The sequence below is a fragment of the Ranitomeya imitator genome, chromosome 2, assembly GCF_032444005.1.
Source record: "Ranitomeya imitator isolate aRanImi1 chromosome 2, aRanImi1.pri, whole genome shotgun sequence".
NCBI lineage: Eukaryota > Metazoa > Chordata > Amphibia > Anura > Dendrobatidae > Ranitomeya > Ranitomeya imitator.
The window spans coordinates 652376240-652500643 of record NC_091283.1 but is presented as its reverse complement, the minus strand read 5'-3'; the positions used below and the strand labels follow the sequence as shown (position 1 = coordinate 652500643).

The following is a 124404-nucleotide window of genomic DNA, read 5'->3' as shown; positions in this document are numbered from 1 at the left end:
TTCTCTTGGAGTTATACCTTCCCACTAGTGATGAGCGAGTATGCTATTTACTCGAGATTTCCGAGCATGCTCGGGTGGTCTCCGAGTATTTGTGAGTGCTCGAGATTTAGTTTGTGTCGCCGCAGCTGCATGATTTGCGGCTGCTAGACAGCCTGAACACAGGTGGGTATTACCTAACAAACAGGCAATCCCCACATGTATTCAGGCTGTCTAGCAGCTGCAAATCATGCAGCAGCGGAGACACAAACTAAATCTCCTAGCACGCCCAAAGATCACCCAAGCATGCTCGGAAATCTCGAGTAACGAGCATACTCGCTCATGACTACTTCCCACCTCTCAGTTTAACACCCAAAGTTTAAGGAAGATAAGGGAGAACAGATCCAGGGTTATCCTCAGACCTCCAGACTGGTTGAAGAGGGCATGGAACTCGTGGATTCCCCTCTTGGAGGAAACAACAGTTTGTCCTTTTCCTCAAACTCTGGACCTTTTATTTCAGGGTCCGGTTTCCATGTTCCTGAGATGTAGGAACCATTGCATTGGGGAACTCCAGGCAGTGTCCAGTTCTCCTTCCTATACTACTATTCTACATCATAATACCAGACCTGTCCTTCCTTTCAAAAGTCACTCCCAAATTCCATGGGTCTCAGGAGATAGTCACAAAAAGAGAGAAACACTATCTTAAATATAGGATATAATGAAGGATATAATGGAACTAGAGAGAGTACAAAGGAGGGCAACAAAATTAATAAAGGGGATGGGAGAACTACATTACCCAGATGGATTAGCGAAATTAGGATTATTTAGTCTAGAAAAAAGACGACTGAGGGGCGATCTAATAACCATGTATAAGTATATAAGGGGACAATACAAATATCTCGCTGAGGATGTTTATACCAAGGAAGGTGACGGGCACAAGGGGGCATTCTTTGCGTCTGGAGGAGAGAAGGTTTTTCCACCAACATAGAAGAGGATTCTTTACTGTTAGGGCAGTGAGAATCTGGAATTGCTTGCCTGAGGAGGTGGTGATGGCGAACTCAGTCGAGGGGTTCAAAAGAGGCCTGGATGTCTTCCTGGAGCAGAACAATATTGCATCATACAATTATTAGGTTCTGTAGAAGGACGTAGATCTGGGGATTTATTATGATGGAATATAGGCTGAACTGGATGGACAAATGTCTTTTTTCGGCCTTACTAACTATGTTACTATGTAAATCGGGAAAATAAAAAGTTTAACTGCTTAGATGTGAGGGAATGCGTTATTAAATATCTCAAAGTTACGTCTTTTTTTCGACTAAGTCCTTTTTTCATTCAGTGCGGGGAACCAAATAAACGGAAGGTGGCTAGCAAAAGGCCCATAGATAGATGGATTAAACAGCCAATTGCTGGGACCTACAAGTCTTCTACTCCAGTTTAGAGGGGTTTTACAGCACACTCCACTAGGGTCATATCCACTTCTTAGGCAGAGAAGTTAGAGGCTTACAGAATCTACTAGATGGTTGCCCGATTCTAACGCATCGGGTATTCTAGAATATGTATGTCCACGTAGTATATTGCCCAGTCACGTAGTATATTGCCCAGCTACGTAGTATATTGCCCAGCCCACGTAGTATATTGCCCAGCCACATAGTATATTGCCCAGCCACGTAGTATATTGCTCAGCTACGCAGTATATTGCCCAGCCACGTAGTATATTGCCCAGTCACGTAGTATGTTGCCCAGTCCACGTAGTATATTGCCCAGCCACGTAGTATATTGCCCAGCTACGTAGTATATTGCCCAGCCACGTAGTATATTGCCCAGCCACGTAGTATATTGCCCAGCCACGTAGTATATTGCCGAGCCACATAGTATATTGCCCAGTGACGTAGTATATTGCCCAGCCACATAGTAGATTGCTCAGCCACGTAGTATATTGCCCAGTTACATAGTATATTGTCCAGTGACGTAGTATATTGCCCAATCACGTAGTATATTGCCTACAGCACAGAGCCACGTAGCATATTGCACAGCCCATGTAGTAAATTGCCCAGCTATGTAGTATATTGGCCAGCTATGTAGTATATTGCCCAGCCACGTATGACACAGGTTAAGAAAATAAAAAATAAACACATACTCACCTTCCGCAGTCGCGTTGTAGCACTGTCCACGGATTATCGCTGGCGGCGGCCATCTTCCGGAGGTCGAACGAGCGCAGATGGTAGTGCTCGGCTTCCCGGGGCTTCAGGAAAATGGCCGCGGGATGCCGCGCGAGCGCAGATGGAGATCGCGGCGGCCATTTTCCTGAAGCCGAGTTCCATTGCAAGTCCCAGGTCTGGTGTGAGCAGGACCTATGATGACGTCGCGGTCACATGACGGGAGCGAAAGCTGCCGCTTGCAATGGAGCGGTCCCGGGAGCGTGGCGAGGAGCGAGAAAGGCGGCGGAGGGTGAGTATAGCAGTTTTTTTTTTTTATTTTTTTTTTTTTAACATGCTTTTTTTTTTTACTATTGATGCTGCATAGGCAGCATCAATAGTAAATAGTTGGGGACACAAAGGGTTAATAGCAGCGGTAACGGAGCGCGTTACACCGCGGGCCGTTACCGCTGCCATTAACCCTGTGTGAGCGTAGGGGATTACGAAGCGGGCGCCGGGCAGTGAGTGCAGGGGAGTAGGGGTGGGACTAATCGGACTGTGGCCGTCGCTGATTGGTCGCGGCAGCCATGAGAGGCAGCTGCCGAGACCAATCAGCGAACGAATAACCGTGACAGAAGGACAGACAGACAGACGGAAGTGACCCTTAGACAATTATGTATATAGATATGTACAGTAAAGCAGCTACTTGGTCTTCTCCATTGACTTTTTTTCAGACACTACATATTCGATCCCTTGTTTTCCTCTGATTTGTCCTTTAGACGTAAAGTTCTGCAAGCGGTTCCAAAGTAACTGACAATTCTTCTGCGATCTCTCAATGTACAGTTTTGCGCAAAGGGACAAATAATAATTACACTAACCAGTAATTTGATTATCCACAGACCATGATGGAACCAGTTCATTCCCCCACTTCTTTTCTGTCTCGACATTGGTGGGAGTCATATAACTCCTCCTTTTTGTATCCACAGGTTTCCTGTCCTAGGAGACGGACCCTCTCTCTTGGTGAAGTCACGGACACCAGAAAATCATATTATCAGCATAATTTCCATTTTACGAGTTGTACCTATAACATATCTATCAAAATGCTTGTTCCAGTTAGTTAGTAACTAGAGGATCATAACAAAAATAGAGCAAAAACAAGAGAATATATTTGTTGCAAAAAAATATATATTGAATTTATAAAAGCAACTTCACAATCAAAGTTTGCCAAAAAAATAACTGATGCAACATGGTACATATTAGGTGGCGTCACACTCAGCATAGGGAAATACGGTCCGTACATCTTCCAGATGTGCCTTTCTGGGGTGGCTGGGGGGGCAATAACCATGGTCCCTCTCCAGGCTACTAATATCTGCCCTCAGTCACTGGCTTTCCCATTCTGGCGGAGGAAATTGCGCGGGAGCCCACGCCAGTTTTTTCCATGAATTAACCAAATTTTGCATATACACTCTACTAACATTAGTAGTGAGGAATATGCAAAAAAAAAAGGGATATGAAATGGTTTAATGTATGTAAACCAAGTCTCATATCCTGTCAGGTTTGATAAGGAGATAGCAAAAGCAATTGAATTACCGGATTTTATGCTATCTAGCGCTGTATTAAATGTAAATAAATATATATATATATATATATATATATATATGTATATATATATATATATATATATATATATATATATATCCCTATACTATGTGTAGACATTTATTCTATCTGTTCTATTGTAACCTGTCAGTGTGATTTTACTGTACACCGCACTGAATTGCCGGCTTTTCTATAGAACACCGCTGCGTATTTCTCGCAAGTCACACTGTTGGTCCGTGTGTAATCCGTATTTTTCTCGCCCCCATAGACTTTCATTGGTGGATTTTTTGTGCAATATGCTGACAAACGTAGCATGCTGTGATTTTCTCAGCCCGTAAAATACAGCTGAGAAACATACGGCAGATAGGAGCTGCCCCATAGAGAATCATTGGTCCGTGTGCAATGCGTAGTTTTTGCGCCTCTCATACGTCCGTAAAACTTTCTATTGTGACGCCGACCTTAAAAGGAAATAAATGAATATTCCAGAGAATTTAATTAAAACATCTCTACATATAGTAATCAGGTGTATAGAAGTAAATTTATTAGTGTAGTGAATGGACCATTTTTCTAGAATGTTAAATATTACTTGAAGTGACATTTAAAGGGAAAATGGCAGGTCTTCTGTCTGTCCCCTGCTGCGATAATAGCACTATGAATGCATATTTCTATTTCTTCAATTTGAAGAAAATGTTTCATGTGCCTAATAACGCTGCAGTTTTTGAAGAATTAACTTTTCTTCTGCATTGTCACATATACTACTACAGCAGTACTACCCTGGCAGGGCGTCTAATTGCGTGGACTAGTTCTGCCTCAAAACCTCTAATCCCACCTGGTTTTGCGTGATTTACATCCTGAGAGATGTGACTAGAAGAGCTGATGCAAAACTTGGAAAGAGACACCTGCATCATTGTTCAAATACTGTAGCGTTATTATGCACATAAAACACCTTATCAAATTAAAGAAATCTGCACCCATAGTGCTATAACAGCAGTTGCGGACAACCACGGAATCTGACAGGTTCCCTTTAAAAGTCGTTCAACACCTGTTTACATTGTCTCTACGTTTAGAAGCATTTTACACCAATATATTCCTACTGTGGGGACAAATGTTCCTTACTTGTCCTCTTTTTTTTCCATCTCAATCCTATAATAACTCTCCTTACAGTGACTTTAAGTATGCAAAACTGTACAAAAAAGGGTATATATCCCAGATGGGAAGACACTGTACAGCTAAGGAAGAAGTAACATGGATTAGCGCCACTGACATTCCTAATAAATGATCTTTGGAGTCTGAACTCTTCCCTACTAAACCGTAACATTAATAAGCAAACCATACATCAACCAGCCTTTTTTTCTGCCAACCAAGCATGGGAATTAAAAGGCAAAGATTGCATATTTTCCATTTTGAGTTAAGAGGTGGAGTGGATTGCACTCACATCTGAATTCATTGTATAGTCTTCCAAATCAATGTAACATGAAATAAAATAATTGAGATTTTTAAAAAGAGAGAGATGTTGTAAAAAACCTTTTATATATTACAGTATAGGAACTTCATTATGACTCCCTCAATAAATTTTAAAAAACTGACCGTCACATCCAAACATAGACTAAGTGTGAACAGGTGCTGAACCGAGTCACCAACTCATATACAATCAAATAAGTAAGGCAGCACACTGCGGCGCTAAAACATGCAAACATGAAAATTGAATTGCATTACTGCACTAGAAATATGAAAAATTGAGCAAGTTTAGTGCATAAATTAGCCAATTCATGTGTACCTGGTAGCCAACGATAAGGTATTTCTTACCTGGACCTGACAATGCCTTTCCTCTCTGAAAATAAAGTTTTTTTTAATCACAGCAGGACCACTACCCCTCCACAGAGTGAGAGATTTTAGTCTAAGAGAGGACTCACATTAGGTTCCCATTCAGATGAAGACTTTATTTTCAGAGAGGAAAGGCATTGTCAGGTCCTGCTAAACGAGAAATGTCTTATCGTGGCTACCAGGTACACATGAATTGGCCAATTTATTAGCTAAACTTTCTCAATTTTTCATATTTCCAGGGCAGTAATGCAATTCAATATTCAGAATCTATGTTTGCAAGTTTTGGAGCTACAGTGTGCTGCCTACCTCAATAAATTCACAGGAATTATTTCTGTGAGTGAACTTTTCGGTGCAAAGCAAGATTTGCTCTTTGTGTAAAATGTTTACCACATTCTGCACAAGTAAATGGTGTCTCTCCGGAGTGGACTCTTCTATGTCTATTAAGATCTGACTTGTGAGTGAAGCATTTTCTGCACTCGATGCACTGATGGGGCTTCACTCCTGCATGGATTCTTTGGTGATCAACAAGATAGGATTTATAAGCAAAACATTTACCGCAATCAGAGCATGAGAATGGCTTCTCCCCTGTGTGGATTCTACGGTGATTGATGAGAATCGATTTATGCGCAAAGCACTTTCCACAGTCATAACACAGAAAAGGTCTCTCCCCCGTGTGTATTCTCTTGTGATAAACAAGAGCGGATTTCTGGGTAAAGCATTTTCCACAGTCAGTACATAAAAATGGTCTCTCGCCCGTGTGAACTCTGGAATGCCGGATGAGATCTGCATTCTGAGTGAAAGTTTTGGAACATTGTGCGCACTGGTAAGATTTACAATTTCTCCTAACTTTAGAGACTTCTGTAGTTTTTGATCGGGTTTCATAATGAATATCAGATGTTTGTTGATGGATGTGACACATAACTGGAATGACAGGGCGCTCTAGTGAATCTGGTACAATATTGCCTTCTATCTTACAGCACTGAGGTAAATCAAGACATGTGTCCCATGGATTAGTGCCGATGTATTGTCCATCCTTATTGATATAAGTAGGCGTCTCTTCCTCCTTACAAAGGTGATCATTCTTTACACATGTCTCCTCTTCTAGTTTTCTTACCTCAACTTTAATATTAATCAAATCTTCATCCTATGAGAACAAACAGTACAACATAATGATGCAATGTTTTAGGAATAAACAGTATAAGTGTATAACTACAAAAAATGTGAAGACCTCAGATTCCAGATAGTCCTGTGGGTCAGGGTGAATATCCTTTAGGCAATCTTGAGAATACAGAGGACTGAGACAACTCACTGCTGACGATTGTTCATTGGATCCATCTGAAATAAACAGTCACTGAATATATTTCTTTATGCGCTCTCAGATGATGAGTGTCTCTATGTGAACTTATAAAAACAGAATTATTTTAAAAGCACTACAACTATTGATGAGCTTATGTGCTCATTACTCGAGCTTGCCACTAGTGCTCGAGTGACATGTTCAAGTCCCCACACCCACAGGTTTTGCAGTAGATAATACAGCTACAAAACATGCGAGGACTGCCCGTGTAGGTCAGACAGCCACAAAACATGCAGGGATTTCCTAGCAGGCGCAAAACATGCGGGCGCTGGGACTCAAACATGTCACTCAAGCACCCATAATAATCGGTGCATACCCGAGCACTCGATGCAAACCCTAAAAAACACAATCTCTTTGCACTCTTACTTGGAGCTGCTACAGGAAAGAAATATATCTTGGTACCGTGTTAGCCAGTAGATAGAAAAATATTTAGAATTGAGAGTCCTCAGTGGTTGATACCTTTTAATGGCTAACTGAAAAGATGGTAACAAATTGCAAGCTTTTGAGACTACTCAGGTCTCTTCATCAGGCAAATAATATAGAAAATGTTCAGCACAGTCGAAGGGAGGAGGTGCACGGTCATAGGTTCCCAAGCCTCAATGTGTAAATAACAAGTGACTGGCACACTCCGGACGTGTTGTGATGCAAAAATGGGGGTTTATTATACATACAGTAAACACAAACGTTTCGGTCGTAACTGGACCTTCATCAGTGTGCTAGATTACTAGTATGTTGGAGGAGCCCCAAAAGTTAGAACTAAGATGCATCAGAAGAAAGCCTGAAGCTATATAGATCCCAGGTTGTAGAAGCAATCTGCAGATGCAGGGTAGTGTGTCACAGGTGACACTATCCGCCCAGTAAATATGAAGCCACGCGGTGTCACCGCTGTTAAGGGCTAAGAGGGAAGTGCACGCTATCAGCCTGATGAATGCAGGGAGCACGCTGTATCCACCGCAAGTGCAGGCGCGGTATCCACCGCGTGCTCCCTCCATTCATCAGGCTGATAGCGTGCACTTCCCTCTTAGCCCTTAACAGCGGTGACACCGCGTGGCTTCATATTTACTGGGCGGATAGTGTCACCTGTGACACACTACCCTGCATCTGCAGATTGCTTCTACAACCTGGGATCTATATAGCTTCAGGCTTTCTTCTGATGCATCTTAGTTCTAACTTTTGGGGCTCCTTCAACATACTAGTAATCTAGCACACTGATGAAGGTCCAGTTACGACCGAAACGTTTGTGTTTACTGTATGTATAATAAACCCCCATTTTTGCATCACAACACGTCCGGAGTGTGCCAGTCACTTGTTCTTCATCAGGCAAAGACTAAAAGAAATTCTGAAGAATCACATATTTATGCACAACATAGCACAGAAAAAAAAACCCCAAAAAAAAACCATGGATAAGACAGGTGACATGAAGCAGAATTACCATGAGTAATAAACAGTTATGTCCATAAATGTTGGACCAGTTCTTAGATAAGGAATGTTTTATTGTCCTCTGATTGGGGTCTGGTTCTGTTGTGATGACCCCTCATGGTCTGAGGGGCAAGTTCCTTAGTTGATGTAAAAAGACATAAATCCATGCGACACATTCAGACTATGAGAGGTCATCACAACTGAACCAGACCCCAATCAGAGGACAATAAAACAATCCTTATCTAAGAACTGGTCCAGCATTTATGGACATAACTGTTTATCACTCATGGTAATTCTGCTTCATGTCACCTGCCTGATCCATGGGTTTTTTTGTTGTTGTTTTTTTTTTCTGTGCTATGTCGTGCATAAATATGTGATTCTTCAGAATTTCTTTTAGTCTTTGCCTGATGAAGAGACCTGAGTAGTCTCGAAAGCTTGCAATTTGTTACCATCTTGTCAGTTAGCCATTAAAAGGTATCAACCACCGAGGACTCTCAATTCTAAATATTTTGGAGCTGCTAAGCACTTGATTCCCCTGTGCTGGAAACAAACAAATCCCCCACCCACTGTAAGTGGATAGAGAAAATTCACTCAAAATAATACTGACTGGAAGAACAATCCAGCTGGGAATCTCATACACACCTACAATTCCTTAACATATGGTCACCTTGGAAATATAAGCCTCCACAGCTACCAAGTCAAATTGCAAAAACCACGTTACATCTTCCCTAAATCACCCTGTCATCGAACCCCCTTTTACACCCTTCACTCTGTAATTCTCCTCTCCCACCGTATGGTTCCCATATTCTACTGTACACTGCATCCTTCTTCACAGCCCATTTTTAGATATACTGGTTCCTCTTTAAGCTTCCTTATTACCTTAGGCACTCCAGTCAATACCATATGACATTACCTAGAAATATTGAGTAGTAATTTTGTTGTTACTTATATTCTAATGACCCTGATTGTACCCTCATGATTTTTGTTTTACATAACCTGGTCATTATTAGGGTATGTTCACACGTTCCTGATTTCCATCCTTTTTTTTTCAGGACTGAAACCGCAGCTCTTGGCAGAAAACGCAGGTCCTTTTTTTGGTCCTTTTTTTGTGCTTTTTTGGTGCGTTTTTTTGATGCGTTTTTTGATCCTTTTTTTTATGCAGTTTTCTATGCAGAGTCTGTGTGTTTTCTAGGAAGTTTTTTAGGGTTAAAATGGCTGAAAATACCCTACCCCTACCCCTAACCCTACCCCTACCCCTAACCCTATTCTAACCTTAGTGGAAAAAAAAAAAATTCTTAATTTTTTTATTGTCCCTACCTATGGGGGTGACAAAGGGGGGGGGGGGGTGTCATTTACTATTTTTTTATTTTGATCACTGAGATAGGTTATATCTCAGTGATCAAAATGCACTTTGGAACGAATCTGCCGGCCGGCAGATTCGGCGGACGCACTGCGCATGCGCCCGCCATTTTGCAAGATGGCGGCGCCCAGGGAGAAGACGGCCGGACGGACACCGGGAGGCCGGGTAAGTATAAGGGGGGGAGATTAGGGCACGGGGGGGGCATCGGAGCACGGGGGGGGGGGGGGCATCGGAGCACGGGGGGGGGGGGGGCATTGGAGCATGGGGGGGTGGGATCGGGGCAGCCACACTCCGCCCACGCACTTCCGCCCGCTTCCCCGCACTTCCTGCTGCAGCGGTTCGGCACCACAAACCGCAATAAAACCCGCAGATATATTTTTGATCTGCGGGTTTTACTGCGGGTTTGACCTCACAATGGAGGTCTATGGGTGCAGAACCGCTGCGGCTCCGAAAAAAGAAGTGACATGCTCCTTCTTTTTTCCCGCAGCTATTCAGCGCGGCTTTTTTTTTTAAATTCAGGATCATGTGCACAGCGGTTCCTGTTTTCCATAGGGTACATTGTACTGTACCCTGCATGGAAAACAACTGCGGAACCGCAGCGGCAAAAACGCTGCGGTTCCGCAGTAAAAAACGCACTGTGTGAACATGGCCTTATGTTTCTTGTTTAATGTTTTAATAAATAAAGAATTATAAAACAAACAATCAAAATTATTGTTAAGCACTTCTAACCTGATGATATGAAAGGCTGAGGATTATCCATCATGACGTCCTTGTACAGATCCTTGTGACCTTCTAAATACTCCCACTCCTCCATGGAGAAATAGACCGTGACATCCTGACGCCTTACAGCAACCTGAGACAAAATGATACAGGCATCATTAGACATGTGTTTCTCAATCTTTCCAAGTCAAGTAACCCCTAATAAGAATTCTCAACCTATCCAAGGCAAGTAGCCCCTTAATAAGAATTCTCAACCTATCCAAGTCAAGTAACCCCCTAATAAGAATTCTCAACCTACCCAAGGCAAGTAACGCCCTAATAAGAATTCTCAACCTATCCAAGGCAAGTAGCCCCTTATAAGAATTCTCAACCTACTCAAGGCAAGTAGCCCCTTAATAAGAATTCTCAACCTATCCAAGGCAAGTAACCCCTGAATAAGAATTCTGGCGCAGTGGATAGCACAGCAGCCTTGCAGCGCTGGAGTCCTGGGTTCAAACCCCACCAAGGACAACATCTGCAAAGAGTTTGTATGTTCTCTCCGTGTTTGCGTGGGTTTCCTCCGGGTAGTCCGGTTTCCTCCCACACTCCAAAGACATACTGTTAGGGAATTTAGATTGTGAGCCCCAACGGGGACAGCGATGATAATGTGTGAAAAACTGTAAAGCGCTGCGTAATATGTTAGCGCTATATAAAAATAAAGATTATTATTATTATTATTATTATTCTCACCCTATCCAAGGCAAGTAACCCCTTATAAGAATTCTCAACCTACCCAAGGCAAGTAACCCCCTAATAAGAATTCTCAACCTACCCAAAGCAAGTAACGCCCTAATAAGAATTCTCAACCTATCCAAGGCAAGTAGCCCCTTATAAGAATTCTCAACCTACCCAAGGCAAGTAACCCCCTAATAAGAATTCTCAACCTATCCAAGGCAAGTAACCCCCTTATAAGAATTCTCAACCTACCAAGGCAAGTAACCCTCTAATAAGAATTCTCAACCTATCCAAGGCAAGTAACCCCCTAATAAGATTTCTCAACCTATCCAAGGCAAGTAACCCCCTAATAAGAATTCTCAACCTATCCAAGCCAAGTAACCCCCTAATAAGAATTCTCAACCTATCCAAGGCAAGTAACCCCTCTAATAAGAATTCTCAACCTATCCAAGCCAAGTAACCCCCTAATAAGAATTCTCAACCTATCCAAGGCAAGTAACCCCTCTAATAAGAATTCTCAACCTATCCAAGGCAAGTAACCCCCTAATAAGAATTCTAAACCTATCCAAGGCAAGTAACCCCTTAATAAGAATTTTCAACCTATCCAAGGCAATGAACCCCCTAATAAGAATTCTCAACCTATCCAAGGCACGTAACCCCTTAATAAGAATTCTCAACCTATCCAAGGCAATGAACCCCCTAATAAAGATTCTCAACCAATCTAAGTCAAGAAACCCCATAAAAAGAATTCTCAACCTATCTAAAGAAAGTAATCCCTGTGAGGCAGTGACCCCTGTTACAGCAAGGGGGCGCTGTAAGTGCTCTCCAGAATGTACATGGAAGCGTAGTGAGGCAATGAGGGCATACTATAGACACAGGTGTGGCTGTAATTAGAATAGTGAAGCAGTGACTGATTAAAAGCCCTGTAGTAGAGGGGGAGGTGTGTCAGTGTTGGTTTGGAAGCAGACAGAGCAGTTGTCTGCAGAGCTCTTTGTGTGTGGAGCAACACGAGGCAAAAGGAACTGACACCCTGCGCATCCCGGGCTGTCTTGTGTTGCCAGGCTGCAATCCGGAGGATAGCTTGATGTGCACGGCGTGAGTAGAGACTTGGTATGGGCGGGCGGTCGCCCCAGGGAAACTGGACAAAGGGAAGTCTGGCCTGTGTAGGGACTGCAAAGGTAAAGCCGGTTACTATGTATTTCTGATGGACTATGTGAAGAAGCTGTGTACTGTATATTTTCCTTTGGCCTGGATGAAGAAACCGTTCACTATGTATTGCTAAATGACTGTGTGAAGTAACACAATAAAGAAACGTTTTGTTGAAATTGCTTGAGTCACTGCTGTTTCACTGCGTATGGTCCTACCGCTGCATCACACCCCGTAATAAGAATTCTCAACCCATCCAAGGCAATGAACCCTGTAATAAGAATTCTCAACCTATCTAACGCAAGTAACCCTCTAATTAGAATTCTCAACCTATCCAATGCAATGAATCCCCTAATAAGAATTCTCAACCTATCTAAGTCAAGTAACCCTCTAATAAGAATTCTCACCCTATCCAATGCAATGAACCCCCTAATAAGAATTCTCACCCCATCCAAGGCAAGTAACCCCCTAATAAGAATTCTCAACTTATCTAACGCAAGTAACCCTCTAATTAGAATTCTCACCCTATCCAAGGCAATGAATCCCCTAATAAGAATTCTCAACCTATCCAAGGCAATTAACCCCCTAATAAGAATTATCAACCAATCTAAGGATAGTAACCCTCTAATAAGAATTCTCAACTAATCTAAGTCAAGAAACCATCTAATAAGAATTATTAACCTATCCAAGGCAAGCAACCCCCTAATAAGAATATCAACCTATCACTCTTCAGGAGCACACTGCTCCCCAGCAAAGCAGAAAGCTTTGAGGCAAAAGAGCAGTGTGCTTCTGAAACAACAACATAAGAAACCCCGTTTAAAATAAATAACCCAAGGTGCAGAAGAAAAGTTTCTAGAGTGCACAGCTCCCTATCAAAGCAGAAAGTTGGGAGGCAGAAGAGCAGTGCACTCATGTAGCACCAAGAGAAAACCCCTTGACAATTAATCATTATCATTGTAGAACGTTTAAAACAAAAAGACAAATTATTTAACTGCTAATGCATACTGTGACAGTCACTGCCAAGGTTCGGGAGGTGAGGTATGTTTCACTGGGGGTGTTAACTTCAATGATAGCAACATACTCCAGCACACCAAGTGCTGAAATGGGTTAATCAGCCATATTTAGTGCTAAGTTGCTTGAACAGCTGTTGAGTGGGAGGAGTCCAGAGGATAAATACCCAGACTTCTAGAGCATTCAGAAAGGGTGGGCCTGGAGTTGCAAAGCTCTGGGGCTGAGTTTTATTTTTAAGGAAAGCTGAACCTTTTGTTGTTTGCTCCTGAAGTGGGAGGATTGGGATAGCAACAAGGACTGTGCCATACCTTATGTTTTTGTTTTAAGGTTAGGCCAGGAAGGCCGGGTTTGTTTTGATAACGCTGCACTGGTTTATGCAGTACTTTTAATAAACCAGTGGAAGATTTAAAGAGTCAGTATTCCTGTGTCTGCCTCACTTGACTGCACATAAAGGTAATATACCACAATACATGAAAAGAATTGGATACCTATGGTTGCAATATTTTTTACTTAAATGCATTTACTTTTGTCTAAAAATCATTTTTGTGATAAGGTTTCATAAAAAAATGTTGGAAGATATAGCATCCACAATCTTGCATGGCAATACATAGCAAACTGCAGAATAAGATAGAGATCAAAACAGTTAATACGTTGTTTCTAACTCAACTAGGCACAGCCGTCATCTGCCTCTAAAAACTCGGGAGCCCATTGGGCATGATGTAATTAAGAAAAATACTGTATAGTTGAATAGATATTACCGTATATACTCGTGTATGAGCAATCCCGAGTATAAGCCGAGGCACAAAATTTTGCTACGAAAGACTGGGAAAACTTACTGACTTGCGTATAAGTCGGGCGTGCATTGTCCCCTCATCCCTATCCTGGTATGCATGGCTCATTACAGAATGCTGTAGATAAGCCCCTGATGGCGGTGGCCGCAGCTTATATACGAAAAAGTAGGTGACAGATTCCCTTTAAAACATTGGTTATCTGAATCTGTTCAAATTGGAAAGAGATAATAGGCCAAGTGAAAGCCATCTGGAAAGAATGGAAGCAGAACGTGATAAAGAATGATATGTAAAGTCGCTCATAATAAAATGGAAAGGCTTTTCACTCAATTATAGAAAGGAGGAACTTCATAAAATCATGAAGCCCTTTGTCCAGACCAGTTGGTATTTACTCGAAGACTTGGGTGGAATATTGGGAAAGTTAAAAATAACTGATCCAAATGTGGAGGGAAAAGGAGGGAGAGATACAGGATAACCGAACATTGTATATAGATTAAATAAGGAAGTGCAACATCCGAGGGGTTACCATGATCAAGAGAATGATAGGATACAAGTGAACACTGGAAATATAAATAGTATATCCTGCATGTCTGTGTGGAGGGAGGGTAGCTGGGGAATTGTATTTTTTTTCTTTTTAATTACTCTATCTGTGATCCTTTCATTTTAAAAATTGAAGAAAGCAAACTAAATCTTAGAGTTTGTAAGTGAAGTGTATAAAATTGTATTGTATAAATAAGTGTTAAAAATAAATAAAAAGTATAGTTAAAAAAAGTTAAAATACAAAATATTTTATGAAAAAAAAATACATAGAAATTCAAATCATCCACGTTTTTCCACTTTACAAAATAGAAATAAAAAAAAATCTGATCTAACAAATGATGAATACCATATAGTATACACCTCAAGGGAAAAAAAGAATTGAAATGCCAACATTTATGCGGGAAAAAATGCAATAGATGCAATAAAAAGTCATATGTTCCCCATAATAGCACCATTAAAAACCTCATCCCACAACGCAAAAATCAAACTCTCGTACAACATCTCATAAAATGGTAATATATCTATATACATAATTGTCTAAGGGTCACTTCCGTCTGTCTGTCTGTCCTTCTGTCACGGTTATTCATTCGCTGATTGGTCTCGGCAGCTGCCTGTCATGGCTGCCGCGACCAATCAGCGACGGGCACTGTCCGATTAGTCCCTCCCCTACTCCCCTGCACTCACTGCCCGGCGCCCGCTCCAGAATCCCCTCCACTCACCGCTCACACAGGGTTAATTGCAGCGGTAACGGCCCGCGGTGTAACGCACTCCGTCCCCAACCATTTACTATTGATGCTGCCTAGGCAGCATCAATAGTAAAAATATGTCATGTTAAAAATAATAATAATTAAAAAAAAAAAACTGCTATACTCACCCTCTGCCGCCTTTCTCGCTCCTTGGCACGCTCCCTGGATCGCTCCATTGCAAGCGGCAGCTTCCGGTCCCAGGGCTGGTGTGCGACAAGGACCTGCCGTGACATCATGGTCATGTGACCGCGACGTCATCATAGGTCCTGCTCACACCGGCCCCGGGACCGCAAGCTGCCGCTTGCAATGGAGCGGTCCCGGGAGCGTGCCGAGGAGCGAGAAAGGCGGTGGATGGTAAGTTTAGCAGGACTTCAACGGGCTATAGGTGAGTATATGTTTATTTTTTTTTCAAGTCTCTATACTACGTGGCTCTGTGCTGGGCAATATACTACGTCACTGGGCAATATACTACGTGGCTCTGCTATATACTATGTGGCTGGGCAATATACTACGTGACTGGGCAATATACTACGTGACTGGGCAATATACTACGTGGTTGGGCAATATACTCCGTCGCTGGGCAATATACTACGTGGCTGGGCAATATACTACGTGGCTGGGCAATATACTACGTGGCTGGGCAATATACTCCGTCGCTGGGCAATATACTACGTGGCTGGGCAATATACTACGTGGCTGGGCAATATACTACGTGGCTGGGCAATATACTCCGTCGCTGGGCAATATACTACGTGGCTGGGCAATATACTACGTGACTGGGCAATATACTACGTGACTGGGCAATATACTACGTGACTGGGCAATATACTACGTGCCTGGGCAATATACTACGTGGCTGGGCAATATACTACGTGGCTGGGCAATATACTATGTGGGCTGGACAATATACTACGTGACTGGGCAAAATACTACGTAGCTGGGCAATATACTACGTAGCTGGGCAATATACTACGTGGACAAAAGGCAGGGAGCCAGCACACCGAGGAAATGCAGGAAGCACGGATCTCCGTCCTGACGTGACGTGAAGAATATCCAAAAAAACCGAAAAGATGATCCAGCTTCCAGATAAAATATAAAAGTTTAATCCAACATATTAAAATGAGGAGACAACTCCTGGGACGGCATCATACACATAGTAAGGCGAGCGACGCGTTTCGACCAAGCGGTCTTTATCACAGCTGATCTGCTAAATGACATATCCGGTATATATACAATATAGCACCAATCAAATGCTAGAAAAATGTCATGTGATACATAGGTTAAAAAAAAATAAAAAAATTCACAAATGTACCCAATAAATTCAAAACAATAATGTGCAGAAGGATATATACAATAGATAATGAACAATAAACAATGCACAATGAATAAAAATAAAGACATAAAGAAAATAAAGAAATACAGAGGAAGGGACATTGCTAGTAATGGAACATTAGTTCATTTCGTTTGTTCAAACCACCTGGAAACCTTGTACCTAGATTAAAAATCCAGAACGCTTCTCTGGTAAGTAACGCTCTGTGAATATCCCCACCGCGCGGAGGTTTTTTAATTTTCTCAATACCTATTACTTTTAACCCCTTCGCGACATGCGCCGTACTAGTACTGCGCTGCCGGCACTGCATTAGTGCCAGCAGCAGTACTAGTACGGCGCACCGATCACCGCGGTCTCGCGCTGAGCGCCGCGGTGATCGGGTGCGGGTGTCAGCTGTATACGACAGCTGACACCCCGCAGCAATGCCCACGATCGGCGCTATCGCCGATCGCGGGCATTTAACCCCTCTGATGCCGCTGTCAGTAGTGACAGCGGCATAGAGGGGGATCGCGCAGGGACGGGGGCTCCCTGCGCTCTCCCACCGGAGCAACGCAATGATATCGCGTTGCTCCGGTGACCCGGAAGGAGTCCCCGGATCCAAGATGGCCGCCGGACTCCTTCCGGGTCATGAAGTGACCTGGCTAGCCGGCGCCTTCTGAGAGCAGGCGCTGGAGAGCCAGCTAAACTGCATGTCAGATCGTTGATCTGACAGTGTGCTATGCACAGTGTCAGATCAACGATCTGATCTAATACAGAGATGTCCCACCCTGGGACAATGTTAGAAAGTAAAAAAAAAAAAAAAATAGAATGTGTAAAAAAAATAAAAAAAAATCCCCAAATAAAAAAAAAAAAACATTTCCCAATAAATCCATTTATTTATGTAAAAAAAAAAAAAAACAATAAATGTACACATATTTGGTATTGCCGCGTCCGTAACGACCCGCTCTATAAAACTATTCCACTAGTTAACCCCTTCAGTGAACACCGCAAAAAAAAAAAAAAAAAAAACAAGGCAAAAAACAACGCTTTATTATCATACAGGCGAACAAAAAGTGGAATAACACGCGATCAAAACGACGGATATAAATAACCATGGTACCGCTGAAAACGTCATCTTGTCCCGCAAAAAAAAAGCCGCCATACAGCATCATCAGCAGAAAAATAAAAAAGTTATAGCTCTCAGAATAATGCGATGCAAAAACAATTATTTTTTTATATAAAATAGTTTTTATTGTGTAAAAGCGCCAAAACATAAAAAAAATTACATAAATGAGGTATCGCTGTAATCGTACTGACCCGAAGAATAAAACTGCTTTATCCATTTTACCACACGTGGAACGGTATAAACGCCCCCCCTAAAAGAAATTCAAGAATTGCTGGTTTTTGTTCATTCCGCCTCCCAAAAATCGGAATAAAAAGCGATCAAAAAATGTCATCTGCCCGAAAATGTTACCAATAAAAACGTCAACTCGTCCCGCAAAAAACAAGACCTCATATGACTCTGTGGGCCAAAATATGGATAAATTATAGCTCTCAAAATGTGGTGATGCAAAAACTATTTTTTGCAATAAAAAGCGTCTTTTAGTGTGTGACAGCTGCCAATCATAAAAATCCGCCAAAAAAACGCTATAAAAGTAAATCAAACCCCCCTTCATCACCCCCTTAGTTAGGGAAAAATAATAAAATGTAAAAAAATGTATTTATTTCCATTTTCCCATTAGTGCTAGGGTTAGGGCTAGGGTTAGGGCTAGGGTTAGGGTTGGGGTTAGGGTTTCAGTTATAATTGGGTGTTTCCACTGTTTAGGCACATCAGGGGGCGTCCGATCTCAATTCCAGCCAATTCTGCTTTGAAAAAGTAAAACAGTGCTCCTTCCCTTCCGAGTTCTCCTGTGTGCCCAAACAGTGGTTCCCCCCAACATATGGGGTATCAGCGTTCTCAGGACAAGTTGGACAACAACTTTTGGGGTCCAATTTGTCCTGTTACCCTTGGGAAAATAAAAACATAGAGGATAAAATATCATTTTCGTGGAAAAAAAAATATTTTTTATTTTCACGGCTCTGCGTTATAAACTGTAGTGAAACACTTGTTGGTTCAAAGCTCTCACAACACATCTAGATAAGTTCCTTTGGGGGTCTAGTTTCCAATATGGGGTCACTTGTGGGGGGTTTCTACTGTTTAGGTACATCAGGGGCTCTGCAAATGCAACATGACGCCTGCAGACCAATCCATCTAAGTCTGTATTTCAAATGGCGCTCCTTCCCTTCCGAGCTCTGCCGTGCACCCAAACAGTGGTTCCCCCCAACATATGGGGTATCAGCGTTCTCAGGACAAGTTGGACAACAACTTTTGGGGTCCAATTTGTCCTGTTACCCTTGGGAAAATAAAAACATAGGGGATAAAATATCATTTTCGTGGAAAAAAAAATATTTTTATTTTCACGGCTCTGCGTTATAAACTGTAGTGAAACACTTGTTGGTTCAAAGCTCTCACAACACATCTAGATAAGTTCCTTGGGTGGTCTAGTTTCCAATATGGGGTCACTTGTGGTGGGTTTCTACTGTTTAGGTACATCAGGGGCTCTGCAAATGCAACATGACACGTGCAGTCCATTCCATCTAAGTCTGCATTTCAATCGGTGCTCCTTCCCTTCCGAGCTCTGCCATGCACTCAAACGGTGGTTCCCCCCCACATGTGGGGTATCAGCGTACTCAGGACAAATTGGACAATAACATTTGTGGTCCAATTTCTCCTGTTACCCTTGGGAAAAAAAAAATTGCAGGCTAAAACATCATTTTGTGGAAAGAAAAAATGATTTTTTAATTTTCACAATGCTACATTCTAAACTTTAGTGAAACAATTGGGGGTTAAAAGTGCTCACCACACATCTAGATAAGTTCCTTAGGGGGTCTTCTTTCCAAAATGGGGTCACTTGTGGGGGGTTTCCACTGTTAAGGCACGTCAGGGGCTCTCCAAATGCGACATGGCGTCCGATCTCAATTCCAGCCAATTTTGCATTGAAAAGTCAAATGGCACTCCTTCCCTTCCGAGCTCTGCCATGCGCTCAAACAGTGGTTTATCCCCATATATGAAGTATCGACGTACTCAGGACAAATTGCACAACAACTTTTGGGGTCCAATTTATCCTTTTACCCTTGGGAAAATAAAAAATTTGGGGCAAAAAGATCATTTTTTGTGAAAATTAATAAAAAAATTTTTTTTACGGCTCTACATTATAAACTTCTGTGAAGCACTTGGAGGTTCAAAGTGCTCACCACACATCTAGATTAGTTCCTTAGGGGGTCTAGTTTCCAAAATGGTGTCACTTGTGGGGGTTTCCACTGTTTAGGCACATCAGGGGCTCTCCAATCGTGACATGGGCTCCGATCTCAATTCCAGCAAATCTTGCATTGAAAAGTCAAATGGCGCTCCTTCCCTTCCGAGCTCTGCCATGTGCCCAAACAGTGGTTTACCCCCACATATGGGGTATCGGCGTACTCAGGACAAATTGTACAACGACTTTTGTGGTCCAATTTCTCCTGTTACCCTTGGTAAAATGAAACAAATTGGACCTGAAGTAAAAATTTTGTGAAAAAAAAGTTAAATGTTCAATTTTTTTAAACATTCAAAAAATTCCTGTGAAGCACCTGAAGGGTTAATAAACTTTTTGAATGTGGTTTTGAGTACCTTGAGGGGTGCAGTTTTTAGAATGGTGTCACTTTTGGGCATTTTCTGTCATATAGACCCCTCAAAGTCACTTCAAGTGTGAGGTGGTCCGTAAAAAAATGGTTTTGCAAATTTTGTTGCAAAAATGAGAAATCGCTGGTCAACTTTTAACCCTTATAACGTCCTAACAAAAAAAAATTATGTTTCCAAAATTGTGCTGATGTAAAGCAGACATGTGGGAAATGTTGTTTATTAACTATATTATGTGATATAACTCTCTAATTTAAGGGCATAAAAACTAAGAGTTTGAAAATTGCTAAATTTTCATAATTTCCGACAAATTTTTGTTTTTTTCACAAATAAATGCAAGTCATATCGAAGAAGTTTTACCACTATCATGAAGTACAATATGTCACGAGAAAACAGTGTCAGAATCACCAGGATCCGTTGAAGCGTTTCAGAGTTATGACCTCATAAAGTGACAGTGGTCAGAATTGTAAAAATTGGCCCTGTCACTTAGGTGAAAACAGGCTCTGGGGTGAAGGGGTTAAAGAAGCTGTATTGCGGGAATGAAAATCAATAAAATGCCTCGCCACCGAGGAAATGGTGCGACTATTCTTTGTAGTGCATTTGATGTCATACAAGTGTTCCGATATATATCCTACAAAAACTCCATGGAGTACAGAGTCCAATACACTCTAATAAAAATTCAGTAATTTTATTAACCCCTTAGTGACCGAGCCAAATTTTTGAAATCTGACCAGTGTCACTTTATGTGGTAATAACTCTGCAACGCTTTAACAAATCCCAGTGATTTTGAGACTGTTTTTTCATGACACATTATACTTTATGATAATGGTAAATTTTGTTCAACATTTTTTGTGTTTATTTATAAAAAATATCAAAAATTTGAGAAAAATGTTAAAAAATTAGCAATTTTCTAAATTTGAATGATTATCCCTTTAATCCAGATAGTCATACCACAGCAAACCATTAATAAATAACATTTCCCACATGTCTGCTTTACATCAGGACCATTTGTAAAATATTATTTTATTTTGTTAGCAGTTTAGGAGGTTTAAAAATGTAGCAGCAATTTTTCATTTTTTCAAAGAAATTTACAAAATTTATTTTTTTAGGGACTTATCCATGTTTGAAGTGACTTTAGGGGTCTCATATATTTGGAAACCCACAAACGTGATACCATTTTAAAAACAGCACCCCTAAACATATTGAAAACTGCTGTCAGGTAGTTTATTAACCCTTCAGGTGCTTTACAGGAATTAATGCAAAGTGGTATGACAGAAATGAAAATGTGTATTTTTACCACCTAAATGTCTCTAACTTCTAAACAGATTACTACAGCCGTCAGACTCTAAGGCCGCTATTTGGCCATGAATTGCCATGGCAAACATCAGGACAACAAAATCATGATATGAGGGTACCAATTGGGACAAAGAAGAAGCCCCCACGCTCTGTTAACCATTTAGAATGATGTAGTCACTATTGACAGCAGCATCTAAGGGGTTAAACAGATTTAGATGGTGCAAATACTGATCGTGGCTGATGCAGCAAGTTGTCAGCTATAGTGTACAACCAACAGATGCTGGATTGTCATCTGTATGGGGAGGCTATTCTCTTATATCTCAGGTCAGTTAAAAGGCGTATTGGCGGTCATTAAGGGGTTAATAATACAAAAAATAAACAATAACAAAACATAACTACATAAAAATGACACAGACTTCAGACATGATGCTTATACAGAGAAAACAGGACAACTGTAGTAACACTCGGGGAAGATAAAGCAGATAACCCGTATAATATATGGTACAGCGTATACTGAGAAAAGTGCTTAGTGCAATCTAAAGTGCTTAACAAGTATGAAACTTACTCCCAAGCTGGGGAACATGATTCACTACACACTGTATAACCTACGGGACCAGAAGATAAATATACATGCCAAATCCGCCGCTTCTCTTACCCATGTGCCAGTGCCTGTCTCTGCAGCAGCCCCGACGCGCGTTTCGCGTTGGGCTTCCTCGGGGGGCTGTAGGGATATGTGTGTGGAGGGTCTATATAAATCACATGGGCATCTGTGCGTAATAATCAGCGCTCTAGATGGCGCATGCGCGGCGTCACACAGCCCCGTATAGGGCACAACAACCTCCGCCCCACCTGCGACGAGACGAGGGGAGGGAAATCCCTCCCGACGTCACTACCTCGTCTCGTCACATCCTGTGGGCGGAAAGCGATGCACATCGGGACCCGCCGCACCGCGCATGCGCACACGCGCCGCAATGGCCATTTTGAAAGTGGGCAAGTAAATAAAGGGACAAATAAACATATAATCAGAAGAGGGGGGAAGTCATTCCGGACATAAATATCCCATCTCATCGCATCCAGTATGCGGGGAATAGTGCATAACAAAGGCTGCCACATCGCACATGCGCGCGCGTAAATGTGGCCAATATGGAGAAGGGTAAGGACATTAGAAAAATGAATTAACACCGTGCTACGTGTAAGAGAGAACTAAATATATGATACAAATAAGTGTACATGATCACCATCACATAGCTATATAGCAACGGTGATCATATTCTAACTTAGTGTATAAGAATCTAATATGGATATCTTACTAGGCTCCTCCCACTATTATACATATCTAGAACCACCAAAAATAAGCTAGATAGGGGGAGCAAAGTGCCATTGTGCACAAAATAATACATATGTAGTGGGACAATAAGCACCAACCATAAATAACCCAAATACAGAAGAGGTGGAATAACCACTCCTATATATAGAGCATGCTAATATAACACAACACTTCGTAATTATAGAAAACAGAAAAAGACAAGAAATATCACATAATATACAAAAAAATATATATAATGAACAAAAAAGAGCCACAAGTAGCACAGAAGACTTGTCCAATTTCATTCCAGAAGCCGATCTTGAAAGATGACCATATAGTATCACGCTCACGGTGCCTCCTGGTGCCAAACCGACAAACTCTCAGAGGTAGTTTACAGACGAGAATGTAAAAGTGAAACACAAATACAGAAACTGGAAAATGAAAAACACACATAATTAAAATCCAGAACCAATTACAAAAGACCATATTCTGACCATAGTATGCTAAAGGAAAGATGAAAAGCTAAGCTGTTCATTTAGACCATGTGGGGTCATCGTTCCTAGGGTTGTTATCCAGCGGCATTCGAGTTGTGCCAGAATGCGTTTGGAATCACCCCCTCTGATCCCACATCTCACATGGTCGATGCCAAAAATCCTCAAATCCTTGGGGTTACAGTTGTGGTGCAGCCTGAAATGGCGGGGTATAGTTTTTAAGGTTGCGATGTCATCAACTCTGCCAGCCGCCATGATGTCCCTTATATGCTCTCTTGTTCTAATCCTTAGTTCACGTGAAGTGAGGCCTACATATGCCAGGTTACACGAGCATTTAGCCATATACACCACAAATGTGGTGCTACAGCTGATGTAATTAGTGATTTTAAATTCTTTCAGGCCATCGGCAGAGGTAAATGACATGGCCCGTATATGGTTCCGGCACGCCAGGCAATCACCACAAGGATAGAAGCCCCATCTTGGTTTGCCTGTTCCAAAAATGGTCGAGGTCTTAGTTGTATAATGGCTTCTGACCAACATATCTCTCAGATTCTTCCCTCTTCTAGCCGTCATCAGTGGTTGATCTGAGAGATATTTTGTGAGTGTGGGGTCAGTTTTTAATATAGACCAATGTCTACTCAAGATTTTTCTCATTAATCCCCATTGATGGTTGAATGTTGATATATAACGGACTTTACCGTCCTCCTCCTTCCTACTCTTTTGGGACTGAGACAACAGGTCACATCTCCTCTGGCTTCTGGCTCGACCCAAACCTCGTCTGATACTCCTATTACTATATCCACGTATGCGGAATCTCTCCCCAAGGTCCACAGATTGTCTGTCAAATGCCTCCTCTGTAGAGCAAATCCTCCTCATCCTTAAAAACTGGCCAATAGGTATAGCCCTGATCGTAGAATCAAGATGGGATGAGGAGGCATGGAGGAGTGCATTGACTGAGGTTTCTTTTCTAAATACATCTGTGTGTATCTCTCCATTCTCCTGAACAAGCAGCATGATATCTAAGAATGATATGTTCTTACTACTATAGTTGTAAGTGAGCCTGATATTGAGGCTGTTGCGATTCAGATCCAGCTAAATTCACCACGTTTCCTCCCTTGTCTCTCTGTCCACAAGTGGAGATTTTCACGAATCTAGTTGCCGCTGATTTGAAAACAATCAACAACAAATACAAAAAAGATAATCTCACAGGGCGTCAGAGGTTAGCCCTACGTGAGATTCAGGCACTAGAAGGTGTGGTTATAAAACCATCTGACAAGGGGGGAAACGTGGTGATTTGGCCCTCTGACAAATATGAGAGGGAGGCGTTTAAGCAATTACGAAACAAGGAAACTTACACTCTGCTTGCTGGGAACCCCCTCCCAGTTTTCATGACAGAACTGGTTGAGATACTTGAAGAAGCATTTTATGCGGGGACCATCAACAAAAAACTATTTGATGGACTGGTGGTCAAGTTTCCAGTAGTACCCACTTTTTATCTTCTCCCCAAGGTCCACAAGGACTCTGTCAATCCTCCTGGACGTCCGATTGTCTCTGGCATAGGAGGGATGTGTGATCCTATATGTAAATACATTGATCACTATTTGAGAACACAAGTTGAGACCCTACCCTCCTATGTCAGGGACACTACGGACGTCCTGAGGAGATTGGATGGCCTTACGTTGGAACCGGATATGCTCCTAGTCACGGCGGACGTAGAGACTCTCTACACTTCTATCAGCCATGACGATGGTTTGGAGGCAGCTGACTTCTTCCTCACATCGAGCAGCATTGATTATGATATTTGTGGCCTGGTATTGAGGCTTTTGCGATTCATCCTCACACATAATTTTTTTACTTTTAAGGACCGGTACTACCTCCAGAGTCATGGCACTGCCATGGGGGCGGCGTGTGCGCCCTCCTATGCTAACCTCTTCCTTGGTTACTGGGAGAGGGGCATTTTTCAGGGGGGCGCCCACGCCGCCCCACAGATTCTGGGGTGGTATCGGTATATTGATGACATTTTGTTTATTTGGCATGGTTCGGAGGAACAAATGAAATTGTTTATGCAGGATCTGAATCGCAACAGCCTCAATATCAGGCTCACTTACAACTATAGTAGTAAGAACATATCATTCTTAGATATCATGCTGCTTGTTCAGGAGAATGGAGAGATACACACAGATGTATTTAGAAAAGAAACCTCAGTCAATGCACTCCTCCATGCCTCCTCATCCCATCTTGATTCTACGATCAGGGCTATACCTATTGGCCAGTTTTTAAGGATGAGGAGGATTTGCTCTACAGAGGAGACATTTGACAGACAATCTGTGGACCTTGGGGAGAGATTCCGCATACGTGGATATAGTAATAGGAGTATCAGACGAGGTTTTGGTCGAGCCAGAAGCCGGAGGAGATGTGACCTGTTGTCTCAGTCCCAAAAGAGTAGGAAGGAGGAGGACGGTAAAGTCCGTTATATATCAACATTCAACCATCAATGGGGATTAATGAGAAAAATCTTGAGTAGACATTGGTCTATATTAAAAACTGACCCCACACTCACAAAATATCTCTCAGATCAACCACTGATGACGGCTAGAAGAGGGAAGAATCTGAGAGATATGTTGGTCAGAAGCCATTATACAACTAAGACCTCGACCATTTTTGGAACAGGCAAACCAAGATGGGGCTTCTATCCTTGTGGTGATTGCCTGGCGTGCCGGAACCATATACGGGCCATGTCATTTACCTCTGCCGATGGCCTGAAAGAATTTAAAATCACTAATTACATCAGCTGTAGCACCACATTTGTGGTGTATATGGCTAAATGCTCGTGTAACCTGGCATATGTAGGCCTCACTTCACGTGAACTAAGGATTAGAACAAGAGAGCATATAAGGGACATCATGGCGGCTGGCAGAGTTGATGACATCGCAACCTTAAAAACTATACCCCGCCATTTCAGGCTGCACCACAACTGTAACCCCAAGGATTTGAGGATTTTTGGCATCGACCATGTGAGATGTGGGATCAGAGGGGGTGATTCCAAACGCATTCTGGCACAACTCGAATGCCGCTGGATAACAACCCTAGGAACGATGACCCCACATGGTCTAAATGAACAGCTTAGCTTTTCATCTTTCCTTTAGCATACTATGGTCAGAATATGGTCTTTTGTAATTGGTTCTGGATTTTAATTATGTGTGTTTTTCATTTTCCAGTTTCTGTATTTGTGTTTCACTTTTACATTCTCGTCTGTAAACTACCTCTGAGAGTTTGTCGGTTTGGCACCAGGAGGCACCGTGAGCGTGATACTATATGGTCATCTTTCAAGATCGGCTTCTGGAATGAAATTGGACAAGTCTTCTGTGCTACTTGTGGCTCTTTTTTGTTCATTATATATATTTTTTTGTATATTATGTGATATTTCTTGTCTTTTTCTGTTTTCTATAATTACGAAGTGTTGTGTTATATTAGCATGCTCTATATATAGGAGTGGTTATTCCACCTCTTCTGTATTTGGGTTATTTATGGTTGGTGCTTATTGTCCCACTACATATGTATTATTTTGTGCACAATGGCACTTTGCTCCCCCTATCTAGCTTATTTTTGGTGGTTCTAGATATGTATAATAGTGGGAGGAGCCTAGTAAGATATCCATATTAGATTCTTATACACTAAGTTAGAATATGATCACCGTTGCTATATAGCTATGTGATGGTGATCATGTACACTTATTTGTATCATATATTTAGTTCTCTCTTACACGTAGCACGGTGTTAATTCATTTTTCTAATGTCCTTACCCTTCTCCATATTGGCCACATTTACGCGCGCGCATGTGCGATGTGGCAGCCTTTGTTATGCACTATTCCCCGCATACTGGATGCGATGAGATGGGATATTTATGTCCGGAATGACTTCCCCCCTCTTCTGATTATATGTTTATTTGTCCCTTTATTTTTGGTTCCCTGTGCGTTGCCCTAATATATGTATACAACTCCTATATGTACACGCGACGGCAATTAGATATACGTACTCTTATTATATTGTTCTTACTCTCCTATGTAGCACAGTGGCTGCCCATTCTCCAGCGTACTTGCCCACTTTCAAAATGGCCATTTCGGCGCGTGTGCGCATGCGCGGTGCGGCGGGTCCCGATGTGCATCGCTTTCCGCCCACAGGATGTGACGAGACGAGGTAGTGACGTCGGGAGGGATTTCCCTCCCCTCGTCTCGTCGCAGGTGGGGCGGAGGTTGTTGTGCCCTATATGGGGCTGTGTGACGCCGCGCATGCGCCATCTAGAGCGCTGATTATTACGCACAGGTGCCCCTGTGATTTAAATAGACCCTCCACACACATATCCCTACAGCCCCCCGAGGAAGCCCAACGCGAAACGCGCGTCGGGGCTGCTGCAGAGACAGGCACTGGCACATGGGTAAGAGAAGCGGCGGATTTGGCATGTATATTTATCTTCTGGTCCCGTAGGTTATACAGTGTGTAGTGAATCATGTTCCCCAGCTTGGGAGTAAGTTTCATACTTGTTAAGCACTTTAGATTGCACTAAGCACTTTTCTCAGTATACGCTGTACCATATATTATACGGGTTATCTGCTTTATCTTCCCCGAGTGTTACTACAGTTGTCCTGTTTTCTCTGTATAAGCATCATGTCTGAAGTCTGTGTCATTTTTATGTAGTTATGTTTTGTTATTGTTTATTTTTTGTATTATTAATAAAATTACTGAATTTTTATTAGAGTGTATTGGACTCTGTACTCCATGGAGTTTTTGTAGGATATATGCGTTTGGAGTGTCCAGGTTACTATGTCCTAATTGATATGGGATGTTTTCCCGGAGTATATCTCTAAATTATGTATCAATGGTATTTGTTCTAAGTGTTCCGATATGCGGTTTTTTAATTTCTGAGTAGTACACCCGATATATGATTTGTCACAAATCGTACAATCAATTTTGTAGACTACAAATCGTGTATTACAGTTTATAAATGTTTGAATTTTGTATTGATTTTTATTTCCTCCGGTACCAAAAAACTTGACGGTGGTAAGATGTCTGCACGTAGTGCAATTAGTTACATTACATTTATAACAACCTATACAATGCAACCAAGTATTAGTTGAATGTTCAGAAGAAAAGTGATTAGGAGATATTATGTTGCCTAAAGTAGGCGCTTTTCTGGCTACTATATTGCATCCCTCAGACAGAATCTGAGCAAGAGTGGGATCTTCAAATAAAATGGGCAAAGCTTTATTAATAATAGTTTTGATTTTATTGAACCGTGGACTAAATTGTAGACACACGTATGGTTTGTTGCCTATATTAGTTCTATTTATAATTTTCTTTTTATTATTTTTTTATATTTTATCTGGAAGCTGGATCATCTTTTCGTTTTTTTGAATATACTACGTGGCTGGGCAATATACTACGTGGCTGGACAATATACTACGTGACTGGGCAATATACTACGTGGACTGGGCAATATACTACGCGACTGGGCAATATACTACGTGGGCTGTGCAATATACTACGTCACTGGGCAATATACTACGTCGCTTGGCAATATACTATGTGTCTGGGCAATATACTACGTCACTAGGCAATATACTACTTGGCTGGGCAATATACTATGTGTCTGGGCAATATACTACGTCACTAGGCAATATACTACTTGGCTGGGCAATATACTACGTAGCTGGACAATATACTACGTGGTTGGGCAATATACTATGTGGCTGGGCAAAATACTACGTGGACATGCATATTCTAAAATACCCGATGCGTTAGAATCGGGCCACCATCTAGTAACAATATAAATGTAAAACAAAATTTATGAGTTTGGCATCACCGTAATCATACCAACAAGGTGCATCATGCTATCACATGCTATCAGGTCATTTTTATAGCAAAAGAAATTCCGTAAAACTCCTAAGTAATGATAAAAAAGGATAAAAAGCCATCATAGTGGGGCGTGGCTATGTAGCCGAAGAAGACGGAAGCATCTTAGGAGAGCTCCGTACATCCTGAGGCATATCTGCCATAAATACTGAGCGGGACCTAGCGGTACCAACCCAAACCTGAGCCCTACATACCAGAGAGTCCCCTGGATCTTCTGGGAGACCGCTGCAGAGCTCCGTGGAGTCGGGAGCCGCGGGAACCGGAGCGGGCAGGAGATCCCCGCAGGTGACGGCGGCCATTTTCTGAGCACGCGCCAGGGAGCACAGGACGCGGTGCTGCCAACTACTGGAGCTGAACCCCCCTGTTATCCCGGAGGCGGCGGCGGCTGACCGCGCTGGTGAGAGCGGCGGGACACCTACATGTGTGAGCAGGGAGGGCGCATGAATCACAGCGCTGCTCTCTGTTGGGTTCCTCTCACCTCAGAAGTAACGGCGGTGGATGGTGCTGGAGAGAGAGGCGGGAAGCTTGCAGGCAGGAGCGGTGAGGACTGATAGGTGCTGGAAAGTGCCTGGGGCAGCGGCCATTAATATAGCGCACACCCTGGCAGATAGGGAGTTGCGCTTTTAACCACATCAGCGGCGCTGGGCGGTGAATGGGCGCCTGAAGAAGTAGGGGTGGTACAGTGTGTGCCCTGAAAAAGCGGGACCTGTGCCCCCCTGTCGGGTGGACATTTTCCCTACCAGTGACATAATACTACAGGGATTAACCCCTTTTTAGCTGCTTCCCCGGGGGTAACTGTGAAATTACACGGCCTGCGTGCTACAAGTGACTTTGAGCTTCCCCATAATTGCACCTGAGGTCGCTTTGCATAATCTTCTTGTAAACACTCACCATGCAGCACCCTAGAGGAGCTGCAGCTGCTGAAAAATTAAAAAAATATGCCAAGGATGATCCCCCTGATAATGTGCGCAGTCTTAGAAATAACCCCGCACCATCTCAGCGTAAAGGTCGCCCCTCTGATGGTAATGAGGAGAGAGGAGAGGATGAACTGACTCTTAAACAGGCATCAGAGCAGTTGATGCAAGCTATATCTCTCACTAGATCATCTCTCACGGAGAAAATAGAGGATGTACATACCGAGGTGGGGCGCCTGAGACATGACATGCAGGCTATGAGAGGGCGCATCTCAGAGGTTGAAACGAGGGTGTCTCATATAGAGGACACTATCACCCCTATGGAAGCTAAACTGAATAAAGCTGCTGGATCCGTGAATGCCTGGAAGCAAAAGGCAGACGACTTAGAAAATAGACTGCGCCGCAATAATATCCGTATCATAGGTCTCCCGGAGCGGTCAGAGGGCCAACAGCCTGAGCAATTTCTGGAGGAATGGCTTAAGTCTACATTGGGAGATGGATTCTCCTCGACATTTTCGGTGGAGAGGGCCCACAGGGTCCCGACGAGACCTCTCCCTCCTGGAGCCCCTCCGCGACCCTTTCTGGCGCGTCTCCTTAATTGTAGAGACAGAGACGCCATCCTCCGCTTGGCGCGACAGAAGGGCCTCATTAAATTCGATAATGCTACCATTTCGATCTTTCCAGATTTTTCCATGGAGCTTCAAAAGCAGCGGGCACGATTTATGGATGTCAAGAAGCAACTTAGAGAGAGGAACATCGTCTACTCTATGCTTTATCCGGCCCGGCTCCGTATTGTTTATAAGGGCTCCTCCTTATTTTTCACAGACCCAGCGGAGGCGATCGAGTGGCTGCGGTCCCGTGTGGGGTCAAATGCGGAAAACTCCTAACCTGGACTCCCTGACTAATGGCAGTATAGATAGAGCTCTTTGTTTGGGTGCAGGGAATGTCAACAATACCGGACACTGAATCCAGTGAGGGTATCCCTTTTTCAATTTGACTGTGGGAGTATGGAAATATACTCCCCTATTGTTCAAGTTTTGTTCAGTTTGGTTTTATGTATTAGATTAGATTGTTTACTAGGTATGGTTGCCGCTAATGCTGACTCTTTGCTCTGTGCGATGCCGCTGAACTACACCCGAATAGTAATGATATGCATTCACTTTCCCTTTAAGAGTGAACATGGGGGCTGAAATTATATGTATGACCTGGAACATACGAGGTATAAAGACCCCACGAAAGAAAATTAAGGTATTCTCGCAGATAAAAAAATATCACCCTCATGTTGTGGCACTAATAGAGACACATTTAACAAGGGACACAGTTCGATGTATGCAGAAACCGTGGGTACAATGGTCCTTGCACACATTCCACACTAGCTACTCTAGAGGGGTTTCTCTACTGATACACAAGGAGGTCAGGTGGGAGGCCAGGGAGGCGAGACGTGATCCAGAGGGCCGCTTCGTTTTTGTGCATGCATTTATTAATTCACGAGAGTATGTGTTATTGTGCATCTATAATCCTCCTCCTGCCAATGTGTCAATCCTCCGTATGGCTCTAGGCTTTTCCTTAAAATATCCGGAAGCCAAAGTTATTTGTATGGGGGACTTTAACTTAGTTATGAATCAATCCATGGATAGATTGAGACTGGATGACGTAACATCAGGGGACGCTTTACCTCAACAACCCTCTCAATTAGCATTGTTTATGAACGGGAGCGGGTGGTTAGATTTATGGAGAATAAATCATCCGGAAGTTAGAGGGTACACCTGCCACTCGTCAACTAGACAATCTCTATCTAGAATAGACTATATATTTGGGTCGGGTGAGTTGGCATTACGGGTGGATAGCATTGAACATGGTAATCGGGGGATCTCAGACCATAGTCCAATTATTCTTAAACTTAAATATGAGAAATCCGATAATAGTGGTGGGTTCTGGAAACTGAATCCCTTCTGGTTGAAATTGATAGACTCTAGTGATAGGACGGTTGATCAGTTGAATGATTTTACTCTAACACATTCGGAACTCCAAAACTCTGGTCTATTTTGGGATACCCTGAAGGCATACCTGAGAGGGTGCTTGTCCTCAACTATTTCCTACATCAAGAGGGTAACGGCGAGGGAGGATGAGGAGATAGAGCAAAGATTAAAAGACTCAGAGGCCACTTATATAGCTAATCAGTCCAGCAGCAATAGAATTGAATGGCTTACTTCCCAGAGACTATATACCCAACATGCAGACGCTAAGTCAAAACGCAAACTATTTTTCACTCGGCAGTCCTATTTTGAGCTAGGCAATCAAGCCAGTACACTCCTGGCCTTTTTGGTGCGCCAACATAACACCTCCAACACAATATTGCAGATCCGAGCGTCTGATGGCTCGTTGGTATCCTCTACTGATAAAATACTTCAGAGCTTTTACGATTATTACATTTCATTATACAAATCTAAAAGTGGTTTTGATATTGATGAATGTTTGGATTATCTATCAGATATAACATTCCCCTTACTAAGCCCATCTCAACGAGCCCTTATGGAGGCTGAATTCACCCTGGAAGAGGTAGAACATGCAATGGCGGATATGGCTACTGGGAAGGCCCCGGGACCTGATGGGTTCCCCATTGAATTTTACAGGAAATACCGTGATAAATTGGCACCTATATTGCTAAAGGTACTTAGGGGAATATGGGAGGGTGAATCTGTACCTGAAACATTTTATGATGCTAATATTGTCGTGCTCAGGAAGGAAGGGAAGGATCCTCTAGATTGTGGATCATATAGACCAATTTCTTTGGTGAATGTTGACTATAAGATTTTTACGAAAATTCTAGCTACCAGACTGAATACGATCATATTGGATCTCATACACCCAGATCAAACTGGTTTTATGCCTGGGAAAAACACCTCTATTAATATCAGACGGGTGCAATCGGTTATTCAATATAGTACACTAGAACCAGACAATAAGTGGGCATTGGCTTCGCTGGACGCAGCCAAGGCTTTTGATTCCCTTGAGTGGTCTTTTTTAATTGCATGTCTACGGAAATATGGGTTTGGGAATAAATTTCTGAGAGGGATAGGTACACTATATGCGAAACCGGGGGCGCGAATGGTGGTAAACGGCTCTGTGTCTGCGCCATTTTCTTTGCATAGGGGAACTCGCCAGGGATGCCCTCTCTCCCCAGCCTTATTTGCCTTGGCAATAGAAGCCTTGGCAATACGGATGAGGTCTTCTGTAGATATTAAAGGGATACATATTGCTGATCGGGTGGACACTATAGGTCTATATGCTGATGATATGGTGGTGTTTATGGACCAGACGGAGGATACATTACCAAAAGTAATAACGATGATTGATAAATTTAGCAAGTTCTCTGGCCTATATATAAACTGGGATAAGTCTGCTTTGATGCCTCTCTCCCATACCCCAATGCCAAACCTTGAAACCCTCTCGCTATTGCCCATTGTCTCCAATTTTAAGTATCTCGGGATGCATATGACTCAGCGCAGTCACCTTGATCTACATCTCAATATATATCCACTAATTGACGTGGTTAAATTTAAATATGCTACCTGGGATAAGCTCCCGCTATCGGTGGCTGGTCGTATTAATCTGATCAAAATGATTTTACTCCCAAAATTGAGCTATTGTTTTCAACATAGTGCCGTTTCAATACCTAAATCTTTCTTTGCAACCCTAAACTCCCTTACTACATCCTTCATATGGGGGAAGGCTAGGCCTAAACTTAAATTATCCACCCTGCAGAGACCTAAGCGGGGGGGCGGGGCGGCTTTGCCGGACTTCTATCTGTATTACCTTGCTGGACAGGCCAAAATGATAAGTGAGTGGATGCCCGGGAGGTCTCTCCCCAACTCTGAAAGTCATATATTACATTCAGCTAAAGTTGATTGCCCGCTGGGTTTTCTAGAGATGGAGAAAATTGCTGTCCCTCGTTTGCTTCCTTTGCTTCGCCTGGCACGATCAGTATGGAGACAAATTAAAAAAGTGACACAATATGTAGATATAGCAGCCGAAATGCCGTTATGGAATAATGGTTACTTTCCGGGATTATTGGGCCACCCATCTACTGAATTTTGGATATCGTGTGGTGTCCTTACGGTGAGCGATATACATAGCCAGGGGGTTTTTGTTTCTTTTGAACAATTACAAAATACTCATAATATACCGAAGTCTCAATTTTTCCGCTACCTGCAACTAAGATCTGCCTTCCAATCACATGTACGAAATACGGGTGTGGGTCGAGCTATTTCAACTCTGCCGTTAATAGGAATTCTTAATTCACAGGGCCCTCAGGGACTCATTTCCTCTTTATACACCTACCTAATATCCATAGGCGAAGTATCTGTTACAGATTCAATTAAGGGAAAGTGGGGGAGACTTCTTCCGGATACACTAGGAGAAGAATGGGATGAAATCTTGGAATCTCCAACTAAGGTCTCCCCATCAATCAATAATAAGATGATCCAATTATATATAATCTATCAATCTTATTTGACCCCGACTCGTCTTTTTAAAATGGGCCGTCTTCATTCATCAGACTGCTTGAGATGTCACTCTAGTGACGCAGATTTTATCCATATGATATGGAAGTGTCCTGTTATTTTTCAATATTGGAGAGAAGTGACAGCACTATTGACATCTTTGGTGTCGATCCCTGTTCCACTTGAGCCACTGGTATGTTTGTTTGGAGTATGGGAGGCGGAGGCTTGGGATCACCACACAGGAATATTCCTGAGGGAGTCACTGTTCATGGCACGAAAGGTGTTGGCGCTGCGTTGGATGGGAGGCTCTGGTCCATCTCTTAGAGCATGGGTTGACTTAATAAATTCAATTATTCCGTATGAGCGGACGCTTTATCAAAATAGGGGTTGTCCAACTAAATTTGAGAAGATATGGGGAAGATGGAATTCATCCTATCACACTGTATAAGTTAAAAGGACTCAGTATACGCATAAGAAAAGGGTGTATGACTCTCTAGACATTATTTACCAACAGAGCGGGATGTATTTAGAAATATTCTTTGTAAGCGGCACTACGTTTGTATTAAAGACTTTATTAGAAGTTAATGTAGTTACAGTTAAAGTTTAAAATAAGGCATTAATGATCAACATGCACAATTTATTATTTTTATAATATCTTATACATGGCTATGTATGGTAATTTCCTGTAATTAATGGAAAATGATGAATACGAGCAAAATGTGTATGATCTTTCCTGAAATCAATAAACGAATTTAAAAAAAAAAAAGCCATCATAGTGATTTGTCAAAAAAACAAAAAAAAAAGGCTTTTGGAGGAATGGCAGATGACGTACAATAACAAATTATAATGTGGTACTGTGTTGACCAGAAAAATCGATGTTAATACTTTTCTGCCCAATAATGAAAAAAGTATTCTCGGAGTGATACCTTTATTGGCTAACCAGAAAATAGTATATGTTTGCAAGCTTTCAGAGCACAGTGGCTTCTTCTTCAGGCAGGATTACAAATTAATAAGGAAAAGGCACAACATTAAAGGGATACTACAGTAGGACATTTGTTCATGAGGTGGGAGAGGTGATACCTCCTAAACACAAGCCAAGGAAATCAAATTAGGCATTTTGTTACAAGGAGGGGTAGGAAACACGAACATGTAAAAAGCGCAATATTGCCTGGTCTTGAAGGGGATAATAGGCAAAACCAAGGACAGGCACAACATGGACGGTACCCAAGAGGCAGGTTTTAACGAGGTCTCAGGATTAGAAAACATGTCTGCCTTCTTTTATGAACAACATAACCTCCGCAGCTGATGGTTGTGCATGGCATTGCAGCTCAATTCCACTGACTTCAATGAGGTGAGTTGCAATACCAGACACAACATAAAATCAGGGTTGGTGCTGTTCCGGAAAACACTGCTGGAGACAATGGCTGTCTTAGAACTATTTTATCCTGTATTTTGTCCTGGTGTAAGGCTGAGTACACCGTATGCAGGGTGGGAAACACTGTATTAGGCACCTCATTTACTGATTATACCAGTGGCGCTCACCTCTCCAGTCAGCAGCTCAGTGATCTTATTGGTGAGATCTAGGATCTTCTGCTCATTGCTCTTAATGGGGCTCAGAGTCTTGCTCCATCCTTGATAAACACAGGGTGTTTTTTGTTCTCTTAATGTCTTCTTCATAGCTGTGTAATCCTATAAAAAAAATGATAATTTACCTTCAAATTTGAGAACACACTCCTCTAGTCTTACCTATTTGTCAGCTATGAGACTCACCTCTCCGGTCAGAAGGTAGATGATCTCTAGTGTGATGTTTAATAACCTCTCGGTCATGTGCCAATCATCTTTCTCCATCATGACTGATATGGGTCTGTTCTTGGCAGTAACAAAGGAGTTTAATATGACCTCTGCAGAGAACAGAAAACATTATATGAGAACCATTATTAATGTGATGATCTAGAAAATATAACAACTAAGAAGCCTAATTCTTCATGTAAAACATATCTGACGTAGGTAATTGGGAAAAAAAATGGTCAGGGAGACAGCAAATATAAACATATTTAAGACCTTATTAACAAAAAGGACACATTGTATCTAGGAAAATTGAACGGCTCCTCGAATGAGGAGAAAACTTTGTAAATTTTCTAACAGAAATGGGTTGATCCTGGTCTCTACACACTGACGAGCAAAGGGTAATAATATTTTGAACTTTTGACTTTCAGTCTCCATATCTCACCATCCACTACTGCTTCCAACATGAGACTACCATCAGTTTATAGACAATCATCTTGACTATCTCACACATAAATTTGACTTGGAAATATGTAGCATATGATAAGATATATAGATTCTTGTCATGTCATTGGTTTTTCTCCAAAACTATAACATTTTAATTTTTATTATTTTGAAAATCCATCTTTGGCTTTCAACACTACCTGAATCCTTCTGGGCATGCTCTCAATCAGATTCAAACACGTCTTGACCAAAATCTGATTGCAGGTCTGTTCTACACGTTTTGTTCTACACGTTCCCAAAATCGGTACAAACTAGTAGACTCACTTGGGTATGTATACAGATTTTTCTTCAAATCTACCCACTAGGGTTCAATCGGGTTTTGGTCTGGGGACTGTTGGGGGCCAATCCAGCACCTTTACTTCATTGTCATTGAACCATTTCTTTGACAATCTCGACAAATGCTTCTGGTGGTTGTCCTGCTGGAACACTATATCATCCTTTTCATACCCATAGTACTCAAGTGTACGAAGCAACATGTTTTGTAGGATACAAATAGCTCAGCATTGAAACAACCATCGATTCTGGTCAAGTATCCAACGAGTTTGACAGTGAAACAACCCCACTGAGCTTGAATGTTCCTACAATTTATCAATCGGTAAGCCCCTTTTTCTCATTGTTTCTTCCAGACCCATTTGCATCCATTAGAGCCTATGCTATTGACTCTTGTCTCATCGCTCCAAATCACCCTTTGCCAAACTTCTACTGTCCACTTTTTGTACTTTTTTGCAAACTTGAGCTCATGATATTTGAAGTCGAGGCTTCTTCATCTTTTTTCGAGCCACCATTTCAGACTTGTGTGACTTGCATTACTAGATGCTCGCATGGACATTTGTAATCTCACAAATATGAAGCAAACGAGCCACCTCCACTGCTGTGTTTATCGCGCCAGAATGGATAGACCTTGTGATGAGCTGACTTATTGACTCCAATATTTTGCCTTTCCACCTCTTGTCTTTTGAATGGATGGACGGACTTCTTTTCATATTCTTCCAACTGTCATGACATTCACATGATGAAGTTTGGCAATTTTCTTGGCCAAGAGACCACTATCGATGATGCCGTTTCTCTTTTCTTTGGAAATCTTTTCATGGCTGATCCTCGATTCGAACCAGTGGCCTTTTCCTTGGGAATCAACCTAATAATACACTGCACTATTATGGAATGTGAGAACAGGTTGTATTTTGTAGTGTACAGGGAGAAAAATCTTTTCCCACCACCAGGAGCAAAACAGTAACAATGCAGTGACATGACAAGAAACTGCATAACTAATCATATGCTAAATAGTTGCAAGTCAAATTTAGATATGAGAAAGCCAAGATGATTTGTCTATAAAATGGTTGCAGTCTCACATTCGTAGCAGTAGTGGATGGTGAGATATGGAGCCTGAAAATCAAAAGTTCAAAATAATATTACCCTTTTGCTCGCCAGTGTATACAGTATACTGAAACATCTACATCCTGGACAGTGTTCTTCACTTGGGTGGATTTTGTAAAGGGGTTTTTATTCACCTTGGAAAGGATTCTGCGCTCATTCACCACTGCTGTCATAGACGTTCAGGCCTTTTTGAGTTCCTAAGCTCACCAGTGTGCTCTTTATTACAGAAAGTACCAAACTGTTGATATGGCCACTTCAAACATTTGTGCTATCTGATGGATTGACTTTTTTTTTCTCTTCAGCCTAAGGATGGTCTTTTTCTTTTCCATTGAGAGCTCCTTTGGTGGCATGTTGTGGGTTCACAGCAACAGCTTCCAAATGCAAATACCACACCTGGAATCAGCTCCAGTTGTCCTTTTACCTGCTAAATTGATGTTAGATTAACAAAGGAATATTCCTCAACTGCCTTTTTAAATGAGCAGCAAAGCCTGGATTGGATAATGTTAACAACCAGTCCCACCCAGCTCTAAATCCCAGGCTGATTAAAAAACCCTGTCAATGCTATGTTAGTCGAATGAATTCTGAAGTGTTCTCAGCTATACTTTCTTCTCAGACTCAACCAAATGCAGCATGGTTGCTTGGATGCTCCTTCACAATACAGATTGACAATGACCCAATTAACAGATCTCAACCCCATTGACCATGCATTTCACATACTTAAGGCAAAACTTAAGGCAGAAAGACCCACATGCAGCACCTGAAGTCAGCCAGACTAAAGACCTGGCAAAATATCACAAAGGAGGAAACCCAAAGTTTGGTGAAACCCATGGCTTCCAGACTTCAGGCAATCAATGCCTGCAAAGGATTCTCTACAAAATGAACATTGTATTTATGGGATACATGCCAAACTCTGGTCTATGACCAAATCTCACGCACAAGGTGAATATATTAGCTGAAATCTCAATCTGGACAGGTGCTGCCTCCAGTGGCCATTTTATTGAAGTCCTGCACACAGGACCCAATCTCCCACTGCCCACACAATGATGGAATGGAAAAGAATTTTAACCCCTTAGTGACCGAGCCAAATTTTTGAAATCTGACCAGTGTCACTTTATGTGGTAATAACTCTGCAACGCTTCAACAAATCCCAGTGATTTTGAGATTGTTTTTTCGTGACACATTATACTTTATGATAATGGTAAATTTAGTTCAACATTTTTTGTGTTTATTTATAAAAAATATAAAAAATTTGAGAAAAATGTTAAAAAATTAGCAATTTTCTAAATTTGAATGATTATCCCTTTAATCCAGATAGTCATACAACAGCAAACCATTAATAAATAACATTTCCCACATGTCGGCTTTACATCAGCACCATTTGTAAAATGTTATTTTATTTTGTTAGCATTTTAGGAGGTTTAAAAATGTAGCAGCAATTTTTCATTTTTTCAAAGAAATTTACCACATTTATTTTTTTAGGGACTTATCCATGTTTAAAGTGACTTTAGGGGTCCCATATATTGGGAAACCCCCAAACGTGATACCATTTTAAAAACAGCACCCCTAAACATATTGAAAACTGCTGTCAGGTAGTTTATTAACCCTTCAGGTGCTTTACAGGAATTAATGCAAAATGGCATGACAGAAATTAAAATGTGTATTTTTACCACCTAAATGTTGCTAACTTCTAAACAGATTACTACAGCCGTCAGACTCTAAGGCTGCTATTTGGTCATGAATTGCCATCGCAAACATCAGGACCACAAAATCATGATCTGAGGGCACCAATTGGGATAAAGAAGAAGCCCCCACACTCTGTTAACCATTTATAATGATGTAGTCACTATTGACAGCAGTATCTAAGGGGTTAAACAGATTTAGAAGGCGCAAATACTGATCGTGGCTGATACAGCAAGTTGTCAGCTATAGTGCACAACCGACAGATGCTGGATTGTCATCTGTATGGGGAGGCTATTCTCTTATATCTCAGGTCAGTTAAAAGACGTATTGGCGGTCATTAAGGGGTTAAATGTAGGCAGGTCACTGCACAAGAAACAGGAGGCTGATGGAGGGTGGAGAGTCAGAACAAGACCATGCCCCCACGTTCTGCCCCCGAAGCACACAAGATGTAATTTTCTGAAAACATCATATAGTCAGTATTCTGGATACCTTTCATATCAGGTATCATATTAATCAGCATCAAAGCATCATTATAGCAATGCCATTAGTTTATAGGGCAAAATCCTGCTGACGAGCTCTCACAGCACATGGATCACACACAGACGGCATATGGATGTCAGAGTTTGAGCCAAGTATCATCGATTCTCTCGCATGCGATAATTAAAGCACAGGTGTGGAGAAACAGGATAACTTAAATGAGTTGTCCACTACTTGGACAACTTCTTGTCATACCCAATGCTTGGCCCAGAAAAAATAAAAAAAGCTAATACTTCCCTCCTGTATCGGCGCTGTCTCCGCGGTGTCAGCAGTCGCTCTTCCGGGGCTCTCGGAGTTTTGCTGTGACACGTGACGCTCGCGCCCAATTAGCGCTGGTGTCACTGTCTTCTCCTCCTGTCGAACTCAGCATGAAGAGGAAGCCAGATCTTATACAGCCTCTTAGACTTCCTCTTCATGTTCAATTTGTCCGAAGGCAGAGACAGTGACACCAGCACTGAGCGGTTGCCAGGGTCATGTGTCAAAACAATCGCACAGGAGTTCCGGGACCGAAAGTGCTGACACCATAAGAACGGCGTCAGCACGGGAGGTGCGTATAAGCTTTATTATTTTAAGGGGATGAAACATTTTGATCAAGAGGGGTTTGTCCTAGTAGTGGACAACCCCTTTAATTTATCAATCTTCTTAATTTTCTGAGTCAGTGGATGTCAGACTGCAGTCTTGTATGGGTGCACATGGTCTGATTATCGGATGCACTCATAGCTGCTGTCAATTTTTTTTCCCATGCCGAAAACATAAAACATCGGGTGGCACTCGGTCGTGTTATACGCTCATGTGAGCGAGCCCTAAGGGTGGGTACCCAAGATGAGTTTTTGACCCAGGCATCACAAAAAAAGTGTATGACTGTTCCAACAAAGTGGATGGGATATATAGAAACTTCCTGCCAACTGTGCTTTTATTTTACTCAGTGTAAACTCACCTGGGTGCTTGTTTTAAATCCGGAACATGTTAAAGGGATCCTGTCACCAGGATAGGCCGATACAAGATACGGCCACCATCTTTTGGGGCTGATATACAGCACTCTATAATACTGTATATCTGCCCCCAACACAACCTGTAAGACAAGAAAAATACCTTTTATTATACTCACCTGTGGGACAGTCCGGTCTGAGGGGTGTCTCAGGACTTGGTCCAGTGCCTCCCATCTTCTCGCCGTCCTCCTGCTTGCTTCATGTGCGCAGGCGTACTTATCTGACTTGTTGAGGGCAGAGCAAAGTACTGAAGTGCGCATGCGCTAGGGCTCTTTGACCTATCCCAGCGCCTGCGCACTGCAGTACTTTCCTCTGCCCTCAACAAGTCAGAGAAGTACGCCTGCACAGGAGCGCTGTGCCGAGGAGACTGTGTGGATGATGCAGGGATGCGTCATCCACATGAAGAAAGCAGGAGGATGGTGATTGTAAGAAGATGGGAGGCACCAAACCAAGACTTGTAACACCCTTTGGACCTGACAACACCGAAGGTGAATATAATAAAAGTTAATTTTCTTCTCTTACAGGTCGGGTTGAGGGCTTATCTACAGCATTATAGAATGCTTTATATCAGCCCTGAAAGGTGGTGGCCTTACTTCACATTGGCCAAAACTGGTGACAGGTTCCCTTTAATTTCTCTTGTGGGTACCTGAGTTTAATGTGCAGTTTTTCCCATAGACTTGTATTAGATGTGGAAAATCCACTGGTAAAAAACGCACTTGTGTTTTAGTGCATTTCTGCTGTGGAAATGAGTCAAAAACACATGTAATCTTCACATGACTGTGTCAATAAACTTTTGTCAGCCAAATACCAGAAAGCATCAAAAACAAAGCAGCTTTATTTAAACCATGACACACCAATAAGATGTAAAAACTACAACATCAAAACACAATAAGAAAACACAAGTAACCTAACAAGCTACTTTCCCAACTTTATTGTCACTTTATGGGGGGTTCAAAGTTTTAACAAAAAAAGAAGGACCGTTTTTTTCTCACTTGTCATCCGTATACAATCCGTTTTTGTACAGCAGCTATTAATGATATACAGGACCATTTACAGCTTCCTGTGCTGCAGAATTGCAATGTACCCATAAAAACCAGACACTACACTGAGGCTCTGTATGGCGTCTGATTTTTTTTTTTGAACATCCATAGACTTGAATGGGCGCGTTTCATCTCTTTTTTTTCACACGCAAATTCGATTGGTGAAAAAAAAAATCGGTCATCTGCACCGTCCCATTGAATAACATACTGTCCATTTTTGTCACTGACAGCAATTGGACCGAAAATATGATTGTGTGAACGAGCCCTAATAATGACTTGCTGGACAAAGATAACATGTTATATAAGCTGCACGGTGAACAATGTAACATACAATGCTAGAAATGCCATTTTGCAGCTAATCGAACAGGTACACAAGCAATATCCATGTGATCCCCATGACCTACAGTACAGACCAAAAGTTTGGACACACCTTCTCATTTAAAGATTTTTCTGTTTTTTCAAGACTATGAAAATTGTACATTCACACTGAAGGCATCAAAACTATGAATGCGTATGCAGCATCAATAGTAAAACGATCAAATGTTACAAATAATAATAATTAAAAAAAAAGAAGTTATTCTGACCCTCCAACGTCGCGTCCTGTCCGCCGGCAGGTTCCGGTGCTAAGGATCCTATGGGAGAAGGACCTGCCATGACGTCACGGTCATGTGACCGCGACGTCATCACAGGTCCTGCGCAAGAAGGATCTGCCTTGACGTCACGGTCATGTGACCGCAACTGTTATGACCTGGTGGTTAAGAGGCCACACTGATATGACCTGGTGGCTAAAACGCAACATGGAGCGAGCTCTGAGAAGGTGGTATCTCTACTGACCGCAGTCCCTAATCCTAACAACAACACTAGAAATAGTCGTGGGATGTTCCTGACTCTCCCTAGACACCTCTTCACAGCCTAAGAAATAACTACCCCTAAAGAAGGAAATAGAAAGCTATCTTGCCTCAGAGAAAACCCCCAAAAGGAAAGATAGCCCCCCACAAATATTGACTGTGAATGGAGAGGGAAATGACGTACACAGAAATGAAATCAGAATTCAGCAAAGGAGGCCAATACTAAACTAGATAGACAGAGAGAAAAGGATACTGTGCGGTCAGTATAAAAAACTACAAAATCCACGCAGAGTTTACAAAAATGAACTCCACACCGACTCATGGTGTGAAGGGGCAAATCTGCTTTCCCAGAGCTTCCAGCTAGCCTGAATAAGACATAGTGACAAGCTGGACAAAAAGAGACATATTTGCAAAGCAATAGAGTCCAAACAAATGGACAAACAAAAACTAGCAAAAACTTATCTTTTGCAGACAAGGACTGGCCATATTAAAATTCCAAGGAGAGAACCAAATCCAACCAAGAACATTAACAGCAGGCATGGACTAAAGCGCAGAGCAGGTTTAAATAACAAACCCAGGCAAGGCGATTAGTGAAGGCAGCTGCTGCAGCTACCTAAAGGAGCAGCAGTTCCACTCGAAACCACCAGAAGGAGCCCAAGAGCAGAACTCACAAAAATACCATTAGCAACCACAGGAGGGAGCTCCAGAACGGAATTCACAACAGTACCCCCTCCCCCCTTGAGGAGGGGTCACCGAACCCTCACCAGAGCTCCCAGGCCGATCAGGACGAGCCAACTGGAAAGCACGAACCAAATCGGCAGCATGAACATCGGAGGCAACAACCCAAGAATTATCCTCCTGGCCATAACCCTTCCACTTGACCAGATACTGAAGCTTCCGCCTCGAAAAACGAGAATCCAAAATCTTCTCCACCACATATTCCAATTCCCCCTCAACCAACGCCGGAGCAGGAGGATCAACGGAAGGAACCATAGGTACCACATATCTCCGCAACAAGGATCTATGGAACACATTATGAATGGAAAAGGAAGCTGGAAGGGCCAAACGAAAAGACACTGGATTGATAATTTCAGAAATCTTATAAGGCCCAATAAAGCGAGGCTTGAACTTAGGGGAAGAAACCTTCATAGGAACATGACGAGAAGACAACCAGACCAAATCACCAACACGAAGTCGGGGACCAACACACCGACGACGGTTAGCAAAACGCTGAGCCTTTTCCTGAGACAACGTCAAATTGTCCACCACATGTGTCCAAATTTGCTGCAACCTGTCCACCACGGAATCCACACTAGGACAGTCAGAAGGCTCAAGCTGCCCTGAAGAAAAACGAGGATGAAAACCAAAGTTACAAAAGAAAGGCGAAACCAAGGTAGCAGAACTAGCCCGATTATTAAGGGCAAACTCGGCCAACAGCAAAAAGGTCACCCAATCATCCTGATCAGCAGACACGAAGCATCTCAAATAGGTCTCCAAGGTCTGATTAGTTCGCTCCGTTTGGCCATTTGTCTGAGGATGGAATGCTGAAGAAAAAGACAAATCAATGCCCATTCTAGCACAAAAGGACCGCCAAAACCTAGAAACGAACTAGGAACCTCTGTCAGACACAATATTCTCCGGAATACCATGCAAACGAACCACATGCTGAAAAAATAATGGAACCAAATCAGAGGAGGAAGGCAACGGCACCAAATGGACCATCTTAGAACACCGGTCACAAACCACCCAGATGACAGACATCTTCTGAGAGACAGGAAGATCAGAAATAAAATCCATGGAAATATGCGTCCAGGGCCTCTCAGGAATAGGCAAAGGCAAAAGCAACCCACTGGCACGGGAACAGCAAGGCTTAGCCCAAGCACAGGTCCCACAGGACTGCACAAACGAACGCACATCCCGTGACAAGGAAGGCCACCAAAAGGACCTAGCCACCAAATCTCTGGTACCGAAAATCCCAGGGTGACCAGCCAACACCGAACAATGAACCTCAGAAATTACCCTACTAGTCCATCTATCAGGAACAAACAATTTCTCCACAGGACAGCGGTCAGGTTTATCAGCCTGAAACTCCTGAAGTACCCGCCGCAAATCAGGGGAGATGGCAGAAAGAATCACCCCCTCCTTGAGGATCCCAGGCGGCTCAAGAACTCCCGGAGAATCTGGCAAAAAACTCCTAGAAAGGGCATCAGCCTTCACATTCTTAGAACCCGGAATATACGAGACCACAAAATCAAAACGTGAGAAAAACAGAGACCACCGAGCCGGTCTAGGATTCAACCGCTTAGCAGACTCGAGGTAAATCAGATTCTTGTGATCAGTCAAGACCACCACGCGATGCTTGGCTCCCTCAAGCCAATGTCGCCACTCCTCAAATGCCCACTTCATAGCCAACAACTCCCGATTGCCGACATCATAATTACGCTCAGCAGGCGAAAACTTTCTGGAGAAGAAAGCACACGGTTTCATCAAAGAGCCATCAGAATTTCTCTGAGACAAAACGGCCCCTGCCCCAATCTCAGAAGCATCAACCTCAACCTGAAAAGGAAGAGAAACATCTGGCTGACGCAACACAGGGGCAGAAGTAAAACGACGTTTAAGCTCCTGAAAGGCCTCAACAGCCGCAGAGGACCAATTCACCACATCAGCGCCCTTCCTCGTCAAATCGGTCAGAGGCTTCACCACACTAGAAAAATTAGCAATAAAGCGGCGATAAAAATTGGAAAAGCCCAAAAATTTCTGAAGGCTCTTTACAGATGTAGGTTGAGTCCAATCATGAATGGCCTGGACTTTAACAGGGTCCATTTCAATAGCCGAGGGGGAAAAAATTAAACCCAAAAAAGAAACCTTCTGAACTCCAAAGAGGCACTTAGACCCCTTCACAAACAACGCATTAGCACGAAGGACCTGAAATACCATCCTAACCTGCTTTACATGAGACTCCCAATCATCGGAGAAAACCAAAATATCATCCAAATACACAACACAATCATGAATTTATCCAGATAATTCCGGAAGATATTATGCATAAAGGACTGAAATACCGATGGAGCATTAGAGAGCCCGAATGGCATCACAAGATATTCAAAATGGCCTTCGGGCGTATTAAATGCCGTTTTCCATTCATCACCTTGTTTAATACGCACAAGATTATACGCCCCTCGAAGGTCGATTTTAGTAAACCAACTGGCACCCTTAATCCGAGCAAACAAATCAGAAAGTAAAGGTAAAGGGTACTGGAATTTGACAGTGATCTTATTGAGAAGGCGATAATCTATACAGGGTCTCAAGGAGCCATCCTTCTTGGCAACAAAAAAAAATCCCGCTCCCAACGGTGACGAAGACGGGCGAATATGCCCCTTCTCCAAGGACTCCTTTACATAACTCCGCATAGCGGTATGCTCTGACACAGACAGATTGAAAAGTCGGCCCTTAGGGAACTTACAGCCAGGAATCAGATTAATGGCACAATTGCAGTCCCTATGAGGAGGCAGAGAACTGGACTTGGGCTCATCAAATACATCCTGGAAATCCGACAAAAACTCAGGAACTTCAGAAGAAGGGGACGAGGAGATGGACATCAAAGGAATATCACTATGTATCCCCTGACAACCCCAACCAGTTACAGACATAGATCTCCAATCCAGCACTGGGTTATGTACCTGTAACCATGGAAAACCCAGCACAACAACATCATGCAAATTATGCAACACCAAAAAGCGAATATTTTCCTGATGTGCTGGAGCCATGTACATGGTTAACTGAGTCCAATACTGAGGTTTATTCTTGGCCAATGGCGTAGCATCAATCCCCCTTAAGGGAATAGGACTCTGCAAAGGCTCCAAGGAAAAATCACAGTGCTTGGCAAATTCTAAGTCCATTAAGTTCAGGGCAGCGCCAGAATCCACAAATGCCATAACAGAGAAGGACGACAATGAGCAAATCAGGGTAACAGACAAGAGAAATTTAGGCTGTATAGTACTAATGGTAACAGACCCAGGAACCCTCCTAGTACGCTTAGAGCAATCAGAAATAGCATGAGCAGAATCACCACAGTAAAAACACAGGCCATTCTGACATCTGAATTTCTGTCTTTCTGCTCTAGTCAAAATCCTATCACATTGCATAGAGTCAGGACTTTGCTCAGAGGACACTGCCATATGGTGCACCACCTTGCGCTCACGCAAGCGCCGATCAATCTGAATTGCTAGAGACATAGATTCGCTCAAACCGGTAGGCGTAGGAAAGCTGTTCTGGCTGGCAATCAGGCAACACAGCGTGCAGTAATCAGCGCACATACAGAGATCTGGCAATAACCAAAAACAATAGGACGAGCTCTGAGACGTGGAATCTCTGTAGACTGCAGTACCTGATCTATCCTCACACAACTATAAGCAGCAGTGGATTGCGCCTATAACTACCTATGCAACTCGGCACTGCCTGAGGAGCTGACTAGCCTGAAGATAGAAATACAAGCCTGACTTACCTCAGAGAAATACCCCAAAGGAATAGGCAGCCCCCCACATATAATGACTGTTAGCAAGATGAAAAGACAAACGTAGGAATGAAATAGATTCAGCAAAGTGAGGCCCGATATTCTAGACAGAGCGAGGATAGCAAAGAGAACTATGCAGTCTACAAAAACCCTAAAACGAAAACCACGCAAAGGGGCAAAAAGACCCACCGTGCCGAACTAACAGCACGGCGGTGCACCCCTTTGCTTCTCAGAGCTTCCAGCAAAAGTTAATAGCAAGCTGGACAGAAAAAAACAGAAAACAAACTAGAAGCACTTATCTAGCAGAGCAGCAGGCCCAAGGAAAGATGCAGTAGCTCAGATCCAACACTGGAACATTGACAAGGAGCAAGGAAGACAGACTCAGGTGGAGCTAAATAGCAAGGCAGCCAACGAGCTCACCAAAACACCTGAGGGAGGAAGCCCAGAGACTGCAATACCACTTGTGACCACAGAAGTGAACTCAGCCACAGAATTCACAACAGTACCCCCCCCTTGAGGAGGGGTCACCGAACCCTCACCAGAACCCCCAGGCCGACCAGGATGAGCCACATGAAAGGCACGAACAAGATCTGGGGCATGGACATCAGAGGCAAAAACCCAGGAATTATCTTCCTGAGCATAACCCTTCCATTTGACCAGATACTGGAGTTTCCGTCTAGAGACACGAGAATCCAAAATCTTCTCCACAATATACTCCAATTCCCCCTCCACCAAAACAGGGGCAGGAGGCTCCACAGATGGAACCATAGGTGCCACGCATCTCCTCAACAACGACCTATGGAATACATTATGTATGGAAAAGGAGTCTGGGAGGGTCAGACGAAAAGACACCGGATTGAGAATCTCAGAAATCCTATACGGACCAATAAAACGAGGTTTAAATTTAGGAGAGGAAACCTTCATAGGAATATGACGAGAAGATAACCAAACCAGATCCCCAACACGAAGTCGGGGTCCCACACGGCGTCTGCGATTAGCGAAAAGCTGAGCCTTCTCCTGGGACAAGGTCAAATTGTCCACCACCTGAGTCCAGATCTGCTGCAACCTGTCCACCACAGAATCCACACCAGGACAGTCCGAAGACTCAACCTGTCCTGAAGAGAAACGAGGATGGAACCCAGAATTGCAGAAAAATGGAGAGACCAAGGTAGCCGAGCTGGCCCGATTATTAAGGGCGAACTCAGCCAACGGCAAAAATGACACCCAATCATCCTGGTCAGCGGAAACAAAACATCTCAGATATGTTTCCAAGGTCTGATTGGCTCGTTCGGTCTGGCCATTAGTCTGAGGATGGAAGGCCGAGGAGAAAGATAGGTCAATGCCCATCCTACCACAAAAGGCTCGCCAGAACCTCGAGACAAACTGGGAACCTCTGTCAGAAACAATATTCTCAGGAATGCCATGTAAACGAACCACATGCTGGAAGAACAAAGGCACCAAATCAGAGGAGGAAGGCAATTTAACCAAGGGCACCAGATGGACCATTTTAGAAAAGCGATCACAGACCACCCAAATGACCGACATTTTTTGAGAAACGGGAAGGTCAGAAATGAAATCCATCGAAATATGTGTCCAAGGCCTCTTCGGGACCGGCAAGGGCAAAAGCAACCCACTGGCACGTGAACAGCAGGGCTTAGCCCTAGCACAAATACCACAGGACTGCACAAAAGCACGCACATCCCGTGACAGAGATGGCCACCAGAAGGATCTAGCAACCAACTCCCTGGTACCAAAGATTCCTGGATGACCGGCCAGCACCGAACAATGAAGTTCAGAGATAACTTTACTAGTCCACCTATCAGGGACGAACAGTTTCTCGGCCGGACAACGATCAGGTTTATTAGCCTGAAATTTCTGCAACACTCTCCGCAAATCAGGGGAGATGGCAGACACAATGACTCCTTCCTTGAGGATACTCGCCGGCTCAGATAACCCCGGAGAGTCGGGCACAAAACTCCTAGACAGAGCATCCGCCTTCACATTTTTAGAGCCCGAAAGGTATGAAATCACAAAATCAAAACGAGCAAAAAATAACGACCAACGGGCCTGTCTAGGATTCAAGCGCTTGGCAGACTCAAGATAAGTAAGGTTCTTATGATCAGTCAAAACCACCACGCGATGCTTAGCACCCTCAAGCCAATGACGCCACTCCTCGAATGCCCACTTCATGGCCAGCAACTCTCGGTTGCCCACATCATAATTACGCTCAGCAGCAGAAAATTTCCTGGAAAAGAAAGCACATGGTTTGAACACTGAGCAACCAGAACCTCTCTGTGACAAAACCGCCCCTGCACCAATCTCAGAAGCATCAACCTCGACCTGGAACGGAAGAGAAACATCAGGTTGACACAACACAGGGGCACAGCAAAAACGACGCTTCAACTCCTGAAAAGCTTCCACGGCAGCAGAAGACCAATTAACCAAATCAGCACCCTTCTTGGTCAAATCGGTCAATGGTCTGGCAATGCTAGAAAAATTACAGATGAAGCGACGATAAAAATTAGCAAAGCCCAGGAATTTCTGCAGACTTTTTAGAGATGTCGGCTGAGTCCAATCCTGGATGGCCTGAACCTTAACCGGATCCATCTCGATAGTAGAAGGGGAAAAGATGAACCCCAAAAATGAAACTTTCTGCACACCGAAGAGACACTTTGATCCCTTCACGAACAAGGAATTAGCACGCAGTACCTGGAAAACCATTCTGACTTGCTTCACATGAGACTCCCAATCATCTGAGAAGATCAAAATGTCATCCAAGTAAACAATCAAGAATTTATCCAGATACTCACGGAAAATGTCATGCATAAAAGACTGAAAAACAGATGGAGCATTGGCAAGTCCGAACGGCATCACCAGATACTCAAAATGACCCTCGGGCGTATTAAATGCCGTTTTCCATTCATCTCCCTGCCTGATTCTCACCAGATTATACGCACCACGAAGATCTATCTTGGTGAACCAACTAGCCCCCTTAATCCGAGCAAACAAGTCAGAAATCAATGGCAAGGGATACTGAAACTTAACAGTGATCTTATTAAGAAGGCGGTAATCAATACACGGTCTTAGCGAACCATCCTTCTTGGCTACAAAAAAGAACCCTGCTCCCAATGGTGACGACGATGGGCGAATATGTCCCTTCTCCAGGGACTCCTTCACATAACTACGCATAGCGGTGTGTTCAGGTACGGACAAATTAAATAAACGACCCTTAGGGAATTTACTACCAGGAATCAAATCGATAGCACAATCACAATTCCTATGCGGAGGTAGGGCATCAGACTTGGACTCTTCAAATACATCCTGAAAGTCCGACAAGAACTCTGGGATGTCAGAAGGAATGGATGACGAAATAGACAAAAATGGAACATCACCATGTACTCCCTGACAACCCCAGCTGGTTACCGACATAGAGTTCCGAACTAACAGCACGGCGGTGCACCCCTTTGCTTCTCAGAGCTTCCAGCAAAAGTTAATAGCAAGCTGGACAGAAAAAAACAGAAAACAAACTAGAAGCACTTATCTAGCAGAGCAGCAGGCCCAAGGAAAGATGCAGTAGCTCAGATCCAACACTGGAACATTGACAAGGAGCAAGGAAGACAGACTCAGGTGGAGCTAAATAGCAAGGCAGCCAACGAGCTCACCAAAACACCTGAGGGAGGAAGCCCAGAGACTGCAATACCACTTGTGACCACAGAAGTGAACTCAGCCACAGAATTCACAACAGAAAGCCCACCATAACATCTTTAAGGGTTTCAGAAAGACCTTTTCTGAAAATAGCAGCCAGAGCCTCTTCATTCCACTTAGTGAGCACAGACCATTTTCTAAATTTCTGGCAGTATAACTCTGCCGCTTCTTGACCCTGACACAGGGCCAACAGTGTTTTCTCAGCATGCTCTACTGAGTTAGGTTCGTCACACAACAATCCGAGCGCTTGAAAAAATGCATCCACACTCAACAATGCCGGATCCCCTGTTTCAAGAGCAAAAGCCCAGTCTTGAGGATCACCACGCAGTAAGGATATGATGATTTTTACTTGCTGAATGGGATCACCAGAAGAACGGGGTTTCAAAGCAAAAAAACAATTTGCAGCTATTTTTAAAGTTCAAAAACTTGGATCTGTCCCCAAAAAACAAATCAGGAGTAGGAATTCTAGGCTCTAGAGCCGGAATCTGGACAATATAATCTTGGATACTCTGGACTCTTGCAGCAAGTTGATCCACACGAGAAAACAAACTCTGAACCTCCATACCAGAGCATATATCCAGCACCACCCAGATATCAAGAGGGGAAAAAAGACAGAACAGAGCACAGAAAAAAAAAATGGTTCAGAACTTTGTTTTCCTTCTTTTGAGATGCATTTAATTCATTTCTGGCCTGCTGTACTGTTATGACCTGGTGGTTAAGAGGCCACACTGATATGACCTGGTGGCTAAAACGAACATGGAGCGAGCTCTGAGAAGGTGGTATCTCTACTGACCGCAGTCCCTAATCCTAACAACAACACTAGAAATAGCTGTGGGATGTTCCTGACTCTCCCTAGACACCTCTTCACAGCCTAAGAAATAACTACCTTTAAAGAAGGAAATAGAAAGCTATCTTGCCTCAGAGAAAACCCCCAAAAGAAAAGATAGCCCCCCACAAATATTGACCGTGAATGGAGAGGGAAATGACGTACACAGAAATGAAATCAGAATTCAGCAAAGGAGGCCAATACTAAACTAGATAGACAGAGAGAAAAGGATACTGTGCGGTCAGTATAAAAAACTACAAAATCCACGCAGAGTTTACAAAAATGAACTCCACACCGACTCACGGTGTGAAGGGGCAAATCTGCTTTCCCAGAGCTTCCAGCTAGCCTGAATAAGACATAGTGACAAGCTGGACAAAAAGAGACATATTTGCAAAGCAATAAAGTCCAAACAAATGGACAAACAAAAACTAGCAAAAACTTATCTTTTGCAGACGAGGACTGGCCATATTAAAATTCCAAGGAGAGAACCAAATCCAACCAAGAACATTGACAGCAGGCATGGACTAAAGCGCAGAGGTTTAAATAACAAACCCAGGCAAGGCGATTAGTGAAGGCAGCTGCTACAGCTACCTAAAGGAGCAGCAGTTCCACTCGAAACCACCAGAGGGAGCCCAAGGGCAGAACTCACAAAAATACCATTAGCAACCACAGGAGGGAGCTCCAGAACGGAATTCACAACACGCAACGTCATCACAGGTCCTGCGCGAGAAGGACCTGCCATGACGTCATGGTCATTTGACCGCGACTTCATCACAGTTCCTGCGCGAGAAGGACCTGCCATAACGTCACGGTCATGTGACCGCGACGTCATCACAGGTCCTGCGCTCATAGTCATACCAACCCTGGCACCGGAAGCTGCCGCATGCACCGTACACATGAGCCAGGACTAAGATGAGTATATGTTTATTTTTTATTTTATGTCACTGGCCAATATACTACGTGGCTGACCAATATACTACATACTACGTGGCTGTGCAATATACTATGTGGCTGGGCAATATACTACGTTGCTGGGAAATATACTACGTGACTGGGCAATATACTACGTGCCTGGGCAATATTCTACATCACTGGGCAATATACTACGTAGCTGACCAATATACTACATACTATGTAGCTGTGCAAAATACTACGTGGCTGGGCAATATACTACGTGGCTGGGCAATATACTACGTGGCTGGGCATTATATTACGTAGCTGGGCAATATACTACGTCGCTGGGCAATATACTACGTGACTGGGCAATATACTTCGTGACTGGGCAATATACTACGTGGACATGCATATTCTAGAATACCCGATGCGTTTGAATCGGGCCACCATCTAGTATGTATATATTTGCTCTACTGCAAAGGTACTACTAATGCCGGATATGTGGGTACTGTGATTACTTTGGTAATTTTTATGTGCTGGGCAATAATGTGCCAACACTACTATGGCAGGTTCCTGAGCTCCATGATGGCACAGTCTGGGCCTCCCCCATCAGGTGTATTACATGTGCACTGCTGCATGTCTGGGTCTCCTCCATCAGGTGTATTACATGTCCAGTGCTGCATGGCTGGGTCTACCCATCAGGTGTATTACATATGCACTGCTGCATGTCTGGGCCTCCTCCATCAGGTGTATTACATGTGCAGTGCTGCATGGCTGGGTCTACCCATCAGGTGTATTACATATGCACTGCTGCATGGCTGGGCTCCCCCAACAGGTGTATTACATGCGCACTGCTGCATGTCTGAGCCCTCCCCATCAGGTGTATTACATGTGCACTGCTGCATGTCTGGGCCTCCCCCCTCAGGTGTATTACATGTGCACTGCTGCATGTCTGGGCCTCCCCCCTCAGGTGTATTACATGTGCACTGCTGCATGTCTGGGCCTCCCCCCTCAGGTGTATTACATGTGCAGTGCTGCATGTCTGGGTCTCCCCATCAGGTGTATTACATGTGCACTGCTGCATGTCTGGGCCTCCCCCATCAGGTGCATTACATGTGCAGTGCTGTATGGCTGGGCCTCCCCCATCAGGTGTATTACATGTGCACTGCTGCATGTTTGGGCCTCCCCCATCAGGTGTATTACATGTGCACTGCTGCACGCTGGGTCTCCCCCATCAGGTGTATTACATGTGCAGTGCTGCATGTCTGGGCCTCCCCCATCAGGTGTATTACATGTGCACTGCTGCACGCTGGGTCTCCCCCATAAGGTATATTATATGTGCACTGCTGCAGGGCTGGGCCTCCCCCATCAGGTGTATTACATGTGCAGTGCTGCACGCTGGGTCTCCCCCATCAGGTGTATTACATGTGCACTGCTGCATGTCTGGGCCTCCCCCATCAGGTGTATTACATGTGCACTGCTGCACGCTGGGTCTCCCCCATCAGGTGTATTACATGTGCACTGCTGCACGCTGGGTCTCCCCCATCAGGTGTATTAAATGTGCACTGCTGCACGCTGGGTCTCCCCCATCAGGTGTATTACATGTGCACTGCTGCACGCTGGGTCTCCCCCATCAGGTGTATTAAATGTGCACTGCTGCACGCTGGGTCTCCCCCATCAGGTGTATTAAATGTGCACTGCTGCACGCTGGGTCTCCCCCATCAGGTGTATTACATGTGCACTGCTGCACGCTGGGTCTCCCCCATCAGGTGTATTACATGTGCACTGCTGCATGCTGGGTCTCCCCCACCAGGTGTATTACATGTGCACTGCTGCACGCTGGGTCTCCCCCATCAGGTGTATTACATGTGCACTGCTGCACGCTGGGTCTCCCCCATCAGGTGTATTACATGTGCACTGCTGCACGCTGGGTCTCCCCCATCAGGTGTATTACATGTGCACTGCTGCACGCTGGGTCTCCCCCATCAGGTGTATTACATGTGCACTGCTGCACGCTGGGTCTCCCCCATCAGGTGTATTACATGTGCACTGCTGCACGCTGGGTCTCCCCCATCAGGTGTATTACATGTGCACTGCTGCACGCTGGGTCTCCCCCATCAGGTGTATTACATGTGCAGTGCTGCACGCTGGGTCTCCCCATCAGGTGTATTACATGTGCACTGCTGCACGCTGGGTCTCCCCCATCAGGTGTATTACATGTGCACTGCTGCACGCTGGGTCTCCCCCATCAGGTGTATTACATGTGCACTGCTGCACGCTGGGTCTCCCCCATCAGGTGTATTACATGTGCAGTGCTGCACGCTGGGTCTCCCCCATCAGGTGTATTACATGTGCACTGCTGCACGCTGGGTCTCCCCCATCAGGTGTATTACATGTGCACTGCTGCACTCTGGGTCTCCCCCATCAGGTGTATTACATGTGCAGTGCTGCATGTCTGGGCCTCCCCCATCAGGTGTATTACATGTGCACTGCTGCACGCTGGGTCTCCCCCATCAGGTGTATTACATGTGCACTGCTGCACTCTGGGTCTCCCCCATCAGGTGTATTACATGTGCACTGCTGCACGCTGGGTCTCCCCCATCAGGTGTATTACATGTGCACTGCTGCACGCTGGGTCTCCCCCATCAGGTGTATTACATGTGCACTGCTGCACGCTGGGTCTCCCCCATCAGGTGTATTACATGTGCAGTGCTGCACGCTGGGTCTCCCCATCAGGTGTATTACATGTGCACTGCTGCACGCTGGGTCTCCCCCATCAGGTGTATTACATGTGCACTGCTGCACGCTGGGTCTCCCCCATCAGGTGTATTACATGTGCACTGCTGCACGCTGGGTCTCCCCCATCAGGTGTATTACATGTGCAGTGCTGCACGCTGGGTCTCCCCCATCAGGTGTATTACATGTGCACTGCTGCACGCTGGGTCTCCCCCATCAGGTGTATTACATGTGCACTGCTGCACGCTGGGTCTCCCCCATCAGGTGTATTACATGTGCACTGCTGCACTCTGGGTCTCCCCCATCAGGTGTATTACATGTGCAGTGCTGCATGTCTGGGCCTCCCCCATCAGGTGTATTACATGTGCACTGCTGCACGCTGGGTCTCCCCCATCAGGTGTATTACATGTGCACTGCTGCACTCTGGGTCTCCCCCATCAGGTGTATTATATGTGCAGTGCTGAGTACATGGCTACTGATGCAGGGCCTGCTCTCCGTCCTGCCACGTTAGTGCCAGGCATTCTGCTACTACACTGGCACGTGCCAATGGGGGAGATACTGGCAGTCCCTAAAGTTGTACAGGTGGCATCTGATAACTAGCAATGGTGCGGAACAGGCGTATTGTATTGCACCGAGCTCTGATTGGGTGGTCGCTCGTCCTCTACCCCAATACCAACCCGTAACAAAGACCCTGCACCAGAAGAAGAGCATTCACAGGAATCATTCAGAAGTCATTACATTAGTCAGAAGAATCCCGGTCCACTAACACCGAGTGTCACTGAGGAGAAGGGAGCAGGGGCTGCTGCTCTTTGTAGTCATGTAGAGGCCTCAGGGAATTCTGGAACGTGTAGTGCTGGGTAGCCGGGAGGACGCCTTTCCTCTCAGGACCACACAAACATGGCCGCCGCTGAGCTGTAATATTGCGGTCCGCTTCTTCCCTCTAGTGTCCGCTCACTCTCCCTTTCAGCCCTGGCAATAAGCTGAATTGCACCAGCCGTTTCCGGGAGTGGAAGTGAAGGACCAGGGACTTCCGGTTGCGTGAGGACTGGGGAAAGTACTGGAGGTGAGGGCTCCTATCTCCCCTCATTAGGTACACTGCTCCGTAATAAATGTTCCGGCACACAGGGGACTGTGGCAGTAGCTGTGGTCCTGCTGTGTCTCACCATTCCTGTGTCCCCCTAGTACAACACTTGCCCACCACTAGCTCCTAACTAATGCTCCCATCTTCATAATACTGATTCTGTGAGCATAGCCCACTAATCAGCGCTCCTTTCCCATCATCAAGCCATATACCTTGCTCGTCGCCCACTAGTCATTTTCCTAGCTGTGTCGCCATGGTCAGCTAACCGCCGTCCTGTCAGCCTGTTCATGGCCTTCCCCGTTATCAGTGCCATTATGGTCTGCTCCTCTCTTAGCTTTCTGACCCTCTACATCAGATCACTTGATACCCACTTCTGTCAGATCGTCCTGCCCCCTTTCCGCTAGCTCATCCTGCCCCCTTTCCGCTAGCTCATCCTGCCCCCCTTTCCCCTAGCTCATCCTTCCCCCTTTCTGCCAGCTCATCCTGCCCCTGCTTCCCTTCCGCCAGCTCATCCTGCCCCTGCTTCCCTTCCGCCAGCTCATCCTGCCCCTGCTTCCCTTCCGCCAGCTCATCCTGCCCCTGCTTCCCTTCCGCCAGCTCATCCTGCCCCTGCTTCCCTTCCGCCAGCTCATCCTGCCCCTGCTTCCCTTCCGCCAGCTCATCCTGCCCCTGCTTCCCTTCCGCTAGCTCATCCTGCCCCCTTCCCGCCAGCTCATCCTGCCCCTGCTTCCCTTCCGCCAGCTCATCCTGTCCCTGCCCCCCTTCTGCCAGCTCTTCCTGCCTTCCCCCTTCCCGCCAGCTTATCCTGCCCTCTTTCCCCTAGCCCATCCTTGCCCCCTTTCCGCTAGGTCATACTGCCCTCTTTCCCCTAGCTCATCCTGCCCCCTTTCTGCCAGCCCATCCTGCCCCTGCTTCCCTTCTGCCAGCTCATCCTGCCCCTGCTTCCCTTCTGCCAGCTCATCCTGCCCCCTTTCCGCTAGCTCATCCTGCTCCTGCTTCCCTTTGGCCAGCTCATCCTGCCCCTGCTTCCCTTCTGCCAGCTTATCCTGCCCCGTTTCTGCCAGCTCATCCTGCCCCTGCTTCCCTTCCGCCAGCTCATCCTGCCCCTGCCCCATTTCTGCCAGCTCATCCTGCCCCTGCTTCCCTTCCGCCAGCTCATCCTGCCCCTGCCCCCTTTCTGCCAGCTCATCTTGCCCCTGCCCCCTTTCTGCCAGCTCATCTTGCCCCTGCCCCCTTTCTGCCAGCTCATCCTGCCCCTGCTTCCCTTCCGCCAGCTCATCCTGCCCCTGCCCCCTTTCTGCCAGCTCATCCTGCCCCTGCTTCCCTTCCGCCAGCTCATCCTGCCCCTGCCCCCTTTCTGCCAGCTCATCCTGCCCCTGCTTCCTTCCCCCATATCTCTGGCGCTTCCTCCCCTACCACGGCACTTCCACTGCCCCCTACCGCCGACGCTGCCTGCCCCTTCTCCCAGCACTTCCAGCCCCTGCCCCTTTTCCGCCAGTGCTCCACAAGTGACCCCCTATTTTGGTTCTTACTTTGTTTCATCTCACCCACTTCAGCACCGGCCGTTCTCTGTTTTTGTTTTTTCTTCTCCTTTTGTTCCTTCCACTCTTTTAGCTCTCCATCCACATAGCTGTCTGAGGCTTGTTTATTGCAGGACGGCTGTACAAAGTGTACAGGAAATGGGGAGAAAATCCAAGTGGAATGAAATGTTTAGAAAAAAAAAACACGATTTCTCTAATGTTGTGTTTTGTGTGTGTGTGTGGGGGGGGGGAGGGGGGGCACTTTTACACTGATCAGTGTGTAGTAAAAATTACTTGACAACATGATTCTTCAGGTCAGTATGATAATGTGTAACTGTATGCTAAGTCTATAGGTTATGTAGTAAAAAAAATCAGATTATTTCTACATTTGCTTTGTGCCTCCATTGTCTGAGAGCCATATCTTTTTTTTATTTATCCATCGATAGAGGTGGGTGAGTACTTATTCATTGTGTACCGTGCTGTAATTTGTATTGATAACTTTTTGGAGAACATACCATACCTTGATCACTTTGTATTGCAGTTTTAAGGGGAGGTGTAATTATTTTTTTCTATACAGTATTTACTATTTTGGTTAAATAGTTTTATATATTGATAGATTGGACTTCAAAGAATGCAGCAATTTCTCCTTCGCCTCATTGGGGGACACAGACCATGGGTGTATGCTGCTGATACTAAGTGATACAAAGAACGTTAGCTCCTCTGCAGTATACACCCTCGTGCTGGCTCCCAGAGAACCAGTTCATGCTTAGTGTCTGTAGGAGGCATGCAGGTCTGGTCTTCAGACCAAAAATCCTTTTTTATTTTAATTTTTTATTTTAATTTTTTTCACTTTTTTCTTTTTTAATCTTTTTCTTCGGATAACAGGGGTGACTGATCCTTTCAAGGTTCCGATCTCCCCAAACCAACAACAGGCGAGCACGGAGAGTGTTGCCTCCACGTATCCTCTCCCGCGACTTGGAATGCCATGCCTGGGCTGATTTTTAGGGGCGACGGGTCCCTTAAAGGGCACCGATCTCCCCACACCATCAACAGACGAGCACATGGAGTGTCGCCTCCATGTATCCTCTTCTGCAGCCAGGCCTAATGCCGGACATCTAGGCCTGTCCACCTGGGGGCTTGAACTCCGTGGATGTACAGAGGCACCCCCTTCTGGCGTCCGAGCAGCCCCCACTGCATCACCACTGCCTAGCGGATGATGCAAGGTAGCGGACGGTCCCTCTCCACCTCCCTGTTAAGGGGATGATGGATCGAGGGTTCACCACTTTAACCCTGCACTGTTCAAAGACAGCAGCCACAGACAGAAAAGGTCTATCCTGACCTGCTGGATACAGCTGCGCATTCTGCCACCCGGCAGCTTCTCTGGGTAAGTGCCAGGGCTAGAGGGCTCTGAGCACGTGGTCCAGGGCAGTGCTGGTACTGGGGGTCCCATTTTTGCAGCGGGGGAGGGTCCCTTCTTGTCCCTGCTTGTCCCCTGTTCGCCGCCGAAAAATGTAGTCCCTGGTTTTAGCCCTGTATAGGCCGCAATCCGGAGGCTCTGCCCGCGCTATGACGCTTTCCCATGGCTTTGTCCACTAATCCAGGACTAGAAGTGCCACTGTAATCTTGGCGGCCATATTTTGGCTGCTGCCTCTGGATACAGAAGCAGCGTTTTACTCTAGAATAGGCTAAGGGATCCGACGGTATTTAGCGCTGAGGTCAGTGCTACTCCAAGCAAGGGGACACAGGAAAGGACCTGGGTAAGGGACCGCTACCTTCCTCCCCCTAGTCTGTAGGAATCCCTTTACTAGGATACTCCATGTCGCAGACAGTGGGAATCAGAGAGGGCATGTGTCCCCCCCTAAAGTACCAGCTGTGGGCTCATGCAGCTCTGACCAGTCCAAGAGCACAGGATTCTCCACTCTGCATTGCCTGTGACACCAAATACGCTCAAGAGCCCTCTGTTGCCTCCGAGCCCAGTTTACCTAGTCCCCCTGAGTGGGCTTTGTCACTGTTGCAATCCATGGCTTCTCTACTCAAGGCAATTGAATCCCTCCGGGGATGGGAGCTTTCCCATGACTGTTGTATATGGATCCTCCCCTACACGGGAGCTGTCGGCTAGCAAGGGCCGCAAGCATTCTAGAACCACACATGCGTCTAGAAAACAGATCCGTAGTACGTCATCCATCGGCGTCCGTAGGCGCAGTCGTTCGCTCTCCCTCATCTGGGATTTGTAGCGATCAAAGTTCCGAGTATGAATAGGATGTTTCCTTGAATCGGGACTCGCCAGAGTTTCGGAAGGCATGTCAACCAGACTCTGGAGGTTGATGAGGATCCCAGTTCTGCTCTGGATCATGCAGTGTCTGTTAAGAGGACTAAACGCCCATATAGAACTTTTGCTATTCTCCCGAAATTTTTGTGCTATAGTTACTCGGCACAGGGAGTGACTGGATAATCGCTTCACTGGTCACTTGAAGCAAGGTATCCATTCCAGCTGATCTGGGAAAAGAATAGGCTAAGTCTCCAGCAGTAGACCGCCGGTATCTCGCCTGGCTTCCAAAACTCTTATGGCCCTACCAGATGGTTCATCAATTAAAGTCCTATGGACCACCAGATAGAAAATCTGGCTCGCTCCATCTTTTGCTGTGGCGTGGGTAACTAAATCAAGGGTCTCCTGGTCGGAGACCTTGTTTAATTCCATTCAGATCAGTAATCTTCGTCTGGAAGCAGCGTATCTGGCCATTAAAATTTCATGGACAGGAGATATTTGGTACACGCCCCTTTAGATGTGGCTAGCTGTTCTGCACTGTCCGCTGCAAATGACATCAAAATCAGAAGAGCGTTATGACTTAGAGAATGTTAAGTGGACTCTGCGTCTAACAAAGATCTCTAAATTTCCTCCATTATCAGAGTGGCCTTTTATTTGGAGAGGAGCTGGTTCTGCTTACCTCCGATGCTACGGCAGGGACGAGCAAGTTTCTTCCCCAGCAAAGGCTCAAGCACCCTTTTCGGCGCCAGCATCAAACTCATTTTCAGACCTTTCACACCATTTTCGTCTGGCCCATTTCTTCCTCATCAGGAACAAACGATCCCAGGTCCCCTATAGGCCATCCAGCAGTGGAAGGTGCGACCCAATCGGTCTAGTTCTAAAGGATCTAGGTCCCAGAGATTTTTCGCTCACGTTATCCGGCAAAAGTAGGCGGCCACCTACTCCTGTTTCGTCAGGCCTGACTCTTCGTTGTCCTCAACGATTGGGTCAGAGACCTGAGGTTTCCGGATACAAAATCGATATTTCCTCAACACGGTTGAGATGAGGGCAAGGGTTTTTTTTCCCTCCCGAGTAATAAAATCTTTGCTCCAATGTGGAGTCATTGTTCTGGCCCCGGAAAACTAAAGGTTTGAGGGGTTCTACTTAAACTTGTTTGGGGTCCCACAAAAGGACAGAAAAGTAAGACCCATACTAAACTTCAAACTTCTAAACAAGTTTGTTAAGGTCTTCCGTTTCCGGATGGAGCCCCCGTTCGGTCATTACTTCAAGGAAACAAAAAAGGGGAGTTTTCTGGCATCCTCGACATTTGGGATGCTACCTCCCTTTGCCACCGCAAACAACTTTTTCTCTTCTCGGTCTTGCCCTTCGGCCTCTCTTCCACCCCCAGAGTGTTCACAAAGGTCATGGCGGCCATCATGTCCATCTTACATTCCTGGAGCATGGCCGTTCTGCCCTTCCAAGACGGCCTCCTAGTTAAGGACTCTCCGTTCACATCTCTTGTGATACCCTTTTTTGTATGGGCTGGCTTATAAACTTAAGCAAGTAGTCCCTCGTTCCAGTTCAGCAGATAGGAGCCTGCGCTCTTTGCCACTCATCCCCTCATTCCATTCGCTTCGCCATGAAGGTTTTTGGGTACAATGGTGGCAACTATGTAAGCAGCCCTCTTTGATCAACTTCATCTCCGTCCCCTGCAGCATGCGCTCTAGCTAACTGGGACAGGAATCCTTGCTCTCTTTACAATCGGTGTCACTTGCACTTGCGGGTCAAGCAGGCACCTAGATGGCGGTTGTTGAGCTCTTTCCTTAACTTGGGGAAATCTTCTCTCCCGGTTCAATGGTTTGTGTACTTACCGACGCCGGTCTCCTGACTGGGGAGCAGTCTTTCGAGACTGTTCTTGTGGCTTTGTGGGTTAAAGCGCCTGTCTCGTTCCTGTGAGATCATGAGTTCGTAACCCAAGAGACAGAGGCTTGCACATCTTCCCGCAATGAAGCTTCCTATCCATCAAAGGGAAATTTCTCTAAAAATCACCACACCGCTCACGGGTGCTAGTCAGCTTGGGAGTCGAGTCCCCCAATCAATTCCTGGAGATCTGAGCGATTCGGCTAGCCCTGCAACAGTTCCTGCAACAGTTCCATTGCCTACTGGCGGATCACCCCATCCGTATTCATTCGGACATCGCCACGGCAGTGGCATATATTAATGATCAAGTGGGTACCCGCAGCAAAGCAACCATATATATGAGGTAGCTCTCATTGTTTTATGGGCAGAGTGGAACCACTGATCTCTGCAGTGCACATCCTGGGCGTAGAAAGCTGGGCAGCAAACTTCCTCAGCCATCAGGGTCTCGCCTCAGGCAAGTGGGAACTTCATCCGGAAGTCTTCCAACATATCTGCCTTTGCTGGGGAACTCCAGATGTGGATCGAATGCCAAAGTACTCGAGTTCATAGCTCGGTCTCGAGATCCAAAAGCCATCACTGCATGCTCTGGCGTTTGTCAGATCGTCCAGATCTGCTCTCCAGGGACCGATTTGGCACCAGAACCCAGGGGGCATGTGTTTTCTCAACCTGGCCATTGAATCCTGGGTTCTGGGTACTGGCCTCAGTACGCATCTATCATTGTACCTGGAGAACCTTTTTCGCTTGGGGCAGGGATCACGGACGCCTTCCCCATTTTAGTTTTCCTTCAAAATGATCTGGACTCAGGCCTGGCTCTCAGCTCTCTGAAAGTCCAGATTTGGACCTTATCGGTCTTATCCCAGCGTAGGATTGCAACAAAACTGCAAGTAAGGACTTTCATGCAGGAAGTTTCACATGCAGTACTTCCCTATCGCATGCCGCTAGATCCGTGGGATGCTAATTGGTCCTGGGGTCTTACAGGAGACTCCTTTTGATCTGCTTCATGATGTCGCTGACTTTACTGTCCTGGAAGATTGCCGTTTTCACTGCGGTCACGTCATTCAGGCGAGTTTTTGGAGCTAGCCGCTCTGTCCTTTCAGACGCCTTTCCTTATTATCATCTAGGCAAGGTTGTCCTCGGGCCATCCTCATCCTTTTTGCCAAGGTGGTATCACACTTCCACCGTTACGAGGACATCGTTCTTCCCTCGTCTTGTTCGGCACCAGTCCACAAAGCGGAACGGGTTCTCCATGCTCTGGACAAAGTGAGAGGTCTGAGAAGGTACATATAGAGGACTGAATCCTTCAGAAGGTCAGACGCTTTATTCGGGCTTCCTGATGGTCGCAGGAAGGGTTTAGCCGCTTTATCGGCCATGATAGCCAGGTGGATTCGCTCCACCATCCAGGAGTCCTTCTGCGTCAGAGGTCAGCCTATCCCTGCGGGTATCAGGGCACACTCCACTCGCTTGATAAGGGCTTCTTGGGCCAATAGTCACCAGGCATCCAGTCCGCACACATTCTTGAAGCACTATAATTTTCACACCCAGACTTCCGCAGATGTGAGTCTGGGCATGTGTCGGGGTCGTCACCACAATACCCTTCCTTCACCAGTCATTCCAAATCAGAATAAAAGCATTGGTACCAGATAAGAATGAGTCAGACAAAGGCTGGTTCAAACTCATTGCATGCTCATGTGTCTACATAGTGTAGCAACGTCACAGCAACTGACTTTATTTTCTAATACACAACATTATATGATCTATTGGGGGAAGGTGTGCAGAGGCCGGGGATAGGCAGGGTTTAAGCAAAGTATCTAGTATTCAGTCTTTCTGGTTGGCTCTGACATCATCTGATGAATCTTCCTTTCTCCACGTCGCTTTAAGTATCATTTCAAGAGAAATGATACTTGTCCTTCTGGAATGTGTAACTTGCTTCTTCAGCAGAGCGAATCTGGGGCAAAGGTGAATACTGGCAGCCATCTTAAATACAGTTAAATTTGCATTAGCAAGCATAAAGGGAAAAACTTATTGTTTCACAGCATAAGAATATATAAAAGTACAAAAGAGTATAAAGATATATATTTTCACCTTGACAATCCCCCCTAAACACTAAGTTTTTCCCTAAAAAGAAAGATCCTTTGAGACCGTCCATGTGATGGGGAAAGGGGAGGTGGATTTCTTCATCCAGACACCTCAGAAGCTCTCCCCTTGTGAGAGGCCTCCAGGCAGCTGAACCCTTCACTAGTCTCACATGGAGTTCTCCCGCTGTCCCTAAACTAACTCTCTTAGCATCATCTGAGAGTAAAGGGTATTGTCTATCTTCTTGAGGGGGACATACTTGGGGATCTCCCCTGGATCAGTACCATCGTACTCTGGTGAGTCTACTTCTTGGTTGAGGAAGGTGCCAGTCGGAGTTGCCTCAGCAATAACCTTTTTATACAGGGGAATAACACAACAGAGAATTATTGATCCAACTACAAGGAGAGCAATCAGTACTAGACAAGCTTGTTGAAGGAATCCTTTGAGCCCACCCAACCAGCCGGAAAAGAAAGGTGTGTCTACTCCAGCATTAGATTTTAATTCTGCTGCTAACCCATTTATCTTTTTAAGGGCTATCATGGTCTTTCCATTTACCCCAAAGTTCTGAGGGATATAGGTACAACATTCCTCTCCCAGCATCCCACAGACTCCTTCTTTCTCAGCTAAGATCATATCAAGGGCTAGTCGGTTTTGGAGGGTCATTCTAGTATTAGGGCTCAATTCCTCAACTATACCCTGGAAAACATCACAGATAAAATTGACAAACCTTTGTTCACTGTAATATATATATATATATATGTAATTGATCCCATCAACATTTTTATTAATCTGCACCTGTGGGATTATGGAAGCAAAGCTAGCATAGATCTGGTTCTGGGCTTTAAATTGGTCAGGCACCCCCCTTGGCACTCCAATGCCATCAACATATACCAATGGATCTTCTTCATAACTCATGTGGAGCTGATTGAGACTTCTCCTCTTTCTGGTATATTCATCAGGTGTCTCTGGATCCCAAGGTAAAATCTTGAACTGCACAGCTAGTTTAACAAGGGTGCATTGACCTGTCCAGGCATTAGGCAACCTAGGACGGAGCTTACCATCTCCACATAACCAATAAATGTCGTACATATACTGTGTATAATTAGCTAGCAAGTCAGTATCCAGGGAACTGTTCTCTTTTCAGAAACCTGTCTCGAAGACCACTACTGGTGTACCTGTAGTGTCGTGGGTATTATAGCAGGTATAATTATCAGCTAACACAGTTATGCCTCCTGGGACCTTTAGTTTGGGTTCTTCATGAATTAGTGGGACATAATCTGAGCAATCAGTGGGCTTTAAACCCTTCAACAGATTCATAACGCAGGCAGTAGTATGAAGTATATCCAATATATCCCAAATTTGATCATCTGGATAATCTGTGGCCCTAACCAATTTATCCCACATTTGTATAACTGACAATTTTATTGGCTATACCCATCTGTACTACAAATCTTTCATGATATTGTACAAACTTATTCAAGGATATTGGGGAATTTAGACTGTCCCATGCGGTTACCAATATTATTATATGGAAATACGAAAAACTAAAACATTATGTCCCCTTATTTGCTACTAGTCTGTTTGACCAGCTTGCAGTGTGATACGTGTATCCATGTCGGCCTTCCTTCCAGCTTTACTGACATAGGAGTAATGAGAAGGACCTGGTAGGGACCGTCATACAAGGGTTCTAGTCCGTGTTTTCTGACATAGCTTTTCACGACCATAAAACCACCAGGCTTCAAATTGTGACCAATATCGGTTTCTGCTGAATCTGGAAGGGAAGAAGAAACTAAAACATGGGCGTTAGCAACATTTTTACTAAGTTGAATAACATATTGAACAGCACGGTAAGTTTCTTCTGACAACTACTGAGACTGGAAATTTGCAACTGAGAACCTAGCACCAAACAATATCTCATATGGGGACAGGCCATATTTTGCAATAGGGGTAGTACGAATATATAAGAGCCCTGGCCATGGAGCCGTAGTCTCCTGCATCATTTTGGTCAATTGTCCCTTCAGTGTGCCGGTCAGCCTCTTAACTTTCCCACTGGATTGTGGATGGTACGGAGTATGGAGGGCTACAGTGGATCCAAGCATTGTCAGAACCTCCTGATACACGAGAAGGAAAGGCCGGGCCTTGGTCACTTTCAACAACTTCTGGAACACCATATCTGCATATAACTTCCATCACCAGTTTCTTTGCTGTGATCTTTGCAGTCACGTTGGTAACGGGGAATGCTTCTGGCCAACTGGAGAACATGTCGACAACCACCAGACAATATTCATACCTTCCAGACTTAGGCAACGTGATGAGGTCCACCTGGAGCCTTTGGAAAGGATAGTCGGGCTTAGCAAGATACTTCGGGGGTACACGTTGAAGTTGACCGGGATTGCAGGTCTGACAGATGTTACATGCACGGTTGAGTGCTGTCAGGACTGTAGAAATACCTGGAGCCCAGTAGAATTTTTGTACCAGGTCAAGGGCCTGGTCTTTCCTCGGTGTGTGGGCCCATGTGCCCACATGGCAATAGCAGGGTACATCCGCTTAGGGAGACACACAAATTGGTCCTTTTTCCAGAGACCATTGTCCATACGTGCTCCATCAGCTTTCCACTGCTTCACTTCTTCCTTTGGAGATATTCTCTGCATCGTCATTAAGCGGTCTCGCGGGGTCCGGCAGAAAACCTCAGTCTGTCATAGATCATCAGGTTCCTGTAGAGTCAGTGTTTCTTGTAACTGTTTACGCTGAGAGCGTGTGATCACCATAGCTGGTATGGTCAGTTCAACGGGTAGGAGAGCAGCGGCTTTTGCTTGCATATCCGCAAAGGTGTTACCAACAGTCTGTGGACTGTTCCTAGGACCGTGCTCCTTAACTTTGATAATGGCCACCTGGGTAGGTAATTTGATTGAGTCCATGAGGGCTTTAACAGCTTCAACATTCTTCACTGAGTCCCGGCGGTAGTAACAAATCCTCGATTAGCCCATAGGGCTCCGAAATCATGAGCAATACCAAATGCATACTGTGAGTCCGTGTATATATTAGCCCGCCTGTCTTTGGCCAGAACACATGTAGTAGACAGAGCCTGAAGTTCTGCTTCTTGTGCTGACAGTGAGGGAGGGAGTGCAGCTCCGGGCAATACAGTATCTTCCGTAGTAACAGCTTATCCGGTGTGGAATCTGCCAAAATCATCAGCATATCTTGAACAGTCTTTCAGGGCCTTGTAGAGAGGTAGCATTATGCGGGATGTGTCCGGTATTCACTGACAACAATAAGTACATAGTCCAAGGAAACGCTGGAGCTCAGTCACATCTTTTGTAGCTGACGGCTATTTTTCTTTCTTCTGTGAGGTGTCTGGCACCCTGAAGGAGACAGTGACCCAAAAATATCACTTGACCAAGGCAGAACCGACGTTTCGAGGCCGAAACCCGACAGTTCAGATCTGCCAGATACTTGCGAAAACTAACAGTGGCAACAATGGCTTCCTGCTCTGTCTGTGCACACAACAAAAGATTACCCACATACTGAAGCAGCGTGACATAAGGATATTCTAACTGACAGGGTTAAACACACTCGCCCATATTTTTTTGCAAACTGATTGGGAAAGGGCGTGTAAGATACACATCTCATTATGCTCATCTTCCTAGGGATTATATAACGTAAATACCATCTGACCATCATCTTGGAATTATATTCTGCAGCGGAACTGTGATAATAAAATTGCCCCCAGTAAATTTACCGGACATGAGGGAGAGATTACAAACTGAGCAGTAACTTCAGGGAAAGGGTCCCACAGGGATAGGTTTTGTAAAAGTATATTTATTGGGTCTGCCATCTACTCTAATTAAAACAAGCTCTTGATCTGAGAATTGACATTGCAGGGCTTGGGAGGGAGATTCCCAGACATAGGGTTAAAATGGATATTGGAGTATGAGACTGGATTTGTGTAAGGGAGGGGGGCTGGAGCTGGAGCCCGGGCCACTGATAAGGAACGAGCTGTGTCCTTGAAGCTGCAAGCTGCGGTGGGGGCTACAGAGCGCAGCTGCTTATACAGAATGGGTAAAGTTCTTCTGGAAACTTTGTACTACTTTTAATGCATCGTCTGGAATGGAATTCTCGATGTCAGGTCTAACTGACATTATTGCCTCTTTCAATTCAGATTTAAAACTCGGACATCAAAGCTACCACAAAAACGTGTGAATGGGCTTTATTATACAGTGAAAACCCCAGATCTTTAAACACTACCATAAGACGCCCAATAAACTTCTCGGCAGTCTAGGATATATTGGTGCCTTGGGGTTAAGGGGAACAGAGCTTACAGTCAGGAGAAGAGACTTAATTTCCTGGGGAAGGACCATATTACCTAACAGGGAGCCCCCTGTACCAAATTTCTTATTGTTTGCTTTCCCAACACATTAATCTGTCACTTTCTCAGTTCCTTCTTGCACCACAAAACATCCAGTTTTTGTCATAGCAATAGACAACTTTCCTTTTTTTTTTTTTCAACGTAACAAAAACAAATCAGTCTAAAACAAAACACCGTATTTATTCGGACTCCCATGACAGCACTACGAGAGGATCCGCCCTTAAGGAACAGGAAACCTACAGATACAAAAGGGCGGCACCTCTCCCATGCATCAGTTGGTTTCCTGTTCCTGAAGGGACTGGATCCTACGAAAGATTACCAGGATTCCAGGCCGGCCGGACCGAATTAGGTAGCGAGAGGGTCTCCTACCTCGGCCGGTGCGGGGTACCTGAAGGAGACAATGTGGCTCTGGGGGGCTGCATAGCAGTGTCTCATCAGCGTGGAGCGGTCGCCAGGGGGTGTCCGATCTCCGAAGCCGGCGCTTGGTAAGTGTCCTGTTCCCCTCCCTTGAGCGGCTTAGGGGGGCTCTGAGGGGTAGGCGGCATTGAGGGGGTGCCACCCGGAGTCTCCTGGCAAGGCTCGGCATCCCACGTTGTTCACAGCGCTAACAGGAAGCGCTGTGGGCCGGGGGTGACGTCGGAAGGCTGAGCCAGCTGTGACTTCCGGGTCGCGGAGCTTCTGCGCATGCGCAGGGGCTCCAAGATGGCGGCGCCCACCGGAAAATGTGCGCTCATCACCCTCAGGTGGCGGCTGATCCCCTGCAGCTGCGTGGGGGAAGGGGATCAACTGGCAGCACGGTGCAATTACGCTGGCCGAAGGAGGGGCTATATATCGGCTCCAGGTGCGCGTTCCTTGCTCCTGGTCTCCAAACTGCTTCAGATGGAGTCTGATCAGGATCAGCAGCCTCTGCTGCTGGATGAAGCACCCCAGAAGCTTATGGAGAAGGAACGTGAGAAAAGGAGCGATGGATCTGGCCGCAGAAGCTCCTCCAGACAGGGGTCTGGAGCATCAGCCAAAAAGGATCCCCCTCGTGCTTCGGTATCTCTATGGGTGTGGGCAGCCTCTGGTAAGTGATCTTCGAGAAAGTTCACTTAGTGACTAGTTTCCCCTCATATGTTTTATGCAGGGAAAGAAAAACGTCAGTAAGGCGAAGCATAGGGAGTGTGCCATCTGCGGGGTTCCCTTGCCTGACTCACACCCTAAAAAACTATGTGACCCCTGTATCCAGCAGACGGTGAGGTCCTGGAAAGAGGGGAGGGGATATAGCATGTAGATTTTACACTCTAGTCTACCTTACTTATCCCTGTAGGTAGCAGAAGAATCCTCTTCTATGGTGGCCAGTCTGAAGGAAATGGTTAGAAGGGGGAGGTCAAGCAATCCATTAAGGATCTTTCACAGTCAGGAGGCTCTAAGCAGAGAACTCAGTGGGCATCTGATTCATCTGTGGATAAAGACAAGAGTGAAGAATCGGATGATTCAGCAGCATCATCCTCCTCGTCGGGAGAAGACGCTGCCCGGTTTTGTTTACCCATAGAGAGGATAGACAAATTGATAAAGGCTGTCAGAGGCACAATGGGTATAACAGAACCCAAGCCTCAGCTATCTAAGGAACAAATGATGTTCAGCGGCCTAGAACAGAGGAAGCGCAGAGTCTTTGCTCTGAATGAAAAGATACAGGAACTTATCAACAGGGAGTGGAGAAAACCGGAGAGGAAAGGCTCCTTACCACCTGCGTAGAAGCGTCGGTATCCCTTTGATGACCCAGCAGTGGGTAGCTGGGAAAAGGCCCCAAAGCTGGGTGCGGCAATTGCCAAGGTGGCAAAGCGATCCTCTCTCCCGTTTGAGGATATGGGAACGCTTAAAGACCCCCTGGATAGGAAAGTGGATACCTTCCTAAAAGGAACCTGGGAGATGGCAGCCGGCTCCTTAAAACCTGCGGTGGCGTCAACCTGCACGGCAAGGTCAATAATGGTCTGGCTGGACCAGTTAGAGACCCAATTAAAACAGGGGGCCTCTAGAGATTCCATACTTGCAGCGTTACCAGTAATCCAGGAGGGGGCAGCTTTTTTATCGGATGCCTCAATTGACTCTGTTAAATTGGCGGCTAGGGCAGCAGGTCTTTCTAATGCTGCGAGAAGAGCCCTAGGGTTGAAATGCTGGCCGGGGGATAGGCAGGCAAAAACAAAGCTCTGCGCTATCCCTTGTAAGGGCGAGTATCTATTTGGGCCTACCCTGGATGAACTCCTGGAGAAGGCAGGAGATGATAAGAAAAAATTTCCTAACCTTTTCAATCCATATCGTCGTCCCTTCAACAAGAAAAGGTTCAATCGGGGAGGAAGGCGCACCTTCTCACCGGGTAGGGATCGTTCCAGATGGGATGATAAGCGAAAAAGAGGCACAGGTCTCATGTTTCGCCGTAACCCGACGGAAAACAAAAAACAAGATCAATGACTGGCAATCCCGGTGGGAGGGAGACTGTCGCATTTCTCGGCAGAATGGTCAAAAATCACAAACAGTGTTTGGATTAAAGACACTGTTTTCCATGGTCTCAAACTTGAGTTTGTCCATACCCCACGGGACAAATTCCAGTTAACACCCTGGCGCTCATCTCCCACTGAACAATTTGCCTTAGAAGAGGAAGTGAGGACTCTTTGCTCCAAAAATGTTTTGATTGAAGTGCCGTATTCTCAGGCAGGGAAAGGGTTCGACTCTCCCCTTTTCCTAATTCAAAAGCTGGATATGTCTTATAGGACCATTATAAACCTTAAGGGTCTCAATAAATTTTTGGTGAAACATACCTTCAAAATGGAGTCCATCGGCCACCGGGAAGGCCCCTGGACCTGACGGGTTTCCCGTTGAGTTCTATAAAAAATATCGGGACCACCTGGCACCACTCTTATTGAAGGTGCTTCAGAATATATGGGAGGGAGAAATTATGCCTGAAACATTTTATGATGCAAATATCATTGTACTTAAGAAGGAGGGAAAGGACCCCTTGGAATGTGGATCATATCGCCCCATATCATTGGTGAACGTAGATTATAAAATCTTCACTAAAATATTGGCCACTAGACTAAATACAATCATATTAGATCTTATACACCCAGATCAAACAGGCTTTATGCCTGGGAAAAGTACCTCTATTAATATTCGGCGGGTCCAATCAGTGATTCAATATAGCTCCCTAGAATTGGATAATAACTGGGCTCTGGCATCCCTAGACACAGCTAAAGCGTTTGACTCCCTTGAATGGCCTTTTCTTTCTGCATGTCTGCAGAAATACGGTTTTGGAGATAAATTTATTAGAGGGATAGATACACTATATAGGAATCCTAGGGCACGGGTAATTGTGAATAATTCTATCTCTGATTCCTTTACTTTACATAGGGGAACCCGTCAGGGATGTCCTCTGTCCCCGGCCCTCTTTGCCCTCGCGATAGAAGCATTGGCAATACGCATAAGGTCTTCCACGGATATCAAGGGAATAAGTATTGCGGATCGTGTAGATACCATCGGTCTATATGCTGATGATATGATCATATTTATGGATAAAACAGAAGAAACACTACCGCGAGTAATAACGACTATAGATAATTTTAGCAAATTCTCTGGTCTCTATATCAATTGGGATAAGTCTGCTCTGATGCCTCTGTCTCATGCGCCGATGCCCCGTCTCGAAAATCTCTCGTCACTACCTGTAGTCTCCAATTTCAAATATCTAGGAATACATATGTCTCAATATAGTCAGCTGGACCTACGACTTAATATTTATCCACTATTGGACCTGGCCAAATCTAAATTCATAGCTTGGAGCAAACTCCCTCTCTCCGTTGCAGGTCGCATTAATTTAGTTAAGATGATATTGCTCCCCAAATTTAATTATTGTCTCCAACATAGTGCTGTGCCAATACCCAAATCTTTCTTTGCAAACTTAAACTCCCTGACCACGTCCTTTATATGGGGGAAGACTAGACCCAAACTCAAGCTATCTACTCTACAGAGACCGACAAGGGGGGGAGGGGCAGCCTTACCAGACTTTTATCTATATTATCTTGCTGGGCAGGCTAGGGCGATAAGCAAATGGATGCCTAGCAACTCCCTACCTAATTCAGAAAGCCATATAATCCATTCTGCCCGTATTGACTGTCCACTGGGTTTTTTGGAAATGGAGAAAGTCAGTGCTCCCCGTTTGCTGCCATTGCTTCGACAAGCGAGATTAATATGGAGACAAATTAAAAAAGTTATTAAATATACAGATATAATAGTCGAAATGCCACTGTGGTATAATAGTTATTTTCCAGAATTACTAAATCACCCGTCTACTGAGTTCTGGATCTCATGTGGTGTTCTCTCGGTAGGTAATTTATATAACCAGGATGTTTTTGTGTCCTTTGAACAATTGCGGGATACCTGCAATATCCCAAGATCTCAATTCTTCCGTTATTTACAGCTGAGGTCAGCTTTCCAGTCACATATGCGAAATGCAGGTGCAGGTCGAGCAATTTCATCTTTACCCCTTATAGGCATTCTCAAATCACAGGGTCCTCAGGGACTCATTTCCTCTTTATACACATACCTATTATCCGTGGGAGATGGGCTCACTATTAACACCTTAAAAAAGAAATGGGAGGGACTCCTTCCCGATACACTGGGAGAGGAGTGGGAAGATATTTTGGAATCTCCAACTAAAGTTTCTCCCTCAGTTAACAATAGGATGACCCAGCTATATATTACATATCAGACTTATCTGACTCCGACACGACTTTTTAAAATGGGCCGCCTTCAGACGTCAGACTGCTTACGGTGTCACGCACATGATGCGGATTTTACCCACATGATATGGCGGTGCCCGGTAATCCTTCATTATTGGAAAGAAGTCACGACATTGTTAACGTCTTTATTGTTAATCCCTGTCCCACTTGAACCATTGACTTGCCTATTTGGGGTGTGGGATACAGAGACCTGGGATCACCATACTGGGATCTTCCTTCGAGAAACGCTCTTCTTAGCACGAAAGGTACTGGCATTAAGGTGGATGGGTAGCTCCTCCCCGTCTCTCAGAGCTTGGATTGACCTGGTGAACTCGGTTATCCCATATGAAAGAACACTGTACCATAATAGAGGATGCCCAGGTAAATTCGAAAAAATTTGGGGTAGATGGAACTCATCTCATCATACTCTGTAGTCTGCGTGGATTAGATATATGCACGGGGAGGAGGGCATGGGGTTTGGGGACATCGTTGCAGAGCAAACTTGAATCTGTTTTCTTTTGGCGACTTATTACTAAAGGTTAAAGTTGTTTAAGTTGTATAGTAGGTATTTTGTAGGTACTAGTGATTCAACATGCACAGTCTATTGCCTCTGAACTTTGGATGCGATGATGTTTGTAATCATTTGTATCTGATGGTATGTTTAATAATGATAAATGTAATATGTGCAATGTTTGTCTATTCTGAAATTAATAAACGAATTTAAAAAAAAAAATGGAGTCCATCAATTCGACAATAAAAATGCTTTTCAACAATTGTTTTATGGTAGTAGTGGATTTGAAAGATGCCTACTATCATGTACCCATTCACGCTGATTTCCAACGATACCTGAGGGTAGCAGTACTAATGGGGGGTAAAATTCAACATTTTCAGTTCAGGGCACTCCCCTTCGGGATAACTTCTGCTCCTAGAGTGTTCACTAAAATAATCGCTGAAGTCATGGCACATTTAAGAGAATCAAATGTCCTTATAATTCCCTACTTGGATGATTTCCTCATTGTAGGGAACTCGGTAGATCACTGTCTGTCACAATGGGAGGTTACTAAAGCCAAGCTAGAACACCTGGGTTGGATCATAAACTTCGAAAAATCTAAGTTACAGCCCCTAAATATTCAAAAGTTCCTGGGTCTAATGTTGGATTCAGTGACACAACAGTGTCTCCTCCCTATAGAAAAAATAGATCTAATTCAAATTTATGTGTTAAATGCAATCAATACACCTTCCATGACACTTAGGCAAGCAATGTTCCTACTTGGGTCACTCACATCTTGCATTCCAGCAGTTAAGTGGGCTCAGTTCCACACCAGATCCCTACAAAAAGAAGTCTTGTTCCATGACAGAGCCTTGGGAGGCGCGTTAAATGGGAAAATAACGTTAGGGCCAACCACGCTAGATTCCCTTAGGTGGTGGTCAGATAAAAAGAATTTATCAGCAGGGGTCCCCTGGATAGTAAATGTGTCCCGGGTGATAACCACCGATGCCAGCTCTTCAGGGTGGGGAGCCTACATGGGGGACATGGTGGTCCAGGGACAATGGGAACCCTTCACAACATTCTCATCCAACCAAAGGGTTGGCGGTTGAATTGGCTGTTAAAAAATTCCTCATATATCTGCAGGGCCAGCACGTCAGAATTCTGTCGGACAACAGAGTTGCAGTCGCTTACATAAACCGGCAAGGGGGAAATCGTTCCGAGACATTGATGCAAATCACGGATCGATTGTTCCAGGTGGCAGAGCTCAATTTTCTATCTTTGACGGCTCTCCACATCAAAGGAAAGGAAAATGTGGTGGCAGATTTCCTCAGCCGAAACGTGTTAAGACAAGGAGAGTGGTCTCTCAACGAAGACATTTTCGATCTGATCGTCTGCAGATGGGGTCAACCAGTGGTAGATCTGTTCGCCACCAGAAACAACAGAAAAGTAAAACTTTTTTGCTCGCTAAATCCCAGGGAGAATCCCTTGGCGGTGGACGCGTTTCTGATAAAATGGGATTTTTCACTGGCCTATGCTTTCCCACCACTGAACCTGATACCTCTAGTGGTGAGAAAAATCAGGGAGGATCGAGCGAAAGTCATCCTTATCGCCCCCTTTTGGCCCAGAAGAACCTGGTTTGCCTGGCTCAAGACAATGTCGGTATCGGTTTCCTGGGTACTACCAGAGATCCCGAGCCTGCTTTCTCAGGGACCGATCTCCCATCCACAAGTGGCAGCGCTCCATTTAACGGCGTGGAGTTTGAACGGTCACTATTAGTGGGTAAAGGCTTCTCTCCAAATTTAGTCGAGACGCTCCTAAAGAGTAGAAAGCAAATAACTACAAAAATCTACTCTAGAACTTGGAGGAAGTTCTTGTCTTGTTCAAGATTTGACATCCGAGACGGGGTACCAATACAACAAATCTTAGAGTTCCTACAGAAGGGTTTCGAGTTAAAACTCTCTACTAGTACCCTTAGAGTACAGGTCTCAGCTCTGGGTGCCCTGTTTTCATGCAATATAGCTAACAATTATTGGATAGCGAGGTTTATGAAGGCAGTTAGTAGATCTAGACCGGTATATAAGGATAGAACAGTTCCATGGGATTTAAATTTAGTTCTGTCCTCTCTAACAAAACCCCCCTTTGAACCTCTGCAAGAGGCCTCGATCAAAATGTTGACACTTAAGACAGCCTTCTTGATTGCCATAACCTCAGCTCGTAGGATAGGGGATATCCAGGCGCTTTCCAGAGCTCCTCCATACACAGAAATCTTATCAGATAGAGTAGTCCATAGACCAGACCCGGCATATCTGCCGAAGGTAGCGACACGTTTCCATAGATCACAGGAGATAGTTTTGCCATCCTTTGTTCCTAATCCCTCTAATCCTAAAGAGCAGGAGCTTCATACATTAGACGTTAGGAGATCTCTCCTTCAGTATATCTCAGCTACTGATAATTGGAAGAAAGATGGAGCACTGTTTCTTTCCTTCCAAGGTCCAAGGAAAGGATTTAGAGTATCAAAATATTCACTAGCCAAATGGATTAGGGAAACTATCTCTCTAGCTTATACAGCAGGTGGGGGGCCAGCTCCGCAGAATCTAAAGGCACATTCCACCCGGGCCATGGCGTCATCCTGGGCAGAGAGATCTGGAGTGTCAGTGGAGCAAATATGTAAGGTGGCCACATGGTCATCTCCTTCCACTTTCTTTAAGCACTATCGGTTGGATTTGGGGTCCTCCTCTGATCTTTCCTTTGGGTTAAGGGTGCTACAGACTATAGTCCCTCCCTAAGGTAGCTTACATCTCTGTAAATCTCTCATAGTGCTGTCATGGGAGTCCGAATAAAGCATTAAGCTACTTACTGGTAGCGGCATTTTTCGGAGGCCCATGACAGCACCCTTAGTTCCCTCCCTATTCACGAGGGGGTAGCACTTCCTGATATGTAAATAGTGTAGTATGTAAATCTCACATATGGTGTCTGGTTACAATATAGTAGATTATTTTTTGTTTCCAAATGTATATAATGTATATGTGTGTACCACTAACCGCGGTAGTCCTCTCAGGCTCTGAAATACAACTGATGCATGGGAGAGGTGCCGCCCTTTTGTATCTGTAGGTTTCCTGTTCCTTAAGGGCGGATCCTCTCGTAGTGCTGTCATGGGCCTCCGAAAAATGCCGCTACCAGTAAGTAGCTTAATGCTTTTACTTTAAACTTACAATAATTCTTACTACACAAGGAGAGGATGCAGCGACTCGCCCCTCCATACCAGAAACACGGAACAGATAAGAACATCACAGCATTCCTCAACACAAAAGAAAGCAATAGCGCAGCGGTTTGACCCCTCCCATCGGGTGTCTCGGAAAACCACACAGAGTAACGGAATACAGCAGTTCTCAGACTTAATACATTTCTACAAAACCTTCACACAACTCATATGCCAGAACACCCTAGAAAAATTAATGATTGAGGTATTTTATAACCAAACACGGGCTCTGCATCCTTTCATCTTTCCTCTCCATCAACCTTTTTCCATTCCTCGTTCTTTAAACCTCGCGCAACTCGCAGATGAGTTTGCGCTTGTTCTAACAGTCCTTTATCTTTCAATATGCCCTTTTTGTTCTCTATGAGATTGTGCCATGTAGACGGCTGCAATCTCCCTGTCGAGGAACCTCTCAACATTCTTGACTGCCTTCTTGCCCTCCCGTGACTCTACTATTGTCTTGACTTCCACAGCATCCTCATCTAACTCGTGGGGCACGGACTTCTTCTGCTATAAGAGACGCAACATGACTCACAGAATACTAAGCCCTTCTGCAGCAGGCCGCTGACAGCGACAACAACACTGGGTCCTTAACACGGAGCCTCACGTTCAACGTGCTATGAATAAAGAGCCTCGCGCTCAATATTTTTCCCTAACCCCTGAACACCAGTGATTAACAGTCTACCCTGTCACGATATTCTAAACAGTCGGGAGGCGGTCTCCTAGTGAGAGCCCTCCACAGAAAAACAGGTGGTCCCCTCTCGGGACGTCTTAATTACCTAGTTGGTACAATATCACAGAGGCTGCGTCTCCTATTCCTTTCTCTAAGCCGCCCCCAATCCACAACTTCTTCAATCTTTCACTCTATCACTACTAGGCAGTAGTCACGGGTAGGGTGGTTGTATGGAGTACAATGACCGGTGGAGGAGGTGTGGTGTACACGAGGACGTGCAGAATGCGACGTCTCTCAGTTGCTGGTTCGAAGCGTGGCACGAGATCGCGCTTGGTCTCACCACTCGACCGGTCACTCCCCAGACCCAAGGAGACCACAGACTAACCAATAATGGCTGAAACACTAGCAAGTGTGACACATACTTAGTATGTGATCTCCACTTACCGTGTTTGGAGGGTGATCAGTCCTCGAGGACAGCCACTACGGGTGTCGTCCACGGACGTCCAGGCATGGGTCCAGGGGGTCTCGGATCGCCGGCCACGCCCCACGTTGGTTGCGCCAAATTGTCGGGGTCGTCACGACAATACCCTTCCTTCACCAGTCATTCCAAATCAGAATAAAAGCATTGGTACCGGATAAGAATGAGTCAGACAAAGGCTGGTTCAAACTCATTGCATGCTCGTGTGTCTACATAGTGTAGCAACGTCACAGCAACTGACTTTATTTTCTAATACACAACATTATATGATCTATTGGGGGAAGGTGTGCAGAGGCCGGGGATAGGCAGGGTTTAAGCAAAGTATCTAGTATTCAGTCTTTCTGGTTGGCTCTGACATCATCTGATGAATCTTCCTTTCTCCACGTCGCTTTAAGTATCATTTCAAGAGAAATGATACTTGTCCTTCTGGAATGTGTAACTTGCTTCTTCAGCAGAGCGAATCTGGGGCAAAGGTGAATACTGGCAGCCATCTTAAATACAGTTAAATTTGCATTAGCAAGCATAAAGGGAAAAACTTATTGTTTCACAGCATAAGAATATATAAAAGTACAAAAGAGTATAAAGATATATATTTTCACCTTGACACATGCAGATATCTGTTTAATTTTAAAATAATTGAAAAAAAAATTGCGTGGGCTCCCGTGCAATTTTCAAGTCCAGAGTGGGAAAGCCAGCAACTGGGGGCCAATTTTTATAGCCTGGGAAGGGGTTAATACCCATGGAGCTTCCCAGGCTATAAATATCAGCCCGCAGCTGTATATTTAACCTTTATTTGCTATTAAAATAGGTGGACCCCCTCAAAAAAAATGACATGGGGTCTTCCTATAATTTATAGTGAGAAAGGCTATGCAGACAGCTGCGGGCTGATATTCATAGCCTAGAGAGGGGCCATCGATTTTTTCTCTCCCACGGCTACAAATAACAGCTCCCAGCCGCCCCAGCAATGGTGCATCTGTAAGATTCCGGCACTTAGCCTCCTTCTTCCCACTGCCCTGTAGCGGTGGCATATGGGGTAATAAGGGGTTATTGTCACCTTTGATTGTAAGGTGATATTAATATAGGCAAAGGAGAAAAAAGAGCTATCCTGGGTGTATAGTATAAAAATCCAAATTTTATTGAAAGGCATTACATAAAATATATATCCAGAGAAAAGTATATGTGCAAATACAACGACAATACACCAGGGTGAACAGACTCCCCCTGAAATCCCACAAACCTAGATGCCTAGCCGGCTACTAATAAAGTGCAAAGTGCGACAATAAGGCAAGTGTCCCCACCTATAAAGAACCCTATGCGGGCATAGCCCTCAGTGGGACAATAACCATAGACTAACGGGTGGGAAAACACTTACCGGAGGTAGGGGATGGAGGAGCCTGAACCGGGTGTGAAAAGACGCCCCCCTTTTCACACCCGGTTCAGGCTCCTCCATCCCCTACCTCCGGTAAGTGTTTTCCCACCCGTTAGTCTATGGTTATTGTCCCACTGAGGGCTATGCCCGCATAGGGTTCTTTATAGGTGGGGACACTTGCCTTATTGTCGCACTTTGCACTTTATTAGTAGCCGGCTAGGCATCTAGGTTTGTGGGATTTCAGGGGGAGTCTGTTCACCCTGGTGTATTGTCGTTGTATTTGCACATATACTTTTCTCTGGATATATATTTTATGTAATGCCTTTCAATAAAATTTGGATTTTTATACTATACACCCAGGATAGCTCTTTTTTCTCCTTTGCCTATATGATTGAATGAGTGGGTGTCTTTTTCATCCTCCTTATATAATGGGCTAATTGTAGCCAATATTTCTGACAGCAATATGTCAATGAGGTTTTTGTGGGTATTAAGGTGATATTAAGCCTGGTTAGTAATGGAGAGGCGTCAATAACATACCTATCCATTACTAATCCAATAGTAGTGAAAGAGTTAAAAAAAAAAAAAAAAAAAGACAGCCAGAAAAAAGTATTTTAATATTCTTAATTTCACCATACTTACAACCACCATCGATCACCTGCAAAAAAATAAATAAATAAACCAACCGTATACTCCCTGTCTGACGCAGTCCAATTAATGACAAGTGTCCCACGACGATCTCCCCTATAGAACAGTGTCATTGGGTGATGTCACTGCTCTATAGGCCTCCTGTGATGCACTGACAGGAGATAATGGCTCCTGCTCTCGCTTTATGGCAATGCTGTGTGGGAATTTTCTCGTTGCCAGCGAGAGAATGAACTTAAGGGACCTCTCTCCCGGCAGCGGCGGAGGGATATACATCACTGAGGATGCTAGCTGTCAGTTCATTGCGGGGACCCTGTAGAGTGCTGACATCGCCCGATGTCAGTGTTCTACATTGGAGATCGTCGTGGGACACTCGTTATTAACTGGACTACGGCGGAAAGGTAAGTGTTGGTTTATTATGTTTTTTATTACAGGAGAATCGAGGGCTTCAGGGACTAGGTGATTGGTAAGTATGTACTTTATGTGTTGTATGTTATGTGTATGTACTGTATGTTATATGTTGTATGTTATGAATGTTTTTTTTCTTTTACAACTGAACACAGCCATTGTCTGTTGGGACTGCTTTCCCATCATCAGTAATGCTCTCACTGTGAGTATTCATTGCCGGATGGGAGCAGTAGTCCCATCAGACAATGGCTGCTTACACAGACCCGCACACACACAGGGACACACACAGACATGCACACACACGCAGAGACACATACACGTAGAACCCCGCAGACACTAGACACACAGTATCCGCTCACACTCTTCCAGCTCCCGATCTGCAGCGTTTCATCCCCAGTAAAACCGCAGATCTTTTTTTACAGCTGCGGATTGGCCTGACACAATGGAAGTCAATGGGTGCAGAAACGCTCCAGATCCGCAAAAACAATTGACATGGTCCTTTTTTGAATCTGCTGTTTTTTTCCGTGCGGATTTTTCCGCACCATTAGCACAGCATTTTTTTCCAATTGATTTTCAAAAATGCTGCGGATCCCCAGGAAATCTGTGAAGTGTGCACATACCCTTAGTGTCAGCCTCCTGGTGGCAGCAGCATACACTCACAGTCTGTGTCCCCCAATGAGGCGAAGGAGAAAATGATTTCACGGTGAGTACACAAAAATCCTTATTTGCTTTATATATAAAACATTTGTTTGTTTTTATTTTTCACAATATTTGTTAGAACCCTTGGATGCTTAAGGGTATGTGTACACGTTGCTGATTTTGCTGCGGATCCGCAGCAGTTTCCCATGAGTTTAGAGTACAATGTAAACCTATGGGAAACGAAATCCGCAGTGCACATGCTGCGGAAAAAAACGCGCGGAAACGCAGCGTTTTATTTTCCACAGCATGTTAATTCTTTGTGCGGAATCCACAGCGTTTTTACACCTGCTGCAATAGAAAACTGCAGATGTAAAACCGCAGCGGAATCCGCAATAGAAAACGCGATAAATCCGCAGGAAAAAAACGCAGCGGTTTTGCACTGCGGATTTATCAAATCCCTGCGGAAAAATCTGCAAAGGAGCTTTCTACGTGTGCACATACCCTTAATCCTGCATTGCTTTAGTATTCCGGTCTCCTAGGAAGCCAACTAGCTCTAGTCAAAGCTGTCAGTCATGTGTCGGCTCCATATCGCAGCAGGTAGCTGCCGTCTATGGGGCAGGCTCCGTTCCCGAGCCTGCACCCTACACTGATCATGCAACCTGTGGTGAAAATTTGCATCACTTAAAGGGACTCTGTCACCTGAATTTGGCGGGACTGGTTTTGGGTCATATGGGCGGAGTTTTTGGGTGTTTGATTCACCCTTTCCTTACCCGCTGGCTGCATGCCGGCTGCAATATTGGATTGAAGTTCATTCCTGTCCTCCATAGTACACGCCTGCGCAAAGCAATCTTGCCTTGTGCAGGCGTGTACTATGGAGGACAGAGAATGAACTTCAATCCAATATTGCAGCCAGCATGCAGCCAGCGGGTAAGGAAAGGGTGAATCAAACACCTGAAAACTCCGCCCATATGACCCAAAACCAGTCCCGCCAAATTCAGGTGACAGGTTCCCTTTAACGGAGGGTTGAAAGTGAAAAATATTTCCAGCATATGAAATGTTTATTAAAGGGGATCTGTCATCAGATTTTTGCTATGTAATCTGAAGACAGCAGGATCTAGAGGCTGTGCAAGAGATTTCAACAATGTGTTACTTATTAGGCTGTGTTCTGTTGTTTACTTACAATGCAGGTTTTATCATCTGGAGATTATCACTGCTGGACTACAAATCATGTGAGCCCTAGAAAGCCACAAGAATCTGTAGAAGGACGTTATGATGGCGAAACTCCAGCATCTTTCATCATCATCATCATCATCATCATGTAAGAAAAGTCTTTAATTCAATGTCAGGGTTCATTCAGATGTCCGTTTTTCACATATCTCTCACATATCTCGTACCTAGTACTATATAGTACAGTATAGTAGTTTATCTGGTAGTTCACGTCTGAATTTTTTTATTTTTTTGCAGACTATGTGGTCCATGAAAAATCACAGAGATATGTCTAATATTGATCCAAGTGTCAGATCAAAATTTGCAATGCAAGTCGATGGGTCCGTGAAAAAAAACAGGCAGCACTTGATGGCATATCCAAGTACTGTCTGCTTTTCACTGACTGCTTGATGGGAGCAGCTTGAGAACATTTTTGTTTGTTTTATTTTGATGAAACGGAACAAAATCACTGATAAAGCTCAGGCAGGTTTTCTTGTATGTAGAAATAAAAACTAAAACGGATGTCTGAATGAGCCCTAAAGCAAAGAGCAGTTTTGAATGCAACCTTCGTCTGATTACCACATTTAGGCCGGGGTCACACTTGCGAGTGTGATGCTAGAAGCTCGCGCATCAATACCCGGCACTCGGACCGGAGTGTGTGGCTACATGTATTTCTATGCAGCTGAACGCTCCGGTCTCGAGTGCTGGCGGCAGTGCCGGGTATTGATACGTGAGACTCACAAGTGTGGCCCCGGCCTTAGACAGCGTATTCATTCATTCACTGTGTGTTTGCTTTAGATGGATCCAGTAATGACAATACACCAGAGAGATGTCCCAGTCGCGAGGATAAGGTAGGAGGAAAGGCAAACTGCTATCCTCGTTCTGAAGATTGGAGCTTGTTCCACTTCTGACCCACACGGACCAGAAATTTATGATATCAAAACTTTATATTGTGCGTTTTTAATTTCCTGTGCAGGCAATGTATTGTTCAAGGCTGCATTCCAGTAATGAAAAGTGGCTGATGTCAGTGTGTACTGAGAAGGTAGTCTAATACTAATCTAGTAGGACATGAGATTTACATTCTGTGAGTCAGGATAGTTCACCTTGCATATAGGTGGCCACTTGTCAGTGAGCACACACAGGGCAGAGGTGAGGGGACATTCATAGGTATAAAATGTTTATATGATGCTTATGCTAAACCAGGGGAAGGCTACCTATGAAGCAAAGAACTCTCTTAGCCACCCTTGAAATTGTTCCAGAAAATGAATGCAATTGTACATGTTTAGTCATTTCCTCTGTGTGTATTGGAACAACACAAAAAAAACTGAGGGGAAGAAAGGCAAATTGGACATCATTGCACACAAAACCCCAAAACTGAGTCGGGCAAAATTGTTGGCACCTCTGCAAAATTGTGGGAAAACAACTTTGTTTCAAACGTGATACTTGTTCAAACTCACCTGTGGCAAGTAACTGTTGTGGGCAATATTAAAATTACACGTGAAACCAGATAAAAAGGGGAGAAGTTGACTCAATCTTTGCTTTGTGTGTCTGTGTGTGCAACATGAAGCATGGAGAACAGAAAGAGGAGAAGAGAACTGTCTGAGGACTTGAGAACCAAAATTGTTGAAGAATATCAACAATCTCAAGATTACAATTACATCTCCAGAGATCTTGATGTTCTTTTGTGCAACATAATCCAGACGTTTACAACCCATAGCACTGTAGCTAATCTCCCTGGACATGGATGGCAGAGGAAAATTGATTAAAGGTTGCAACACAGGATAGTGGATAAGCAGCCCCAATCAAGTTCCAAAGAAATTCAAGCTGTCCTGCGGGCTCAGGGTGCATCCATGTCAGCGCAATCTATCCATCGATATTTGAATGTAATGCTATGGCACGAGAACCAGGAGGACCCCACTGCTGACAGAGACATAACAAAATTTACACTGCAGTTTGCCAAAATGTACGTAAGCCAAAATCCTTTTTGGAAAGCATGTTGTGGACAGATGAGAGCAACATAGAGCTTATCTATAAAGCACATCATTCTACTGTTTACTGTAAACTGAACAAGACCTACAACTAAAAGAACACTGTACCTACTGTCAAATGTGGTAGCGGTTCAAAGATGTTCTGGAATTGTTTTGCTGCCTCTCGCACTGGGTGCCTTGACTGTGTGCAAGGCATCATGAAATCTGAAGATTGCTAAAGGCTTTGGGTTTCAATTTAGTGCCCAGTGTCAGAAAGCTGGGTTTGCATCCTCGGTCATGGGTCTTCCAGCAGGACCGTGACCCCAAACATATTTAACCCCTTCATGACCCAGCCTATTTTGACCTTAAAGACCTTGCCGTTTTTTGCAATTCTGACCAGTGTCCCTTTATGAGGTAATAACTCAGGAACGCTTCAATGGATCCTAGCGGTTCTGAGATTGTTTTTTCGTGACATATTGGGCTTCGTGTTAGTGGTAAATTTAGGTCAATAAATTCTGCGTTTATTTGTGATAAAAACGGAAATTTGGCGAAAATTTTGAAAATTTTGCAATTTTCACATTTTGAATTTTTATTCTGTTAAACCAGAGAGTTATGTGACACAAAATAGTTAATAAATAACATTTCCCACACGTCTACTTTACATCAGCACAATTTTGGAAACAAAATTTTTTTTTGCTAGGAAGTTATAAGGGTTAAAATTTGACCAGCGATTTCTCATTTTTACAACGAAATTTACAAAACCATTTTTTTTAGGGACCACCTCACATTTGAAGTCAGTTTGAGGGGTCTATATGGCTGAAAATACCCAAAAGTGACACCATTCTAAAAACTGCACCCCTCAAGGTGCACAAAACCATATTCCAGAAGTTTATTAACCCTTCAGGTGCTTCACAGCAGCAGAAGCAACATGGAAGGAAAAAATGAACATTTAACTTTTTAGTCACAAAAATGATGTTTCAGCAACAATTTTTTTATTTTCCCAATGGTAAAAAGAGAAACTGAACAACGAAAGTTGTTGTCCATTTGTCATGAGTACGCTGATACCTCATATGTGGGGGTAAACCACTGTTTGGGCGCACGGCAGGGCTTGGAAGGGAAGGAGCGCCATTTGACTTTTTGAATGAAAAATTGGCTGCACTCTTTAGCGGACACCATGTCACGTTTGGAGAGACCCTGTGTGCCTAAACATTGGAGCTCCCCCACAAGTGACCCCATTTTGGAAACTAGACGCCCCAAGGAACTTATCTAGATGCATAGTGAGCCCTTTAAACCCCCAGGTGCTTCACAAATTGATCCGTAAAAATGAAAAAGTACTTTTTTTTCACAAAAAAAATTCTTTTAGACTCAATTTTTTCATTTTCACATGGACAACAGGATAAAATGGATCCTAAAATTTGTTGGGCAATTTCTCCTGAGTACACCGATACCTCACATGTGGGGGTAAACCACTGTTTGGGCACATGGTAAGGCTTGGAAGGGAAGGAGCGCCATTTGACTTTTTGAACGAAAAATTATCTCCATCGTTAGCGGACACCATGTCGCGTTTGGAGAGACCCTGTGTGCCTAAACATTGGAGCTCCCCCACAAGTGACCCCATTTTGGAAACTGGACCCCCCAAGGAACTTATCTAGATGCCTAGTGAGCCCTTTAAACCCCCAGGTGCTTCACAAATTGATCCGTAAAAATGAAAAAGTACTTTTTTTCACAAAAAATTTCTTTTCGCCTCAATTTTTACATTTTCACATGGGCAGTAGGATAAAATGGATCCTAAAATTTGTTGAGCAATTTCTCCCGAGTACGCCGATACCTCATATGTGGGGGTAAACCACTGTTTGGGCACACGGCAGGGCTCGGAAGGGAAGGCGCGCCTTTTGACTTTTTGAATGGAAAATTAGCTCCAATTGTTAGCGGACACCATGTCGCGTTTGGAGAGCCCCTGTGTGCCTAAACATTGGAGCTCCCCCACAAGTGACCCGATTTTGGAAACTAGACCCCCCAAGGAACTTATCTAGATGCATACTGAGCACTTTAAACCCCCAGGTGCTTCACAGAAGTTTATAATGCAGAGCCATGAAAATCAAAAATAATTTTTCTTTTCTCAAAAATGATTTTTTAGCCTGGAATTTCCTATTTTGCCAATGGTAATAGGAGAAATTGGACCACAAATGTTGTTGTCCAGTTTGTCCTGAGTACGCAGATACCCCATATGTGGGGGTAAACCACTGTTTGGGCGCACGGCAGGGCTCAGAAGGGAAGGCACGCCATTTGGCTTTTTAAATGGAAAATTAGCTCCAATCATTAGCGGACACCATGTCACGTTTGGAGAGCCCCTGTGTGCCTAAACATTGGAGATCCCCCACAAATGACCCCATTTTGGAAACTAGACCCCCAAAGGAACTAATCTAGATGTGTGGTGAGCACTTTGAACCCTCAAGTGCTTCACAGAAGTTTATAACGCAGAGCCATGAAAATAAAATAAAAAAATTATTTTCTCAAAAATGATTTTTTTAGCCCGCAATTTTTTATTTTCCCAAGGGTAACAGGAGAAATTTGACCCCAAAAGTTGTTGTCCAGTTTCTCCTGAGTACGCTGATACCCCATATGTGGGGGTAAACCACTGTTTAGGCACATGCTGGGGCTCGGAAGTGAAGTAGTGACGTTTTGAAATGCAGACTTTGATTGATGGAATGCTCTGCGGGCGTCACGTTGCGTTTGCAGAGCCCCTGATGTGGCTAAACAGTAGAAACCCCCCACAAGTGACCCCATTTTGGAACCTAGACCCCCCAAGGAACTTATCTAGATGTGAGGTGAGCACTTTGAACCCCCAAGTGCTTCACAGAAGTTTATAACGCAGAGCCGTGAAAATAATAAATACGTTTTCTTTCCTCAAAAATAATTTTTTAGCCCAGAATTTTTTATTTTCCCAAGGGTTACAGGAGAAATTGGACCCCAAAAGTTGTTGTCCAGTTTCTCCTGAGTACGCTGATACCCCATGTGTGGGGGTAAACCACTGTTTGGGCACACGTCGGGGCTCAGAAGGGAAGTAGTGACTTTTGAAATGCAGACTTTGATGGAATGGTCTGCGGGCGTTACGTTGCGTTTGCAGAGCCCCTGGTGTGCCTAAACAGTAGAAACCCCCCACAAGTGACCCCATTTTGGAAACTAGACCCCCAAAGGAAATTATCTAGATATGTGGTGAGAACTTTGAACCCCCAAGTGCTTCACAGACGTTTACAACGCAGAGCCGTGAAAATAAAAAATCATTTTTCTTTCCTCAAAAATGATGTTTTAGCAAGCAATTTTTTATTTTCTCAAGGGTAACAGGAGAAATTGGACCCCAATAATTGTTGCCCAGTTTGTCCTGAGTATGCTGGTACCCCATATGTGGGGGTAAACCACTGTTTGGGCGCACGTCGGGGCTCGGAAGTGAGGGAGCACCATTTGACCTTTTGAATACAAGATTGGCTGGAATCAATGGTGGCGCCATGTTGCGTTTGGAGACCCCCTGATGTGCCTAAACAGTGGAAACCCCTCAATTCTACCTCCAACACTAACCCCAACACACCCCTAACCCCAACAGTAGCCGTAACCCTAATCACAACCCTAACCCCAACACACCCCTAACCACAACCCTAACCCCAACACACCCCTAACCCTAACCACAACCCTAATTCCAACCCTAACCCTAAGGCTATGTGCCAACGTTGCGGATTCGTATGAGATTTTTCAGCACCATTTTTGAAAAATCCGCGGGTAAAAGGCTCTGCGTTTTACCTGCGGATTTACCGCGGATTGCCAGTGTTTTTTGTGCGGATTTCACCTGCGGATTCCTATTGAGGAACAGGTGTAAAACGCTGCGGAATCCGCATAAAGAATTGACATGCTGGGGAAAATACAACGCAGCGTTTCCGCGTGGTATTTTCCGCACCATGGGCACAGCAGATTTGGTTTTCCATATGTTTACATGGTACTGTAAACCTGATGGAAAACTGCTGCGGATCCTCAGCCAAATCCGCACCATGTGCACATAGCCTAATTCTAAAGGTATGTGCACACGCTGCGGAAAACGCTGCGGATCCGCAGCAGTTTCCCATGAGTTTACAGTTCAATGTAAACCTATGGGAAACAAAAATCGCTGTACACATGCTGCAGAAAAACTGCACGGAAACGCAGCAGTTTACATTCCGCAGCATGTCACTTCTTTCTGCGGATTCCGCAGCGGTTTTACAACTGCTCCAATAGAAAATCGCAGTTGTAAAACCGCAGTGAAATGCGCAGAAAAACCGCGGTAAATCTGCGATAAATCCACAGCGGTTTAGCACTGAGGATTTATCAAATCCGCTGCGGAAAAATCCACAGAGGACCAGAATACGTGTGCACATTCCTAACCCTACCCTTACCCCTAACCCTACCCCTAACCCTAACCCTAGTTCTTACCCCAACATTAGTGGAACAAAAAAAAAAAAATTCTTTATTTTTTTTTTATTGTCCCTACCTATGGGGGTGACAAAGGGGGGGGGGGGTCATTTACTATTTTTTTTATTTTGATCACTGAGATATAACCTATCTCAGTGATCAAAACTCACTTTGGAACGAATCTGCCGGCCGGCAGATTCGGTGGGCGCACTGCACATGCGCCCGCCATTTTGGAAGATGGCGGCGCCCAGGAAAGAAGACGGACGGACCCCGGCAGGATCGGTAAGTATAAGGGGGGGAGATCAGGGCACGGGGGGGGGGGGGGCGTCGGAGCACGGGGGGTGGATCGGAACACGGGGGGGGGGTGGATTGGAGCACGGGGGGGTGGATCGGAACACGGGGGAGGGGAGATCGCAGTGCGGGGGGGGTGGATCGGAGTGCGGGGGGGGAGATCGCAGTGCGGGGGGGGTGGATCGGAGTGCGGGGGGGTTTGATTAGAGCACGGGGGGTGTGATTGGAGCACGGGGGAAGCGGACAGGAGGACGGGGGAGCGGAGCACAGGACGGAGAATGTTGATGGTTATACGAAGTGATTGATTGCAGTTATGTATTCCAAAAAGTGTGCAACTAAATGTTAAGTTGAGGGTGCCAACAATTTTGACCAACCCATTGTTGGGTTATTGTGGCAAATCATGACCATTTTTTTTTTCTGTTTCTTTTTTTGTGTTGTTCCATTACACACAGAGGAAATAAAAATGTGTATAACAAAGTATGTCTAATTGCAATAATTTTCTGTGAGAAATACTTTATTTCCTGGAACAGTTTCAAGGGTGCCAACACTTTCCGCCACGACTGTATAAAAGGATCATAATCTCCATTTCAATTAAAAAAATGTAAATAAAGTACCTCTATTATTAGGACTAAGGCTATGTGCACACGCTGCGGATTACTCTGCAGATTTTTCCTGACTGATTTTGGGTAATCCGCACTGCGGATTTCCTGCGGATTTACCACTTTTTTTTTTGCGGATTTCACCTGCAGTTTTACCTGCGGATTCCTATTATGGGGCAGGTGTAAACCACTGCGGAATCCACAACGCTACATTTCCGTGCGTTTTTTTCCGCAGTATGTGCACTGCGGATTTGGTTTTCCATAGGTGTACATGGTACTGTAAACGCATGGAAAGCTGCAAATCTGCAGCGGCCAATCCGCTGCAGATGCGCAGCGCGTGCGCATACCCTGATGAAGACTTTCATACCAATGAGCTATAGCTTAATACAATATCATCAAAACAGAAATTGTGATCACTGTTATAAGTATTTGAAAGGTCCTATGCCTCCATAGCAGGACCTTTACAAACGACTCAAGGATAAATACTGAAAACAAGGAGTGTGCAGTCCAGAATAAGCTTAAAGAAGGCAAAAACATGTATTAAATATGGATCATCAACAAACGTATTCAAAGCAGAGATTCGGGTGCAAAAAGGGTGTCCATACCACACGGTAGTTAAGATAGGGACAGCACTATGGTACAATAATTGCTTATGTAAAGTGACAGTGCCTCAATACCTAACATAGTAAAAGTGCATAAGATATTAATAGTGCATTGTAGCTAAAGCATCATAATCATATACCAGATGGATTATACCTGGCACATCCAAAATTAATTTAAAAAAAATAGAATTTTATTATATGATCAATGATACATAGAGAAAACCATGCTGTTAGTGCACAAACTCCAATTAGTAGCATATCCTAAAGCTACTAAAGTCTCCTGTAGGTCACACATAGATTTACAATTAGGAAGTCAATATACATAAAAAATCAAGAACATGTTCATACTGAATAATCACAGAAAATCAATAAACCCGGTGTGCCCCAAATTAGTGTTGCAGCCAGTAAATCAATACGTAAATTAAGAACATAATTTAATAAAATAACTGCAGTATCAAATAATGATGGAAATGTCTGGATTTATCAAATATTATACTCAAATCCCAGATCACATCCTAGCAGACCAAGAGAGAAGTAGGTCTCCACACGTTTCGCTGATAAACCAGCTTTCTCAGGGGTTTATTGTTATTTCTGTGACTATTCAGTACGATCATGTTCTTGATTTTTTTTATTTTTATTTTTTTATAACTTCTTAACTACTTATGTATTTTGTCCGAAAGAAGAATTTAGTGGCTTCATCATCTTACTAACTAGCGATGGTGCATTAAGTAAACAATTTTAAGTGGTTTTATCATGTTTCCCCTTCATGTTTCTTTTCGATACATATAAAATTCATCATAATCAGGATTACAATAAAGTGTATTATAACGGGGCAGCACGGTGGCGCAGTGGATAGCATTGCAGCCTTGCAGCGCTGGAGTCCTGGGTTCTAATCCCACCCAGGACAACATCTGCAAAGAGTTTGTATGTTCTCTCCGTGTTTGCGTGGGTTTCCTCCGGGTTCTCCGGTTTCCTCCCACATTCCAAAGACATACTGATAGGGAATTTAGATTGTGAGCCCCAACGGGGACAGTGATGATAATGTGTGCAAAACTGTAAAGCGCTGCGGAATATGTTAGCACTATATAAAAATAAAGATGATTATTATTATTAATACATTTCTTTAGATGTGTTACTGCTGCTGAATAATTTGGAATAAATTTGTTTTTTATAGGATGTAGGCCTGGTTATTGTTAAGATGGAAGAAACCGATGAAGAAGGGGAAGAAAATGAGAGGGATGATCCGTTCTATAATGACGAAGATACACCTATAGATTTTAGTAGATGTGAGTAATGGCCAAATATAGAAAGTCACATTTTACTTGTACAAAAAATGCTCCATATTCAGTACAGACTTCTACAGAAAGTGTCTCCTCCAGTGGAGGAGCGAGGAGCCATTAGCATCATTTTAAAATGAGATGCTCTTAGTTCTTCAAAGGGATTTGTCCTGAATTTTGATCCCAGTGGTACAGGTAATACCCTGTATCCTCTTGGGTAGGATTTAGGGAGCAGAGAGCCCAGGAGTTTTCACTGTTAGGAAACCCCCAGCTGTCAATTAGCTTTATAGTGTGTGACTGATTTAAAATATCTTTTTTTTGGACTTGGTCCTATTAAATCACCTGCACAGGTATATTTCTACTGGTCACTTACCTAGTGATTTCAGCGGTTTTGTGGGGTTTAACACTTTTAATCATGTTTCTATTCATGCAGTTTGGTAAGTGGCCCAAATGTGCCTTGAGCCATTGTTTAACCCATTCATGACATGTGACGTACCAGGTAGTATGCCAACTCGGAGACTTGCCTCTAGCAGCAGCGATCCAAGCTGAGTCTCCTACACTTCTGTTAGCCAATTCAGTTGCCACAGTCAGTCTTTGACAGCAGCATTTAAAGTCCCTGATCCTTGGGTGCACTGTTCCTCAAATGCCATGATAGTGCTCCTGTGAAGACCAGACACACTGGCAGGGCCTCATAGGAAAACAATATATTTAATATGTACCGCAATGCTCTTGTATTGCAGTAAATAGTATAATATTATATATATATATATATATATATATATATATATATATATATATATATATATATTATACAGTCATGGTCAAAAGTATTGACACCCATGCAATTCTGTCAGATAATACTCATTTTCTTCCTGAAAATGATTGCAAACACAAATTATTTGGTATTATTATCTTCATTTAATTTGTCTTGAATGAAAAAACACAAAAGAGAATGAAGCAAAAAGCAAAACATTGATCATTTCACACAAAACTCCAAAAATGGACCAGACAAAAGTATTGGCACCCTCGGCCTAATACTTGGTTGCACAACCTTTAGCCAAAATAACTGCGACCAACCACTTCCGGTAACCATCAATGAGTTTCTTACAATGCTCTGCTGGAATTTTAGACCATTCTTCTTTGGCAAACTGCTCCAGGTCCCTGATATTTGAAGGGTGCCTTCTCCAAACTGCCATTTCTAGATCTCTCCACAGGTGTTCTATGGGATTCAGGTCTGGACTCATTGCTGGCCACCTTAGAAGTCTCCAGTGCTTTCTCTCAAACCATTTTCTAGTGCTTTTTGAAGTGTGTTTTGGGTCATTGTCCTGCTGGAAGACCCATGACCTCTGAGGGAGACCCAGCTTTCTCACAATGGGCCCTACATTATGCTGCAAAATTTGTTGGTAGTCTTCAGACTTTATAATGCCATGCACACGGTCAAGCAGTCCAGTGCCAGAGGCAGCAAAGCAACCCCAAAACATCAGGGAACCTCCGCCATGTTTGACTGTAGGGACCGTGTTCTTTTCTTTGAATGCCTCTTTTTTTTTCTCCTGTAAACTCAATGTTGATGCCTTTGCCCAAAAAGATCTACTTTTGTCTCATCTGACCAGAGAACATTCTTCCAAAACGTTTTAGGCTTTTTCAGGTAAGTTTTGGCAAACTCCAGCCTGGCTTTTTTATGTCTCGGGGTAAGAAGTGGGGTCTTCCTGGGTCTCCTACCATACAGTCCCTTTTCATTCAGATGCCGATGGATAGTACGGGTTGACACTGTTGTACCCTCGGACTGCAGGGCAGCTTGAACTTGTTTGGATGTTAGTCGAGGTTCTTTATCCAACATCCGCACAATCTTGCGTTGAAATCTCTTGTCAATTTTTCTTTTCCGTCCACATCTAGGGAGGTTAGCCACAGTGCCATGGGCTTTAAACTTCTTGATGATACTGCGCACGGTAGACACAGGAACATTCAGGTCTTTGGAGATGGACTTGTAGCCTTGAGATTGCTCATGCTTCCTCACAATTTGGTTTCTCAAGTCCTCAGACAGTTCTTTGGTCTTCTTTCTTTTCTCCATGCTCAATGTGGTACACACAAGGACACAGGACAGAGGTTGAGTCAACTTTAATCCATGTCAACTGGCTGCAAGTGTGATTTAGTTATTGCCAACACCTGTTAGGTGCCACAGGTAAGTTACAGGTGCTGTTAATCACAGAAATTAGAGAAGCATCACATGATTTTTCGAACAGTGCCAATACTTTTGTCCACCCCCTTTTTTATGTTTTGTGTGGAACTATATCCAATTTGGCTTTAGGACAATTCTTTTTGTGTTTTTTCATTTAAGACAAATTAAATGAAGATAATAATACCAAATAATTTGTGATTGCAATCATTTTCAGGAAGAAACAGGAGTATTATCTGACAGAATTGCAGGGGTATCAATACTTTTGGCCATGACTGTAGTTCTCAATGAGAACTAAAAAGTGAAAAAAAAACCCATAAAAAATAAGAATCCCCATCATTTTCCTGCATTAAAAAAAGAAATAAAAATGATAAACATTTTGCATCACTACATCACTAACCCGATCGGTAAACGCCACATGGAGAAAGCAAACTGAAATGCCAGAAATTGTAGTTTTTGACTCAAATGGCAAAAATTACAATAAGTGATTAAAAACATTTTGCCAACCCCATTGTCATTGAAAATGTTAGTTTGCCAGGTGAAAACCTAGTCCCACACACAGCTCCATTAATGTAAAAATTAGTATATTACAATGGGTGAAAATAGTGGCAAATGTAAAAAAAAATCATAGATTTCCAAATGTTTTTCTTTTACTTAAAGGATATTCCCATCTCCAAGATCCTCTCCTTTTATGTAGTACTTCAGGGTGGCACACATGGCAGTGGGATTTCTAGAGGGTGATTCTTAGTGAATTTCTTCCTCATGTCAATACATATTTAAAGCTGAGGGGCTTCATTGATAAAGTCATTCATTGAGGAACCTTAAGACGGAGGGGAAACGTGCCAGAGCTAAGTTTATCATGGGCGCTGCAGGTGAGTAACACAAACTGTTGCCGCTTTGAAAAAATGTCATACTTTCAATTGTGGTTGTCGTTTTTTCCTTCAGTTTGTTTTGTGCTCGTTAATTATGAGACAGTACTAATACTGCACCTAATGTTTATCTCATGTAACTATGCAATGAATTACCAACGGTTATTTAAAGGACCTATGAATAGCCATGCATGATTCATCTTTGTTATCTCATCGGTTTCTGATCTCTATTGAGACGTGTGATCTGTGATATCTTAGTTATTTGGTCTTATATGTAATATCTATTATTGGCCATATAAGGGTCTGGATTTGGTCTACGGTATACTTCTGCCTTGAATTACATCTAATATTGTACACTGTGGACAGCCCTAGTATAGCATCTTATTAGGATCATTTACAGCGTCAGCCATCGATGAGTGGGGGCGCCAATTTGCGATCAAGACTAGGGTGCCAACCTCCGCGGCAAGGCAGGGATCCTATTTAGGGACATTTTGAGGGATAATCACCTGACATCATACTTCATCATAATTTGGGCAGTCCATTGTCTATTAAATTGTTGTTGTGGTTTTATAGGACAAGTTGACACCTACTCGACTGGGATAATTGAATATCTGCAGCCTTGTTCAAGTGTTGTATTTGGGCTATACACTGAATATTATATAGCTGTCATTGGTGTAGTCTAGTCCATTAGATTTTTTTATTAAATTTATTTTCGGTTATCTGGAGCAATTGTGGTTGTTTTATGTACTCTCTTACACACTGGTTAAATTTAGTCCATTCATTTAGAATGGTGTGTATTACTGGTGCTTAAATAATCCAGCAGTAGGGTGTATTAGGGAACATTAGGAGCAGCTGTCAGTGAGCTGAGGTGCCAACCTCCGCAGCAAGGAAGGTTTACAGATTTAGGACATCAGAGGGCAAGAGAGTCTTCCTCCACACTTTTATACCATAGGTGTGTTTTGTTATTTCTATTTATTATTATTTATTCTCAGTATTCGAATTCTAACCTATTTAAATAAAACCATTAAATGTTAAGTATTAATGGGGTAATTTTCTGATAAGCTAATGGTTTTTGACCCATCACTTATACAGCTTCATTGGTAAGGTCCCCTCAGAAAGGGGACATCACAGCTCTTGTGCTCAATATTTCCATCTAATGGAGTTCACACTGTGATCATCTGGATCATAAACTTGACATTCAAAAAGAGATTAGAAAGATTTGGCCTCTTTTTTTTTTTCCAACAACAGATTCTAGCAGAACCTTGTGAACATCTACTTTCCTCAATTGTTTTCCTTTGAGGTTCATGAGCATTTACACCTACGCATGGATGTGAATGGGGATAATGTGAATTAGTGAGTGCCCTATTGTGATTGGGGCTAAGCTGCAATAACAGGCATGAACAGGTGTGTTCCATTTTTTAAATAAAGCTGCCATATTGGATCCTGAATAGAGATGGGAGAATCAATTCGCAGGACACCAGTCCATTTGCCATGTCAGCGTGACACCATATTTATGGTATGATCAACACACAATGTCACACCAATATCAAAAGAAGAGCTGGGAATGCCGGAGGTAAGGTGATTTGCAGGGTTCCCACCCAGAGGTCATGGATAAACGGCCAATGAGTCCTGTGAATCGATTTTTTCCCATCTCTAGTCCTGAAGACCCTTTTCAAGATTTGCTGTAATGTAAAATTGGTGAAAGATGTTAGGAATAGTATTCCAAATGTAACATTTTGTTTAGATCTTTGCTATGAACTGCTTAAGGGTTTTCATACACTTGAAACTTTCAATGTAACTGTATCATATGCAACATTTTGACTTCTTGGGTGTGTGTATCTTTGCATTTACAAGCATTTGTTTTATTTTCACTAGCTGGACGAGATGCAGGGAACACCTTGGAGGAAAGCATCAATTTTCCTGAAAAATGTAAAATGGAAGATTATAACGTTGTCCAAGTCAACCTAGACAATAAACTGGTGGATCAGTCATCTGAGCCCTCTAATATTGAGGAAACTTTTGCCAATAATTCAGACTTTGCAGAACAGGATGACTCTTACAGAGTTCGTAAAGCATTTCCCTGTCCTGAATGTGATAAATCTTTTGCTCATAATTCAAGTCTTATAACACATCAAAGAATTCACACCGGGGAGAAGCCATTCCCATGTTCAGAGTGTGGAAAGCGGTTTAAGCAGAAATCAGATCTTGTTCGGCATGACAAAATTCACACTGGACAAAAACCCTTCTCGTGTTCTCACTGTGGCAAGTGCTTTACTCAGAAGTCAGACCTTATTAAGCATGAGATAAATCACACGGGACAAAAACCCTTTCCATGTTCTGAGTGTGGGAAAAGTTTTACTCGGAAATCTGTGCTTTTAAGACACCAGAGAATCCATACTATGGAGACCCCATTCCTGTGTTCAGAATGTGGGAAGTATTTTGTACAGAAGTCCGATCTCGTTTACCATTTGCGAATCCATATGGGAGAAAAGCCTTTTTCATGCTCTGACTGTGGCAAAAGTTTTACTCAGAAATCGGATCTCGTTATACATCAGAGAATTCACACAGGGGAGAAGCCATTTTCATGTTCTGATTGTGGGAAATGTTTCACGCATAAGACCATGCTTATCAATCATGAGAAAATTCACACAGGTGAGAAACCCTTTCCGTGCGCAGAGTGTGGAAAATGTTTTGTGCAAAAGGCAAATCTTGTGTATCATGAGAGGATCCACACAGGAGAGAAACCATTTACATGTATTTATTGTGGGCGATGTTTCACACAGAAATCAGATCTCGTTCGGCATCAAAGAATTCATGGGGAACAAACAAATAGCTTTGCCTAATATGTCGGCAAAGTTTCTTTGATGAATGTCTTGATCCAAATATCCATAGTAGTAACCCATTCAAGTTTATATGTATTCAACCTAGGAAATGCACAGGGCACCAGCTTCCCCTCTTCAATGCAACCTTGACAAAATCGCCTTTAACTAGATTACAAGTGGGTGAATTTTATTTCAGTACTGTATATCTGGTTGTGTTGCAGCATTCATTAGCTGATATGATAAATATAATAGTGTTTACTTGCCTGTAAAACATGGATGGTGTGTCTTTTTTTTATGATGACTGAAGGTAAATTAAACCAGCCAACTATTTACAGTTCTGTGTGAAAGGTTTAGGAAAGTGTCAAAAAATGCTACAAAGTAAAAATTCTGGAAGTGTTAATAATTTATTTTTTATAAATTAACATTATGCAAACTTAATTTGTCAGCAATAGTGATGAGCGAACGTGCATGGATAAGGTGTTATCTGAGCATGCTCGGGTGCTAACCGAGTGACTTCGGTATGCTCCCAATATATGTTCCAGTCGCAGCACCTGCTCGACAGCCGCAACACATGCAGGAATTGCCTAGCAAACAGGCAATCCCCGCATGTGTTGTAGCTGTGGAACAGCCACGAGACTGCTTGGTACAGTTTGGATAGAATCCATGTTTTCACTGTTACAGATGTAGCGTATAACACCGCTCACACCCCTTATTGGCAGCTTCCTGTGTACATTGTAAGCACGTTGCCAATCAGTGTTGGCAGGGTTACACATATTAGCCGACTAGCCTGCAAGTGAGACCTAGTCAGGCACTGATAATCTGTTGATAAAACACTGATTGTATTGAAACTATTACATACAGTCTAATAAGTGCCACTTTCCTGTATTCAGGGCCTCTTGCTCAATATTATGCTGCTTTCAGATTAAGTAGCAAAAGAGATCGATGGAAAGGAAAAACAGCGGCACTCACCAGTTTGAAAGCAAATATGCCGTCCTTTATTACACCCTTCACGTGTGTTCAAGCGACATGTGGACGTGCAGGTTCAAAGAGGCATGCAGGGGGAGGAAAAGTGGACGATGGCCGCTTCACAACTGAACCCTTCAACGGGTCCAGGTCAGCAATTACATGAGCTCATTTCCTTTTTATAGGGTAGACCAATAAAAACAATCATTTTAGCAAACAAAAGCTTACAAATACAATAACAGTAAAAAACAAAACAAAAAAAAAACGATTTATATCATCAAAATCAGTAATTACTATCTAATAGCAGCTAGCAATAAATTATCAAATTTATTTTCAGAGGAAGACCGATAAATCAGTCCTATCGTTTAGACCGAGCGGTCCCTGTGCGTTAGTTTTTAATATCCAATGTGCTTCATGTCTTTACAAAATTGTATTATGATTTCTGCCTAGTGGAGGATATTGTACAACTTCTAAACCTGCAAATCTTAAAATTTCTGGGTTTGAATCCTGTTTTTCCTGTATGTGGCGTATCAGCCTAATGACCCTCTCCCTGATTTTATGGAGCGATAATGCTCACGAAACCTGGAGGATAATTGTCTGATTGTCTTCTCTATATAAAATAAGTGACGGGGACAAAAAATAATATAGACTACAAGATTAGTTTTACAGGAAATGAAATCGGACACTTTGTGGGTAACTGAACCAATGCAAAGAGGATTCCGGGTATCATGCAGGTGGCACAAGTAGTAATTATATGCCACCTACCTTACCTGGAAATATGATTGATTTATTTGAAGAGATGGTTATAAAGGATATTTTTACAAATAACCCAAAAAGTCATTTAAACCCAGCTGAAATAAAAGCACTTAATGAAATGAAGAAATGGGATAATGTTATTTTCACATTGGGGGGGAAACCTAGTTCTTTTGGAAAGAGACTATTACTTGTCTGAGGCTTTGACACAATTAAATGATAAAATTACCTATATGGCATTGGAAAGAGATCCTATCCAGAAATGTAAAAATAAATTAAGAACATTTCTGAGTAAATATGTCGAAAAAGGTATCCTCTCTAAGAAAAGGGCTGAGAAATTATTGCCCCAATATCCTGAAAAACCACATTGGTACAGCATCCCCAAAATTCACAAATATAAACAAAAACCATCAGGCCGCCCAATTATCTCAGGAATTAAATCACTAATGGAACCACTCTCTCAATACCTTGATTGGTTATTAAAACCTTTGTTAAAATCCATGCCATCCTTTTTAACCCCTTCATGACCTTGTGATTTTCCGTTTTTCCATGTTAGTGTTTCGCTCCCCTCCTTCCCAGAGCCATAACTTTTTTATTTTTCTGTCATGTGAGGTCATGTGAGAGCTTATTTTTTGTGGGATGAGTTGTACTTTTGAACGACATCATTGGTTTTACCATGTGGTGTACTAGAAAACGGGAAAAAAATTCCAAGTGCGGTGAAATTGCAAAAAAAATGCAATCCCATGCGTGTTTTTTGTTTGGCTTTTTTGCTAGGTTCACTAAATGCTAAATGCTAAAACTGACCTGCCATTATGATTCTCCAGGTCATTACGAGTTCATAGACACCAAACATGTCTAGGTTATTTTTTATCTGAGTGGTGAAAAAAAATTCCAAACTTTGCTAAAAAAAACAAAAAACAAATTGCGCCATTTTCCGATACCCTTTGCGTCTCCATTTTTTGTAATCTGGGGTTGAGTGAGGGCTTATTTCTTGCGTGCCGAGATGACGTTTTTAATGATATCACTTTTGTGCAGATACATTCTTTTGATCGCTCGTTATTGCATTTTAATGCAATGTCGCGGTGACCAAAAAAATGTAATTTTGACGTTTCAAATTTTTTTCTCGCTACGCCGATTAGTGATTAAGTTAATCCTTTTTTTTAATTGATCGGGGGATTCTGAACGCAGTGATACCAAATATGTGTATATTTGATTTTATTTTTATTGTTTTATTTTGAATGGGGCGAAAGGGGGGTGATTTGAACTTTTATATTTTTTTTTAAATTTATTTAATATTTTTTTTAAACTTTTTTTGTTACTTTTGCCATGCTTCAATAGTCTCCATGGGAGGCCAGAAGCTGGCATAGTCTGATCGGCTCTGCTACATAGTAGCGATCATCAGATCGCTGCTCTGTAGCTGAATTGCAGGCTTGCTATGAGCGCCGACTCACAGCTACTGGGGATCAGTAACCATAGAGGTCTCAAGGACCTCTATAGTTACTATCCTGACGCATCGCTGACCCCCAATCATGTGACGGGGGTCGGCGATGAGCGCATTTCCGACCACACTGCCGGAAGCGGTAGTTAAATGCCTCTGTCAGCGTTTGACAGCGACATTTAACTAGTTAATAGTGGTGAATGGATCGCGATTCCACTCGCCGCTATTGCGCACACATGTCAGCTGTTCAAAACAGCTGACATGTCACGGCTTTGATGTGGGCTCACCGCCGGAGCCCACATCAAAGCAGGCGATCTGACCTCGGACGTACTATCCCGTCCGAGGTCAGAAAGGGGTTAAAGAACTCAGGTGATTTTTTTTTGAAAGCTATAGAGGATATCAACTGGCAATCATCCTTTTCCCTTATTTCTATAGACGTAGAAAATTTATATACCTGTATTTCACAGAAAACGGGTATTGAAGTGATAAGTTAAATTCTATCTAATACTGAGAAAAGTCAGGAATATATTCCTTTTGTTTCATAAGCCTTGGAGTTCCTGTTGTCTCATAATGCATTCAAATTCTTGGCTAAATGGTACTTGCAACAGGCCGGGACTAGCGATGGGCGACCTCCAACTGTAAAGTTCGAGACCGTACTGAACACATAGTGTTTGGTCACACGGTCCCGAACACGGGTTTACATGGCAAACCCGTGTTACAGTTCGGGTCCAGTTCGAGCTGTAAAAAAAGCAGAAAATTTATAATAAACATTATAATTATACTTACCTGTCCAGTGACGCGTCCTCCCGTCCCGCTGTCTCCCGGCCGCCTCTGCTTCCGGGGCCATTTGTTACCTTCTGCCGGTACTCACTGCACTCGGCAGTCTTCGGCTTTTTCTGGCAGTCACTGCACAAACACTGCCGGAAAAAGCCGAAGACTGCTGGCAGTTAATGAGCGGCCCTGGAAGCAGATGCGTCCGGGAGACAGCGGGACGGGAGGACGCGTTGCTAAACAGGTTAGTATACAGTCATGGCCAAAAGTATTGACACCCCTGCAATTCTGTCAGATAATACTCAGTTTCTTCCTGAAACTGATTGCAAACACAAATTCTTTGGTATTATTATCTTCATTTAATTTGTCTTAAATGAAAAAACACAAAAGAGAATGAAGCAAAAAGCAAAACATTGATCATTTCACACACAACTCCCAAAATGGGCCAGACAAAAGTATTGGCACCCTCAGCCTAATACTTGGTTGCACAACCTTTATCCAAAATAACTGTGACCAACCGCTTCCGGTAACCATCAATGAGTTTCTTACAATGCTCTGCTGGAATTTTAGACCATTCTTCTTTGGCAAACTTCTCCAGGTCCCTGATATTTGAAGGGTGCCTTCTCCAAACTGCCATTTTTAGATCTCTCCACAGGTGTTCTATGGGATTCAGGTCTGGACTCATTGCTGGCCACCTTAGAAGTCTCCAGTGCTTTCTCTCAAACCATTTTCTAGTGCTTTTTGAAGTGTGTTTTGGGTCATTGTCCTGCTGGAAGACCCATGACCTCTGAGGGAGACCCAGCTTTCTCACAATGGGCCCTACATTATGCTGCAAAATTTGTTGGTAGTCTTCAGACTTCATAATGCCATGCACACGGTCAAGCAGTCCAGTGCCAGAGGCAGCAAAGCAACCCCAAAACATCAGGGAACCTCCGCCATATTTGGCTGTAGGGACCGTGTTCTTTTCTTTGAATGCCTCTTTTTTGTTTCTCCTGTAAACTCAATGTTGATGCCTTTGCCCAAACATCTCTACTTTTGTCTCATCTGACCAGAGAACATTCTTCCAAAATGTTTAAGGCTTTTTCAGGTAAGTTTTGGCAAACTCCAGCCTGGCTTTTTTATGTCTCGGGGTAAGAAGTGGGGTCTTCCTGGGTCTCCTACCATACAGTCCCTTTTCATTCAGACGCCGACGGATAGTACGGGTTGACACTGTTGTACCCTCGGATTGCAGGGCAGCTTGAACTTGTTTGGATGTTAGTCGAGGTTCTTTATCCAACATCCGCACAATCTTGCATTGAAATCTCTTATCAATTTTTCTTTTCCGTCCACATCTAGGGAGGTTAGCCACAGTGCCATGGGCTTTAAACTTCTTGATGACACTGCGCACGGTAGACACAGGAACATTCAGGTCTTTGGAGATGGACTTGTAGCCTTGAGATTGCTCATGCTTCCTCACAATTTGGTTTCTCAAGTCCTCAGACAGTTCTTTGGTCTTCTTTCTTTTCTCCATGCTCAATGTGGTACACACAAGGACACAGGACAGAGGTTGAGTCAACTTTAATCCATGTCAACTGGCTGCAAGTGTGATTTAGTTATTGCCAACACCTGTTAGGTGCCACAGGTAAGTTACAGGTGCTGTTAATTACACAAATTAGAGAAGCATCACATGATTTTTCGAACAGTGCCAATACTTTTGTCCACCCCCTTTTTTATATTTGGTGTGGAATTATATCCAGTTTGGCTTTAGGACAATTCTTTTTGTGTTTTTTCATTTAAGACAAATTAAATGAAGATAATAATACCAAATAATTTGTGTTTGCAATCATTTTCTGGAAGAAAATGAGTATTATCTGACAGAATTGCAGGGGTGTCAATACTTTTGGCCATGACTGTAATTATAATGTTTATTGTCAATTTTCTGCTTTTCTTTTACAGCTCCCCCTCCCCATCCCATATATGTAAAGTCCAAGTTCGGGGTTCGGACGCAAGTTTATGTCTTCTCCGGCCCCCAACTCAAACTTTACAAAAAACTAGAGCGAACCCGCCATTCCCGAACATCGGGGGGTTAGCCCATCACTAGTCGGGACAGCAATGGGTACACCTGTTGCATGTGTTTTTGTTACTTTATTTTTGGCATTTTTTGAAGAAAAAATACATTTTGGGAATATCTAATCCATATTTAAAACATGTGCGAACTTTTTTGAGGTTTGTGGACGATATTTTTATAGTGTGGGATGGTACAAAAAATGAATTTTTTAAATTTGTGGATTATTTGAATACATCTAATACAGAAAATATGTGCTTCGCAACTTGTAGAGGGGGAATCACTAATGTGATGCTTCATTATAACAGTGCACACCCAATACATACAAAAAGGGGCTTATCATTCAGTCAGATGCTGAAATTAAGAAAGATAAATAACAATGAAATGGTGTTTGAAGAACAAATAGCTGAATTAAAAAATAGATTTTTAGAAAGAGGTTATCAATCCATGAAATTAAACGAAGCACAGAACAAAGTAAAAAAAAATTCACAAAAAGATCTACTATACCGAAATGAGAATATAAATAGAGAAAAAAAAACCTATGAAATGTATTTTTAATTTCAAGCATAATCTCATTGAAAATACTGTTCATGCGGCCATACGAAAAAATTGGAAACTCCTACGAGGAGATAAAGACTTACAAAAAATCAGCTTTGTTAAACCTATGTTTTCATATTGTAGAACACGCAAACTAGGTGACATATTAATCCACAATTGTCTATTACCCTCCGATCAACATTGGTTAAAGACAAATAAACTAAGGGGTAACTTTAAATGTGGGAACTGTATAAGCTGCCGCCTGCACGATTCCCGGAATCCTCTTCGCATTGGTTCAATTACTCACAAAGTGTCCAATTTCATTTCCTGTAAAACTAATCTTGTAGTCTAAATTATTTTTTGTCCCCGTCACTTATTTTATATAGAGAAGACAATCAGACAATTATCCACCAGGTTTCGTGAGCATTATCGCTCCATAAAATCAGGGATAGGGTCATTAAGGCTGATACGCTACATACAGGAAAAACATGATTCAAACCCAGAAATGTTAAGATTTGCAGGTTTAGAAGTTGTACAATATCCTCCACAAGGCGGAAATCATAATACAATTTTGTAAAGACATGAAGCACATTGGATATTAAAAACTAACGCACAGGGACCACTCAGTCTAAACGTTAGGACTGATTTATCGGTCTTCCTCTAAAAATAAATTTAATAAATTATTACTAGATGCTGTTAGATAGTAATTACTGATTTTTATGATATATATCATTGTTTTTTCTTTTTTTACTGTTATTGTATTTGTAAACTTTTGTTTGCTAAAATGATTGTTTTTATTGGTCTACCCTATAAAAAGGAAATGACCTCATGTAATTGCTGACCTGGACCCTTTGAAGGGTTCAGTCGTGAATTGGCCGGTGTCCACTTTTCCTCCCCCTGCATGCCTCTTTGAACCTGCATGTCCACATGTCGCTTGAACACACTGTGAAGGGTGTAATAAAGGACGGCATATTTGCTTTCAAACTGGTGAGTGCCGCTGTTTTTCTTTTTCATCGATCTTGGATGCATATGAATTTTTCTTCAGCTGAAGCACCATCTATTGTTTGAATTTAGGTTGTCATATTTCAGTTATTAAGGGGATCCACAGCTATAACAGTGCTTGAAGCTATTGCTCTGGTGCGGTTCTGCTGTTTTCCTATGCCTGCATTAAGTAGCTAAAAAACCTGCTGACACATTCTCTTTAATCAAATCGATATTTCCACCTAATTAGATATTCCACAGAAATAGGCCATAAAGCATGACATAATATATAAACTCCAAAAAGAAAAGCACAAGGGCCAAAGTTAAAGCATTAGATTTTTATTGAATATAAAAACAGGTGACAAAGCATTTCAGTGCGAAACGTGCGCCGGGTGTGGTGGGTCCCTCAATTGTTTATTGAGGAAATGTTGTGTGCCATGCTCACTATGTATTGACTATCTATGTGATTTTGTGTTAAGTTATCCTGTACCTATAAGTTATTTGACAGCATTATGCCTTTAGCACTATTGCTATTCAATTTTCTTGCTCACCAGCACTTTTCAAAAGTTTTTGATATTTCTTTTACTTACATTATGACATGGATGCTGCCATACACCTTTAGGTTATTACAGACATTGTTATTTATGGCTTGTTGTGCTTCAATCAATTAATGGTTTACTTATGAGGCATGCACATGAAAAAAGCTCTCTTATTTAAAGGGAACCTGTCACCCCGTTTTTTCAAGATGAGATAAAAATAGCGTTAAATATGGGCAGAGCTGTGCTTTACATTAGTGTATTTTGTGAGCCTTTATTTCCCACCTGTGCTGCCGAAATACCTTTGTAAAGTCGCCGTTTTGGGCTGTCACTCACCCTGGTCTGGTCATATGGGCGTGGTGACAATACTTGTTTCTCCCCCAGATCTTGCTCATCTTTCCGTTGGTGGCGTAGTGGTTTGCGCATGCCCAACAGGCGAATCCACTGCGCAGCTGAAGGAAAAGAGCGCGATCTGCGCTATTCAGCCGTTTATCGGTGGGCGCGGCCATCTTTGTGAGGCCGCGCGTGCGCAGATGGTACTGCTCGGCTTCCCGGGGCTTCAGGAAAATGGCCGCGGGATGCCGCACGTGCGCAGATGGAGATCGCGGCGGCCATTTTCCTGAAGCCGAGATGCGAACTTCCATTTTCCGGGAAGCCGAGCAGTACCATCTGCGCACGCGAGGCCTCACAAAGATGGCCGCGCCCACCGATAAACGGCTGAATAGCGCAGATCGCGCTCTTTTCCTTCAGCTGCGCAGTGGATTCGCCTGTTGGGCATGCGCAAACCACTACGCCACCAACGGAAAGATGAGCAAGATCTGGGGGAGAAACAGCGATGGCACCACGCCCATATTACCAGACCAGCGTGAGTGACAGCCCAAAACGGCGACTTTACAAAGGTATTTCGGCAGCATAGGTGGGGAATAAAGGCTCACAAAATACACTAATGTAAAGCACAGCTCTGCCCCTATTTAACGCTATTTTTATCTCATCTTGAAAAAACGGGGTGACATGTTCCCTTTAAGTATTGAGGATTGCATAACTTAGTTTTTGACGCACAAACCCATTAATCATTGCACATGTTTATCTCGGCATACCCACTTATTGTCTTACCAGTGGTTTCTCGCTTTTTGTTATATATGTCTATATTGTTTTTATAGTCATGTATTTAATAAAAATCTAATGTTTTAACTTTGGCCTTCGTGTGAAGCTTTTCTTTTTGGAGTTAAATCAATAGTTGGTATGACCACTCTTAGCCTTCAAAAACAACATCAATTTACCAATGGACATTTGTACACAAGTTTTGAAGGAGCTCAACAGAGAGGTTGTACCAAACATCTTGGATAACGAACAACAGATCTACTGTAGATGTACAGTTGTGCTCAAAAGTTTGCATACCCCGGCAGAATTTTTAGTTTCTTTGCCTTTTTTCAGAGAATAAAACCCCTGGCAAAAATTATGGAATCCTTGGCGGTGGAGGATGTTCATTCAGTTGTTTAATTTTGTAGAAAAATAAGCAGATCACAGACATGGCACAAAACTAAAGCCATTTCAAATGGCAACTTTCTGGCTTTAAGAAACATTAAAAGAAATCAAGAACAAAAAATGTGGTAGTCAGTAATGGTTACTTTTTTTAACCAAGCATAGCGGAAAAATTTTGGAATCACTCGATTTTGAGGAAAAAATGCTGGAATCACCCTCTAAATTTTCATACCCAAAAATAACACCCGCAACAAATTAGATCTGCTTGTGATCTGCAAGTGATCACAACTTGGAGAGCTGTTGCACCAAGTGGCTGACACGAATCATGGCTCCAACAAAAGAGATCTCAATTGAAACAAAGGAGAGGATTATCAAACTCTTAAAAGAGGGCAAATTATCATGCAATTGTTCAAAAGATGTTGGTTGTTCACAGTCAGCTGTGTCTAAAATCTGGACCAAATACAAACATGGGAAGGTTATTAAAGGCAAACATACTGGTTGACCAAGGAAGACATCTTAAAGACAACTTAAAGCAATATGTCTCCAAAACAGGAAATGCACAACAAAACAAATGAGGAACGAATGGGTGGAAACTGGAGTCAACGTCTGTGACCGAACTGTAAGAAACTGCCTAAAGGAAATGGGATTTACATACAGAAAATCTAAACGAAAGCCATCATTAACACCTAAATAGAAAAAAACAAGGTTACAATGGGCTAAGGAAAAGCAATCGTGGACTGTGGATGACTGGATGAAAGTCATATTCAGTGATGAATCGCGAATCTGCATTGGGCAAGGTGATGATGCTGGAACTTTTGTTTGGTGCCATTCCAATGATATTTATAAAGATGACTGCCTGAAGAGAACATGCAAATTTCCACAGTCATTGATGATATGGGGCTGCATGTCAGGTAAAGGCACTGGGAAGATGGCTGTCATTACATCTTCAATAGATGCACAAGTTTATGTTGATATTTGACACTTTTCTTATCCCATGAATTGAAAGGATGTTTGGGGATGATGAAATCATTTTTCAAGATGATAATGCATCCTGCCATAGAGCAAAAACTGTGAAAACATTCCTTGATAAAAGACACATAAGGCCAATGTCATGGCCTGCAAATAGTCCGGATCTCAATCCAATTGAAAATATTTGGTGGAAGTTGAAGAAAATGGTCCATGACAAGGCTCCAACCTGCAAAGCTGATCTGGCATCAGCAATCAGAGAAAGTTGGAGTCATATTGATGGAGTACTGTTTGACACTCATTAAGTCCATGCCTCAGAGACTGCAAGCCAGACTAAAAGCCAGAGGTGGTGCAACAAAATACTAGTGATGTGTTGGAGTGTTTTTTGTTTGTTTTTCATGATTCCATATTTTTTTCCTCAGAGTTGAGTGATTCCATAATTTTCCCCCTATGCTTACTTAAAAAAAAAGTAACCATTACTGACTACCACATTTTTTGTTCTTGATTTCTTTTAGTGTTTCTTAAAGCCAGAAATTTGCCATTTGAAATGACTTTAGTTTTGTGCCATGTCTGTGATTTGCTTTTTTTCCTACAAAATGAAACAACTGAATGAACATCCTCCAAGGCCAGTTTTTCCATAATTTTTGCCAGGGGTTGTATAAATGATAACCCCAAAACTTTTTCTCCACTCATGATTAATGGTTGGGTGAAGCCATTTATTGTCAAACTACTGTGTTTTCTCATTTTAAATCATAATGACAACCCAAAACATCCAAATGACCCTGATCAAAAGTTTACATACCCTGGTGATTTTGGCCTGAGAACATGCACAGAAGTTGACACAAATGGGTTTGAATGGCTACTAAAGGTAACATCCTCACCTGTGACCTGTTTGCTTGTAATGTGTGTGTTGTTGTGAATTCTGTTATCGAACTCCCTCCTGTGGTCATGAATGGTACTTTGGCGAGTTCGGTCCATGGACTCCCTCTGGTGGCTGTGAGTGGAGCTGCTGCTTCTGAGGTTCCTTCCACAGGTGACTTAATTTATTCTTTGGCTGGCTGCTCTATTTAACTCCACTCAGATCGTTACTCCATGCCAGCTGTCAATGTTCTTGTACTGGTTCAGTTCGCTCTTGGATCTTTCTGGTGACCTGTCTACTCCAGCAGAAGCTAAGTCCCTGCTAGTTAATTAATTATTTGTTCATTGTTTTCTTGTCCAGCTTGCTATCATGATTTTGCCTTGCTAGCTGGAAGCTCTGGGATGCAGAGTGGCACCTCCGCACCGTGAGTCGGTGCGGAGGTCTTTTTGCACACTCTGCGTGGTCTTTTTGTAGTTTTTTGTCCTATCCTCTGTCTGTTTAGTAAGTCTGGCCTCCCTTTGCTGAAACCTGTTTCATTTCTGTGTTTGTGACTTTCATCTTAACTCACAGTCAATATATGTGGGGGGCTGCCTTTTTTTTTGGGGAATTTCTCTGAGGCAAGGTAGGCTTTATTTTCTATCTCTAGGGCTAGTTAGCTCTTAGGCTGTGAAGAGGCGTCTAGGTAGAGTTAGGTACGCTCCACGGCTATTTCTAGTTGTGTGATAGGATTAGGGGTTGCGGTCAGCAGAGCTCCCACTTCCCAGAGCTGTGTTAGTTTAACCATCAGGTCGTTCCGGGTGCTCCTAACCACCAGGTCCATAACAGTGTGTGCATACAAGCTGAGTGAGTTTCTGGGATCTATACAGACTCTTGCATCTTTCATCCAGCCACTGATATTTCTGGATTGTGAGTCATGGAGAAAGCAAAAGAATTGTCCAACGGATCTATGGGAAAAAGTAGTTGAACTGTATAAAACGGGGAAGGGATACAAAAATATCCAAGGAATTGATAATGCCAGTCAGCAGCGTTCAAACTGTGATTAACAAATGGAAAATCAGGGGCTCTGTAAAAACAAAACCACCGTCAGGTAGACCAACAAAAATGTCCACAACTGCCAGGAAAATTATTCAGGATGCAAAGAAAAACCCACATATAACATCAGCTGAAATACAGGTCTCTCTGAAAACTAGCGGTGCAGCTGTTTCAAGATGCACAATAAGGAGGCACTTGAAGAAAAATGGGCTGCATGGTCGAGTTGCCAGAAGAAAGCCATTAATGTGCAAATGCCCCAAAGTGTCTCGCTTACAATGCACAATACTACACAGAGACAAGACTCAAAACTTCTGGAACTATGTAATTTGGAGTGATAAGACCAAAACTGAACTTTTTGGCCACAACCATAAACGTTACATTTGGAGTTAGGTCAACAAGGCCTATGATTAAAGGAGCACCATTTCTACTGTAAAGCACGGAGGTGGATCGCTGATGTTTTGGAGATGTGTGAGCTACAAAGACACAGGAAACTTAGTCAAAGTTGAAGGAAAGATGAATGCAGCACGTTATCAGCAAATACTGGAAGCAAATTTGCACTCATCAGCCCGAAAGTTGCACATGGGACGTACTTAGATGTTCCAACATGACAACGATTCAAAACACAAGGCTAAGTCGACCTGTCATTGGCTACAGCAGAGCAAAGTGAAAGTTCTGGAGTGGCCTTCTCAGTCTCCTGACCTCAATATCATTGAGCCACTCTGGGGAGATCTCAAGCATGCAGTTCATGCTAGACAGCCCAGTAATTTACAGGAACTGGAGGCTTTTTGCAAAGAAGAGTGGGCAGTTTTACCATCTGAGAAAATAAAGAACCTCATCCACAACTACCGCAAAAGACTTCAAGCTGTCATTGATGTTAGAGGGGGCAATACACAGTATTAAGAAATGGGGTATGTGAACTTTTGATCAAGGTCATTTGGATGTTTTGGGTTGTTATTATGATTTAAAAAGAGAAAACACAGTAGTTTGACAATAAATGGCTTCACCCAGCCACTAACCATGAGTGTAGAAAAAGTTTTGTTGTTATCATTCATATTCTCTGAAACAAGACCAAGAAAGCCAAAATTCTTCTGGGGTATGTAAACTTTTGAGCACAACTGTAAATTTGGGTAAATCCTTCTGTCTCTTTATGTAATCTCAGACAGGCTCTATGATGTTGAGATCAGGACTCTGTGTTGCCGTGTCATCACTTGCAGGACCGCTTGTTCTTCTTTACTCTGAAGATAGTTCTTAATTACATTGATTGTATGTTTGGGGTCATTGACCTATTGCAGAATAAATTTGAAGTGAATCAGGCTTTTTCCTGATGGTGTGACATGATGGATAAGTATCTCCCTGTATTTCTCAGCATTGAGAACACCATGAATCCTGACCAAATTCACAACTCCATTTGGTGAAATGCAGCCCCAAACTTGCAAGGAACCTCCACCATATTTCACTGTTGCCTGCAGACACTCATTATGGTACTACTCTCCAGCTCTTCTGCGAACAACCTGCTTTCTGCTACAGCCAGATATGTCAGATTTTGACTCATCAGCCAGAGCACCTACTGCCATATTTCTGCAGCCCAGTTTCTATATTCTTGTGCATAGTAGAATTGCTTGGCCTTGTTTATACATCAAAGGTATGCTTTTTTATGCCTGTAATTCTTCCATGAAATCCACTTACCGTATATACTCGAGTATAAGCCGAGATTTTCAGCCCAAATTTTTGGGCTGAAAGTGCCCCTCTCAGCTTATACTCGAGTCACGGTCGGCGGCAGGCTCAGCGGGTGAGGGGGAGAGAGGACTGTCGCATACTTACCTGCATCCGGCGCTCCTGGTGCTGTCCCTGCCTGTCCCATGGTCTTCGGGTGCCGCAGCTCTTCCCCTGTTCAGCGGTCACGTGGTACCGCTCATTAAAGTTATGAATATGGACTCCTCTCCCATAGGGGTGGAGCCGCATATTCATTCCTCTAATGAGCGGTGCCAGTGACTGCTGACAGAGGAAAAGGCTGCGGCACCCGGAGACCATCTGTCAGGGATAAGGAGCCAGGAGCAGGTAAGTATGTCATATTTACCTGTCCGCGTTCCACACGCCGGGCGCCGCTCCGTCTTCCCGTCCTCTTGCTTTGACTGTGCAGGTCAGAGGGCACGATGATGTACTAATCTGCGCACCGCCCTCTGCCTGAACAGTCAGTGCGGAGAGACGCCGAGACGGGACGCTGAGGAGCTGCAGGCAGCAAGCGAGGGGAGTATGTCGGGTTTTTTTTTATTGAAGCAGCAGCATTATATATGGGGCACATCTTTATATGGCACATCAATGGGGCAATAATGAACGGTGCAGAGCATTATATATGGGGCACAGCTTTATATGGCACATCTATGGGACAATAATGAACGGTGCAGAGCATTATATATGGGGCACAGCTCTATATGGCTCATCTATGGGGCAATAATGGTGCAGAGCATCATATATGGAGCACAGCTTTATATGGCACATCTATGGGGCAATAATGAACGGTGCAGAGCATTATATATGGGGCACAGCTTTATATGGCACATCTATGGGGCAATAATGAACGGTGCAGAGCATTATATATGGGGCACAGCTTTATATGGCTCATCTATTGGGCAATAATTAACGGTGCAGAGCATTATATATGGGGCACAGCTTTATATGGCACATCTATGGGACAATAATGAACGGTGCAGAGCATTATATATGGGGCACAGCTTTATATGGCTCATCTATTGGGCAATAATTAACGGTGCAGAGCATTATATATGGGGCACAGCTTTATATGGCACATCTATGGGACAATAATGAACGGTGCAGAGCATTTTATATGGGGCACAGCTTTATATGGCACATCTATGGGGCAATAATGAACAGTGTAGAGCATTATATATGGCACAGCTTGAAATGGAGCATCTTATGGGGCAATAATGAACGATACAGAGCATTATATGGGGTACAGCTTTATATGGAGCATCTTATGGGGCAATAATGAATTGTACAGAGCATTATATGGGGCACAGCTTTATATGGAGCATCTTATGGGGCAATAATGAACGGTACAGAGCATTCTATATGGCACAGCTTTAAATGGGGCAATAATGAACAGTATGGAGCATTATATATGGCACAATTGATGTCTCAATTAATTTTACTTTTATTGGTATCTATTTTTATTTTTGAAATTCACCAGTAGCTGCTGCATTTCCTACCCTAGGCTTATACTCGAGTCAATAAGTTACAGAAGAATTTCTAAACAACTAAAGGTTCCAATGAGCACTGTTGTGGCCATAATTCAGAAATAGAGAGAACATAATTTCACCATAAACACTACCAGGTGCTCCCAGCACAAGAAATATGGTGGATAAAACCAGTGAGCTGTCTCAAGAGCTTTGCAGCAAACGGATACAATCAAGATGGGAAGGTCCTAGGATATTGGTCCCTTCTCGCCCTAAAAAAAATCACCAGCGAGCAGTCACCCCTCATATTAAATGGTCAAGTTTTGAGGGTACAATAATAAAGAATAAAGATCACCGCTCTGCAATGCAGATATGTGAGCCTACGAAGTAGCTGGGGTGCATATATAGTAACCAAGGGACTTACTTGACTAGGCTTGAAGGGATGCTGGTGTGCTGCACCGATGGCTGGATAGTGGGCGCGCAGAGAGGCCAAGGTGTAGGGAGCGTCCTTCCGTGGTGGCGACACTCGCAAGCCTGGGATCCGGAGGTGGAAGGTGCGCGTGTACCAGTTCAGAAACTAGCGGCGGGCTTCGGCTGGAAGCGCCGCTGCAGTGAAGCAAGTTTGCCGGTTGCCGAGGAAACGTGACGTCATGTATGGCAAGGACGGGTGCATGGAGAGGACAGCAGTTGATCAACACGTTTTGAAGGACAGCGGTCCTTCATAGGGGTTACGGCTGCTGTCTAAAGACCATCCATAAATAGAGAGTCTCGGCAAACTGGTGCAGCTGCTGGCTAATGATCTGCTAATGTGATTAGTCAGTAAAGGTACCTTCACACTAAACGATATCGCTAGCGATCCGTGACGTTGCAGCGTCCTGGCTAGCGATATCGTTTAGTGTGACACGCAGCAGCGATCAGAATCCTGCTGTGATGTCGTTGGTCGGGGCTAGAAGGCCAGAACTTTATTTGGTCGCTGGCTCTCCCGCTGACATCGCTGAATCGGCGTGTGTGACACCGATTCAGCGATGTCTTCACTGGTAACCAGGGTAAACATCGGGTTACTAAGTGCAGGGCCGTTCTTAGTAACCCGATGTTTACCCTGGTTACCAGCGTAAACGTAACAAAAACAAACGCTACATACTTACCTACCGCTGTCTGTCCTCGGCGCTCTGCTTCTCTGCTCTAGCTGTGAGCACAGCGGCCGGAAAGCACAGCGGTGACGTCACAGCTCTGCTTTCCGGCCGCTGTGCTCACAACCAGTACAGAGAAGCACAGCGCCGGGGGACAGACAGCGGTAGGTAAGTATGTAGTGGTTGTTTTTTTTACTTTAACGATGGTAACCAGGGTAAACATCGTGTTACTAAGCGCGGCCCTGCGCTTAGTAACCCGATGTTTACCCTGGTTACCGGCATCGTTGGTCACTGGAGAGCTGTCTGTGTGACAGCTCTCCAGCGACCAAACAGCGACGCTGCAGCGATCAGGATCGTTGTCGGTATCGCTGCAGCTTCGCTTAGTGTGACGGTACCTTAAGTGTGTTGGAACCTGGAAGCAGCGCAAAAAAAAAAGGGAAGAAGCCAGCACTGCTTATGGTCAGAACGCAATAACTGAAGTGCAATTGCACATAAATTCTAACTGTATTTCAAATATGAGACATTTAGCAAACAATTGAACAATTCTTTGAGCTACCCCGCCACTTCACGGCAATCTCATAATGGGGCAGTCCTAATCTTCGTATTTTATTTACGTTGTGCCATTATGGCTTCCTGAATGTATAAAAAAAAAAAAAAAAAAAAAGGACCACATTAAATGCGAACTGTACCTGGAGCATTTTCAGAATCACTCCCTTGGTGCCAGGAAAGGCAAGCGCAGGTAAAGGCCGATCAGGTCCAGTGCGGACATTTCAGATCTGGCTTCCACACTGCCAAACCCGCACCAAAGATGAAGGGTGAGACAGGCTGAGACACAGGTGCACAATTAACTTGAGCCTGAGGCGGGGCAGGGCTGCTGTGTGTGTGCACAGCAGCCTATCAATCACAGTGAACACAGAAAGAATGGCGCACATAACCCAGCGTGCGCGGCAACAGTGGTGGTCAGCCACATACCAATGCAAAGCAAAAAAAAAAAGGGAAGAAGCCAGCACTGCTTATGGTCAGAACGCAATAACTGAAGTGCAATTGCACATAAATTCTAACTGTATTTCAAATATGAGACATTTAGCAAACAATTGATCAATTCTTTGAGCTACCCCGCCACTTCACGGCAATCTCATAATGGGGCAGTCCTAATCTTCGTATTTTATTTACGTTGTGCCATTATGGCTTCCTGAATGTATAAAAAAAAAAAAAAAAAAAAGGACCACATAAATGCGAACTGTACCTGGAGCATTTTCAGAATCACTCCCTTGGTGCCAGGAAAGGCAAGCGCAGGTAAAGGCCGATCAGGTCCAGTGCGGACATTTCAGATCTTCCCTTTTTTTTAACCTGGAAGCAGCACATGATAGAAGGGGCTGGAGTTTATAATTAAGGTTCATTATGGAAAAGGACTTTATTGTGCTGTGTGATTTGGCCCAAGATGGATAAAGATCATAATAAAAGTGTCTATTATGATCTAAAAGAACAAAGAGACATCTAAAATATAGAATCAAAGAACATCTGGACAATGTAAATAAGGGCTTTAACCCCTTCATGACCGGGGGATTTTTCGTTTTTTCCGTGTTCGTTTTTCGCTCTCCTCCTTCCCAGAGCCATAACTTTTTTATTTTTCCGTCAATTTGGCCATGTGAGGGCTTATTTTTTGCGGGACGAGTTGTACTTTTGAACGACATCATTGGTTTTAGCATGTCGTGTACTAGAAAACGGGAAAAAAATTCCAAGTGCGGTGAAATTGCAAAAAAAGTGCAATCCCACATTGGTTTTTTGTTTGGCTTTTTTGCTAGGTTCACTAAATGCTAAAAATGACCTGCCATTATGATTCTCCAGGTCATTACGAGTTCATAGACACCAAACATGACTAGGTTATTTTTTATCTAAGTGGTGAAAAAAAATTCCAAACTTTGCTAAAAAAAAAAAAAAAAATTGCGCCATTTTCCGATACTCGTAGCGTCTCCATTTTTCATCATCTGGGGTCGGTTGAGGGCTTATTTTTTGCGTGCCGAGATGACGTTTTTAATGATAGCATTTCGGTGCAGATACGTTCTTTTGATCGCCCGTTATTGCATTTTAATGCAATGTCGCGGCGACCAAAAAAACATAATTCTGGCGTTTCGAGTTTTTTTCCCGCTACGCTGTTTAGCGATCAGGTTAATACTTTTTTTTATTTGATAGATCGGGCGATTCTGAGCGCGGCGATACCAAATATGCGTAGATTTGATATTTTTTTTATTGATTTATTTTGATTGGGGCGAAAGGGGGGTGATTTAAACTTTTATGTTTTTTTTATTTTTTTCACATTTTTTTAAACTTTTTTTTTTTTAACTTTTGCCATGCTTCAATAGCCTCCATGAGAGGCTAGAAGCAGGCATAGCACGATCGGCTCTGCTACATAGCAGCGATCTGCTGATCGCTGCTATGTAGCAGAATTGCACGTGTGCTGTGAGCGCCGACCACAGGGTGGCGCTCACAGCGACGGGCAATCAGTTACCATAGAGGTCTCAAGGACCTCTATGGTTACAATATACAAGCATCGCCGACCCCCGATCATGTGACGGGGGTCGGCGATGACGTCATTTCCGGCCGCCCGGCCGGAAGCGGTAGTTAAATGCCGCTGTCTGCGTTTGACAGCGGCATTTAACTAGTTAATAGGTGCGGGCAGATCGCGATTCTGCCCGCGCCTATTACGGGCACATGTCAGCTGTTCAAAACAGCTGACATGTCCCGGCTTTGGTGCGGGCTCACCGCGGAGCCCTGCATCAAAGCAGGGGAGCCGGCATCGGACGGTATAGTACGTCCGATGCCGTTAAGGGGTTAAAGGTCACCCCCTTTCTCATCATTTTTTGGAGGTACATAAGCAATCCTATAAGGGGACTACTTTCTGCAGCATTCAACTTGTCCAGCAAAATAAAAGGGGTGAGGACTTTCTAAAACAGATGTCAAGGGTCAAATCCAGATGGATATTTTTATTGGACAGCCTAGCCGCGAGAGGGTTGAATCAGGAAATCGAACTGTACGCTTTTTAATAGTCTATAGTATATTCCTTTTAAATATTCTCACCTTAATTTTAGTGAGAATACATATGTAATTTTATTATTTACACGCCCTCGGGATATTATATTATTGGGGCTGGAATTACATTCTATGGGGGGCTGGATTACATTCTATGGTGGGGCTGTATTAAATTCTATGGTTGGCTGTCTTATAATATATGGGGAGGCTGTATTACATTCTATGGGGGGTTGTATTACATTTTATGGTGGGCTGTATTACATTCTATGGTGGGGCTGTATTACATTCTATGGGGGCTGTATTACATTCTATGGTGGGCTATACTACATTCTATGGGGGTTGTATTATATTCTATGAGGGAGGATTGCATCATACTCTTTTATGGGGCTACATTATATTCTATGGGGAGGTAGTCTTTATTATATTCTATATTAAATGTATTCTACGTATTAAATTTATTAGATTATATGAGGCGTGATTGCATCATACTCTCAGGGGGCTACATTATATTCTATGGGGAGCTGCATCATACTATATGAGGAGGGCTGCATTGTATTCTATGGAGGGGCTACATTATATTCTATGGGGGCTGCATTATGCTCTATGAGGGGGCTACCATATATTATATATGCAGGGACTGCATTATACTATATGAGGGGGCTGCATTATATTCTCTGGGTGGCTACATTATACTCGGGGCTACAAAATATTCTGTGGGGTGGCTGCATTATACTCTGGGGTGGCATCATTATATTATACTAGATGGTGGCCCGATTCTAACGCATCGGGTATTCTAGAATATGTATGTATGTATATAGCAGCCACATAGTATATAGCAGAGGCCACGTAGTATATAGCAAATACTACGTGGCCTGTGCTACATACTATGTGGTTGCTATATACATACATACATACATATTGTAGATTACCCGATGCGTTAATACAGGCCACACAGTATATAACACAGCCCAAACAGTATATAACAGCCCACATACTATATAACACAACCCACGCAGTATATAACACAGGTGACGTAGTATATAACACAGGCCACACAGTATATAACAAAGGGCACGTAGTATATAGCACAGCCCACGTAGTATATCACACAGCCCACGGAGTATATAACAGCCCACGTACTATATACCACAGCCCACGTACTATATAACAGCCCACGCAGTATATAGCAGCCACGCAGTATATAACACAAGCGACGCAGTATATAACACAGGCGACGCTGTATATAACACTGCCCACGTAACATATAACAAAGGGCATATAGTATATAGCACAGCCCACGGAGTATATCACACAGCCCACAGAGTATATAACACTGCCCATGTAGTATATAGCAGCCACGCGGTATATAACACTGCCCACGCAGTATTTAGCAGTGTGGGTACCATATCCCTGTTAAAAAAAAATTAAAATAAAAAAGTTATATACTCACCCCCTAGGGTCCAGCGAAACTCTGGCGATGCGCGCGCGCGGCTGCTGTTATTTTCCGTTCCGGTAACGGAAGATGGCGGCCGGCGCGAGAGCATCGTCGGACGATGGAAGGTGAGAATAGCAGGTTTTTTGTTTTTTTATTATTTTTAACATTACATCTTTTTACTATTGATGCTGCATAGTTGGGGACACACAGGGTTAATAGTAGCGGTAACGGAGTGCGGTACACGCAGCCCGTTACCGCTGGCATTAACCCTGTGTGAGCAGTGACTGGAGGGGATTATGGAGCGGGCGCCGGGCACTGACTGCAGGGGAGTAGGGGAGGGACTAATCGGACTGTGCCCGTCGCTATACTATATGGAGGACTGAGGAGTGTATTATACTATATGGAGGACTGAGGAGTGTATTATACTATATGGAGGACTGAGGAGTGTATTATACTATATGGAGGACTGAGGAGTGTATTATACTATATGGAGGACTGAGGAGTGTATTATACTATATGGAGGACTGAGGAGTGTATTATACTATATGGAGGACTGAAGTGCACATTATAATATATGGAGGACTATGGGGTGTATTATGCTAAACAAGCAAAATGCTGCCTATTCATCAAGTGACTGGATTGTTTATGTGGGAACAGAAATCCTTGTTCTCAGCAGCACATCGCCGCTGTAAACTGTAGTTGTGCTGCTGATAACATGACACTGTATGGGGACAGATTGATCTAATTGTGATTGTTCTGTTCCCTTCATTCTTTCTCAGTTGGTGTAAAGAGGCCGGGAAACAAGCAAACAACTTCATTATTGTCGATCACACTTATTTAGTGGCCTGAGATCAGCATATGTAAATACAACAGAAATGCTTCGCAGGGACACCAGGCATTCTCTTGATGACTTCAAGAGGTAGTCACCGGGAATGGTTGTCAATTCACAGGTGTGCCCTGTCAGGTTTAATAAGTGGGATTTCTTGCCTTATAAATGGGGTTGGGACCATCAGTTGTTTTGTGCAGAATTCTGGTGGATACACAGCTGATAGTCCTACTGAATAGCTGTCTCTTCCTGCTCCGTCGCATGCCCCGTCACACCTGGCACTTGCGATATTCACCTGTCCCACCGTCACGTGCCACTCTGTCATCTGGGTCCTCTGGCTGTGACTGTTCAAGCAGGGGGCGCACACTAACCACGTCACCCCGCCCTATGAACTGAACGTCACAGCCAGAGGACGCGGAAGACCCAGCGGTGGAACCACGACAGGTGAATATAGCATGGCTCGCCCTCCCCCTTCATACTCACCCTCCTGGTGCGTCCCTGCTTCTCCGTTGGAGATCGCGGTATGCGTTCAGTGCTTACTCATACTGCGATCTCCTGGGCCACAATCCTCCTCCCCGGATGCGTCACCCTGTGGGGTCCAGACTGCGCAGGCGCGTCGCGCTTGCACAGTCTATAAAGAGTGACGCTCTCAGCGTTATATATATATGTCACACACATACATATATATACACATACATGTATACACACACACACATACTGTATATACACACATATATATACACACACATACACACACATTTATTCTATGTGTATATCTCTATTCTATCTATTGTAATCTCACCTGTCACTCTGATTAAAATGTACGCGGCTGATCATTTGCCGGCTTTTAATCTATCTATCTAGAATATATACATATAAGTAAGTGTGTGTGTGTGTGTTTTGAAGAATATTCCGTTATTCCGTTTTAAAACTATGTAAATGATTTAGTTCATTTCTCTATGTAAAAGCTCATGTTAAAATCGCATTGCAGTCTTATAGCAATCGCACTGCAGTCGGATGTAAATCGGGTGCTAGGTGTGAAAAGTCAGATTGTACTCGCACAAAAAACGCATGACACTCACATGACACTTGCATTGCACTCGTCAGACTTTCCTGCATTAAATCGGACCGATTTTTAAATCGCTAGTGTGTCTCCAGCCTGTGTGTGTAATAGTGGTATGAGATCAATAGCCAAGGTCATTTAACCCATTAAAAACATCAGTTACTTATTCAAATCTGTGAAACTTTGATGCCAGTTCTGGTGCCCAGAACCCATTTGGGCCAGGCCGGAGGGACCAGGGTTTGATGCAGGGCATCATTGTCTGTGTATTTTATGTGTCATATCAGTGGCCCAAAGCCATTTAACCCCTTAAAAACATCAGTTACTTACCGTATATACTAGAGTATAAGCTGATGCGAGTATAAGGCTACGTTCACATTAGCGTTGCGCCGCCGTGCGTCGGCGACGCAACGCGCGACGCACGCTAAAACGCGCGCAAACGCGCGCAAAAACGCGCGCGTTTTGCGACGCGTGCGTCGTTTTCCGACGAAAATCGGACGCACAGAAAATGCTACATGTAGCGTTTTCTTGCGTCCGACGCTGGCGTCGGAAACGACGCACGTGGCGAAAAACGCCACCAAAACGACGCACGCGTCCCCTATGTTAAACATAGGGGCGCGTCGCCGCTGCGTCGCCGGCGCAACAGCGACGCACATTGGCGGAACGCCAATGTGAACGTAGCCTAAGCCGACCCCCCCTAATTTTGCCATAAAAAACTGGGAAAACTTAATGACTCGAGTATAAGACTAGGGTGGAAAATGCAGCAGCTACCGGTAAATGTCAAAAATAAAAATAAATACCAATAAAAGTAAAATTAATTGGATATCAGTAGGTTAAGTGTTTTTGAATATACATATTGAATCAGGAGCCCCATATAATGCTCCATATAGTTCATGATGGGCCCCACAAGATGCTCCATACAGACATTTGCCCCGTATAATGCTCCACAAATGCTGATTATGGCCCCATAAGATGCTCCATAGAGATATTTGCCCCATATAATGCTCCACAAATGCTGATTATGGCTCCATAAGATGCTCCATAAAAACATTTGCCCTGTATAGTGCTCCACAAATGCTGATTATGGCCCCATAAGATGCTCCATAGACACATTTGCCCCATATAATGCTCCACAAATGCTGATTATGGCTCCATAAGATGCTCCATAGAGATATTTGCCCCATATAATGCTGCACAAATGCTGATTATGGCCTCATAAGATGCTTTATAGACACATTTGCCCCATATAATGCTCCACAAATGCTGATTATGGCTCCATAAGATGCTCCATAGAGATATTTGCCCCATATAATGCTCCACAAATGCTGATTATGGCTCCATAAGATACTCCATAGAGATATTTGCCTCATATAATACTGCACAAATGCTGATTATGGCCCCATAAGATGCTCCATAGAGATATTTGCCCCATATAATGCTGCACAAATGCTGATTATGGCCCCATAAGATGCTCCATAGAGATATTTGCCCCATATAATGCTGCGCAAATGCTGATTATGGCCCCATAAGATGCTCCATAGAGATATTTGCCCCATATAATGCTGCACAAATGCTGATTATGGCCCCGTAAGATGCTCCATAGAGATATTTGCCCCATATAATGCTCCACAAATGCTGATTATGGCCCCATAAGATGCTCCATAGAGATATTTGCCCCATATAATGCTGCACAAATGCTGATTATGGCCCCATAAGATGCTCCATAGACACATTTGCCCCGTATAATGCTGCACAAATGCTGATTATGGCCCCATAAGATGCTCCATAGAGATATTTGCCCCATATAATGCTGCACAAATGCTGATTATGGCCCCATAAGATGCTCCATAGAGATATTTGCCCCATATAATGCTGCACAAATGCTGATTATGGCCCCATAAGATGCTCCATAGAGATATTTGCCCCATATAATGCTCCACAAATGCTGATTATGGCCCCATAAGATGCTCCATAGAGATATTTGCCCCATATAATGCTGCACAAATGCTGATTATGGCCCCATAAGATGCTCCATAGAGATATTTGCCCCATATGCTGTTGCTGTGATTAAAAAATATAAATAAATAAATCACATACTCACCTCTTGTCGAACAGGCCCCGGCACTTGCTACAGTTAGGGCCAGAAATATTTGGACAGTGACACAATTTTCGCGAGTTGGGCTCTGCATGCCACCACATTGGATTTGAAATGAAACCTCTACAACAGAATTCAAGTGCAGATTGTAACGTTTAATTTGAAGGGTTGAACAAAAATATCTGATAGAAAATGTAGGAATTGTACACATTTCTTTACAAACACTCCACATTTTAGGAGGTCAAAAGTAATTGGACAAATAAACATAATCCAAACAAAATATTTTTATTTTCAATATTTTGTTGCAAATCCTTTGGAGGCAATCACTGCCTTAAGTCTGGAACCCATGGACATCACCAAACGCTGGGTTTCCTCCTTCTTAATGCTTTGCCAGGCCTTTACAGCCGCAGCCTTCAGGTCTTGCTTGTTTGTGGGTCTTTGCGTCTTAAGTCTGGATTTGAGCAAGTGAAATGCATGCTCAATTGGGTTTAGATCTGGAGATTGACTTGGCCATTGCAGAATGTTCCACTTTTTGGCACTCATGAACTCCTGGGTAGCTTTGGCTGTATGCTTGGGGTCATTGTCCATCTGTACTATGAAGCGCCGTCCAATCAACTTTGCAGCATTTGGCTGAATCTGGGCTGAAAGTATATCCCGGTACACTTCAGAATTCATCCGGCTACTCTTGTCTGCTCTTATGTCATCAATAAACACAAGTGACCCAGTGCCATTGAAAGCCATGCATGCCCATGCCATCACGTTGCCTCCACCATGTTTTACAGAGGATGTGGTGTGCCTTGGATCATGTGCCGTTCCCTTTCTTCTCCAAACTTTTTTCTTCCCATCATTCTGGTACAGGTTGATCTTTGTCTCATCTGTCCATAGAATACTTTTCCATAACTGAGCTGGCTTC

The 124404-nt window shown here is 43.7% G+C and overlaps 2 protein-coding genes across 4 annotated transcripts; one reads left to right on the top strand and one right to left on the bottom strand.

The window, feature by feature from the left end:
* Positions 1 to 3815: 3815 nt before the first annotated feature.
* LOC138667100 (oocyte zinc finger protein XlCOF8.4-like) lies at positions 3816 to 57156 on the bottom strand. Its single transcript, XM_069755409.1, has 6 exons — positions 56944 to 57156; positions 36545 to 36675; positions 36317 to 36463; positions 10397 to 10520; positions 6763 to 6869; positions 3816 to 6678 (listed from the first exon to the last, which is right to left on the bottom strand). The coding sequence occupies exons 2-6, from the start codon at positions 36623 to 36625 to the stop codon at positions 5860 to 5862; spliced, it is 1278 nt and encodes a 425-aa protein (XP_069611510.1). The 5' UTR covers positions 36626 to 36675; positions 56944 to 57156; the 3' UTR covers positions 3816 to 5859.
* Positions 57157 to 57207: 51 nt separating this feature from the next.
* On the top strand, positions 57208 to 99565 carry LOC138667102 (zinc finger protein OZF-like). Of its 3 annotated transcripts, XM_069755414.1 has the most exons (6): positions 57228 to 57268; positions 81900 to 82180; positions 83304 to 83434; positions 84121 to 84173; positions 92393 to 92504; positions 97413 to 99565. In XM_069755414.1, exons 3-6 carry the CDS (start codon positions 83386 to 83388, stop codon positions 98378 to 98380), a joined length of 1182 nt encoding a protein of 393 aa, XP_069611515.1. In that variant the 5' UTR covers positions 57228 to 57268; positions 81900 to 82180; positions 83304 to 83385; the 3' UTR covers positions 98381 to 99565. The 3 variants fall into 3 exon arrangements, with proteins under 3 accessions (XP_069611514.1, XP_069611513.1, XP_069611515.1); XM_069755413.1 differs by lacking the exon at positions 81900 to 82180 and having other exon boundaries at positions 57208 to 57268; positions 83304 to 83431; positions 97413 to 99287; XM_069755412.1 differs by lacking the exon at positions 81900 to 82180 and having other exon boundaries at positions 57208 to 57268; positions 97413 to 99287.
* The last annotated feature ends 24839 nt before the right edge of the window (positions 99566 to 124404 follow it).

What these genes read in the sequence shown, in the direction of transcription:
- LOC138667102 (XM_069755414.1), top strand. Translation starts at nt 83,386, where the DNA reads ATGATGGCGAAACTCCAGCATCTTTCATCATCATCATCATCATCATCA. An exon ending in ATCATCATCATCATCATCAT is followed by an intron (nt 83,435 to 84,120) that starts GTAAGAAAAGTC and finishes TGTTTGCTTTAG; the next exon opens with ATGGATCCAGTAATGACAAT. An exon ending in ACCTATAGATTTTAGTAGAT is followed by an intron (nt 92,505 to 97,412) that starts GTGAGTAATGGC and finishes TATTTTCACTAG; the next exon opens with CTGGACGAGATGCAGGGAAC.
- LOC138667100 (XM_069755409.1), bottom strand. Translation starts at nt 36,625, where the DNA reads ATGATGGAGAAAGATGATTGGCACATGACCGAGAGGTTATTAAACATC. An exon ending in TCTACCTTCTGACCGGAGAG is followed by an intron (nt 36,464 to 36,544) that starts GTGAGTCTCATA and finishes TTTTTTTTATAG; the next exon opens with GATTACACAGCTATGAAGAA. An exon ending in AGGACTATCTGGAATCTGAG is followed by an intron (nt 6,679 to 6,762) that starts GTCTTCACATTT and finishes TTGTTCTCATAG; the next exon opens with GATGAAGATTTGATTAATAT.